A 141,951-nucleotide genomic window follows, 5' to 3' on the forward strand; every position below is an offset into this window, starting at 1 on the left:
AGCAGAAGGGAGGGAGGGGAGGCCAGGACCCCAGGGTTCTCTGCTGCACTTCCAGCTGTGCCCCGTGGGCTCTTCACTCCCCAGTGCAGAGAGGCCCTGGCTTAAGGCTCTGCGAAGGGCACTGCTGTTGCTAGCCGGGGAGTAGTGCTGAGCGGTGCTGCGTAACGGGAACCACCGCAGAGGGCAGAATTTGGAGCCGTTGTGGAGAGACCCAGCCGTTACCCTTAAAACCTGTCCGGCTGCTGGGACCAGCCGCCGCACAGAGCCCTGCGCCGCTGCTCACAGCACAAAGTAAGAGGCTCGGATTAATTTTCTTGCCACTTAATTTTCTGCTGCGTCTGGAGAGGTTTCCGTTGGGTCCCTGCTGATGGGACCCCTCAGCCTCGCCATGCTGCGTCCTGCAGCCAGACCCTGGGCTTTGGGAGCTCCCTCCAGGCGCACAACAAATGTCCTTACCTCAAAGTGGAGCAACTCTTCAAGGCCTCGTGGCCAGGGAGGGTGGGGAGGTCAGTTGAGGGGTTGGCCCTGGACTGCGCCAGGTGGCTACAGAAATCTAGCTGCATTAAACTTAATTGCCTGGAGGGGCCGCCTCTGCCTTCGGCACCAGGGCAGGCTCCTGTAGGAGCTGTCTGGATCCGTGGATTTCCAGGCATCCTCCAGACTCGGAGCTTTTTGTAATGACCGAAGAGCAGCTCTGAGCCCTGCTGGGGCTGAAGCAGCCGCCTGAGAAGAAGCCATTGCAGCAGCAGGTGTTGGCGAATGTCAAAGGCTGCGGGCAACCTCACAACCACCTGAAAGGCAAACTGCAGGGCTCCCCGTGTCCTGATGGCCCTGCTAACAGGGTCACATAACTGCACCTCTCCAGCGCGCTAGGGCTATGGCTTAGCAAAGTATATAATACATTAAAAAATCCCCCAGGGCCAGTGTCAGTCAGTTAAAGCCAGACAGAGAGGAAGAGCACCTGGCCCGCAGTCAAGGACAGTAATAAAAGCTATGCCTTCCCTCCTCCTCCTCCCTCCCTCCCACCACCCAATCAAGTTTGGCATGGTCCACAATAACACAGGAAGAAACTGTGCAGAACCCTACAAATACACAGGATTCTTTGTCAGGAAAGAAATATTAACTAGCTCCCAGGACTGGTAGTTTTTGCAGGAAATCCAGCTCTCCCACTAGCAATTAGAGTCGCTAGTCTGTCTCTCCCTGAGCAGCCCCTGGTGTGTTTGTGTTGCTCTGATACCTCTGGTCAGAGGCAGGCGTCTATCCCGTGGTGGGGAGGGGGGGGAGCACATCCCCCCACCAATAGTGAAACTAATCGACCAAGGCTGGAAAAGAAAGCCAATCAGAGCAGCCTCAAGAGCAACCCAGGGCTGCGAATCCCCGCAGAACAAATGAGAATAAATAAATGGTGGTGTCTGGAGTAATAGCCTGAGAACCTGGAGGTGAGTTAGTAAAACCAACAACTGGTTGTGTTAGGAGAGATTCATTTCCCTGGGTTTAATTGAACCTGCAGGAGCAGGAAAGAGCATGCCAGCTCCCAGACCCGCTGCCCCCCAGGTCGCTGAGGCAGGAGAGCACAGTACAACCCCTAGAACATAGGACCAAACTCCTGTTGGCCAATGGCTGGGCAGCTCTACCAGCAACTGGTAACCCTGGCATGCCTGCCACATGCATCGCAGAGGTCCCAGAGCAGAGAGATGCCCCAGGCCGGCTGCCAGCCAACCTTAAATCAAGGCTGTGTCTGAAACTGGGCTGGCGGGAAACTCCCTGCACCTGCTGCTGGGCTTTGGCGAAGGAGCGGAGCAGGAAGGATTTTCCTCCTTGCCTGGTTTCGAGTCTCCGCGGGACAAGCGGGTGCAGGAGCTGCCTGCCGTATCGCTCGCTTGGGGCACCGTCCGTAGGCCTGTGCACTGACCGGCGCTGGGGGGCTCCTGGGACTAGCACACCCAGCCCCTGCAGCTCCCGACCTGAGGGAACTGCCAGGGCTTCGCACAGGCCAACCTGGAACCGACTGCAATGCTGGGGGGGTGGGGGGAGGAGCTCTCCTGCAGCTCGCCAACGGGGGGCTCCTCTGTGCGTTTGCCACACCCCTGAGACACCCAGCTGGACAGGGAGCTCCCGACCAGTCTGCAGGTCTCCGCGTCATATCCGTGGGTGTCCACACCCGCCAGTTGGCGGATCCAAATGGTGTGTCCGCGCAGGGCTCCACGGACACGAGGTGCCCCTGGAGGTGGGAGAGGTCTCTGTCTGTGGACGGACTTCAAGTGAAATCAGCCCATCTGGAGCTGGTGCTGTTTCCAGACATGGGACTCTCTGTGATGCTGTTTTAGGGCTCTGGAGCCCCCCGATACCCCCAGGGCTTTAGTTCCTCCCTCCCGCTCTCCCTTGCTACTTCTTCTCCTGGCCGGCCAATGGGCCAGCAAGCTCAGGAGCTGCACGTGAAATGGGCATGCTCAGGGAAGGGGCTGTAAAGCATGGCATCCTCCCAGTGCCCCCTCTGCGCCTCGGGAGTCAGAGCAGAGTTTCCCCCCCCCCCCCGAGAGCTGGCATTGCTGAGCCCCACCAGCTGGCATGTACAAAGGTCACAACAGCCCCGGGCTCTAGGAGGCGTTAAATCCATTTTACAGCTGAGGAGGCTGCAGCAGAAGGGTTCAGTAACTTGCCTGTGATCAGGAATGAAATCCAGTCTCCTGAGTCCCCATCCTGTGATCCAGCCCCACTAGCCTTTCCCCTTCTGCCTGCTCATTGCTATTCTGCCTTGTGCATTAGCATCAAAACTACCAGCCGAGTTCTAGCTGCAGAGTTATCCGCCCTGGTGCCGGCTGCTGCCAGTGTATGAAGCAGAAAGAGCTCATGTCAGGTACTAGCAAAAGGGCTGAGCTTAAGTGCCAGCAGTTAGATAAAAAACACCCCCCCACCCCCCTTCGTTTGGCTGGTAAACTGAACAAACTTAATATGCAAGTCACTGGTGGGGAATAAATAGGCACCATGAAAATGTCATTTCCACAGAGTCACATTTCTGACCATTATCCCACTGCAAACAAAAGCAATTTACTTTGCCGGTAATAAAGCAGGGGTGATAGCGAACCTGAGAAGAGCTGCAGGGCTCTGCTCCAGAGAACGGCCAGCCTCCCTGCCCGGCAGCCACTTTCAAAGAAACACAGGAGGCTGGGCAGAGACTGCGAGTGGGAGGGAGAGCTCGGTGGCTTGAGCACTGGCCTGCTACACCCAGGGGTGTGAGTTCAATCCTTGAGGGGGCCATTTAGGGATCTGGGGCAAAAATTGGGGATTGGTCCTGCTTTGAGCAGGGGGTGGGACTAGATGACCTCCTGAGGTCCCGGATTCTATGCAGCCACTCAGAATTTCCAATAGATCCATAAAGCCCAGAGAAACCCCCTTGCGTCACATACACCAGCGACCTGGATGGAGAAGCTGGCTAGGAAAATGCAATCCCCTGTCAGGAAAACATAGAGCCTCCGAGGCATTGGCGAATATGTGTAAAAGCAGCCCTGCTGCCCTCAGCTAAGGGCGCTGCTCCGTTCGCCCAACCCGTCAAACTGGCTGGAGCCAACCACCAAATCTGCACCTGCCCTTTTGCACATGCAGTGAACTTGGGTGCACAGCACTCGCATTTGTGCGTGACACTTTGGAAGTTGGGCACCGAACTGCTTGGTCCTTTATGCAACTGCCTCTTTGCCTGTGGAATCGTGTGTGTGTGTGTGTGTAAAGGTGCGTATCTATGCGTATACAGGTGATGAATCAAGGCAGGGTGTAAATTAACAGCCCCGTTCAGGTTTGGCAGTCGGTGTTTGCTGTCTGCTTTTCAAAGACCATTTCCCCATTGACTCCAATGCAGTTCTACACTGTTCCCGTTTTCTGCCCCAATGGCCCTAGTAGTAATTTTAAACCACAGCACCATTTGCAGCCCTGTAGGTTGTGCTGAGCTGTCCCCCATCTCTGCCACTAGCTGCATCTACCCACAGTGGGCGGATATTAGGGATTATTAAAACCCCTTTTTGGTTTCTATTGAAAGTGTCAGAGCAGCATAAGGCCCGTGATCCAGAGAACCCCCTCTGAGCCTGGCACTGCTCATGCTGCTGGTCTTCCCCTGTGGGGGGCCTGAGGAATTATTGTTAATGGCAATATAAAGTTAAACCTTTCGAAAGTGGCCACCTGAGGACCAGCAAGAATCACTTGCCTGGTACAGCTGGTCTTTAACTAAAGGTCAAAGAAAATTGTACTGGAAGCCTTGGGGAGACCTTAAAGTGGCCACGTAAGCTCAGGGCCTTGCCTAGCGGAGGTGGGACAGAGCTGGTTCTAATGCCCTGAGTTATTTATAACCTTTGTAAATTTAACTGCTTGCCAGTTTAGGGCTTTAATGCAGCGAAAGGTGCATGGGACTTTGACAGGGCAACCAGTGGGGAGAGGCCACTAATACAGACAGCCTGCATGCATCTCCGGACAAGTGCTGTAGCTCGGGCGAGGGGCCAGGGAATGATGCTCAGTGGCTCAGTTCCATAGACAGTGAAGGAGACAGCACTTGTATTCTGCTAGCGGGAGGCTGTCAGGGCCCTAGAGCCAGGGGTCCCGCCTTCTGATATTGTTGCTTACGCTGATATAGCAAAAGTTTGTACCCCCCCCCCACTTTACTAATGAGCCTCTACCCTGGCCCCAACCCGCCTGCTCCACCACACCACAGAGCCTGGGGTTTGCAGCAGCCCCTCCTCTCGGGGGGGTGTGTGTGTTAGTTGTAGTCAGTATTGCCAACCTAAGGCAATACTCTCATTTGATGATCATGGTTGCAGCTGTGTTTAAAGCTTCTTGACCTCCTGTGGCCTCGCGCTGGCTGGGCCATTGCTGCCAGATGTAGAGATGACTGCAGCCCATTTGCTGCTCAGACGTGTCTGCTGAATTCTTCACAAGGCGAGCGGCTGGGGAGCTGTTCAGGGACAGGAGCAGAGCAGTGAGGTGGGTTCATGAGCTGGCAAAACCAAATTCCTGCTCTTCCCCAACCAAGCCAGGCCTGGCCATGAACACCCACGCCCAGCAAAGAGGCTGCTGCGGTGTGTCTCTGTTAGACTGACGCAACAGCCGGGTTTGGCTGCGTGTGATGGGCCATTGGGCTGCTGCTTTGGACACAGTTATTTGTGGCAGCCCAATGGCCTTTAGCCACCCTGCCCATGAGCAGCACCTATGAGACATGGCTCTGACTTTGCTCCATGCGTGTAAGATAGGTCACTGCTGAATTTGGTTCCTGGGGAAGAAATCCTAGTTGAGGAGCGATGCTCTCCTGACAGCTAGGGATGCAGAGGATAGGCGCCGCTCCAAACCAACGGCAGCGTTTCCATGTCAAACGCGAGTCACAAAGTCTCTGTGCCTTTGCGCAGCTCAGTGGGTTTCCAGTGGTAAATGTGAGTTTAACCTACAAACTAGAAGGCTGTTTCATTAGGTCACCGGGAAGCCCACACTAAAATTACAGCCTCAGGCTTCCGGTCCTGCTTGGTGCAGTGGGTCTGGGTTTTAGCTGTTCCTCTGCCAGCAGCATTAGCCCCTAGGGAAGGCAGACGGTAATTACGAGAACTTTTCCAGTTCCTTTTGTCCCACTTCAACCCCAGTGCATCAACGCAGCACCTTCCTCCCTCCCCCAAGCTCGCCACCCGGCAAGGGAAGATTTACTGCTGGTTCAGGCTTCCCCTGCAGCAGCCGGTCAGCCCAGACCTTGGACCCTGGTGTCTGGCTCATGCTGTTTCTGACGATTAGCAAGTGCAAGGCCCAAGGCGCTTTAACCCCAGAAGAATTCTTTGCTTGCAGCACCATCTACAGGAGCCCTGGCCAGACTCTGCATTGACTCTGCCCACAGAGCCTGGCGTTTGGCGCAGCGCTGGCCATGGCTTACACATAGGGCCAAGGGGCCCCATTCTCCCACTCACCCCAGTGCCTGACTCTCACCCTGCGAGAGGACACTTGGGCCTGGTGTGTTTAGCACATGCCCTGGCTTTTCAACGCTCAAAGGCTCTGCAGTAGGAAAAGCATTGTAGTGTTTCAGGGCCAGCCAGTGGCAGTAAGTGCTCACCCTCCAGCCATCTTCCTTGGCCCTGGCTTTGAGATGACACATGATTCAAGGCACCATCTGCCTGCGGCCACCACAGTATGCGTGAGCTTGGCTCCTCTGCCCTTCCTGCAAGCTGAAACTCACACACGGCCCAGGCTCCACTTCTGGCCCCTGGGTGGTGCCTTGTCCCCGCCCTCTGCCCAGGGGTGAATTTCACCCCACAGACAGAGCAAAGAGCCAGCTGATCAGGATGGTGCTGGGAGCTCGGCTCTGTAGGCAGAAGATCCCACCTTGAGGTTCGTGTTTCTTCTGTGTGAAACCAGCACAGCTGGGTGCGAACAGGGCTCGTGGGCCATCTCAGACACACCCTGCCTGAACGAAGTCCCCAGGAGTGTGCAAAGGAATTATTTGAATTATCACAGCGCCTAGGAGACGGTCATGGGCCAGGACCCTCTGTGCTAGGAGCTGTACAAACACAGAACAAAAAGTCAGCCTGCATCTGCCCAGCATCCCCCACACTATGCCTGGCCAGGCCTCATTCCTTCCTCTCCCAATTGCTGGTTTGTTGTTTCTGGCTTCCAAGTGAGCAGCCTGGGCGCTGCGTCCTGGGGAGAACTGTGTACCCACTCCATCCACAGGGAGTGCTCAGACACCCCCTACTCTCTGCCCTGGCGAACGCTCCTCTCTCAGCCCAGACAGCCTGGCACGCGACAGCTGAGTGGCCCAGGGAAGATTCAAAGACATGCTGAGGGTGCTTTGTGGCGGGCGCAGAGAATTGGGATGGGGTGGGGGGTGGTGTCAGGAGATAAGTTGCTAATCAAGAGAACTGGCCAAAGGAAAGGGAAATGACCCCTACAAATGCAACGCCCGGCCTTTGTTCTTGTAAAGTGCCCCTGGCAGGACCTGGGACCCATGAAGGCTCCCCTAAGAACCTTTCAGAACCTTCTCACCCAACAGGGAAGGGAAAAAAGTGTCATTTATAAAGTAATCAGCCTGTCGCTGGACTCCCAACACCTCTCTGCATTATCATCTGCAATGCAGCCTCTTTTCTGCATTCCTCGGGAACCGGGCGGTGCTGACACTCTGCTTCCAGTCCAATCACATGGCCCAGAGGGCTGTAGAAAGGTACAGAATTGGAAAGCATGCCATGTATTGTTTGGAGTGCAGACAGGTCTCAGCAGGAGCCACACTAATCATCTGCAGGGCTACAGACCTCTCAGGCGGTAGGATCTGACTGCACTGTATGTACAGTCAGTCCGTCGCTTCTGGGCTTAAACTTGTATTTTCTGTTCTAGATGTGTGCACAAGTTGGTCACGAGACTTGCCGGAGGAAACGATTCCTTGTGTTTATGTCGTGTACTCACCACCAATGCTGCTGCTACCTCCAGTGAGTGTGTCGAATTCATGAGCGTGTCCAGCCACGTTGCACAGGTGGTAAGTGACTGCACAAGCTGCAAAGCAGTGGAGAATCAGTCCTCATGGCCCCAGTCTAATACATGGAAAAGGGTAGGGCCAACAGCGCCCAACACCTCAATGTGGGATTTAGAGTGAGCTCTGAGGTGTCACTACCCAAATGTGACCTACACAATGTGGCCAAGCTGCATAGCTTTAGAGTGTGACCTCTTTAGAATCGAAACAGCTGGCAGGAATTCTAAACAGCTGGATGTAAAAAAATGCAGAAGACTGTCCTTGAGAAATTGAACAAAACCAAGGGCTGGGATGTGGATTAAAAGAGAAAAGAAATAAAAGGCACAAGCATTTTATAGCATTTTATTTCCTAACAAATTAATGGTGCAGAAAAACGAGCTAATGCCAGGTGTAGTTTGGAGCCTCCCCCAGGCAACATCATGAGCAAACAAATCTGTCAGACTTGTGCAGAGAACAGTAAAAGTGAGGTTCCGTCTAGGCTGCGAGTGGTATTAGGCCACGCTACTGGGTTACCTGCCATTCGCTAGTCTAGCTGCCAAACCTAGGGCTAAGAAAAACCAGTGACCAAAACCCAACATGAATCCAAAAGGTTTTGTTCAGGTTTCATTAATGCAACAGGTCTTTCCTCTTATTTTAACGTCTGCCTGCAATGCTGTGAACCTAAACACTGCATCACTGGGCTAGTGCAGTAGTGTAGGCCCTAGGGTAAACAATAACAAGGCCTTAGCCAGGTTCCTTTCCTGCTTAAACTACATCTGTTTTGCTTCTCTGAATCTTACTTCTCGCCTCCTCCTCCTTTCATGGTAACAGAATGTGAGATGTAGTACAATGCTTGCAGGGAATCTGCATGCTGTTTCTGAATGCTTAGTGTCAGTTGTGATGCAGTTTGTATCAATAATGTTCAATTTTTTCCCTTGAAAGGCCTCAGTCTTTCTGATTAAGAATAATTTCTACAGTCTAGCTGCTGCCTCCAGGCACCCGTGCAAGCACACAAAACAGCGGCGCAGAAACAGTACAACCCTCGTGGCACAAACAGCACTTCCGCGTGCTATAAAATAGTGTGTACCACTGTACTTGAACTACTAAGAGCTCACCTAGGACCCATTGGCTTAGAATGCTGAGCTATTTAAAGGGGTGCACAAAAGAACTACAAGAATGATTTGAGGCCTGAAAACAGGCCTTATGGTGAGCGCCTTAAGACACTCACGCTAGTTTATCCAAGGGAAGGCTAAACAGTGACTTGATCACAGTCTACACATAGCCTACCTGGGGAAGAGACTGCTACTAAGCGATGGCTATTTAGCAGAAAAAGGCCTAACAACATTCAAGGGCTGGAAGCTGAAGTCAGACAAATTCAAACTAGAAATATCCCACAATGTTTTAAAGGGCAGGGTGATTAACCCTCGGAGCAACTCACTTTGGGCTGTGGAGGATCCTTAAACACTTGCAGAGACTGGATATTTTTCTAACACATCTGCTCTAGCTCAACCACAAATTATGGGTTTGATGCAGAAATTGGTGGGTGATGTTCTCTGGCCTGTGATGCAGGAGGTCAGATTAGATCAGTGGTTTTCAACCTTTTTTCATTTGCGGACCCATAAAAAATTTCGACTGGAAATGTGGACCCCTTTGGAAATCTTAGACATAGCCCCAGGCTTCCGCAGACCACAGGTTGAAAACCACGGGACTGGATGATCAGAATGATCCCTTCTGCCCTGAAAAATCTAGGAAGAGACTTGGGAAGTAAAACCTGCCAGTCTCGTTTTATTGCCCTAAGTGAGTGAACTGCAAAATATAAACGACCCCAACGCTGCTAAAAGGGGCTTCAGGAAAATCCCTGCTAGTTTGATCATCTCAGCTCTTATCAGAAGCACAGGTGAGGGATTTCCTTTGAAACACGATTTTTTTTTTACATTGTTTCTTTAATATGAAGTGCTGCTAGGGACAGAGTTTCTGCCATACTGAAAAAGTTTAAGGTCAGCAAGGGGAGGAAATTTAAATTGAAGTTTTCAGGCGATCATTTATAACTAGTGAAGACGGGGATGTGAGTGTATGGTATGGGGAGGGGAGGAACCTACTTCTCTGCTGCTGCCTTGTGAGCAGGGAGGGATGCAGTTGCATTCTCTGGCCTGGGGCAGCCCTGGCAGGGGCATTCTGCCAGGGACCCCAGGCAGCAGCCAAGTGTTGTGATAATAGGGACAGGAGCGTCTTAATCTTCTTTAGCCACAAAAGAGCCTGAGATGCACGTGCCCCTTCGGCCCCACGTGTGTGCAGGGGAGTGCAGGCCCGGCCGTGTGCTACAGCTCACTCGCCCTCAAATGCCTTTGGAAACGCTGCCTTCCGGGAGCTGTGGCTCAGGCCAGGAGCAGCTCTCATCTTCCTCCACAGCGATTCCATCTGAGGCGATGGGATGTTTCCAGACAGCATTGCATTTACACCAGCCGTTTCTTGCTTCCCCCAGCTGCTATCCCAGTGCCTCGGTCAGGGAGGGGGGTTGCGACTCAGGTGCCTCTTGGGGACCGGCTTGAAAGGCTGCTGCCTCCCGTCGCTGCAGCTCACCCAGCAGGCCCAGCACGTTGTCCGTGAACTCGGTCCGTTGCCTCCCCATCCTGCCTAGCTTCACCGGGTGGAGGCTGGGGTGGGGGGGCTCACATGGGAGAGGGCAGATCTCGTTCAGAAAGAGCCAGGTGGCGTCAGGGTCCACACACATCAAATGGAGGAAAACGCTTCAGGGAGGGAGTGGGAAGAAAGGAAAGCAGCGTCAGAGGAGGGGCTGCCTGATCTTCCCCCACCAGGGCAGGTAACCGGTAGCTCTGCAAAGCTCTGCGGGCAGCAGAACCAGCCCTCCCAAGTTCAGCAATAAGCAGGGCCACAAGATGGCTGCTAAGCCCGACAGAAACATAGTTCAACAGTTTCACGGTTATTGGCAAGAAACCACATCCCTATTCTAAGCAAAACGATATTAACTAACGAGCGGTCGGTGAATAATTGGTCTCAGGGCCGGAGAGCTCACAGCATTACAAGGGGAGGTGCTAAGCACACAGCACCAGCTCCTCAGCTGCTGTGAATTGTTGCAGTTCAATTGAAGTCAATGGAGCTATGGCAAGTTACACCAGCTGAGCATCTGGCCCCATGGGAAGGCCAATCCCAGCCCCGGTGTCAGCAGGCACAAGTGGAGGGAGGTTGCTGAGCTGATACAACTAGTATATGGTAACACAGAGGACACCGCGGATTAAGCCAAACAGCACGTTGAGTTTCCAAGAGGAAATGTGCTGCTGGAGAGACTTTATAAATAAGCCCACTCAGATGGGGCACAAACGCTGCTGAGTTTAGCCTAGAGTCCTGGACGCGGGTTATGTGTTGGGTACGTCCTAGGCCTGGTCTCTTGTCAGTTTACAGAAAGCATGTGAGATCAAGTGCAAAGGTACTAGCTGGTCCCTGGAGAGCAAGGGGTTAACCCCAGCTCAGCTGCCCCCTCCCCTTGCACAGGTGCTTAGGAGCAAGGTGAGAAGAGTGGCTGCTTGGGAAGGGAGCGCTGCAGAGCAGGAGGTGAAGGTTTTTTGCTACATTCTCCCCCAAGGCAGAGATCTTGCTGGCTGCCTCTGAATTTCTCCAGCTGCCTCCCACATTTCATGGGGCAGAAAACTGTAACAAACTTCATTTTACAGAAAAGTAGCCATTTTCTGTATTGCTCTTGCAGCTTTATACCTGGCTTCCCTCTTGAATTTAATATGAAAGGTGAGGCAGGGGAGTTAAGTTTGGTGTGAGAACCTTGCATGAAAATTTCTTGTGGGTTCAATGTCAGAGGCTCTGACATGAGAAAGAGAGGCTGAGCGTGATCTTGTTGGAGAGCAAGAGCTGCTGGGGCGTGAAGCGGGTAAGTCTTCATTTGTGTGAATCCTTGTATTTATTTATTTATTCTGTTAATTTTCCTGCTGTCATTCACCTTGGGTTTGACATGGTTTGTGTCAGGATTTTGATGCATGGGAGGCAGGTTTGGTTTAATTGGCACGAATCTCCATACCTGGACCACAGGCTAGGCTAAAGGAAACAGGAATATACATGCCACATTGGCAGCACTGTTTAAGGCCCTCCTCCTGTGAGGGGCTAAGCATGATCTATTCCTAGGAGAATCCATGGCAGCTGAGGGTGCCCAGCATCTGGCAGGGTTAAGGCCAAGGGTTTAGTGCCTAAAGATGCAGAGAGACACCTAATGGGGATTTTCCAAAGCGCCTCTGTGCTAAATTCCCATTGGAACCAAAGGGAATTAGACACTTCTGAAAATCACACTAGATGACTACATGCTTCTTTAGGCCACTCCAATACCTTAAAAATCTGGCCCTCAGCTCTTAGGCCTGATCCTGTAATGAGAGCTGCAGACACGGACCCCTCCTCCAGTGAGGATCTGACGGCAGGATCAGGGCCTTTGATCATAAGCTCTTTAGGGACTCCCATCTTTGCTTTCTGTGAAGCACCCTGTGCACACGCTAGATAAATATTAAATAAAAAATAAACACAGCTTAAAGCCTTCCTAGCCTGATCTGGATTTAACAGTTGTTTTGCAGGGGGAGCATTGTGTATTTACGATATAGCCAAGGAAAAGACTGGCATGCCCAAATTCATCATTTCCACCTCACCCTGGGAAGGTGCAGAAAGAAGCTGGGTTGTGTGGGAGGAGAGCAGTATCTGTGATAATTGGAATGGAGAATGAAATTGTGAGAAAGCAGAGAGAGAGGTAAGTAGCTTCACAGTGAAACAGAAACCAACAGACGCTGTTCCTGTCATCTGAAATGCAAACCCAAGATTCTGTGCTAAGTGATTCACACAAACACGAGCCCCACTTCTATCAGAAACGTCCCCTGCTTGGGCTTTTATGCCTGAAGTCAGCGCACTTCCTATGCAATTAAATCCGACAAAAGTGCTTTGGAAAAGCTCCATTTGCTGACGCCCCCTGTGCTCTGAAGGGGTAGCCGTTTCCTGGGTAATTTAAAACAAGTGTAGGAATAAGCTGGAGATGCTAGGAAGACTTCAAAGTAATCCTCCTGTTGCTGCGTAACTCCCGTTACCCTGCAAACCGCCAAAGAATCAATCTGTCTCACTAACTTATAACCCATCTGGGGCTCCAAAAGGTGTAACATCAGTATTACCTACACTGAACACCCCATACCGCTCCCTCACCCTCAGCATGGTACTTCCGGAATGCACCATGACCTTGACTTCCAAACCACGGACTGGTCTGGGACCCACTGCATCAGCACCAGTGCATGGTGCTCTGGGAACACGCATTGGGGACAGCCAGATACTGGCCACCTGGTGCTGATCTCAGTCACCCCAGCTTTAGATTGGTACAACCCCACTGGCTTAAACTAAATTGCTCCTGATTTACACTAGGGCAAGCGCAGAATCTGGCACTAGCCTTCTGGACGAATCACACAACCAGAAGTTAGACTGTAAGGATGCGGCAGGTTTGCTAGGGCAGACAGTTGAGCAGTCTCTGCTCTCTGATGGGATTCAGTGCCATCTCTCCTGTCTAGGGGCTGTCTCAGCCAGGCCCAGCAGTGACTAGAGTCCACAAATCCTGGGGTGCACCGCGGAGTCCACTGGGCCTTGCTCTTAGCTTAACGATGGGCTGAAGCTATATACAAAACATCCTCACTATCCCCAGCCTGTGCTGACAGGATGGATCAGTAATACAGCGGGTAACAGGGACAAGCACAGAAGCCGCTGTCTGGAATATTACCCAGCCAGTGTCGGCTTTTCCACCCCGCGTGCGCGCGCACACGTCTTACCTCTTCTATACACAACAAAGACGTCCCACTCTCCTCCCCACTTCCCAATCAGCAGCTCCAGCGTGAGCAACTAGCAAGACCGTTCTCTGGCTCCCAGTGGACTAGAGGCACTCAGCTCCCCATGCGCCCATAATGGCCCAAGGCCAGTGATTATCTCCGGATAACCTGCAGTTCTGTGCAGTTTAAACAACAACTTGACGTTTACATTTTAAAACTTACTCTTAGGTTGCTTAGAAACGGCCTCTGTTTCTATGGCAAAGAATCCTGGGGTTAATCCAGGGGGTTGGTTTTTTTGTGATTTTATTGAATTGTGCTTGGCACACGTGGCTGTTTTAGTGCACATCAGCCCAGCCTGCGACTGACAGCTGTCAATCATATCCCATAAACTACAGCCATCAAGCCAAGGCGAGGGGGGGGGCTTCACTGCTCAGTCATCCACTTGAGGAGAGAAAAGGTCCAAAAATAGCTTGTTGCAGTAGCACTGAACAATTTCTCATATGGGTGCAGAGCAGAGCTAGGCTACTCTGCTGGTTTGCCTTTCCCCACGTGCTGAGCTTAGCCCTGCCAAGCACCAGGGCAAATGTGACCAAGGCTGGCCAAGCGGAGGACTCCTCTGTGGTTCCTTGCCTCGCCTCTGTTGAATGTCCAATTAAAAAGAGCCCTGCCCTGTGCTGCAGCAAGGGCCCTACCTGAGAAGGAACAGGGAAAGGAGGCCTTCCAGGAGTCTCCAGACGTTTTACCCACAGTTGTAGCAGGCCAAGGTGGATCCAGAGCCATGCAGCTTCCCCCACCCTTCCCCTCCTCTGTTCCCATGGGCATTACAAGGACAATAACCCCTGCCTGGGCATGGTCACTAGCTGACAGCCACCTTGTCATTCTGTTGGCTGCCCTGGATCCCCTCCACTCACTTTTTGTCAGACGCTATTTCTGCCTGCTGGGCACTGTGCTAAAACGCAGTCACCAAACTCCCTTTATCCCACTAGTTCAACTACCGGCTCCCACCATAGGCTCAAACAGTGGGAGGGTGATGTTCCTGATGGATAGTCCTTCACTTGCTTTGTGCAGCTGCAGCAGCTTGGCCAGAGCTCCGCTTAACTCTTCCCTCTCCCACCCTACCGACCCCTGCGCTCTTCTCTTGGGGGCGGGGTGTAAGCACTCCCAACTGGTATGCAGGATGTCAGAGGAATTGTACCTGATTGCACCATGACTCCTGCAGTCCTTGTAACCCTGTGATACTATAAATCTGACCCTCCGGTCTTGGCAGGTCATAAATCATGTGATAGGAGTACAAATCCAATAACTCAATCAGTAGTGACCACTTGGAGCTGGGACATGCCCCTGCCCCATCTGGTTCTTGTCAGCTCCCAGGGTTAAGGCTGCCTGGGCGTTCTAGTTATAACCCTGCTTTTCAGCTGCACCGTAACATTTTGAATTTTTGATCCAGTTGGCTGGTAATTTTCAGACTTGCTCCCTGCCTAAATGTGAAGGGAGCTGGTGGGAAAGGCTGAGTCGGATGGCCACTGCGGCTATTTTCAAGCACGAGGGAATAAGGGAAAATACTTTCCTCGTTACTTTAAAAAAAAAAAATCTATTTTTGATTTTAAAAGAGCTCTCGTGCTGAAGCCGGTGGGGACAGGAAGCTGAGGTTTGGCTGAGCCTTTGTACCGAGGGAACAGTGCCTCCCATTGTTCTGGGGGAACCCGCTTTTGACTTACCCAGGTTATGTCCCTTTGAAAACAGTACGTCATGCATGGCTAATGGTTTCTAAGGCTAGTGGTCTAGTTAACTGCGAACCCCCTTTTCCCCAAAGCACGGCAGGCAGCACTACACAGAACTGAACTAAAACGTTTCTTAGAAAGAGCCTGCCAAGATTTGTGCATTGAACGAGACTCATGAAACCTTCAAGGGCTGAGATGTGCACAGTTAAAATAGTCACATGCCTGGGCATGACGTTTTCCATGATGCTAACCTCCATCTGGCTACCAAAGCTAGGTGTTCACTCAAGGAGCCAGCCTCCCACTGCAGGCCTGGCCGCCTTCAATACAGGTGTGTACTGAATGACTGCCGAGCTGGAGCTCCTTGGGGGCATGGGCCATTCCAGATAGTGCCCACTCCTGGGCACCTTTATCTTCAAAAGAAAACTAAAATGGCAGTACTAGGGGAACACAAAGGCTACATGGCCAACCGTCAAGTCAGGCACGGTTGGAGTTAAAGGCTACATGTGCCCCTAATTCCGCTCACCTCTGTGCATGTCATACAGCAGGCGCTAATGACCTGATCACAACTTAGGTCACTAATTCAACATATCCCTGTTTTATTCCACAGCGTTTTAAGGTGCTCCGGGAATGATTAAAGGGCTTAAAGCGCCAAACATACTGGTAAGACCTGGAGCTAAACTTTCTGCCCCAGCACAGCTTACAGAGAGGAAAGGGGTTCATGCTAACTCATGGGATCTGGCCCACAGATGAGAAACCCACTGGAGACAGGGACTGGAGCCTGCTGAAAAGGACAAGAGCCATCAAGGTAAAAATAAACCTCCATTCCTTAGCCCACTAGTACAGATTAAGAGGGGAAGGCTGCAGTTTCTGAGAGCTTAAATCTGCACCGCTTCCCTTTCTGGCAGAGATGCTGGCCAACTGCACAAAAGCTTTTCATGCTGTGCCTGCTCTCCAGGAGCCCTATGCTCGGGGAACAGTGCCTGCTAGTTTTTTCCCTTTTAGGAACGTTCGGCCCTACAGACTCACAATGCTGGCTGCCTTCTGCCTATTGTGAGAGACTCAGGCTAACACTGGGGAGGGAGGAAGGGGCTAGTTCCACAGGGAGAAGGAAGCCTCTGCCCCTTTCCTCGGGCAGAAAAATGAACCCTAGTTCTTACTCACCCTGTGTATTCTGTAGCTGGGCATATCTCATTGACTGAGATCTCTTGTCTGCTCTCCAGGTGGCACAATAAAGCAGCAGAGATTTTTCACTGCAGCAACAAGCTTGCGACTCACCGGAGGGCAGGATCTGGTCTATCCCAAAGTATAACTTTTGTGAACACTTTGTAGATGTTAGTATATGTGCACCTGAGCCACTAGGAAACTCACAGGGGTGGGGTTGCCAGGAGCCCCTGAAGATGGGGAGGGAGCTGGTGCGGGGATGGAGGGATGCAAGGAGCCCCTGGCATGTGCAATGTGCTTGGCTGACAGAAGCAAGGAAAAGCGCAGCCCTCCAGTAAGAGAAGTCAGGTAAACAATCAGCAACTCCACAAAGTACATTCTAATGTGTAAATCCAGATCCCCAGCATGCTAAGAGGGCTGTGCATTCTAGTTTAAAAGGGGGCTGGGGAAAGCAAGTGAGGCACATTCTCCTCCCTGCAAGTGGAGAGAAACTCAGAAAATAAACTCCGCACTGCAGATGGGCTGGCCTCTTCAGCTTCCACCGTTGGGTGGGGACTCGTATTTCACCAGTGGTAGAAGGTACCTCTCATGGACACCCTCCTCTGCAGGCTTCAGTGTGAATATGCTGGGCAGGGGGAGAAGAGAAGGGGACACCTAACTCCCTCCCCTCATACAGAATACACCCTGTGTGTGTAGCATTACCTCCGGGCAGCCTCTTGCAGTTTCACCGGTTGTTTGGCACTGAGGTAAATCACACAGGTATCCGCTACTTTATTCAGGTCACTCTGGCCTGCAGAAATGGGACAGAAAGGAATGGCAGGAGATACACTAGCTAATGGGATTCGGAGCTTCTGCACCTCTCACAGTCTAACCCAGAGCTCTTCCTACCCATCCCCTAGAGAGGCCTGCTGTATAGCGAGGAAAACATCAAGGGCATCAAGACAGCAAAGGAACTCTCAGCCCTGCAAACTTGCCTCTCCTCCCCCACGAGGCCAGGGGACGCCCAGTGTACTGCAGCATGCTCCAGAAATCGGCCAGAATAGAAGGGTTAGCCATGGAGTCGTCCCAAAACGAGAGCAGCTTGTTGAATTTGGGAAGGATGTCTGGATTCCAGCTCTTCATTTTGGCTAGTTCACAGAGCAGCATGGCTTGGCCCCAGGCCTCAGGGGTTCTAATCCCCTTGTGACACCTTCTCGCCGGGTCGGACACAGACCGGCTGACAAGGGGGAAGGAGGGTCAGCAGTCAGATCCTGAGCCGGGTCTTAGGAGCCCTCCTCACCCCTTTGTCTCCCAGGGAGTCGAGGGCACTCCGTGTTGGGCTCTGATGGGGAGAGGTGGATGATGAGACACGACTGGAATGGGTAGAGCTGGAGTAAGGCTGGGAGTGGGGCAGAAAGTTAATCCCATGTCCTAGCCACTGTGAAGAGTGAGGAAGGAGGCCTGCTGAGCAGATGGACAAAGATCAGAGACAGGAGGGCAAGGCTGGGCAGAGATCTCAAACAGCCGACCTCATCCTTCCCTGGTACTCACCCAAGTCCAGCTTCTCACACAGCGAGCCCAGCCCCTGCAGCACGGCCAGCTGTAACTTGAAGGCAAGAGTATGGCTGTACACGGGCCCAGCTCTGGCACTGACTGGTGCCTGGGTGACAAGGGAACCAGCCAGTTTGGGCAGGACGTCTTTGGAGAATCGTCGCCTCAGGAAATCGCCACACTTCTTGGCCAGGGTACAGAGCACCTAGCAAAGAAACCCCACCGAGCCCCTAGTTACTGGGAGGTGAGCTCAGTAGTGCTTAGGGGCAGAGTGGGAATGTACAACTCAGCAACATCCTCTGCGAGCAGGGGAAAGGCGAGTTCCTCCCTGGATTGCGGCCTGTCGTTGGCTGTATTCCAGTGCAGAACAGAGAGGGGAGAAAAGAGGGATTTGTCCTTCAAACGTGGGGCTGGGAGAGCCAGGTTCTACCCCTGGAGTCCCTGTTACTTTGGGTAAGTCACGTAACTGCTCCATGCCTGTTTCCTCATCCGCAGTTGGGCGATCGCTGCCTTAGTGTGTAAAGTGGGTCGCGAGGCTTAATTCAAAACTAAGGAATTGGGAGATCAGACAACAGCAGCCACAGTAATGCAAACTGCCATCATCACGAAAACAGTCCACACTGCGAGTAAGCAAAGGGGAGCGAAGGCCAGCTGCATACAGGCAGTGAACTGACTAGTCTGCGAGGTAAGAACAAGAAGATGACGAAACTCATCCCTGGAGAGTGGAGTGGAAAGCGTATCTGTGCTGGGGCCCTCAGCATGGGGTCAGCTTGTAGAACTGGGGTCCTGCATTGGGCATGGTCTAGTTATGCCACTCAGCAGCATTTTCCATCTTCTTCTGTCCTTTCAAAGGGTTTTTCACCCTTTTAATCTCTCCCCCCCTCCCCCTCCCCCCGCTGCTTATAATCATCCCTTGAATATCTGAAAGGGAATTCAGTGATTTGTCTCTTCCTTTACCACAGGCACACCCTGGGAGTTTATCATAGGGCAGCTCTGAAATTCCAGGGTGCTGGCTCTGTTGGTTTTTTGGAGCCCCTTTGCTCTGCACCGTGTGTTTAAAATTAATTCTGGACAGTGAGCTTTTCTACATCCCCCAAGCTCTGCACATGGCAGGGCGCCAGCTCTGTGGCTTGCTCTCTGTGCAAGGCTTGAAGGCCGTTGGCCAGGATTCATTGTCGTACCTTGAAGGCTCTGAGCACTGCCAGCGGGTCGTCGTTAATCAGCCGGGTGACGAGCACCGGCCAGGCGCGATGAGCCATGGGAAGCAGATGGTTTTCATGAAGATGCAACACAGTCACGCAGAACTCCAGCACGTCCAGGACCTGCACCAGGAGAAGGCACAGCTCTGACAGGCTGCTACAGTCCCCCTGCCTCTCCGGAGAGTGGAGGATGGAAGAGTCTAAAGCAATGGGATCCGCCTCTGCCTCTCCCTGAACTGGGGGTGGGGAGCTTGGGAAGAAAGCTGCAGGGGTGGGAATGGGTGGGCTCTAGCTGTCACGGGACAAGCTATCAAGTTCTGATGCCTGACACTAAGCTGTTTGTGAGGCTGAATTCAGTCTCCTTGGCACAAGGCAGCCTCCTCTATCCTTCTCTCTCAGAAACAGCCTCTCTTTGTATCTAGGCTAAGGCTTGCCAGCACTTGAAGGCTCTACCCTGGCAGCGGTGAGACGTCAAGGTGGGACTGGCCTCATCCTAGCGGCACGTCTGGCACATCCTGTGATCCCCCCCACCACTCGCACAAGGTAACAATCCCCAGAACGGGCACCCTCAGCCTCTACAAGGCTGGCCCCTTTGGTGTTCCCCGTCGCTCCGGTGCAGTGCACACGCTGTGCTAACCTTCAGCCGCACCCGCAGACTCTTGTCAGACAGTAAATGGATACATCTCTCCATCACATCCTTTGCTATCTGGGCATGGGCTGGCAATGGAGTCTCACCCTCCGCACCGGTGTCGTTCATCTCAGGCTCAGGAGGGGGCACCTGCACCTCTGCAAAACAGGGCACAGTTCGCAGTGGTGGGAATGAGCTGGGAGCCACAGGCACGTGCCTCATGGCAACTGGCGGTCCCCCACTTCAAGGCTCTTCTCCAGCGTCCCAAAGGAGACCTGGGGCATTTGTGACTGCAAAGTCTGTGCTCTCAGGGGCTAAATGCCTGCTTGTGAAATTCAGCAGCAGGAGCAGTGTGTGTGTTATGGGAGAAAGGAAGATTTTGTCTCCTTTATTGAACTGACATTTGCAGTCTGTCCTCCCCCACAGACCCCTTTATTTCCAATTGGTTTTGATTAAAAATGAAAGACCTGGGTGTTTAAAGGTCAGAATTGCAGCATGGTAGAGTAACGAGAAGACAAATGCTCCCTCCTGGCAAGTTTCTAAAGGGCCTTGGCTGGAGCCAATGCTGGGGGGGAGGGGGAGGGAGAGGAGAAGAGAGCCTGAGCCAGGGAAGAGACAGCACAGATTTCCAGTAAGGGTGGGAGGAAAAAGCAGCAAAATCCTGGAAAAATTGTTGTTGTTTTGGATGCTGAATACCATGCACCATGTGTCCTGCTACCAAAATTAGTGTCCTGCTCTAGTTAGACTTGTGGACTTTGTATATGACTGGCTTGTGGCTGTGACCACTAGGATCTGGCCCCTGGTTATCTGCTACTAGACCAACATTCGGTCAACTACGTGGCTGGTTTTCCTGGGCCTCACTGAACACAGATCACCGGACAATACACTGTATGTTCCCAGCACTGTCTGCTGTGGATTTAATCCCACTCAAAATGGCGTGGAGACCACAGAACTCATGATTCTGAGTCCCAGCCTGGCTTTGAGCCCCCACTTCCCTCCAGAGATTAGTGGCTTTATCAAGCTGGCAACGCCCCCACCCCCCCTACACACAGTTACACAACCAGTACTGACCCTCTTCCTCCTCCTCCTTCATGGCTGGAAGGTTGCCCTCTGCAATCTGCTTCTGTTTGATGTAGTCCAGGAAGAACTGTTCCACTTCTTGCACCATGGGGGTAATTACAGACCCTTTCCCCTGCTTCTGGCATGAAGTGCTGCTCTGCTGCTCTGTATTCCGCTCCGGTGGGTGCTCCTTACCCTTCACCACCACGAACCACTGGACTGCAGAAGAGAGGCAGGAAGTATCACTGAGAACCCAGGATCTCTACCCACATCAGCTTGGTACAACAGCAGCCTGGACATTGGGAACAGACAGAGACTGTCTACAAAGCATGAGGCAGAGACGCAAAAGCTACCTGAAAGAGGTGAGTCTTGGAACTAGGCCCTTGCAATCAGACAGCCGGACTACAGAGGAACTGGCTCAAATCCAGGCCTGGCATAATAGAGGGCAATCCCCATTAGCTTCAAGAGAATGCTAATGCAAGAAGTAAATCTAACCCTCTGTCCCGCCTCTTCCAAAAAGGATGCCAGGTTCTGCTGCTTCAGCCCCGGAGAGTCCGTCTACACTAGGAAAATGTCCTCTTGGTGGCACCAGTTGTGTCCTTTCAGTCCCTCAAGTGGGGCTGAAAACCGTTTTGTGGCTTATGTAGAGAAGGCCAAGCCTTTTTCAACACTCATTACAGACCGCAAGCTTGGGACCGTCTGTTCCATGGTCTTGCTGCAATGGGTGCCAAGAATGGTGTGGCCCCATCTGCCCCAGCTGGGGGTGTAGGGAGGGTTCCTGTTTGGTTAAAATCCATAGTGCAGATGTGAACTGAAAGAGGAGGAGCGGGGTAGTACACCAAGAGAAGTTTGGCAGGAAATGTGTAACAGAAACATACCCTCAAAAATCGGTTATAAAACTGAGCTTCAGAATATTCTCCAGCACCAGACAGGCCTCTCCAAATCATAGACTAAGGTCAGAAGGGACCATTATAATCACCTAGTCTGACCTCCTGCACAACACAGGCCCTGGAATCTCACCCACCAACTCCTGTAACAAACCCCTAACTTATGTCTGAGCTATTGAAGTCCTCAAATCGTGGTTTAAAGACTTCAAGGTGCAGAGAATCCTCCAGCAAGTGACCCGTGCCCCATGCTGCAGAGGAAGTTGAAAACCCCCCAGGGCCTCTTCCAATCTGCCCTGGGGAAAATTCCTTCCCGAACCCAAATATGGCGATCAGCTAAACCCTGAGCACATGGGCAAGACTCACCAGCCAGACACCCAGGAAAGAATTCTCTGTAGTAACTCAGATCGCACTCCATCTAACATCCCATCACAGGCCATTGGGCCTATCTACCGCTAGTAGTCGAAGATCAATTAATTGCCAAAATTAGGCTATCCCATCATATCATCTCCTCCATAAACTTATCAAGCTTTGTCTTGAAGCCAGATATGTTGTTTGCCCCCACTGCTTGCCTTGGAAGGCTGTTCCAGAACTTTACTCCTCTGATGGTTAGAAACCGTCGTCTAATTTCAAGTCTAAACTTCCTGATGGCCAATTTATATCCATTTGTTCTTGTGTCCACATGGATACTGAACTTAAATAATTCTTTTCCCACCATAGTATATACCCCTCTGATATATTTATAGAGAGCAATCATATCTCCCCTCAGCCTTCTTTTGGTTAGACTAAATAAGCCAAGCTCATTGAGTCTCATTTCATAAGACAGGTTTTCCATTCCTCGGATCATCCTAGTAGCCCTTCTCTTTACCAGTTCCACTTTGAATTCATCCTTCTTAAACATGGGAGACCAGAACTGCACACAGTATTCCAGATGAGGTCTCACCAGTGCCTTGTAGAACGGTACTAACGCCTCCTGATCTCTACTGGAAATACCTCTCCTGATGCATCCCAAGACTGCATTAGCTTTTTTGATGGCCACGTCACATTGGTGGCTCATAGTCATCCTGTGATTGACCAGTACTCTGAGATCCTTCTCCTCCTCTGTTATTTTCAAGTAATGCGTTCCCAGTTTATAACAGAAATTCTTGTTATTAATCCCTAAATGCATGACCTTTCACTTTTCACTATTAAATTTCATCCTATTACTGTTACTCCAGTTTACAAGGTCATCGAGATCTTCCTGTATGATATCCCGGGCCTTCTCTCTATTGGCAATACCTCCCAGCTTTGTGTCATCCACAAACTTTATTAGCACATTCTCACTTTTTGTGCCAACGTCAGTAATAAAAAGATTAAATAAGATTGGTCCCAAAACCAATCCCTGAGGAACTCCACTAGTAACCTCCTTCCAGTCTGACAGTTCACCTTTCAGTGTGACCCACTGTAGTCTCCCCTTTAACCAGTTCCCTATCCACTTTTCAATTTTCATATTGATCCCCATCTTTTCTAATTTAGCTAATAATTCTCCATGTGGAGCCGTATCAAATACCTTACTGAAATAGAGGTAAATTAGATCTACTGCGTTCCCTTTGTCTAAAAAATCTGTTACCTTCTCAAAGAAGGAGATCAGGTTGGTTTGACACGATCTACCTTTTATAAAGCCATGTTGTATTTTGTCCCAATTACTATTGACCTCAATGTCCTTAACTACTTTCTCCAAAATTTCTTCCAAGCTCTTGCATACTACAGATGTCAAACTAACAGTCCTGTAGTTACCTGGATTGCTTTTTTTAACCTTTCTTAAAAACAGGAACTATGTTAGCAATTCTCCAGTCATACGGTACAACCCCTGAATTTACAGATTCATTAAAAATTCTTACTAATGGGCTTGCAATTTCATGTGCCAGTTCCTTTAATATTCTTGGATGAAGATTATCTGGGCCCCCCAATTTAGTCCCACTAAGCTGTTCGAGTTTGGCTTCTGCCTCAGATGTGGTAATATCTGCCTCCATATCCTCATTCCCATTTGTCATCCTACCATTATCCCTAAGCTCCTCATTAGCCTCGTTAAAGACTGAGGCAAAGTATTTGTTTAGTTATTGGGCCATGCCTAGATTATCCTTCACCTCCACTCCATCCTCAGTGTTAAGCAGTCCCACTTCTTTCTTTGCTTTCTTCTTATTTATATGGCGAAAGAACCTTTTTACTATTGCTTTTAATTCCCTTTGCAAGGTCCAACTCTACATGGCTTTTGGCCTTTCTTCGCTTTATCTCTACATGTTCTGACCTCAGTAAGATAGTTTTTTCCTTGCTAATCCCTCCCATCTTCCACTCCCTGTAGGCTTTCTGCTTTTTCTTCATCACCCCTCTGTGATGCTTGCTCATCCAGCTTGGTCTACAACTCCTGCCTATGAATTTTTTCCCCTTTCTGGGGATGCAGGCTTCTGTTTCTGCAACTTTGACTTGAAGTAATCCCAGGCCTCCTCCACCTTCAGATCCATAAGTTCTTCAGTCCAATCCACTTCCCTAACTAATTTCCTTAATTTTTTAAAGTTAGCTTTTTTGAAATAAAAAACCCTAGTTACAGATCTATTTTTTGTTTATCCTTCCATTTAGTTTGAACTGAATTAGCTCATGATCGCTCGAACCAAGGTTGTCCCCTACAATCATTTCTTCTATGAGGTCCGCACTGCTCACCAAAACCAAATCTAAAATGGCATCCTCTCTTGTTGGTTCAGCAACTACTTGGTGAAGGAATCCATCAGCTATCGCATCCAGGAAAATCAGAGCCCTATTATTATTATTATTATTATTATTATAGCACTCGTTCTCCCGTCTATATCTGGGAAGTTAAAGTCTCCCATGATCACACTATTCCCATTAGTATTTACTTCTTTAGAAACATTAAAGAGGTCTCGATCCAGATCCAGATCGGATCCCGGCGGTCTCTAGCCCACCCCGAGCTCTATCCCAGGGCAGGCTCTAGCAGTTTTCTTCCCCAATGTGATTTTTGCCCAGACGGCCTCTGTCTTATCCATTCCATCGCTTCTTATTTCTTTACAGTCGATCTCAGTCATTGATAGACAGTGCTACTCCACCTCCTTTGCCTTTATTTCGGTCTTTCCTAAACAGCACATGCCCTTCGGTGCCCGTAGCCCAGTCACGACTCCTATTCCCCCCGGTTTCTGTTCCCCCTAGAATACCTGGTGTCACTTCCTGAACCAGTAGCTCTAGTTCCTCCATTTTGTTACCTCGGCGCCTCGCAAATGGAGGATTAAACACCGAAACTCAGAGGAGACATTTGAAAATACACTTTTTTGACTAGGCAAGAAAGCAAAAAGATGGTACACAGAAACTGCCAGACTGGTTCAGAGCCGAGGTCCGTCTAGCTTAGTGTCCTGTCTCTGATGGTGCTTCAGAGGAAGGGGCAAGAACCCTGGGGATAATTGTCTTCCCCCCTCCCCTCCTCAGGATCTGAGTGATCTCCCATAATTAGAGACTGGCCTAAACGTGACATGGAAGGTGTCTCTCTCCCCAATATTGGTTTTTTGCCATTACGTATTGTAACTCTGGATATGCTTGTTATCCAGGTCGGAGATTCTAGACCCTCCTCTGACTGCCAGAATGGAAGGCCCCAGACGCTGTTTTGCTGTGGGCCTCCACAGCTCCCATTTTCCTTGCAGGAAGAGCAGGGAATTTTTTTTTTTAACAAAAACAAACTGCAGAAACTGATGGTTTAGTCCCCCTCTTCTTCCCCTCCCTCAAACTTGCCAGGAAAGGCTTCCTACCTGCCACTGGTGACTGGACTTTCCCATGCCTGGCTCCTGGATAATCTTATTTCCCACAGCTATCCCTCCCTGGGTCAGCTACACTCAGCGGTACCCAGCCTTCAATACTAAACCCACTGGCATGTGGGACATGATCCTGCGTGTCTGTGCTGAATCTGTCAGGAATGTCTTCGGGCCGAGCACAGTTCCAGCACCGCTGGCTCACCAGCCCAACACACGGCAATGGTTGGGCTTTCTGGAAGCTGATGCTGGGCTACAGGAACATTTCATCAGTGCTCAAGGGGTTAAAGAGGGAAATTCTTTAAGTGACAGTAAGACAAAATTATTAAAAAGGCAGGTTATTTGGATACCTAAAGCTGCCACTAATGTGGACAGGACCCCAAGGAAGGAGGAAGCTCGGTCGTCATAAAACTGATCAAGGGCAGACAGGACATCTCTGATCACATCCTCCACCAGTGGGAGCAAGCTGGCATCCGAATGCCTGAGCATGGCCTCCAGGACCCGCGAGGCGTGAGGCTGATGTGCCACCCGACGCAGGTTTAGGGAAATCCCATTCACCAGATAGTCCGAGTTAGCATTAATCAGATTTTGCACAGAGTCATAGCCACAGGCATGGCAGACATCCACCATGGTGCCGATTGCCGTCTGACTAATGAGCAGAGTGCTGTCCCCAGCCTTTTCAAGCACAGGGTAGAGGACTGATGCTAGAAGCAAGCGGAACTCTTTCCCCAGCACATATGCAAAGCAGCCAACCCCCTCCAGCTGGATGCAGATCTGCCAGATATTGCTGTTCATGGAGCGGATGGTTGGGCATGGGTCTGAAGAAGGGGAGAAGGATGAAATCAGAGAACTGCTGTGTGCACCTCCTGGGATAGCATGTGCTCTTGAATGTTTCACAGTCAACTCATCGCTGGTTCCCTCAGTGTCAATGCTGGTGGTCAGATACCAGTTTGCCTGGTCAGTATATTCTTCAAGGATGGATGTTATGGTCCCTTTAAGGTCTTCTGTGCTCACTGTAGTTTCCCTTTTGTGAAGAACATCTACCCCCAGTCCAGCAGCTCCTGTAATCAACTCATTGAGGACCATGGCAGCCTGCTTCCGGTACACAACAGATTCGCTGTATAGCCCCATGAAATGATCCACTAGCAAGTACAGGTTCCCGTAGTAGCCAAGTACCCGGCAAACCTGCTGAATAAGCAAGAAAATCCGCTCATCGATGAAGAACCGGAAGTGTTTCTTCTGACATTTGCCCTCCCACAAACCATGCTGCAAGGAATCGGAGGGCTCACCAAGAGAGCCTTCAGGGCCCCAACGTCTTTCTTCAACAATCTTCACATCAGCCACATCCAGCTCCAGAACTTGCATCAGGGCTTTGGAGAGACGCTGGAGGTGGGCTGCAGAGTTGAGGACAATGTTAACCTTGGGGCCCAGCAACTTCAGGGAGCCAAGTAATAAGCTCAAGGTAGAGAACTTGCCTTGATCATCCTGGGAGTTCATCAGACGTGGAAGGGCTGTGGCAAGGGAATGCAGATTCTCTGACAGAATATCAGCAAGAGCCCTGTTCTCAGCTACTGTTCTCAGCTCCGCAATGCTCCTGAGAATCTCATGACACTTGCTTTGGACCTCATTGCTTTCATCATTAACAAGCCCAACCAAGGCTTTTAACAGGTGACCAACTGATTCCACCAGTGACAGACTGCACTTCAACATAAGGTGATGGACCAGCTCCACCAATTCCATCCTGACCTTCCAGTGAGGGTGAAGAGAAGCAAATTCAACTATCTTGTGGATAAGGAGAGACAATTTGTCTGCAGTGATTTTTACCCAATCTGGTCCTCTATGTACCATAAGCTCAGATAGTCTGCTTTGTTCCACTGAAGGTTTCTCTTCGTCCTTTGTGATTGTGGCTAGTTGTTCATCTGCCATTACCAAGCTGACTGTGTGATAAAAGAGCTTGATCGCAGAAACAGTGACCATATGACCTTGTTTGATGTCTCCAGTAATAATCCGGGACAGGGCAATAGAGATCCCAGGTAGAAAAGAAGCAAACAAATTCCCACATTGTCTTGTTTCAACCATGTCTAAGAGTCTATGATGCTCCGGGCAGTCACACTGCAGAATTAGGACCTGTAAACACTTTAAGGCAGCCAGCTTAATTTGCTTTGCTTTTTCTTGTTCTGCCAAGGCCAAAAGCAAAGATACAGCAAATCCTAAGTGAGGAAGGGTACAAGGCTGATACAAAGTCAGGATAATGTCACCATACGCTGAATGCATCAGGACATGGAGTGCTTGGATTACAGTCAGTTTTAATTCCTCTGATAGTGGGGCTGGCGGCTGCAAACCAGATGGAGAAGATAGACACAGGCAGAGCTCAGAAAAAAGCTCCTGGAGGAGGTCCTGCTTCTTCACACATGTTGTTGAAAGGATGGATGTGATGCACTGCACCACACTCTGGACAAGACTCTCCCGTTTGGGCCCTGGGGTCTTCAGGGTGAACCTCAGTGGGAAAAGGACGTACTCCTGCAGTTCCTGCAGGGCAGAGTCACTGACCACCTGCAGCTGAGCCTGCAAGCGTTCCACATTTTCAGTAGTCTGCACCTTTGTTAGCTGTACACAAACTGGGCGCAAGATCCCGAACGCTTCTTTTGGGGTATCAAACACTGCCATTGTCCAGCGAGCCTCTTTTCTTATGGGCCTGTAGGTATCCTCCTGCAGGAAAGAGCAAAAAGCCATCCTTACTTCAGTGAAAGCAGCATTAAAACAATTGCCATCTGTTCCTTACTGATTAGCCAGGCCCACGGTGCTCAGAAAAGTGTGCCCTTGCCTGCTGCAAAGCAAGAGGTAATTCAATTCATTTCTCTCTAAGTGCTATAAAAAGCATTCCGATTATTATACAGAAGCTCTTTAGGCTTCCACTCTAGAAGTGCCTGGAGTCCTACGGACGGAAAGCAGTATATAAGAGCTTGGAGTTTTTAATTATTAGAATTAAAAGTGTATACTCCCCTCCCATCCACCCTTCCCTACAGAAATCTATAATTTAATGTGTTTACGTGAAAATGGTCTACTCTGTGTTAGTCACGTCTGACTCTAAGAAAAATAAATCATTACTGAGGATTGGTTTTTAACCAATGAAGGTACAACACAGCCGCTACAGACCCAGGGGAAGAGGGCAGTTTCTTAGCTCATGTACAGTGAATGTTGGTTTTGTTCAACGTTTCTCTTTAGTTTCTGGCAGGATGGGTTGAGCCCTGTTTCTCTAGTGTTTGGCTCCATCCCAACCAGATTTACAGTAGTGTTTAACTTTGGTTTTTAAAAACACTTTAAGCATGAGTGTAACCAAATAAGATTTTAATTATGAGGACAGATTTTTAAAGGTACCTAGACATTTCCAGATGCAGACAGGGGCCTAGTGGGATTTTCAAAAGCATCAACGGGACCTAGGCCCTTCTAAAAATCCTATTGGGTATTTATCTGCATCTGGAGGGGCCTAAGTATCTTTAAAAATCCGGTCTTTGGTCAGAGGCCATGGGGGCAAACTCTTTCTTTAAAACAAAAGCCATATTCTAGCATAGGTAGGGTTATGGCAGAGCATATGCTTGTAGGCCCCAGCTTGAGTCTGCTGAGCTAAAGTGCAGAACAAAGGTGGGTTGATATACTGGACGTGCATGTGATAGGGTAGTGGTAGGACTCGGCTGATTGATTAGACACCAGAGCACACTAATGAGCATTAGTATGTAGGTTATTCCACACTGGAATCCATACAGGTATCATCAAACAGTTACAACCCATACGTCATGGGGACCACAGCCTGAAAGAAATCTGAACTTTCTCTTCTAGCCTTCAAACTACCCCCAAGCTCATCAACAGAAGCAAGCTCCCCCGTGACCAGGACCCAGCATCTCAAACCAGAACTAGACCTTGCCAAAACAACTGATGCAAAACCTGTACACATATCTCCACGGCTCTGATGATCAATACCCCCCATGCCCACCCTTTCAAGATTCACGGTTCTTACACAGGCCTGTCACAATATGCAGTGTACCTCGTACAGTGCACTAAATACTCCAACAACAACGATGTGGGTGAAACCAGACAATCACTATGCGTTCGAATGAAGTCACGCAGGAAAATGGTAAAAGACACCACCACCCCATCACCCCCTCTTTTGTAAAGCGATCACTCTGTATATGACCTCTTACTCCCCATCCCCAAAGGAAACCTGCACAACGCCTTCAAAAGATGAGCCTGGGAGCTTAAATTTACAAGTTTGATAGACTCTAAAAATCATGGGCTGAATAGAGACACTGGATTTATGGCTTATTACATCATTTTATAACCCACTAACCCCTCTCCAGCTTCCCCGCTATGACTGAAGGGGTGTCAACCAGCCAGTTCACCTTGAAGGAGCCCTTAAACTATGTGCGAACTACTTATGTTAAACAATCTGTTCCACCTTGTATTTAGCTGTGACACCCTGTGTACCTTCCCCCAGACCTGAAGAAGAGCTCCGCATAAGCTTAACAGCTGGTCTCTTTCACCAACAGAAGTTGGTGCAATATATTACTGCACCAACTTTGTCTCCCTAATGAGAAGTTGACAGGTAAACCTCTGACCCTGACCACTCCAAAAAGCCTGAGTGGGTGGGATCACTCAGTGGTACTGAGGATGCTCCTGAGGAACCCATTAAATTCACAGGTGCATGGTCCAGGAGGTGAAGGCCATGCCTCAGGCTGTCTCTGCACAACTGGCCTGACCTGGTAACTATGGCCATGGGCTGAATCTCTCAGCTTACACCATCTATCTGTAAGCTTGGAGGGCTGGGTGGGGGGCACCCCGCCAGGCGGGTCCAGGATGCCGAGCAGGATAATAAACAAGACTCCCCCCACTCCCTCTGCCGTCCCCCCTACCCCTGTGGCACTTGCAGCAGCCCTGAAGCCTCTGCCTCGCCCCGCAATTCAAGAGCCCCAGCCCTGTCCTGCCTTGAGGGAGCCCCGTCCTTCCCCCCCCCCACCGCGTGAATCCCTGCCCCGAGCCCCTGCCCAGAGCTGGGAGGGGGGGGGAGAGCCCCTGCCGCCCGCCCCCGTGAATCCCTGCCCCCTGCGCAGAGCTGGGGGGGGAGGAGCCCCTGTCCCCTTCCCCATGTGAGTCCCTGCCCCCTGCACAGAGCTGGGGGGGGCCCAGAGCCCCTGTCCCCCCCGTGAATCCCTACCCCCTGCACAGAGCTGGGGGGGCCCAGAGCCCCTGTCCCCCCCGTGAATCCCTACCCCCTGCACAGAGCTGGGGGGGCCCAGAGCCCCTGTCCCCCCATTGAATCCCTACCCCCTGCATAGAGCTGGTGGGGGGGAGGAGCCTCTGTTCCCCCCCCCGTGAGTCCCTGCCCCCTGCCCAGAGCTGGGGGGGGGCCCAGAGCCCCTGTCCCCCCCGTGAGTCCCTACCCCCTGCACAGAGCTGGGGGGGGGCCCAGAGCCCCTGTCCCCCCCATGAATCCCTACCCCCTGCATAGAGCTGGGGGGGGCCCAGAGCCCCTGTCCCCCCCATGAATCCCTACCCCCTGCATAGAGCTGGGGGGGCCCAGAGCCCCTGTCCCCCCCATGAATCCCTACCCCCTGCATAGAGCTGGGGGGGGGAGGAGCCTCTGTTCCCCCCCCCCCGTGAGTCCCTGCCCCCTGCCCAGAGCTGGGGGGGGCCCAGAGCCCCTGTCCCCCCCCCGTGAGTCCCTGCCCCCTGCACAGAGCTGGGGGGGGCCCTGTTCCCCCCCCGTGAATCCCTGCCCCCTGCACAGAGCTGGGGGGGCCCAGAGCCCCTGCCCCCCCCGTGAATCCCTGCCCCCTGCATAGAGATGGGGGGGAGGAGTCCCTGCCCCCTCCACAGAGCTGGGGGGGGCCCAGAGCCCCCACTCCCCCCCACGTGAGCCCCTGCCCCAGCTCGGAGGCAGGGCCGTAGGGGACCCTCCAGGACCCCGCCTCCTACCTGCTCCAGTCGCGCTCCCGCCACGGGGTGCGCGGCACATGCCGGAAGGAACGCGGACAAGCCCCGACCACCTAGCTCGGGAGTAAAGCGAAAAAACTCCCCAGCCGGTCTAGGCAGGAAGGGGAAGCAAGAAAAGTCTCAGGTGAGCGCACTGCGCATGCGGAGCTGGCCCGTGCCGGGGTTTTGAAATAGGGCTCAGTTAGGCATACAGCGCATGCGTCCTCGGCTGGCGCCGGGCGAAGGCTGGAGACGCCTCAGCCGGAGTCGCTGCGCATGCGCCGCTTTCCCGCGCCTGCCTCGGGCCCCCTGTGATGTGCGAGCTATAACTGGACACACGGGTGGGCTCTCTTGCCCACCGGCGACCCGTAGCATGGGGCCCTTTGACCCGCCGCGGCGGGGTGAGAGGTCAGGTGGCCATCTTGTGGCAGCGGTGGCGGTTTGTTGTTGGTGAGGCCCCGCCGCGCCCCCTCCCCGCGGGCTGAGCAGGCCCCGGGGCCGGGCCGCGCCGCGCCGGGCGGCGCCATGTCCTCCTTCTCGGAGTCGGCGCTGGAGAAGAAGCTCTCGGAGCTGAGCAACTCTCAGCAGAGCGTCCAGACCCTGTCGCTGTGGCTCATCCACCACCGCAAGCACGCGGGGCCCATCGTCTCCGTGTGGCACCGGGAGCTCCGCAAAGGTAGCGGGGGAGGGGGGGGCCGCCCCCATTGACCAGCGCCCGCCCCCATTGACCAGCGCCCGCCCCGCCGCTGGAAATCAACCGGGACCGGAGCTCCGGACCCGTGGCTCCCCAGGCCGGCCCGAGTCGGTCCCTTGCGCCCCTGCACGCTCGGGCGCTGTCCTGCGCCGGAGCCGCCCGGCTCCTCCCGCCCCATCGCGCTCGCAGGTGGCGGGGCCGGAGCGCTCCCCTCCTCCCTGCGTGCGGCCCCTGGGCTGGGCCCTCGTCTCTCAGCCCTGCTGCCGGCTCCCTTGTTTCCTTTCCAGCGCGCTTCCCGCCTGAAAGGGGCCTTAGAAAACCCCGTTTACCAGATGGGGGCAAGCCCCTGGCGTGGCTGTAGCCTTAATGCGGACTCAGAGACGTGTGGGTCTGTAGGACGTCCTGTGCTGAGGCGGGATGAGCTCTGGCTAGGCTTTAAAAGCGCGTGTATGTATCGTTGATGTGAACGAACGCTTTAAGAGCGGTGTAACTGCATCCGTACTAGAGGGCTGCGCTGACTTAGTTAATCTTGTGCAAAAACTTTCTGTGGACCAGCCCTGAGAGTCAGCTGTGGTAGAGTAAAACCTGCCAAGAGCCGCCACTCATGGGAGTCAGCAAAAGTGGTCACTTGTAAAAGGTGGTCTGACTCTCTCATGATCTCTGCAGGTAGTCGCTCGTGACAGGTGGCTTCTCTTCAGAGATGGTCTCTGAGGCAGGATTTACTGTATTTCCATTTTGAGTATCCGGCTCAGTTACGCCTGTGTGGTCCTGTTGTCTTAAAATGGGACCCATAGCGATACCTGTGGAACCCCATTGCCTTCAGTGTGTTGGATAGGAATAGTTTTTTTCTAGGTTTTAGTGAGCTTGTGACTGTTTAGTTTGTGCTCTTAGATCCTTTTATTTACTCTCTTAAATATCCCATTGTTACTTGCAAAAGGCATTTCAATTAAATTTGAATGGCATGCCAAATGGAAAAGGGATTACTGAGAAATGACTGGAAAAAATTGAATTGTTTAATTGTAAACTATGTTCCTGGAGTATACTATATTACATCGCACGTGTGTGTATAGATATAGATGCATACTATTAATACAGGTTCCTTGATGTGTGGAACCCGGGAATGTTGTTAAGAAATAACTGGTTTATTTGCTGGGGGGGGCGTATTGTAATAGTTGGCTCTCTTAATCTGTTAAAGTCCTCAGCATTTTGCAGAATCAGAGACCCAGATCTTAACATTTATGAATACGTTTTCTTTAAAATCATAGAATACTTTGACAGTTATTTCTATCAGCTGTTTTGTCTTGGAAGTCATAATATTTTTCCAATATACTTTGGGGACTGCTACATGATAGAAGTAGGTTGTGACCTTACACGGACATTTTTGGGGCTTTCTTTTTCTGGGAATACATCCAGTGTCTGCCTTTCTAATGTCTACACAGCATTTTGCAGTGAGCCTCCCTGCCTGGATCTACTGACTTGGGCTGGTGGGGCTTGTGCAAATTCTCTAAAAATTACTTTGAAGTTGCATCTGGAGCTGAAGCGCAGGTTCTGAAGCCCATTCTACTCCCTAGGCTTCAGACTCAGAGCTCCAGCCCCAGATGCAACTTCAAAGTGCTGTCTATACAGCAATTTTTAGAGCACTAGTACAAGCCCTGCTAGCCAGTTTGTCATCCCAATCTGGGAGGCTTGATTCTGCCTGCTCCAAAATGCTGTGTAGACATATCCCATATACTTTATAGTTTCCTCAAAGGGAGCTAGAGTGAAGTTAACTAGACTCCTTTTCACTCTTGGGGTTCACAAGCCTGTGAATAGGTGTGAAACTGACCAGAATTTTGTTAATTTCATTTTGCTGCTTGTCCTAGATATGGTAGTGTTTTTTTTTTTTTTTTTTTTTTTTTTTTTGGCCAGTTGAGGTAGGTGGGGCTGTATGGAGTCACGTTTGGAAGTTTTTAAAAACAAAAGCTTAGAAACTGCAGAAATTGATAGTCTGGCTGCATGCCCTTTACTTGGCAAGATTTTGTTAGTCCTGCACTTATATAAGATATTAGGTGTCGCCATATATGGTAATAGAAAAAACTATGTATTTGAAAGAGCTGAGGTAGGCTTGCTGTGGGAACCGTAGCTGAATTTCCTGACTCTTGTGTCTGTAAATTCTCAGTTGTCATGTTGTATAATATAGCTTTTGCATATGTTTTAGGCTCTAGAACAGAGAGACTATAGAATCTAGAGAGTTTGTCTCCTGTAGATTCTGCTCTTCAGAGTGTAGGGTCTATTGGCATTTACTAATGGTGGGTGATGAATGGAAATAGCTAACTTTTGTGGGATTGAGAAGAAACGCACAGCTAATAGCTATTTCCACATAGCATGGATTAGAAAAATTGATTCTGAAAAATAAAAGGTCCTAGGTTCAAGCTCTTCCATCCAGGGATGTTCAGTATTTAAACAGCTTAAGTATAAGGCTAAAATAACACTGTTTCAATATATTTGATTAATGAAAAATAAGTCTGTTGTCACACAACTTAACACCAAATCAGTAACAGTTCTTTTCATTTTAACCTGCACTTGTGGTGAGGTTTAATGTTTATGCAACACTGAGATCATCCGATGAAAGATGCACAGTAATATTAGGATTATTTCCCTTCTTGTTTTATAAATTAATTACAAACCAAAGAGGATCAAGAACTGCTTGACTTGAAAGCTTCTAGCTGCTTTTGCTACTTTTGGTAAAATTGAAATGCAGGAAACTCAGCCATATTTTAAGCTGAGAAACTGTGAGCACTTTTGGAGTGTATAACAAGTAGCCTCAGAATAAAACATGAAATGAGAAATCAAGAATGCAAGTTAAGTTTTCTTCTCTTCTTTCCCAGCAAAATCAAGTAGGAAGCTTACATTTCTATATTTGGCGAACGATGTCATCCAGAACAGTAAAAGGAAGGGTCCTGAATTCACAAGGGAGTTTGAATCTGTTCTTGTGGATGCTTTTTCTCATGTTGCCAGGTAAGTTTGCACATTAATCCATTCCGCTTTCCTTCACCAATTTTTCTCTCCACAGCTTTTGTGTTAAATATTCCACAAGTCTAAATTCAAGTGCTTTTCAGTTCTAGGAATATGTATGCTCAGGAAGGTTAACTTGTCTTTATTAGAAGCTGAACTCAACTCCTTTCCTTTAAGAAATTGTCAGTTATGCCTTGCTCTTGAGAAACAGAAGTAAAGTTGTGGGAGGCTGGTTCTAGCTTTGGTTCTGTGCGGTGACAATTGGTTTGTGGGTTTTTGTGCGTAACTCCTATGCAGGTTAAATACTTTACACTTATCCATAAATCTCAAAGCTCTGTATGAAGTTGGAAATTATCTCTGGTCTAAAGATTTGTCCAAAGTCACATAATTTGTCACTAGGAGAGTGTCACATAATGAGTGACTCTTCCCCTTAGTGGGAGAGTTTGAAACCTGACTACTAGCTATCTGGTCAGTCCACTAGACCAGTTTTTCCTATAATGAGCTTTGAAATTACACAATTTCAAAGTGCTTTATTAATATGAACACACACACCATTCCTGCTTTTGTTTTCTGCAGCTGTGCTGCTAATCAGCTGCTATATTTGGTTTTTCTAAAAGATGTGCAGTTTGAAAATTATCTTCATATTTAAGCTAATAAATCTTTCTTGATCTCACTTAATTACCTGAAAAGTTATAGATAGGTCTGAAACATGTTACTAGCTAGAATATTCCCAATAGAAAACTTAATTTAAACTTCCTTCTTCTATACCATCTCTTCAGTGGGCTTAGGGTACAGTTCTTGTATGTCTTGCCTTTGTGTAGACATTTTAATATGTTACTAGGTGAGATCTGATTATAGAGTTAAATTATGTCTCAGAATCTATATATCCGGTAGTTCCAAATTGTGTGAGCTTTACTGGCTCCTATCAACTGTTATCAAATGATTGGCCTCCTCATTGGGCAGAAAGGGTGACTTGTATAATCCAGAGGAGGAGACAGGAGGTACAAAGGGGAGCAGCTGCATATTATTCCTGTCATAGGATGGCCTATAGCTAGTTAAGGATTGTTTTACTATTTAAAGACAAGCTTAGTCTCTGAACCAAACAGTTATAATGCACAGGGGAATTAAAGAGCATCTAATGACAGTGCGTTCTGGATAACTACATAACGTTTGGCGCTGTTTCTTGTCTTATTCCTTACAAGTCTTGCTCATTTGGTCGATGTTTAATAAGTAAATTCTCATTTGAATGCCTAATGACCCAAACAATTTCCTTTTTAATTAGGATGTCATTGACTGAAACAATCATTAGAAGTGAACATTTTAAACTATAAACCTGGTAACTTTGTAGGATTTTCGTAGTTCTTTCTATAACAGCAGAAAGATACAATTTTTTTTCCCTCCCTGCAAAAGTTCTTATGTCCTGTTGGTATCCAGGAAGTGGGCGGGCAGAAAAGACTGGAGGTACTTCTACACACTGGTGGGTTCCAGCTTAAGGGAAAAATGTTACTTAAATATTTTGCACACTGTACTCCAGACAGTACAAGAAAGCCTGTCCCCAAGTTTGCATCTTCATTTGATGGTTGCAGCTTCTAATTTGTACAGCGTTTTTTAAAAAGCATACTCATGTTTAACCAAAGTTTTAACTATTTTTTAATATTTGAACAGAGAGGCAGATGAGGGCTGCAAAAAGCCCTTGGAGCGATTGCTTAACATCTGGCAAGAAAGGAGTGTGTATGGCAGCGAGTTCATACAACAGCTGAAACTTTCTATGGAGGACACCAGTAGCCCTCCACCAAAAGGTAAAAGCATAGCTTAAAAAAAAAAAAAGCAGTAACACATACCCCATTGAAAAGTTAATGTGTCACTAACTGACATTAGAACTATGGTGGTAAACAGGCCAGTTCCTGGCATCATGCGCATAGAAGGTTAGGAGAATTGCTGTCAGAGCTGACACTGGAGTCACTATGGGTAAGTCCACTGCATTTTAAAACACAGGAGTCTTAAGACTTGGGCTGACACTCTGGTGCTAAAACAGCTGTGTAGATGTCTGAGCTTGACCTCTGAAGCTCACCCCTCCCCATAGGCTTTCAAGCCAGAGTGTGTAGAGCCATGCTCTGAGATTTGCTCCTCTGGGTTTCTGCTGGCCATTTAGGCATACCCCTAGACTAAATGTCTTGAAGAGATTTTGCATTTGTAGAGATGACAGATCTGGTTTGTTAGCCTGAGACCTCGTAGGCCTGCACCACATCATTTGACTCTACACATGCAAGTGGATACACTCTGGATCTATCCTGATAGACATGAGCGTAGATTTTGGGGATATAGGGAACAATATCCCTATGGTGACCATGGTTACTATCTCCAGGATGAGATTAGGACTCTTCCGCTCTCCTGTAGAAATAGGCAACTGCACTGATGGTCTAACCAAGGAGACAATGTAACTTGTTCGTTTCCAGAGCACTCTGACAGTTAAAATGGTTCTGCCTCCAGACACGAGTCTGGATGGGGGTTAGGTGGGTCATTACAATGGTCTGTTCTCCACACTTTGGCCCTCGGATGCCCTTCCTCATTCTGCATCATCCTTACAGATCACTGTGATTTAACAAAAAGCAAAGGAGTACTTCTGGCACCTTAGAGACTAACAAATTTATTTGAGCATAAGCTTTCGTGAGCTACAGCTCACTTCATCGGATGCATTCAGTGGAAAATACAGTGGGGAGATTTATATACATAGAGAACATGAAACAATGGGTGTTACCATACACACTGTAATGAGAGTGATCACTTAAGGTGAGCTATTACCAGCAGGAGAGCTGTGGGGAGGGAACCTTTTGTAGTGATAATCAAGGTGGGCCATTTCTAGCAGTTGACAAGAACTTCTGAGGAACGGTGGGGGGTGGGGAATAAATATGGGGAAATAGTTTTACTTTGTGTTATGACCCATCCACTCCCAGTCTCTATTCAAGCCTAAGTTAATTGTATCCAGTTTGCAAATTAATTCCAATTCAGCAGTCTCTCGTTGGAGTCTGTTTTTGAAGTTTTTTTGTTGAAGAATTGCCACTTTTAGGTCTCTAATCAAGTGACCAACAGTGACTTTTTGGCACATGGAAGTGGAAGGCTAGAAAATGACGTTGCAGTTGGTTTGGCTGGTTTCTTTTTAACTCGAGTTGGTAGCAACTGAAACTGGCATTTGTGTGATGGATTTTCAGTGGCTTCCTGACATAAATTGATTTCAGTCCAATTCCTGGTGGGCATCTATATCACAAAAACAACCATTATAGCTGTTAGTCGGGTCAAAGATTGAGTGGATCATAAAGTGTAAAACTGAGCCTTCTTGCTTATTTTCCTCGTGGCTTTTCAAACACAAGTATGATAGCAGTAACTGACTTTAGTAACTTCTGAAATTGCAAACTACCATGGAAACAGTAGGTTGGAAATCTAGTATAAATATCTTTAGGTTGGCAAAAGGTGGTTCTGTTAAAACAAAATTCTTGGCACTCCTGAGGATATTTGGGACTCTGATAATGAATATAATTTTTTTTTTTTGTCTAAGGCTGTGTGGTAACTCAAAGCAGAAAATTCTGCGGGGTTATGCCTGTGTACACCTTTGTGCAAAGCCACAGTGATTGATAAGATATGGTTGAATAGATGCAATTTGTTGAACAGGATGGCTCTGAATAAATTCCAACACATTCAGTATGCTTAGGAGCCTGCGATTCTTGCCCAAATGTGGTGACACCATAAAAGACTGAGTAGGGAAAGTATCAAAGCTTAACACTTATCCTGCGAAGCAGTGACTCTGAGAAAGATTTGGTGGTCATGGTGGATAATCGGGTGAACATGAGCTCCCAATGTGATGCTGTGGCTACAAGGGCTAATGCAATCCTTGGAGGCATAAACGGGAAGTTCGAGTAGGAGTAGAGAGGTTATATCACCTCTGTATTTGTCCCTGGTGCCACCATGGCTGTAATATGGTGTCCGCAATTTAACTTGGAAAGAGCTCAGAGAAGAGCCATGAGAATGATTAAAGGATTAGAAAACCTGCCTTATGATGTTAACTTCAGGGATCAATCTACTTAGTTTGATAAAGGAACGGTTAAGGGGTGACTTGATCATGGTCTGTAATGTGCCTACATAGGGAACAAATATTTAATGGGCTTTTCAGTCTCGCAGAAAAAGGTATAACGCAATCTAATGCTGAAAGTAGTTGACTCTCGCCAAATTCAGACTGGAAACAAGGCGTACATTTTTAACAGTGAGGGTAATTAACCATTAGAACAGTTTACTAAATGCTGTGGTTCATAGAATCATAGAATATCAGGGTTGGAAGGGACCTCAGGAGGTCATCTAGTCCAACCCCCTGCTCAAAGCAGGACCGATCCCTGACTAAATCATCCCAGCCAGGGCTTTGTCAAGCCTGACCTTAAAAACTTCTAGGGAAGGAGATTCCACCACCTCCCTAGGTAACGCATTCCAGTGTTTCACCACCCTCAGAGAGAAAAAGTTTTTCCTAATATCCAACCTAAATCTCCCCCACTGCAACTTGAGACCATTACTCCTCGTTCTGTCATCTGCTACCACTGAGAACAGTCTAGAGCCATCCTCTTTGGAACCCCCTTTCAGGTAGTTGAAAGCAACTATCAAATCCCCCCTCATTCTTCTCTTCCGTAGACTAAACATCCCCAGTTCCCTCAGCCTCTCCTCACAAGTCATGTGTTCCAGTCCCCTAATCATTTTTGTTGCCCTCCGCTGGACTCTTTCCAATTTTTCCACTACAAGGATGTGTGGGGCCCAAAACTGGACACAGAACTCCAGATGAGGCCTCACCAATGTCAAATAGAGTGGAACGATCACGTCCCTTGATCTGCTGGCAATGCCCCTACTTATACAGCCCAAAATGCCATTGGCCTTCTTGGCAACAAGGGCACACTGTTGACTCATATCCAACTTCTCGTCCACTGTAACCCCTAGGTCCTTCTCTGCAGAACTGCTGCCGAGCCATTCGGTCCCTAGTCTGTAGCAGTGCATGGGATTCTTCCGTCCTAAGTGCAGGACTCTGCACTTGTCCTTGTTGAACCTCATCAGATTTCTTTTGGCCCAATCCTCCAATTTGTCTAGGTCCCTCTGTATCCTATCTCTACCCTCCAGTGTATCTACCACTCCTCCCAGTTTAGTGTCATCTGCAAAGTTGCTGAGGGTGCAATCCACACCATTCTCCAGATTATTTATGAAGATATTGAACAAAACCGGCCCCAGGACTGACCCCTGGGGCACTCCACTTGATACCGGCTGCCAACTAGACATGGAGCCATTGATCACTACCCTTTGAGCCTGACAATCTGGCCAGCTTTCTCTCCACCTTATAGTGCATTCATCCAGCCCATACATCTTTAACTTGCTGGCAAGAATACTGTGGGTGGGAGACCGTGTCAAAAGCTTTGCTAAAGTCAAGGAACAACACGTCCACCGCTTTCCCTTCATCCACAGAGCCAGTTATCTTGTCATAGAAGGCAATTAGATTAGTGAGGCATGACTTGCCCTTGGTGAATCCATGCTGTCTGTTCCTGATCACTTTCCTCTCATGTAAGTGCTTCAGGATTGATTCCTTGAGGGCCTGCTCCCTGAATTTTCCAGGGACTGAGGTGAGGCTGACTGGCCTGTAGTTCCCAGGATCATCCTCCTTCCCTTTTTTAAAGATGGGCACTACATTAGCCTTTTTTCAGTCATCTGGGACCTCCCCCGATTGCCATGAGGTTTCAAAGATAATGGCCAATGGTTCTGCAATCACATCTGCCAACTCCTTTAGCACTCTCGGATGCAACGCATCCAGCCCCATGGACTTGTGCTCGTCCAGCTTTGCTAAATAGTCCCGAAACGCTTCTTTCTCCTCAGAGGGCTGGTCACCTTCTCCCCATTCTGTGCTGCCCAGTGCAGCAGTCTGGAGCTGACCTTGTTAGTGAAGACAGAGGCAAAGAAAGCATTGAGTACATCAGCTTTTTCCACATCCTCTGTCACTCGTTTGCCTCCCTCATTCAGTAAGGGGCCCACACTTTCCTTGACTTTCTTCTTGTTGCTAACATACCTGAAGAAACCCTTCTTGTTACTCCTAACATCTCTTGCTAGCTGCAACTCCAGGTGTGATTTGGCCTTCCTGATTTCACTCCTGCAAGCCCGAGCAATATTTTTATACTCCTCCCTGGTCATTTGTCCAATCTTCCACTTCTTGTAAGCTTCTTTTTTGTATTTAAGAGCAGCAGGGATTTCACTGTTAAGCCAAGCTGGTCGCCTGCCATATTTACTATTCTTTCTACACATCGGGATGGTTTGTCCCTGTAATCTCAATAAGGATTCTTTAAAATACAGCCAGCTCTCCTGGACTCCTTTCCCCCTCATGTTATTCTCCCAGGGGATCTTGCCCATCAGCTCTCTGAGGGAGTCAAAGTCTGCTTTTCTGAAGTCCAGGGTCTGTGTTCTGCTGCTCTCCTTTCTTCTTTGTGTTAGGATCCTGAACTCAACAATTTCATGGTTACTGCCTCCCAGGTTCCCATCCACTTTTGCTTCCCCTACTAATTCTTCCCGGTTTGTGAGCAGCAGGTCAAGAAGAGCTCTGCGCCTAGTTGGTTCCTCCAGTACTTGCACCAGGAAATTGTCCCCTACATTTTCCAAAAACTTCCTGGATTGCCTGTGCACTGCTGTATTGCTCTCCCAGCAGATATCAGGGTGATTGAAGTCTCCGATGAGAACCAGAGCCTGCGATCTAGTAACTTCTGCGAGTTGCCAGAAGAAAGCCTCGTCCACCTCATCTCCCTGGTCTGGTGGTCTATAGTAGACTCCCACCACGACATCACCCTTGTTGCTCACACTTCTAAACTTAATCCAGAGACTCTCAGGTTTTTCTGCAGTTTCATACTTGAGCTCTGAGCAGTCATACTGCTCTCTTACATACAGTGCAACTCCCCCACCTTTTCTGCCCTTCCTGTTCTTCCTGAACAGCTTATATCCATCCATGACAGTACTCCAGTCATGTGAGTTATCCCACCAAGTCTGTGTTATTCCAATCACATCATAATTCCTTGACTGTGCCAGGACTTCCAGTTCTTCGTGCATTTATATATAGGCACTTGAGGTAACCTGCTGATCGCCCCTCTCTCTCAGTATGAGGCAGGAGCCCTCCCCTCTCACGCGCTCCTGCTCGTGCCTCCTCCCGGTATCCCACTTCTCCGCTTACCTAAGGGCTTTGGTCTCCTTCCCCCAGTGAACCTAATTTAAAGCCCTTCTAACTAGGTTAGCCAGCCTGCTTGCGAAGATGCTCTTCCCTCTCTTTGTTAGGTGGAGCCCGTCTCTGCCTAGCACTCCTTCTTGGAACACCATCCCATGGTCAAAGAATCCAAAGCCTTCTCTCCAACACCACCTGCGTAGCCATTCGTTGACTTCCACGATTCGACGGTCTCTACCCAGGCCTTTTCCTTCCACGGGGAGGATGGACGAGAACACCACTTGCATCTCAAACTCCTTTATCCTTCTTCCCAGAGCCACATAGTCCGCAGCAGTCCGCTCAAGGTCATTCTTGGCAGTATCATTGGTGCCCACATGAAGAAGCAGGAAGGGGTAGCGATCTGAGGGCTTGATGAGTCTCGGCAGTCTCTCTGTCAAATCGCGAATCTTAGCTCCTGGCAAGCAGCAGACTTCTCGGTTTTCCCGGTCGGGGTGGCAGATTCTCCATCACTGGCAATTTTAAAATCAAGATTAGATTCTTTTTTTATATTTAAGATCTGCTCTCGGAATTATTTTGGGGAAGTTCTCTGGCCAGCGTTACACAGGAGGTCAGACTAGATGATCACAATGGTACTTTCTGGCCTTGGAATCTATAAGGAGACAATCCCATGAGGGGAGGAAGAGAAATCTTGCAGCAGATTTGTTATTTAGCTTTCACTTCTTATGAGTTATAAGCTGTTTCCACACTGGAAGCCTTTCAGTTTCCTCAAGGAAATATGTGGCATATTTCTCTCACATACATGCAAACATACGTGGACATCTATATTTTGTTTCTATGTCTTTCAAACCTAAATGTATCCAGTAAGATATTCTTGTAGCTAGTTTCTAATTAATCTCCTATTTGTTAGTAGTAGACTTTGAATAGCCCATTCCTTTAGCAAGAAATGAATTTTATATATCCTACCTAGTTTCAGCTAACTTCTTTTTTAAGTACAGAAAAAAGAAAACTAGGTCCGGGCAGACTTTAGTTGTAAAATTCTTTGTCTAACTATTAAACATACCAGCGTTATAGGTTATTTCCATGTGACTGGTTTGCAAGTGAACTAGGGGAGAAGTGCCTGAGCGAGCTCTGTCACAATTAGAGGCTGAGCAAAACATTTTTGGACAAGTTTATTTGTGGGGAAAATGCCGTTTCAGGTCAGTCATTGTTACTGTTACAACTCCTAGTCGTGATGGCAGTGGATAGTCCTTGGGCTAAGGCAGGGGTCTCAAACCCAATTTACCAAAGTGCCAGAGCCAGTCCTCAAATCCTCCCAGCGGGCCGATGATGTCACTGAAGATGGTCTTCAGAAAAGAAAACGTTTATATTGTATTTTTATTTTGAATTTCTTAGAAATAATAATTGTCATACAACTTTACACAATTCTTCGCCTGCCAGAGAGTTTATAATGTTTGCCAGATACCTGGCAACACTTCAGTTCTGTCCATTTGTTGATGTTTGGCCTCAGTGACTGAGCAGTTGAAACCTTCGGGATTGCAGTAAGGTGTGCATCAGGCAGCTGTGTTCAGTATTTTGACTGGTTTATATTCCATTGTGGGGAAAAAAGTGATGCTGTCTCCATGTCTGACTCTGCCAGGCAACTAATGATGGTATCTCTGTCCCTCTCCCCCAGCCAATAGGAGCTGCGGGGGGGGGGGAGGGGAAAGGGTTGGCGCCTGCAGGAGACATTGCCAGCCCCGTGGCTGCATATGTCTCTCCTCCCACAGGCCACAGTGGAGAGGTTCTTGGGCCACAGATGGCCCACGGGCTGGGACTTTGAGACCCCTGGGCTAAGGAAAGAGTGAGTGATTCTACAGCCTGGTAGTTAGCCTTTGCCTAGAATGCAGGCAACCCAAGTTCAGCCCCTGCGTCAGTGGCTATTTGTAAAAGTGGAACCACTTCAAGGGGAGAGATTGAGAAAACCCCATTTCAGAATATCCCAGTATCTAGGCACTCTCTTTCCATGTGGGAGACAAATCCTCTCTGCATATCAGAGAGAGAGAGAGGAATTGAACCTCGGTCTCCCACATCTCGGATGAGAACCATAACTCCACTGGGTTAGGGTTAAGGGAATCTTCTCCTCCTCTAGCCACTTTGTAAATCCTTCCCTTTCCATTTGTGAAGCACAATTTTAAAAAAATGAATAGAATACCATTTATTGAAATATTTTTGGATGTTTAAATTTTCAAATATATTGATTTTAATTACAACACAGAATACAAAGTGTACAGTGCTCACTTTATATTTTTGATTACAAGTATTTGCACTGTAAAAAACCAAATAAATAGTATTTTACAATTCACCTAATACAAGTACTGTAGTGCAATCTCTTTATCATGAAAGTCGAACTTACAAATATAGAATTATGTACAAAAAACTGCACTCAAAAACAAAACAATGTAAAATTGTAAAACAGTCCTACTTCTTGTTCAGCCAATCACTCAGACAAACAAGTTTGTTTACATTTACAGGTGATAATGCTGCCCTCTTCTTTTCAATGCCACCAGAAAGAGAGAACAGGCATTTACATGGCACTGTTGTAACTGGCATCGCAAGATATTTATGTGCCAGATAGGCTAAAGATTCATATGTCCCTTCATGCTTCAACTACCAGTCCAGGGGATATGCGTCCATGCTGATGGCGGGTTTTGTTCATTAACAATCCAAAGCAGTGCAGACCGATGCATAATCATTTTAATTATCTGAGTCAGATGCCACCAGCAGAAGGTTGATTTTCTTTTAGCATACTTCGGGTTCTGTATTTTCCACATTGGAGTGTTGCTCTTTTAAGACTTGTGAAAGCATGCTCCACACCTTGTCCCTCTCAGATTTTGGAAGGCACTTCAGATTCTTAAACCTTGGGTCGAGTGCTTAGTTTTTTTTAAAAAAGGAGTACTTGTGGCACCTTAAAGACTAACAAATTTATTTGAGAATGCATCCGATGAAGTGAGCTGTAGCTCACGAAAGCTTATGCTCAAATAAATTTGTTAGTCTCTAAGGTGCCACAAGTACTTCTTTTCTTTTTGCGAATACAGACTAACATGGCTGCTACTCTGAAACCTGTAGTTATCTTTAGAAATCTCACACTGGTACTTTCTTTGCGTTTTTTTGAAATCTGCAGTGAAAGTGTTCTTAAAATGAACAACATGTGCTGGGTCATTATCCGAGACTGCTATAACATGAAATTTATGGCAGAATGCATGTAAAACAGCAGGGGACATACAATTCTCCCCTAAGAGTTCAGTCACAAATTTAGTTAAGGTTTCAGAGTAGCAGCCATGTCAGTCTGTATCCGCCAAAAGAAAAGGAGTACTTGTGGCACCTTAGAGACTAACAGATTTATTTGAGAACAAGCTTTCGTGAGTACAACTCACTTTAGTTAATGCATTTTTTTAATGTGCGTCATGAGCATGGAAGCATGTCCTCTGAAATGGTGGCCGAAGCATGAAGGGGCATAGGAATGTTTAGCGTATCTGGCACATAAATATCTTGCAATGCCAGCTACAAAAGTGCCATGCAAATGCTTGTTCTCACTTTCTGGTGACATTGTAAACAAGAAGAGGGCAGCATTATTGCCTGTAAATGTAAACAAACTTGTTTCTCTTAGCGATTGGCTGAACAAGAAGTAGGACTGAGTGGATTTGTAGTCTCTAAAATTTTACATTGTTTTGTTTTTGAGTGCAGTTATGTAACCACAACAAAATACATTCGTAAGTTGCACTTTCACGGCAAAGAGATTGCAGTACAATACTTGAATGAGGTGAATTGAAAAATACTATTATTTTAGTGCCATATTTGTAGTAATATGCGTTTTGATTTCAATCACAACACACACAATATATATGAAAATGTATAAAAATATCCAAAATATTTAATTTCAATTGGTATTGTTGAACCGTGTGATTAAAACTGCAATTAATCACAATTAATTTTTTTGAGTTAATCGCATGAGTTAACTGCGATTAATTGACAGCCCTATTGAAGATGTAAGCAAAATCTTTCTGATCAAAATGTTCTGACTTGAAATTTATTCAACTTTTTGATTTTTTTTTGTTGAAAAATGTCAAGAACCATTCTTTTTGGTTTGACCCCAAACAATTTATTTTAATTGCCAACAAACTGAAAAATCTGTTATTAACCCACCAGCTGCCTGGGGCATAACTTAACAAGGAACTGACCTGTTGAGCTCAGTAGCAGAGGATGGATCTAGTGTAGGATTGGAATGTGAGGGGCAAGACCAGTGCTGAAGCTGAGGGAGCAGAGAAAGAGAAGAGCACCAGCAAAGAGAGAAAAGCAGGGAGGGATGGCTCCAGCAGTAACTAATGAGGCAGCCAGGTGACAGAGGAGAAGGAGGTAGTTTGGATCAGAGCAGCATTGCTCATGTCCATCCTGGATACGCTACCAGCTGATGTCCGTGTAAACGGAAATGGATAATCTTCCCCCATCCCAGAAACCAAAGAAAGGGTTAGGTATTGGAAGATGCACTGGAGCTTATGGCCATAATCTGTAATATTTTGGGAGGGTTCTCATATTTAGTCATGCCCCCAGCCTCTGATTTTTCTGATGTTCTCCTTCTGTCCAGTCCCAAAAGATGTCTTTTAGTTCAGATGTGTAATTTGATGGTAAAACAAACAGACCTCAATCTTTTTCCGGAAATGAATTTCTCAAACTGAGTTTCCTTGGACATGGCCCAAGTTGCTAAATTGCTGTAATTAATAAGCTAAAGCCTACTGAACATTCACTTGTCCTACACAGGTGGCAAGCTGTGTATTTAATATTTTTATTTTCTTGTTCTCGGGTTCTTTTATAAATAAGCAAGGTTTAAAACACCAGGTGGGTCTTTGAGCATTTGTCCACACAGATCCCATTGTAGGATGTGTGCTCCCATGCATGCAAGCCCAGAGTCTTTTAGCCAGCAGTGTCCTTTGGGGCTGTGCGTGTGCCCTGCACACCCTGGCACCCCAGAATAAGGGTATAAAGGGCGAAGCAGCCCCCACCATTTCCTGCCACCCATAGTAGCTAGTCAGAGTCTCTGTGTCCTCTTACTTTTGGATAGGATTAGGATTTTATAGTTGGTTAGTCTTGTTAAGTTTAATTAAAGTACATTGGATTTTTAAAAAATACTTTTTCCTTGTTTCTTCTGAGTCTCATCTTGGTATCGAGGAGTAGGTGTGGTGGCTGAGAATAGGTCTCCTGGCTTTTAAAATCTCCCTGCCTGTGAGACAGCTATGCCTATGAAATGTTTCTTGTTTTGGGGCATTTCCTACCTTAAGCGCTCTATTTGTAACTTTTTTTGAAGTGCATTCAGAAGGCTCATGATGTCTCCTTGAAGCTGTTTCTGATGGAAAAGGGAATGAGAAGTCTCTCTGACTCCGAGGATCCTCCTCAGAAGCAGTCTGCTCCTGCCTCAAAGCTGGGTTCAGCTAATGCTCTGGCTACAAGAGATGCTACTTGGGGTGCCAAGAGGTCTAAAAGGTGTCATGCTTCCTTGAAACACTCTGAGCCTTTTCATCAGTCCTCTTCAGCTCAGTCAGTGGCTGCTACTGCCCAAGGTAGAAGGGACAAAAATATCTCTGGATGGGCCTTGGCACCAATGGCTGTCCCTAGTCCTGGCCCAGAGGAAGGCTCAATTTCATCATGCCTCCAACTTATCCAAGCATGCTCCTTTGAAGTTGCAGCTGTACTTCGAGTTTTCAAAGACTGTGAGATCCCATTTTTCAGCTCCTATACCACGTCCTCTGTCTTCGGTGACTGACTGCTTTCTTGCTACTGTTGGCATTGATCCTCTCCTTTAGCTGGGAACTATAGAGAAGATGCCTCCAGAGTTCTGCAGCAGGGAGTTCTATTCCCACTACTTCCTCACCCCAAAGAAAAGAGAAGGATGGATGGTGTCCAGTTTTAGATCACAGGTGTCTCAGCAAATTCATGTCAAGTTTCAGATCACCCTTTCTTAACGTCTCTCCCCCCGCCCCCCCCCCCTTACAGCCCATGAATTGTTTTGCAACTCTACTGGCAGGACACCTGTGCATGAATCTATCCTGCTCACCAAAAGTATGTGTTTCGTGGTCAGTGGACTCCACTACCAGTTCAGAGTCCTACTGTTTAGCCCTTCAACAGCTCTGAGGGTGTTTACCAAATACCTGGCTCTGGGAGCAGCTCAGCCAGGCAGAGAAGTCCTCCATATATATTTCTATCTTGATTGGCTGATTTGAGGCCCCTCATTGCAGCAGATCAGCAAGGATGTTCTCACAGTTCTACAGCCATTTTCCAGACTGGGCCTCAGGGTCAATTGAGAAAAGTCTCCTCTCTCCCCATTCATCCATAGAATTTATAGGGGCTGTTCTCCACTTCCACTTAGCAGGAGCATACCTTCAGAGATTTTTTTTCCATAATGAATCGCATCAGTTCATGTATTCAGTCTCATCCAGGAACCACGCTGACCGTCTGACTCAATTGTCTAGGTTATATGGTAGTTTATACTTATGTGACTCTCTCATGGTTGTCTTTGGCCTCCTTTGGGGTTGGTTAAGGATGTTCATCCACCAGCCAAACATGGTCTGAACGTCCCTCTAGAAGTTCATCTGTAATACTGTCATACCTACTTTAGTGGACAGACCCTCAAAACATCCATCTGGGTACTCTGTTTCATTCACTATCTCCTTCAAAGACTCTGAAAAATGCATCCAATCAAGCGGTGCACATTTGGACACATTGGACTCTCTCCAGATACATTGGAGTGCACATTTGGAGACTCTCCAGATACAGGGCTCATATAATTGGACAGTCTCAATTATACATAAATGTATTAGAGCTCATGGCCTTTCAGCTGGCTTGCAAGGTGTTCCTGCTTCTCCTTCAAGGTACTGCTGCTCCAATCCGGATGGATTATATCCTGGCTATGAATTATATAAACAGACGGGGGAGAAAGATTATCCCCCTTACGTCAGGAAGCAACACATCCGTGGGATTGGTGCATTCTGCATCAGAGTAATCTAATAGCCCTGTGGAAGATCAGCTAAGCAGAAGAGTTCCTTCACTCATAAATGGGAGTTAAAAGACTGTTCTAGAGAAAATATTCCTAAGGTGGGGAGTTGCTCAATAGACCTGTTTGCTACCAACATGAACATGAAATGTCCAGTGTTCTGCTGATGAGGAGACATAAGACCAGGGTCTGTGGCAGATGTATTTCTGGTTCAGTGGGAAAATAACTTGCTTATGTCATAGTCTTCCCATTCTTCTAATTCTCAGTCCTCAGAAGGACATGCCAGTTCGAGTATTCTGATCTGATACATCTGTCAATCAGGCCATCTCTTCAACTTCCCCAAACTCCTCCATGTTTATCAGAACCAAGGCCTGGTGCTGCACCCATGCATTTGACAGCATGGAGGCTACCTGGTCAAATTTCAGTGGACAGAAGCTGCTTAGCAGCTGTATGGGAGGTTTTGATCCATAGCAGAAGGGCCTGTGTTAGAAAGACATGCCAAGTTAAGGGGAAACATTTCTCACTGCTGTCCCATTCAGAGACCTCTTCAGCCTGTGGAATCTTCTATTCCATCTATCTTGAACTAATGTTTCAAATACATGATTGCTTAGTTCTAATAGAGTTCATCTGGCTAATATATTCCTCTGTCACTCAACTGAGAGTTATTCAATTTCCTCCCCCCACCTAATGGTATCTGGAGGTTTTATTTTTTTATTTTTATTTTAAAGGTCCTAATTCATACATTTCCATCAGTGAGGCATAATTACCTGTCAGGAGCACCACATTCAAGCCCCAATCATAGATGTACCCACCCTTTGAACCCAGGTTGTAATATTTACTATGTTCCCTTTCTGTTAAAATGGCATCAGCTTGGCTCAGAAGGTGAGTGAAATTTCAGACTATGATGTCGAGTCCTCCATTAGTTTGTTTTCATAAAGACAGTTAAGCCATATCCAACATTTTTATGGAAAGTGGTTTTGGATTTTCATATAAATCAATTTACACATTTTCCGTAAACCACATGATTCTTCTGCTGAGGTTAAACTCCACAAACTAGACCACCTTAGGGCTATTCTCTTTATCTTTCCAGTACAAAGCCATTTCATAAAGCATCCAGGCTCTTTTTGCTTTTGTGATAAGTCTCAAGGGCAGGCTGTTTCTCTTAAAGATCTCTAAATGGGTTACAGACTGCATAAGATTTTCCTACTCCATTAGATAAACTTCTTCTTCCTTCTTGAGTCAGGGCACACTCTGCTAGGCTCCGTCAACCTCCATAGTTGCTTTAGGTGGCGCGCGCGCACACACACACCCCCCATTTGAGACTTGTAAGGCAACTATATGGAGTTCGGTACATATGTTTATCTATTACTACTCCATTGTGACAGCTTCTAGCTCAGATTCACGGTTTGGAAGGGCTCTCCTACTGTCATTATTTAGATCCCCTCAAGGTGGGCAGTAGAAGTGCTGACTGCTAGTCACTCATCTACAATGGAGTCTGGATAGACAAATGCTTGAAAAAAGAGGTTACTTAACTTTCAGTAACTGGAATTCTCGGAGATGGTTTTGTCCACACATCTTGTGACTTGCCTCTCTTGCCTGGATATTCTGTATTAGTGAAGAAATTAAGTGGTGGTTGGTTGGGGTGCTTTGTCCTTTATAGGGTGCATAAGAGCACACAGGTGAATGCACAGCCCCAAGGGACACTGCTGTCCAGAATATTCCAGGCTTGTGCGTACATCTGCTTTTGTTCATAGATCTCACTACAGTCTCAAAGAACTTCAGTTACTGTAAGTGATCATTCTTTTGCCCTTATGCTACTGATCATTCTGAAAGTGATACATAGATTAGCCCTCTGTAAAGAACATTAAATTGTAGATTGACCCTCTGTAGAGATCATGAAAGCATCTGGTATAACTTTTGAAAATGTAGATAGTTAAGATTCTGTGAATGCACAAATGGCATCAGGCTTGAATGGCTTGTATTGAGACTGTCTGTGTCTACAGTTACAGAGGAGAAAAAGTCCTTGAAGCGGACGTTTCAGCAGATACAAGAGGAAGAAGATGAGGATTACCCTGGGAGCTACTCGCCCCAGGACCCCAGCACTGGGCCATTACTGGTATGTTTGGAGGGCTAAGGATCTGTGAAATTGTGAAAGGTGACCTCTTATAAAGACACAGCCACAAGGTGGAGCCATTAACAAGTAAAATGTAATTAATGGAGAAATACAATTTACGCTTGGGAAGCCAATGTGTAGCAGAACAGTTTTATTAAACCCCTGGGTTGTCTGTTTTGTAGTGGGCAAGAGGAAGGGATCATAGATGCATTCTGGTGTGAATGCCATTCCAAAAGTTATCCTTAACAATAAAAACCTGGGTAGGTGTGACTTAATCTAGACTTAATCTAGATCTAGACTTAATCTTAATAAAGGCCCTTGCACTACTGCCAGTGTGTCTTGTTTTTTGTTTCCTTTTTTTTAAAGGAAAAAAAAGAAGATATATGTAAAAAGCTTTTTATATATTGACTCATGAACTCTCAAATCCAGTGTACGAACATTGACTCAAGAAATTTCATTTGGGTTTCAGGTAGAGTACAGCCTGACAAAGAAACCAACAGCAAGTTCTATATACCCTGTAGCTGCAAAAGATCAGCATTAAATAGATTTATATGGAGTTGGAAACTAAAGTCAGTTGAGAAGATTTGAACCTTTGTTTGAGACTGGCTGGAGTGTAGCGTTAATGACACGGAGATAACAGAAATGAAATAGACACTATAATCAAAACTCTTCTCTTTAAGGCTACAATTCGCCTTTTGTTAAATCTGTGGCTATTTGAAGGAAGGTGAAGAGTTAAACAGTCCGCCAGATGGGTGGCGTAAATACTACCAAATTACATGAGCCGAGGAAATGAGAGCTTTTACTGCAGATCGCTTACAGCTTTTGGCTTGTTTTAACACACGTTTAATTTGTCACTTATTGGAAATCATTATGTAGCTTACAAGGAAGTATGTATGTCAAGCAGACAGTGAACATCTTCTGGTTCTTCAAACCAGCATAAACGTTGAAAGGGTGTGTATTAAGAAATTTGTGTATTTTTATAACGAAAGTTTTGAATGTGTACCTAAAAAATTAATTACTGAAAGTGGAGGATAAAAATCAGCACTACAAAATTAGCCTAGCTAATGCCAGCAAAATCATCAAATCCTTGAATGCTTTTTAAAACAAAATAAAACTGAATATTTGAGGTTTTCCTGCTTAACGTCTCGCTCCTATTAATGCTATCACTCAGATTCTCCTTTTGACTAGGTTAGTAAAAGCAACGTGGGTATGGTCAGTTGCACTGGTGGGTCTTTCTCAGTAGCCATTCCACTTGCTGATTGTTAACATCAGAATGGCCATACTGGGTCAGACCAAAGGTCAGTCTGGCCGCAGTCGGCAGACAGGATACTGGGCTAATGCCAGGTGCCCCAGAGGGAATGAACAGAACAGGGAATCAAGTGATCCATCCCCTGTTGCCCATTCCTAGCTTCTGGTAAACAGAGGCTAGGGACATTATCCCTGTCATCCTGGCTAATAGCCATTGATGGACCTATCCTCCAGGAATTTATCTAATTCTTTTGGCCTTCACAATATCCTCTGGCAAGGAGTTCCACAGGTTGACTGTGTTGTGTAAAGAAATACTTTCTTGTTTGTTTTAAACCTGCTGCCTATTAATTTCATTTGGTGGCCCCTAGTTCTTGTGTATGAGAAGGAGTAAATAACTCTTCCTTATTTACTTTCTCCGCCCCAGTCATGATTTTGTAGACCTCTATCATATCCTTCCTGAGTCATCTCTTTACCAAGCTGAAAAGTCCTAGGCTTATTCATCTCTCCTCACACAGAAGCTGTTCCATACGCCTAATAATTTTAGGATGATTTCTGAACCTTTTCCAAGTCCAATATATCTTTTTTGAGATGGGGCGACCACATCAGCACACAGTATTCAAGATGTGGGTGTACCATAGATTTATATAGAGGTAATATGATATTTTCTGTCTTATCTGTCCCTTTCTTCATGATTCCCAACATTGTTAGCTATTTTGACTGCTGCTGCACATTGAGTGGATGTTTTCAGAGAACTGTCCCCAGTGACTGTAAGATCTTTGAGTGGTAACAGCTAATTTAGACCCCATCATTTAATATGTATAGTTTGGATGATGTTTTCCAATGTGCATTACTTTGCATTTATCAATGTTGAATTTCAGACCATTCTGTTGCCCAGTCACTCACTTTTATTGCAAAGAACTAAATTAAACTGGCAGAACAGGATTCATGGAGTACAATATCAGTCAATTATATTGCAATTATATTCCCAAAGAATCAGTTGAGCTAGTGAAGGAATGGCAATGGCTTTAAAGTCTGCTTTAAAAGGGATGCTCTTTAGCTGGGGCCAAGTTAGTATGTGGTGCTTAACTAGGTGTTATTAAATAAACTAGACTTTTTATAAAATGTGCCCTCTCCACATTATCCCAAGGTGCATGCACGCTGTTGGATAAATTTGCATGTAAATTTGCCTCTTGGTCAAGGCAAAATAAAAAACAATCCTCTAAGGCAAAATATTGAGATGAAAAGAAATAGACGAAATGCGGAAGTGAAATGTAAAGAATATTTTTATTCCTCTAATCTGCATAGTGTTGTCGTCCATCTTTTCAGACTTGTTTTTAAATGTCCTCTTCTCTTAATTGGATGAATGTCCACTGCAGTGTACCAGTTAAGATAATTGTATTGGACTTATGCAAAAGTCCATAGTTTTTTGGTTATTTTAGAGTTTTGTGAATACTGTGGACAGCTACTTGCTGCAGTACTGAGTGTAAGGAGAAAGTAGGACACTAAAGAGCACTTTAAAAGGTAAGTGATTCAGCCTGTAGTGCAATGACAATAGCTAGAGAAAATGGCTTAGCAGTAGTCCTGTTTAGAACTTGGCAGTGCTGCAGTTACCTGCGACTCCATTTGAAAACTGTCTGTTTTTTGTCTTTCCATCCTACAGACTGAGGACTTGATCAAAGCCCTGCAGGACCTGGAAAATGCAGCATCAGGAGATGCCACAGTGCGGCAGAAAATTGCCTCGCTGCCACAAGAAGTTCAAGATGTGTCACTGCTGGAGAAAATTACAGGTAAGAAGCTAGAAGATGAATGAAAATGAGCGTAGAGGGATTTGACTTTCAAGACTATAATGAGCAGGATGGATGCACCTCATGCCCTTTATGCCTGCTAGCTTTATAGCTCCCTAACAGTTAGCAGGTAAAAATCTTCTGGCATGCGGTTGGAGGTAAGATTTATATCTCTCCTTCCATTCCTTGGGCCCAAACCAAAATGTGTTTACAAGGATTTTTATACTTGGAGAGCCTGTATTCACTGTCCTTTCCTCAACCAACTTCTGACGGCTTCATTTTGTAGTTCTGAAAAGAAACTAGAGCCAGAATATTCAAACTGGGGTGCTGAAAGTTAAGCATTAAATATATATTTATGTATTTTAAGTGGCCTGATTTCTCTCTTCTTCTCCACCCCCCGAGCTGAGTACCTGCATCTCCCTTTGACTGCAATAGGAAGTGGATGCTCAGATGTGCTGACCATGTATATGTGGGTGCATATAAATGTATGCACCCATGTTTGAACAATATTTGCTTAAGAACCTGGGAGCACATGCAAACAGAATTGATTTTGACTCTTGCTTTTGAAAGTATTCCTAACTTTTAATTTTAGAATTCTATGAGGACTACCACTTATTCAACTCTTTGTAGTGTGTGCTCATCATGTCCAGCTGTGAGAAGGACAAGTGTGTATTTATGTGTAAGCTTGTGTTCTGTGTGTTGATAAATATTCACAGGCATAAGGTCCATCATACAGTGCACATCTTGCATAAATACTAGGGCCCCATGAAGTGACAGAACACATTCTGTTAATGTAAGCTAATAGTCTAGTATAATAGCTCATAAAAGATCCACAGAAACAACTTCTAAGGGAGTGTGAGCACAGTTGTGGCGCTGCAGCTGTACCAGCATGGCTCTGTAGTGTAGATTCTTCCTTCAGCAACAGGAGGGGTTTTTCCCATCAGTGTAGTTAATCCTCCTCTCCAGGAGGCAGTAGTGTAGTTGACAGAAAAAATCTTCTCTCAACCTAACTGCATCTACAGGGGGTTAGGTCAACCTCACTGTAGCACTCAGGGTATGAATTATTTTGCATTCCTGAGTGACGTAGCTAGGTTGAGCTAGTTTTTAAGTGTAGTTCAGACCTCACTGTTGGATCTGCAAGACTAAAAATGTGACCATCTGGTTCTGTGTTTAAAATCTTCCGTTTTCAGGTTTAGTCTTAGCAATTTTTGGGTGCCCCTTAAATCTCTTGATTACAACTATTTTCTTTTAACCCCTGGATAACTCTTGTGAATAAAATGTTGTGCATGTGGTTGTTGGATTAGAGCCTTTTTTCAAAGCATAAAAGGGTTTTAGCTGAGTCCATGTACATTTTTACCACCTTTGCATGTAGACAAAGAGGCAGCAGAACGTCTTTCGAAAACAGTGGATGAAGCATGTTTGTTACTAGCCGAATATAATGGGCGGCTGGCAGCAGAGTTGGAAGACCGACGCCAGCTGGCACGCATGCTGATTGAGTACACCCAGAACCAGAAGGATGTATTGACAGAGAAAGAGAAAAAGTTAGAAGTGAGTACTGCTCAGAGCAATGCTGAAATCTTATCCTCCTACCAAACACACATACTTTGCCTTCAAAATTTAAACATTTTTTTCTTTTAAATGAGAATGATGTAAGGTAATGTAGCAATTTAGTTCTCCCTGGAGCACTCTGCTGTTGAAAGAAAACAGGACTGAGGAAAAAATATTTTCTGTGAATAAATAAATTAAAAACCGTGAACTGCTGAACTCAGATGTCCAGCACAAAAGTAGATGGAGAAGGAAGCACTAGAACTTAAATATATTTTTTGAGAGAGACTGTTTTATCATCAAACATTTTTGATGTTCAGTCCAGGTTCACGTCAGGGTTTATTCTTGAATGAAATCCCTATCCCCCCCAAAAAAATCAAGTGTCCATGTTACTCCTTCCTGCAAATAACTGATGCTTTTTGTATATTTTGTGTAGTTGGTTGCTGCTTGTCTGGCTTGAAGGTCCTATTTGCTGAGCTGACTTGTCAAATGTGTGTTTTAGTACTGCCAACCCTGCTTAACCAAAAAATGGTGATGCTTTTAATTGGATTTACGTGCAGTGCTTACATGAAGGAACAGGTAGTGGTGATGTAGAAAGATGACAACTCAGACTTCATGCCGTAGCCAGCTTGAACTTGGAGGGCAAGAAACTGCTGTAAAAATAATACTGTCTGACTGGAACTCAGTAGTGACCAGAAACCCCAGAGTGAGTACATGGGGAACAGCAGACGGTCGTTTATCTGAAATGTTCTTCTTTCACTGAGGAAGTGTTTTCAGCACCATGTCGTAGGACTAATATGGCAGTTTAATTAATGATTCTGGTTGTATGTCACTTTGCCATCTGTTGAACTGCCCCTTGGCGACACATTATGGGCTTCCTCTACACTGTCGGATGCTGATTATTATGAGCAGCTGCTGTTGGGTGGGACATGAGTTACAGAGGACATAGTCTCCTAGAAGGAGACTGGATTATAGAGCATTTCAACCCTTTGTGTGCCCTCTTTCCATCACAACTTGTCTTCTGTCCTGGAATGTTAGGCAGTACTCTTAACTTGTACTCTGTTTTGGCCATGGGTTTTCCTTCTGTGTCTATACATAGTAACTTGAGTACATACTGTACATTATCCATCCAGAGTTTAAAAATCATCTAGAAGATTTAGGACTGTTGCATTCAAAAAATCTAAAGATTGTTCGGCTTTAACTATCTAGCAAATTTATTTAGTCTCCGGAAGCTGATTTGAGAGTTGAGTTTATGGTGGTTTTCCTATAGTTGGTTCATTTATAAAGCACTTTAGATATCATGAGTACAGAAGAAGCCATAAAAACGGCTTTCTGGCATCCGTTACTTTATTTACGGAAAATAACAATAGAAACCTTGGGTCAGATTCATCTTTCACTGAAGTCAGTGATAAAACTCCAGTTCAGTTCTGCAGGAAGGGGATTGTGAGCCCCTCCCATCTCTTAACTGCTTTAATGGCACCTACAGTAAAAAGCAGAATGCCTCCGCGTGCATTTTAAAAATCCTAGATTTTGAATCAGCTTGAGTTGTCATAAAATTAATTTGGAAACTTGTGCTATAGCAACTTTAGTCTAAAGTTTATAATAAACTAAATTATAAACGCTGTGGGTTTTGTTTGCTTTTGAAATGACACTTCTGATAAGGTCTCTTATGTGAAAGTTAGCAAACTGCTATAGGCCAAAATAATGAAAGTTCAAGCACTGAGCCTTCAAACAGGGAAGCTGGTATGTAATTTAATTCACATAAATAGTCCCATTGACTTCAGTGGGACTAGTCATATGCTTGACTTCAGCATGTGCAAAAGTGCTTGACGCATTATGGACTAAACCTGTATTTTATTAAAAATGTCTCTTAATGGCATGAAATCTTTGTCAGTTCAGAACACAGTAGTCTCATTAACAATGAAAAATTAGACTTCTAGCATACTCTCACAGTATACCACCAGGCCAAAACTTAAACCCCAGGAGTCTTAAATTAAGCACCTAAGTGTGGAATTTTCAAAAGCAGTTAAGTGACATAGAAGCACAAGTCACGTTGACGTTGTGCTGCAAACCCTTTGGGGTATAGTCGACAAGCATTTCAGCTTTCCTGACTTGTGGAAGTTTAACATATTGGAGGATTTTGTTGGTTGCAAATGCAGCCCAGGCTATATGCTTATCAGTTTTGTGTTTGAGTTTCTGGTGTTCTCAAGTAACAATGTTAATGAGACCCTGGGTTTATCTCGTTCAGCATAGATGGGCGTTTTAAGTGTGTAATCCCTTAACAGAAAAAGTTGAAATTCTAATAGGATACTAAAGAAACAAGGACAAAACATCCACTCTAGAATTTAAGTCTATAAAATAAGAAGAAAGTAAAGAACTAGCAACATGTAAATACTCAGTTTTAAATTAAAAAAAGAATCTTTTTTTAATCTATCCCGTTCTTAGTACTTCTCCATGACATGTTGTTGTGCTCCATCATGATCTTTTTTTCCAAATATTTCAATTGCTAGCTGTATGTGTTTACAAAAACAAACCTGGCTTTCAGCTGAGATGCATTTAGAAGCGAAGTTCTGTTTTGAAATGTTTACTTCATTCACTTTTCTGGTCAAAGTGACTGAGAGGAGAGAAAGTAGGCTCTTTGTTGGTAATATGAACCAGGATTTCATTCTGTCGAGTCATGAAGTGCCAGTGTCTGATGAAAAATTGTAAATCATTGTGGACCTTCAAGGTACTGGGGTTGCACACACAAGTAACTCTTTCTCTGAGATAGTAATAAAAATAGCTAAGCCCCGTGTCTGAGAAGGGAACTTTTCTGTCTAAACACTGGAGTTCTTATTTAATTTAAATAGTCCAATACTACTGCCTTTCATCAACCATGGCAAATTCTACAAACAAACATTTAGGCTGAGTGGGAGTATTTACTCATAGTAGGCTATTACTCAAGAGATTTTGAAAAGTCCAGGGTGCCAAAAGCTCTTACCGTCCTCAGTCACACACAATCCTTTCATCAAGACAGGATATATTAGAAAAGATGAGGTTGGACAAGTGAACTACAATTCATGAGTGAGCAGTGGCAAAGATTTGCATGAGTGAATTCAAAGGCTGCTATAGTACTAAGAAACCCACAAACTGATGGTTTGAGGGGAAAGGTGGTACTGGATGTTGAATCTGAGAGAAAAGACATCAGGGTCAGACATCTAGGGGAAGAGAATGTAGGCCCCACATGCTGTGGGACTGTCTCTTAAACAGTAACTGTGAAAAGGAGTTGGGGGTCATGGTTGCATAACCAGCTGAATAGTAGCTCTGAGTGCAGTGCTTCAGTGAAGAGAGTTAGTGAGGTTCTTGGAGGTGTAAACGCGAATATTAAATAGGAGTAGGGAGGTGGTATTACTTCGTCTTCAGCATTGGTGAGACCATTAGTTCCGTTGTCAATGCTTCCAAAAGAATGTTGGAAATGCTTCATGGAGCTACAAAAAAGATTCATGGTCTGAGAAACCTGCCATTACCTCACCCGCTTCGCTTTACAGTGAGTGAGTGTTTCTTAAATCTGTGTAGTTTACCAAAGAATAAGAGGTGACTTGATCACAGTCTGTATGTACATGGGAAGAAGATGTCTGATAGTAGAAGAGTCTTTTTAATTTAAGAGAGGTTTAACAAGATCCATTGGCTAGAAGCTGAAGCTATACAAATGCGAACTGGAAATTATGCTCAAATATTTGAGGGTAGCATTGGAACAATTTACCAAGGGATGAGGTGGGTTTGCCATTACCTGGAGTTGTGGATTCCTTTCTGAAAAGATATGCTCTAGCTCAACCAGAACTTATGGGCTTGATGCAGGAATTACGGGGTGAAATTCTATGGTCTGTTTTATGCAGGAGGTCAGGTTACAGTATTGTAATGGTCCCTTCAGGCAGTAAAATCTATTAAATTAAGTAACGGATGCAAAGATCAGTATTTCAATACCTTAGCATGTATAAACATTCTTCTCGGAGAAGGTGGCTTCCTATTGCTGATGAATAGGTGACTCAAATCTAAGTTCCTTATCTTTTGGTACTGACACTTTTTTGACCACCTAAGATCCCACCGAAATGCTGATCAAATAAAAGCACATTGAGAATAAAAACTGTGCCAGAACCTGCAAAGTTAAATGTAAGAGGCTAGCTATTGTGAAGCAAAGTGCACACTGTGCCTGTTGAAATAAATGACAATAGCTATCTAAGGGGGAAACAGCAAATCAGTTATACTGTATAAAACTGGACACTGAGGACTATAGGGAAGATATTCAAGGGAGGAGACAGCCTCCATGTTCAAGTTGCCAGATGATTGTAAAATGAAGGTAGCTGAATAGATGGAGCCACATAAGTGAAAGTACTACCAGAATATCTCCGATCCTATGGAAGAATGGATACCTCAAGTATATGTGATATCTGCAGTAGATCAGGACAAGGTGGAACAAAACGGCAGAATGACTCTTCTGCAAGAAGAGTCAGTCTAACCTGGGGGAGGGAGGAATTTGTGTTCACGGCTGTAACTTTGATTTATAAAGTCAATACTATGGACTGTTCCTTCTTTTCCCCCCATTTGTCATCTCCGTATGCTTTTGGGGTTTTTTGTTTGTTTTTGGTATGCTCTTTGGGACAAGTTATGTTGCTGCTTATATCCAGGCCCCTATATATTTCATGATTCTGCAATCAAGACATTTTTCTGCAGAATTCACCTGTTGCTGAACATTTGAGATCCATTATCTCCACTTTCAATTAAAAGTTTTGTGACCTTACAGTTGTGAAGATAACTTTTGACGATGTGACCTGAGTATAAACCAATAGCTGTCTGAGTCTGCCAAGAGCCTCAAAGAATAGTTCAGAGGTGTGAACTGCCCCCGTCATCTCACTTAATGTTCCATGGACTCTGTGATTGTGTGGCCATGGAATTTGCCATTTTCCCAAGCTATCCATGCCCTGCATGAACTTGCCTGTAGCTGCCACTTTCGCCACAATGGGGAATTATTTGGGTTACTCTCTTCACCGTAGAGAAGAGCATGGTTCTGTAGAGCAAGAACTGGAGTCCTGTTCGGATCCAAGAAGTGTGTAGGCACAGATAGCTAGGCTGCCTAGTGACTAGAGCACTAGGTGAACCACTGAAGCAGACTACAAGTTCTCTCCGTCTCTGGCACACACTGAGTGGAGTAACAAGTCTCTGAGCTGGACCACCGGGATAATGTAGTAATTGCTGCCATAGAACTGGGCTGTCTGGAGAATGCAGTGAAGAAATCAATCATTGACTAACTGTACATCAGTGAGTATTTCCAACTATGAGCTATTGGAGGTGGCGGGGAATAAAATAATGTTTGCAGCAGAGTTTGGTCCTGTTGTACCACAGAGCACACGTAAGCCATGACCTATGTGCTGCTTATACAGTGTTCAGCACAGTGGGACCCTGGCCTGATTGGCACTTCTAGGCACTCCTGCAATATAAATGTTAAGTGAAATAGTAATAAAAAAACTTATCTAGAGATCATGAAATTATTTCCATGTAATGTTGCTGTATTTTTCAGAGAGATGCATGCATTGCTACACTTCCACCTGGCAATGAAAATCAATAAAATATTTGAACAAAGGTGACTGTATGACTGGAAGTGTGCTTGTGTTCTTCTTAACCTGGCATCGTAGTAAAAGGTGAGCAGGAGGAGTAGTTTGTGGAGCATGAAATGCTGCCAAAAGCAGAAACAACATGCTTAGTAAATTGAAGGTGAGGGAAAGAAGGAACTGTATCTCCTTATTTAAAGAGTGGGAGAGGAAAAAGCCAACCTGCCAGCAGACCTTATCTACCAAATATAAGCTTTAGCTCTGAAAGGAGCTATCATTACCCTTCAGGTTCTGAGTAGTGCGTTGTTCCTTTGAGAGAAACTTGTCTGCAAAGTCAAGTTTGTTGCTTTCTTGCTGCTGTGAAATGAGAGAGGGGAAACTGGTTCCTTGGTTCTGTCTGCTCTCCCCAGATTAGACTGTAGAGAACAGATATTCAGAAATGCTTGTTCTGTTCAGAAACCTGTGGGATATGAGAGAACCCACTTGAGACACAGCTTTGCTGTGTGACTCTAGAATTTTTGGTGTGTGTCTGTGTGTTGTGTTTTTGTTTTATTAAGATGAATTCTTCTGTTGCACTGAAGAGCACAGAATCTGACAGATGGAGGCTGGTTCCCTCTCTGCTATATTGTCTACCTTTCTGCATGGGGGAAATTTCATGGCCTTTTTAAAGAAATGCTCAAAATAACCTATAATCTAGTCAAATGTTAACTTGGTGTCAGACCTCACCCACAACTTAGCTGAGAGTACTCTGTTCCTTCTTTACACTGAGTCTGCATGCCCCCTCTGCTCCATGAGATCTTTGGAGCCTTGAGATCAGAAATAGGACCCCGAGGTGGGAAAGGTCACCTCTAAACTTTTTTGTTTGTAGCAACTACAGAGGAGCTTCTTTTCAAGGGAGAGAACTTTTAGGGCTTGATTCAAGCCCCCTGAAGTTAATGGGTGTCTTTCAAGTTACTCTGGTCTCTGGATCAGGCCCTAAGTGTATCTAACTTCTCACCTACTGCTCAGCTGAGTTTGGATGAAAATTAAATATAAATTATGCACACTAAATATTTAGTTTCTTGTTCTTTTCCGGCTTGATTTGTACACATGCGTGTGGGCCTCCTTTATTGGGACCAAGTAACCTTTTCATTCCTGGGGTTGAGATGTTTCCTTATTAGGCTAAGTTGTCTCTTTTGCATGCAGCCAGGCTCTCTCACAGTCATCTTTGTAGTAAGTCGGGTGTTACAGCTGATGTGGGGAACTCTTCCCCCAACGTTGTTTGACTGTTAGTAATTTTATTTGGCATGCTGATATTGCTCACTGTTGAACAAGGACCGCACGAAAGTGTGGGGGAAATGACATGTTTATAAAACAATAGGGGTGCTATACAGAATGGGAATAAATACAATTTTTAAAAACTACAGACAGGACAACTGAGGATGTGGGAGTAGGTGGGATTGTGGGCAGAGGAAAGGGAAGACAGTGGTAATACCAAACACCTCAAAATTGGAAAATCTTTAGCTGTTTTAAAAGCAGGGAACAGTTAAATGGTTGGATTTCAAAGGGGAATGAATGCTGTACCATAGAATCATAAAGTATCAGGGTTGGAAGGGACCTCAGTAGGTCATTTAGTCCAACCCCCTGCTCAAAGCAGGGCCGATCCCCGACTAAATCATCCCAGCCAGGGCTTTGTCAAGCCTGACCTTAAAAACTTCTAGGGAAGGAGATTCCACCACCTCCCTAGGTAAAGCATTCCAGTGTTTCACCACCCTCATAGTGAAAAAGTTTTTCCTAATATCCAACCTAAATCTCTCCCACTGCAACTTGAGACCATTATTCCTTGTTCTGTCATCTGCTACCACTGAGAACAGTCTAGAGCCATCCTCTTTGGAACCCCCTTTCAGGTAGTTGAAAGCAACTATCAAATCCCCCCTCATTCTTTTCTTCCGAAGACTAAACATCCCCAGTTCCCTCAGCGTCTCCTCATAAGTCATGTGTTCCAGTCCCCTAATCATTTTTGTTGCCCTCCGCTGGACTCTTTCCAATTTTTTCACATCCTTCTTGTAGTGTGGGGCCCAAAACTGGACACAGTACTCCAGATGAGGCCTCACCAATGTCGAATAGAGGGGAACGATCACGTCCCTTGATCTGCTGGCAGTGCCCCTACTTATACATCCCAAAATGCCATTGGCCTTCTTGGCAACAAGGGCACATTGACTCATATCCAACTTCTCGTCCACTGTAACCCCTAGGTCCTTCTCTGCAGAACTGCTGCCGAGCCATTCGGTCCCTAGTTTGTAGCGGTGCATTGGATTCTTCCGTCCTAAGTGCAGGACTCTGCACTTGTCCTTGTTGAACCTCATCAGATTTCTTTTGGCCCAATCCTCCAATTTGTCTAGGTCCCTCTGTATCCTATCTCTACCCTCCAGTGTATCTACCACTCCTCCCAGTTTAGTGTCATCTGCAAACTTGCTGAGGGTGCAATCCACACCACCTTCCGGATCATCTATGAAGATATTGAACAAAACGGGCCCCAGGACCGACCCTTGGGGCACTCCACTTGATACCGGCTGCCAGCTAGACATGGAGCCATTGATCGCTACCCGTTGAGCTCGACAATCTAGCCACCTTTCTCTCCACCTTATAGTCCATTCATCCAGCCCATACTTCTTTAACTTGCTGGCAAGAATACTGTGGGAGACCGTGTTCAAAGCTTTGCTAAAGTCAAGGAACAACACGTCCACTGCTTTCCCTTCATCCACAGAGCCAGTTATCTCATCATAGAATGCAATTAGATTAGTGAGGCATGACTTGCCCTTGGTGAATCCATGCTGACTGTTCCTGATCACTTTCCTCTCCTCCTAAGTGCTTCAGAATTGATTCCTTGAGGACCTGCTCCATCCTGTATCCAAAGGGATGATCCTCGGCTGGTTAAGTGGTAGTGAAGTTATCCTGAACGAGGTTCATGTTAAGCACAGAATAGCCAGGATTAAGCCCTAGGAGGTGTTCTTTGTAATACAAATAGTAATAAAAGGGTATATGCTAAAAATGTGGAGTCCAGTAGTTACCCATCTAGCAGCTGTACCTATTAATCCACACTAATGAATAATAACAGGCTGCTCATGGAAAATCTTATGGTCATATACTTCAATATGTTTTGACTTTTTGAAAAGCTGTAGAAACATTAAGCGGAGGGTTTAGCTAATAAATATATGCTGTTTAAATAGCTATTGATCAGTTGCAGTAACTGTTTTTCAACAAAACTTCATTGGCTTTTTTCTACAGGAACAATGTCTCCAACTGTCACATTGTGACTTACATTTTAATGAGTCCACTTTCTAAAAGCTTGTTTAAACACAAACTTGAGCGGCAAGCTAGAATAGCCAAGGAATGATTGATTGGATTGCTTTGTAAGTACTGCACATTTTGAGTATCCCTGATGCATATTTACATGATTTTAATCCCTGTTAAAATGTAAACCTAACAAGCTTATGCCAAACTATTTAAACTCTAAATATTAAGCTATTTATACAAGTTCCATGATTTTAAAATAATTACTCTTGAGCCAATGGTGCATGTTTTAGAAATTCTGAGTGAGCCCTTCTACTTCCCTTTATACAGTAATAAAAACGTAATTTTTAATGTAAATTTCCAAGGATCTGATTTGTTAACTAACAAAACAGACGATATTCACAGTTCAGACTGCAACTGTCCTCAGTTCATTCTTGCACTGTAGCACACATAATGAAGATAAAAATTACCCACTGTTCTTATTTCCTGCATATGAAAGCCTAGTTAAGTTACGCATAACAGGGCAACTTAAAAAGGGTCTTTCAAAGGTTTATTTTAAGAGAATTAACCCTGGTGCGGGTTAGTGGGAGCTGTGATGATACAGAACATTGAATTCTGGCCCATCTGGTGTGACTTAAGAGAAGCTAAACAAACTGGTGGTGGGAGGGGGGAATCTTAGAACTTTTTTTCTTTTATTTAATTATCCCTCTTATTTCAGGCATTCAACACAAACTGAAGGGTCAGTGCCATTTAAACGTGCAGATCCCTTTTTAATGCTGAAACTTTCCACTTTATCTTCCATCACTGTGTGTAATATATGTCCTTTAATCAGCAGTGTCAAGCAGAGGGTGTTTTTACATATGACATGCTACAACAGAGGTGCTTGAAATGAGTATCTGAAGAGATATAGCTCCTTCTCCAATTCACCTACTAAATTATGGTAAAGCTAAAATAAACAATGTTTTGTAGTGTAAGCATAAGAACAGTCATACTGGCTCAGACCGAAGGTCTATCTAGCCCAGTATCCTGTCTTCTGACAGTGGCCAATGCCAGGTGTCCCAGTGGGAATGAACAGAACAAGTGATCCATCCCCTGTCGCTCATTCCCAGCTTCTGGCAAACAGAGGCTAAGAACACTGTTCCTGTCCATCCTGGCTACTAGCCATTGACAGACCTATTCTCCATGAATTTATCCAATTCTCTTTTGAACCCTGTTATCATCTTGGCCTTCACAACATCCTCTGGCAAGGAGTTCCACAGGTTGACTGTGTGTTGTGTGAAGAAATACTTCCTTTGTTTGTTTTAAATCTGCTGCCTATTAATTTCATTTGATAGCCCCTAGTTCTTGTGTTACGAGAAGGAGTAAATAACACTTCCTTATCTACTTTCTCCACACCAGTCATGATTTTATAGACCTCTATATCCCCCCTTTTCCAAGCTGAAAAGTCCAGTCTTATTGATCTCTCCTCATATGGCAGCTGTTCCATACCCCTAGTCATTTTTGTTGCCCTTTTCTGAACCTTTTCCAATTCTAATATCTTTTTTTTGAGATGGGGCGACCACGTCTGTGGGCAGTATTCAAGATCTGGGCGTATCATGTATATAGCGGCAATATGATATTTTCTGTCTTATTATCTCTCCCTTTCTTAATGATTCCCAGCATCCTGTTCGGTTTTGTGACTGCCACTGAACATGGATTTGTGCTGGAAATCACTTTAGATAAGCTATTACCAGCAGGACAGTGGGGTGGGAATAGGTATTGTTTCATATTCTCTGTGTATATATAAAGCCTGCTGCAGTTTCCACGATATGCATCTGAGGAAGTGAGCTGTAGCTCACGAAAGCTTATGCTCTAATAAATTGGTTAGTCTCTAAGGTGCCACAAGTCCTCCTTTTCTTTTTGCGAATACAGACTAACACGGCTGTTACTCTGAAAACTGAACATTGAGTGGATGTTTTCAGAGAACTCTCCACAATGGCTGCAAGATCTTTGAGTGGTAACAGCTAAGCAATTGTTGTAATTGCATACAGGGATCTCCTATGACTATAAATTGGGTCAGAAGTTGCCAGTGTAATCTCTATACTAAAGTGAAGTTCAAACTATAAAAAAGTTTGCAATTCCCTGTGCTATAGCTCTGACTTTCCTGTCTTGTCAGTTTAATGGTCAAACGTTTTCTCTTAATTTTCCTGTCAGATCACACTGTTTAATGGTGTTAAAGTGTGATTCTGGACTTGCTTTGCCACTGAGTTAGAATTCTAACTTTTTATTCTGAAAGTGAACATTGATTAGGAAGGGCACTCACGATACACGCCGCCAGTTTTTTCCAGCCTCATCCTCAAAGCCCAGCTACAGCAAATATTGAGTCAGTTCTCATTACTTTGACCATAAAAGGCAAATAACATCCAAATGCTGTCAGTCTTAATGAACCCATCCTATGCAGCAGTGGCAGTCGGCTGTGTGCAAAGAGTGTAGATCGGGACCACAGAAAGTTAGCAGCTTCTTTTTAAGCACATTTCAAGAGTTGTGGGGGTTTTGGGATAGAAGGACTTTAGGCAGTAACCTTCAGGCTGTATTTTCAAACCATGCCTCAGCATGGGGGCTAATCGAAGACTATCATATTCTTCTTAAAAGCTTTTTCCAGAGTTCTCCACAGCAAGTTGCCTGTGCGGTTGCATTCAGAATAGCTAACACCACTATCCTTAGGAGGGTTTGTTGCCACTGCTTATGCTCATCTCTGAAGGGAGAAAACAGTCCCTCTTGGCTCCTCTTTCTCTTCTGCATGCTGAGGTCTCTGAATCTCTGGTGTCTCTCCAAATGGAACATTCTCCTTTTTGTTTATTTAACTTTTTTCAAGCACAGTTTGGACATTTTATTTGAAGTTAATCACTGTTTTTAATAGATTTTATTTTTAAGGCTTGTTAATGATCCAGTATTGCCAAGGACCGGGTTTGGAAGTCTGTCAGTATACACACAGTGTGCCCTGTAGTCCAGGCTAATGTGACTTGGGGTGACATTTTCCTGCGTGACATCCTGTTTGAAGTAGGACTGAGCATTCCAGCCACTGACTGGAGCAGGCAGTGTAGTCAGCTTCAGGAGCCTTAACTTTAATATTGCGCTTGGGGTAGATATTGAGGGTATGTTTACACTGCAGCTGGGAGCATGCCTCCCATCCTGGGTAAACACTCATGCTAGCTCTTCTTAAGCCAGTGTGTTAAAAAGAGCAGAGTGGGTGGTGCAGTGCAAGCCTGTGCGACTCCCTCTGTCTGAACTTGGCTGGCTGCGCTTGCTGCGATGTTCACACTGCTGTTTGAGGTGTGCTAGCTCAAGCAGAACTAGCATCTGTCTGTGCTCGGGTGCGGGTTCCCACCTGCAATGTAGACCTACGCTAAGGGGTCTTTTAACTAGGGTTAAAGGGATCACTCTGCCCTGACTGAGCACCATCCTTGCCGTGAAGTATTTACATACTCTCTTGAGACCCTAGCTTCAAGGCTGGTGTGGTCTGTTCTTCTGTTGTACCTGTCAGTTGCTTCAACCCTGCTAGCTCTTCCTGCTCCAACAGTGGTTTCCAATCTTTCTTCTCCCTTGTTGCCATTTTCTGCATCCGCGCACTGTCTCCTTGGCACCAGAACAGAGCGTGGCTGTTCAGTAGAAAGTAGGTAATACAGTCTCTGTAGTGCAGTCAGCAACCAAATTGGGTGGTGGCTCTTTAACTGGAGGGATTTGATACACAGCACAATGTTTTGCCTGGCATCCTGAGGCACCTTCTTTCGCTTCAATCATCTAGCAAAGCTTTTGGATACCTGGGTCTCTTTCTCAACCTGCTCTGGCTCAGTGTCTCTTTCTCATGGCTGTGATTGGTTTCTGAGCCCTCTTTGTAAGTTCTTCAGGGTAGGAACCGTTTTCTGTCTGTCCAGTGCCCAATACAGTGGGGTTCTGCTCCATGGCTAGGGCTCTGAGGTGCAGTAATATTGGTTTGGGGGTAGATCACACTCCCTGTAGCCCCCAGACAAAGAATGTTCTACAGATTGTACAGATGTGGTGGTTGGGGTGACCTGAATTATTTTGCCATTGATATGTGTTCAAAATCCAGTTCCTTTTCAGATAGGAACACTTGCCCCATGTGTCTGGGTGTTGGAGGGATATCTCAAAATAGTGCACACCTACAAATAAGGATAAACTTAAGAATAATGTTCCCCATCATGTAGTTAAATGTTTGAAGCTGTGTACCATATATTTGGGAACAAATAGCCCTTCAGCCCTTAGAAGAAACTCTATCTCTGTCTCAGTGTGCACACTTGTCTGCAGCACCAACATACAGGACAGATGCACATACCCACAAAAATGTTTGCAAAATGTGCTATTAATGTGGAAGTATGCTGTCATAAGACTTCAGGCATTCCAAAGATTTACAGGCCTGAGAATCTTTCTGGGAAGGGAGAAATGAGATTGTTTTGGTTTTCAGTTAATTGGAATAAGGTTTTTTTATCTCTCTCATTAATATTAAGGCATGTTCTTCCTGTTCCCTCTTGCTTAGTCCTGCATCTGAAAGACTGGGGAGGGGCTATGCTCTTCCCAACTGGGCAAAAGTAGTTTGCACGCTTGGATTTAGTTCCATCTTGCATGCACACGTCTTCATTTCTTACAAGTAGTTAACTTCATCCCTTGGTCCTCACATGGAATTTGCAGCCCCTCTGTATAATCATACCGTTCGGTTTTGCTAGCTTCTTGCCCATTTTTATTTCTTTCCTGCCTGTTGAGTGTGTGGCAAGTTTTCTCGTTGCCCTCCCCTGTCTGTGTTGGTGGACCTCTGCATTCTTGAGAGAGCGCAGCCTTTTCCTCCCTCTTTTCTAGCTTGGCATCCGTCATTGTCTGGCTGATTCATGTACTACAACTTTAAGACTGCAGCTTCTTTGCAGAAAGCCATCTGTAGATGCAGCAGTATCCACCTTCTATCTGTGAGCAGATACAGTTCAATAAGCCCCTTTGCTGTCTGTATTCTAGGTATATGAGAACTTATGCTCTATCCTCTTCTTACTGCATGTTAACAATTAACTTGTCATGCTTAAGCAGAGCACAGCACTCAGCTTGTCGTAACTCTGGGTGGATGGTACAACATATACTCCTGGAGGAATTCTGTGCCACTGTGCAATGCAGAGTTTTGCAGAAATTAATGTGCACACAGAATTTCCTTTCCCCCCCCCTCCCCCTACAGAAATGGGCTGAAGAGCTATTGGCTGACACGAGGGGCCACTGGACCCAGTAGAGCCCAGCTCACAAATAGAAGACAAGGCTGGGGAGTGGAGGGGAAGAGAGGGAGGGAATTGGAGGGTTCCCAGCAGCTGCAGTTCCCAGCATGCCCTGAAGGAAGGAGGTGGCGGTGTGCAAGAAACTCTATGCAACCTGGCACTCAGCATCAGGCAATGTCTCCCTCTGTATCCCTGGCTTCGGGGGGTAGGGGATGTGAGTGTCTGGGCTATGTGGAGCCATGGCTGGACTCTAGGGGGAAAGGGGTGTGAGTGTCTGGGACTGGAGGGTAGCCTCTGGGGGATAGCAGGTGGGAGTGTCTGGCCCCCCAGTTGGGCTGGGGGGGGGTGGCATAGAGATAGGAACTGAGTTGTCATACACTCTACTCCTGGGGAGTGTTTTTGTGTGTCTGTATTACAGACATACTTGCTGACGGGTATTTTGAAATAAATTACCAAAATAATTGAAACTGGCATGATTATATACTGTTTGACAAAATTTGAAGAATTTTATAATATTGTGTGCAGAACTTATAATTTTTTGGCTCAGAATTCCCCCAGGACTAAATATACAGTAAACCTTGGAGTTTCTTTTGGGATTGTATTTGCTGGGACTTAAGGAGGAGATGGGAGGAGAACTCTTTTTTTTTTTGGTTGCGCTACAACTACCTTTCTTCTGTGTTGGTTTTCGTATTCTACCGGAGAAATGCAATCACATCTAGAACCATGAATATATTGATAAATCTATCCTTAGAGCTTTGTTGCCTCTTTCACTTTTTGTTCCCATCTCTTATTCTCTTATTTAATGCCTTTAACTTCATACCATGTTCTCATTTTTCTCTTTTAACTCTGTTGTTATGCGTTCAGTGTCCCCCCTCCCCTCCCACTCTTTTGCCTCACTTTCCCCATATGAAGTCCCTTCCCCACATTGTCCACTTTCTCCACCTCCTTCCTTCCCAATCTCTCTGCTCTTTCTAACAGCCTTGGCCACCAATTGTAGCTGCTCACATTCTGGCCTAGTTCAGGGCACTAGTTCAGTACAGGGTCTTCAGTGGATCAATTTCTCAGCTTCCTTGGCTGCTTATGATTCTGTGCGGATTCCTAGGCCATGGTTCTAAAGTCCTTCAGCACCTTTCCCCCTTGGCATTCTTGCAGGGTCTCTTGTTTTCCCTGTGAACTGCTCTTGTTTTCACATAGACTATGCGCACAGCCAGTGTCAGTGAGCCTCCCAGCCTGAACTGATAGCCTTTAGAGTGCGAGCCCTGCTAACCAAGTCTGTGTAGACAGGACTTGGAAGCGGCAGCTTGGGCTCTGAAGCCTCAAGAGAAGGTGGGCTTCAGAGCCTGAGCCACAACTCCAAAGTGCTGTCCACACAGCTATTTTTTAGAGTGCTAACGTGAGCCCCACTAGCCCAGATCTGTTGACCTGGGCTGGGAGGCTCATTTCTGTGGGTGGTTTAGACACACCCTAAGGCTATGTCTTCACTGCCCGCCGGATCAAAGTCTAGATGCGATAAATTGACCCCCCCGAGTGCTCTCCCGTCAGCTCCTGTACCCCAGCGCCGCGAGAGGTACAGGCAGAGTCGACGGGGGTGCGGCCGCAGTCGACTCACCGCGGTGGAGACCCCACATTAAGTTGATTTAAGTACATTGACTTCAGCTATGTTGTTCACCTAGCTGAAGTCGTGTAACTTAAATCGATTTCCCTCCTTCCCCCCCCAGTGTAGACCAGGGCTTTGAGAACAAGAAGTAGCTCAGGAGGTAACTGAAAGGTCCTTGGTGTTCGCCAGTACATCTGGATGGCATAATAAGTCCTGGGATTGCAGAAGCATTTCTCAAAAACTGACAGTTGGGGATGTTGGACGCATTCTTATTTCTGTCCTTTGCCTCCCACCAACCCCTCCGCCCCCCATAAATTGAAAAGTGCATTTCCTCCTGGCCTCTGTGGTTCTTTAGCTTCTTAAGCAGCACACAAACAGTTTATGAGCCACCAGAGCCTCATTTGAATTCCATCCTTCCAATCTATTATCCTGTGTGTGTACATGTAGACGTTTGATATGATGATCTGTTACTGCCTTAGCCTGGTGAATCTGCATAGATTTGAAATAGGGTGTTAAAGGAAATCCATATTTGTGTGTCTACTGGAAATTTACAGTATACATTTATACACCCACTTCAAGTGTAGGAATATTTTGCATTATTGCAATCAGTTCTGTTCTCACTATTCCAGTACAAAGCAATAAACCGATAAGAATGTAAACCCATCATTCATGGTCAGTGGGAAATATTTTGCTTTACTTTGATATTTGGGGAAGGTGGGGAGAGTTTTCCATCATTAATCTGAATCCAGTTCCCCATTTAGTCCTTATAAAGTTGTAAACTCTTCAGAAGGCTGATTCACCATTAAATGCCCAGTTTGTCTTGCTCTTCAAAGAGAGGATTCTGTAGTAAACAGTTCTACTCTTACTACTAATTAAACAAGAAGTCAGAAGTAAATTAGTATTGCAGTTGACTATATGGAAACCCGTTTGGCATTCTGAGGTTTTTTAACTCAGTCACATTGTTTCTCATAGATTTATACCACATTTCAGAGATGACTTGAAAAATACAGGATAAGCAGTTGGGTAGAGAGACACTTGAATACGGTTTAAAAGTACAACATTCTATGGGGATGGATCTCAATGAAATGATTTAGTATTTATCATATTGGACTATTAGATATCTTAATGCTGTTAACCTATTGTATGTAGGCAAAGTGCTGTGATGGGAATCATGTTACAAAGTTAATGTGTTAAATCTTAACTGAGCTTTTGAATTGGATAGTTTACTTGTATTTGGGTGTGAACGTGTTAGTCTGCTTTTGACAGTATCTAAAAGTCATTACTAGACAGGATAATGTGATGCATGATGATAGGTGGTTTCCTGGGCTTTTGGGCTTCTGACCAACCCTTTCTTCTCCCCACCACCCCCGAGACTTCCCACAATGAAGAGTTGGCCTTATTTCAGGTCATCTTCAGGCTGTGGAATTCAAGGATGACTTCCCTTGGAGCTCTAAAATATTCACTTACTGGGCTTCTGAGTTAACAGTCCTGGCTTCCTAGCTCTTGGAAGGAATCTTTTCAGATTCTCTCTTCAGTATCTGTTCCTTCTACATACAGCCTTTCTTCTGTTGCTTTTGCACATTTCTGAAGTTAACAGACTATGCTGGTGGTTTCAGTCTCTGACCCTCTGATTTTCACTCACATTTTGTGATTATGTGCATAATTGAGTCACTGCTTATATAATATAATGCTACAGCTGTTATGGTTAATAATCAGCACTTATCCATAACATATTAGCCAACTAATAACAGACTGGCTAGTAGTAATGATTTCTCTTTATCCTTGGCTATTTTTATAGTTCACAAGGGAGTATCTCCATAGATTGTTCATAATGTCATTCTTTAAATGTATGTGGAGTAAAGACTATCGTAGTATTGTGCGCTGGGAAGTGATGGGCTTGCCTCTCACATGCATATATAATATGCTTTGTAGGGATTGATCTCATTTACCTCTAGGAGGAGACACTATTGACCTTCAGCAAATAACTAGTTGTTAATTTTAATCCCTTCAGTTGTACCTGAGGAGGGACATGCTTTCTGTAAACCTACCATCCTACTACAGCATGTTAAAAAGGTAACTGGACCAGACTTGCACATAAAAATCATGCAGCAGATGGTAAAATTTCAGAGCCATAATTTCTATTTGGGAGCTTATTACCCCTCTTACCAGTAATAGCAGTCACAGGCCTAGGGGGTCTGTTACTTCATGACTGCACTCTAGTGTGGCTGAACCCCTGTACTGCCTCTGTCTTCCAGAAAGATGGCAAACGCGCACACAAGGCTAGATGGAGCAGGGACTGCTGTGTCAGTATAGGAGGCAAATGTAGGAAATTTTCATAAGGTCTTGAGCCTTGTGGAAGCCCCAAAACCAACCAGGTCTGTTTGGCCAATCAGGGGAAAGGATAAAAATCTGAAGGGAAATCCAGATTCTCAGTTTGAATTTTTAGATGAAGTTTGAAGAAAGTGTCTTCTGTGGTGACATCTGTAGCAGCTGATGAGAACCCTATTAGTTGTCAGTGAGAAATAATTTCCCTGCCATTGCAGGGTCCTCGAGCACTGGTGCACCTCAGGTCCTCCTGTTCTCCACCTGTGACACGCAATAGTCTAGTCTCCTGTGGGTCTCCTTTCCGTGGTTGGGTTTAGGGTGGTGGTGGTGGCCTCTGATATGCAGGAGGTCAGATTAGAAGATATAATTGTGTCTTCTGGCCTTAAACTCTAACTCTGTGACATAATTGACAGAGGCACTAGGGGACTCTACCCCGCACCTCAACAGGAGGAGGAGAATGAATGGCTCTGGAATGCTAAAGCATGTGGCATTCCTGCCAGTCACATGCTGGGAACATGGACCCAGGTGATGGGGAACTACTAGACTTTGTAATTATTGTTGAGATAAGGTTGGTGAGAGAGACCAGCTTTTGAGCCACACAGAGCTCTTTGGGTCTGGCAAAAGGTCCTCTGAGCATCACAGCTAAATACAAGTGGGAACAGATTGTTTAGCATAAGTAGCTAGCACTGTATTCTAAGGGACCATTCAAGGTAGAGCGGCCTGTTAACACCTCTGCAGTCATAGGACAAAAAGGGGGTTAATCTGTTACAGATTTTTGTAGTAACCCACAGGGCCAGCTCCAAGCACCAGCTTTCCGGGCAGGAGCCTGGGGCGGCATTCAGAGCGGGGCGGCCATTCGGCTGCAGCTCCGCCGCTCTTCCGGGCGGAGCGGCAATTCGGCGGCAGCAGCGATTCGACAGCGACTGCTTGGGTGGGGCAGCAAAATTGGTCGAGCCGCCCCTGGTAATCCATAAATCTAGTGATTGTCTCACTGACCTTAGTGACTCCACTGGGAGTGGCTAAGTCGTTATGCAAGGTAGCCTATTTCCCCTTGTTTTTTCCTAGCCCCCTCCCCCCTCAGACGTTCTGGTTAAACTTGGATTTATGCTGGAAATGGCCCACCTTGATTATCATACACATTGTAAGGAGAGTGGTCAGTTTGGATGAGCTATTGTCCTAGGAGAGAGAGTGAGTGTGTGTGTGTGTGTGTTTGGGGGGGGGGGGGTGGTGGTGAGAACCTGGATTTGTGCTGGAAATGGTCCATCTTGATTATCATGCACATTGTAAGGAGAGTGGTCAGTTTGGATGAGCTATTGCCAGCAGGAGAGTGAGTGTGTGTGAGTTTTTTTTTGGGGGGGGGGGGGAGGGGGTGAGAACCTGGATTTGTGCTGGAAATGGCCCACCTTGATTTTCATACACATTGTAAGGAGAGTGGTCACTTTGGATGGGCTATTACCAGTAGGAGAGTGAGATTTGGGGGGGGGGGGGCGGAGGGTGAGAACCTGGATTTGTGCTGGAAATGGCCCAACTTGATTATCATACACATTGTAAGGAGAGTGATCCCTTTAGATAAGCTATTACTAGCAGGAGAGTGGGGTGGGAGGAGGTATTGTTTCATGGTCTCTGTGTATGTCTTCTGCAGTTTCCACAGTATGCATCTGATGAAGTGAGCTGTAGCTCACGAAAGCTTATGCTCAAATTGGTTAGTCTCTAAGGTGCCACAAGTACTCCTTTTCTCTCACCGACCTTGTCTCTCTCATATCCTGGGACTGACCATGGTTACAACAACACTGTAATTATTATTCTCAGAGTTAGTAATCAATCTTCAGGAAACCCATCCTAGAAAACTATCATCATACACACTGATCACGTGTTTAAAAAAAAAAAAAAATCTGTTTCTAATCTTATTCCCTTCTCTTCCCCTCAGGAGTATAAACAGAAGCTTGCTCGGGTAACCCAGGTCCGCAAGGAGTTGAAATCTCACATCCAGAGCCTTCCAGATCTCTCCCTGCTGCCCAACGTTACAGGAGGCTTGGCACCTTTGCCATCTGCTGGTGATCTGTTTTCAACTGACTAGGACTAATGGTGCCCGTATTTACTAATTCCCCTTAGTACCAGCAGAAGTAAGAAAAGTCTTGTGTTGACTGGAAATACAGTCTTCCAATGATCTACCATAGGAATGAACCTACAGACCCTACTTTCAGCCTACCAGCTGCACATGCGCACTCTCTGTGTACAGTGTCTCACGTTGAGGGGAAGATGGAGAGTGTGTATGTCCATGTTCTGAAGGGAGTGGGTATAGAGTCCATATATATTTTGAAAAGAAACTTTTCTCACCTTTTCTGTACTCAGATTAGTTTCCGTTTGCTCTTAGCACTTGTTACTCCCACAGAAGTCGTAAGAATCATGTACATATATCTTGAAAGTTTTCAAAGAAATGTTGTGTTTTTTCTCTCTAAAAGTGTCTGATTATTTCTGAATCTGTTTTGTCTGTGTTAGTTGGGTTTCTGATGTTCAAATCTATAAGCAGTAGAGCGGCTAGTGTGCTTTATGGGGGCGTATGCATGTGTGTACTGTACCATACTGGGATCAGGGGGCATGTCCAAAGAGCAACCGTACAGTTAACCTTTTGTTAAATCTGTAGTTGTGGTTACTGTTGTAGGAATGACCTCAAGGTGGTTCCTATTTGGTATGGTGCATATGTATATACACTGAGACTCGCACTTTGGGCAATAGAAATTAACAGCTTGTTTTTGTGACTTAGGGATAACTTCATAACTTACACTCTGCTGAGCAATGCAGAACTGGTTATTAGACATGAGTAGAAGTGAATTTTATTCTAACTCCCTTGTATTATATTTATACCACATTTTCCCTCTGTATTATATAAGCGTAAATCTACAGAAGTTTAACTAGCCAAGAGGTTGGATTGGTGGAATAAAACTAGTGATATCTCAGATAGGTACTGTGTAACTTTCTTTGTGAACTTGAGAATGGCTATATTGAAAATCTTGTTCTATGAATTTTGTCTCCTTTAGGTTAAATAAGTGAATTTATTTGATGGACTGAAGTCAAATGTGGTATAAATATTTTATTTCTATATGTTGATACGCTATACAGACCTGTATGTATATGTATACACACATCCTGTATGCCATACATCAATATACATGTGCATGTATATATTGGGAGGATGTATGTAATTTCTTATCACACATTGAGTCGATTTTTTCCAGTAAAAATCGAAAAACAAATTTAAAAAATACTAAGTCTAATTCCATTGTCATGCTAGCTAATGGTATAACTACCATGGATATAGTTAGGTTTAAATTTGTGTATTAGTTTTAGCAAGCAGGCCTGCCTGCTCATTGCAGACCATTCCACTCTGGCCATTTTGTTTTAATTTAAATACTTCTTGCTAAGGGCATGTCATCACTAGCAACGTTAAAGTGCTGCGGCAGCTGGGTAGTCGCGGCACCAGCGCTGGGAGAGAGCTCACCCGGGGCTATAAAAAACCCGCCTCCGCAAGGGGAATAGCTCCCAGCGCCGGTGCGCTGTCTACACTGCCACGCTATCGCGCTGAAACTTGCAGCGCTCTGGGGTGTGTTTTGTCTCACCCCTGAGCAGGAAAGTTGCAGCGCTGTAACGTGGCAGTGTAGACCAGACCTAAGACTTCACAAGCTGTTGGAAACACTTAATCGGATAATATTATAGGTTCTGTAATACAGAGGTTGAAACCCGTAAGGCAGAGTGACGTGCTTTGTTTGTGCCTCACTGTGGTCTTAAGCTGCTCTTTTCAAAGACCTGAGAGGAAACCTATAGAAATATGAAGCTTGTTCTGTATGCTCATTAACTTATTTTACAGAGAATTTAATGGCTAATTCAGCGTTCAGTGAAACTGAATAAACTAGCATTTCCGGTCATTTAGTTTGTGAAAAGTTCATGCACTTCATTTTGGCCCTTTATTCTTGCCTCCTTACTGCCCAGATGTGGAGTCTGTTTTTCCCCTTGTTGTAGAGGAGAATTCCTGGGGGCAGAACTGCACTCTTCCATGAATTGACATGATTGGAGAGCCCTTTATCTGAGTGTTTGTTTGGACCATAAAGTGTTGTACACTCTCTCTGCTTTTGCCAAAAAACAAAAGAGAACCCCAAACTCTTAAACACAAACCAAAAGATGCATTTCTATCCTGTCCCAGCTCAGTGGAGTTAACCCCAGGCTGTATTTTATTTAAACAGTAACTGTTCTTGACCAGTGATTGACTGCATAACCATTACAGGACAGAAATGAAGCAAAACTATCCTAGAAATTATGTAGACAAATGAGTGTTGGCATCTCAAACTGCTATTTTGGGCGGATTTTCTGTGAGAAAGTTGTATGTTTGTTTTTTAAATTGAAATGCTTTGATTTTTCCAAAAAATGTGTGTGTTTTACTTTATTTTGCTTAATTTAAATAGTCTTGTGGTTTTTATTGAGTGGGGGAAGGCAAAGGATGCCTGGTGAACTGGGTACAGCTTCCTCCAACAGTTTCCCCAAAGTGTCTCTTAAAAAAAAAAAAAGCTTAAATCTGTATATGAATTGATCTAGGAATTAATTTAGAAGTATAGGCTGCCATTTTGGCAGCAGTATATTCTGAAATGTCTCATAGATATCTATTTTTGAATAAAGAGGGTGTTGTTGAATGGTACTGGGTTTATTTTATTCAGAGCTTCCATTTTGCACTTGCACACCCCAGGTTTTGCTTTGTTTAAAGCAGTGAGATCAATGTGCAGTGGCTACTAGAGAATTCCCATTTTGAGGAGTTCTGCAGCTGTGAAGTATCATTTGAACTTGGCAAATTGACAGTTGCCCTTTAACTGTTTACAGGCCACACTTGTGTATGATTGTCTTAGATCATCACCACACCAAAGACCCTCTACTTCAATGGACTGGACTAACCTCTGCTTAGAGGGACAGAAGGTTTGGGAGACAAATTCAATCACCAAATAATCCTGGTTGCACCAGGAAACGTGTAACTAACTACACTGTAACTAGAATGCTATATCAAGAACTGTGGTTATAAGAGTTTGATACTGGGTAGTTGAGGCACTTTAGCTTTAGAGAAAGTGGTATGAAAGAGAAAACATAGAAGTAGTGAGATTAGTTCTTGCATAATGTTGACCAGAGTGTGTGAGAGATGCTTATGGCAAGGTTCTTCAGTCTAGTTGACTTCTGAGTTTAAGGATGCCTTCAGACAAATTTAATTAGCAAGGGGTGCATCTACATTGCAGTTAAGGCTTAGAGGTTGGAGAGTAGCCATAAATATCTCCTGCCTCTCAGATTGTATACCATCTTTGAGAAGTCCTGTGGCATATTTAAAATTCAGTGCTACTTTCCTTAGCATGAAAGGCATTCAAGGTGGACATCCTTCCTGTGAATAAGAGGAGACCTATTTCATTTCCCTACCCGCTTGAAAATTCTTCATCTTCTGGTGATCTTAGGAACTAGAAGGAAGATTTTTTTCAAAGGCACAGATTGCAGGTAGGTGCCACCTGCCAGACACACCTCTGGAGATTGTCCTCTTACAGTTCTCCAAAAAAGATTTTGGCTTGTTCACAACTTTCATGCTATTCTCTACTTCAAAACACTCTGTGCCCTTCGCCCAAAACATAACCATCAGATAATGCTAATTAACAGGCTAATACCAATATTTCACGCCTTCTCTGGAACGGTGGAGGGGGGAAAAAGAAACTTGGGTGTTGACGGCTCAAGGATTTATGTAATTTTGTGAAGTGCTCAGATAACACGTGATCATGGTGTCAATAAAATTAAAACAACTTTTAGCTTCTACACAGGAGTTCAGAGATGAAGTAGACTCTAGAAGCTTTGTGTTTGCCCTTTGTGCTACATGAGAGCATTAATATGTTTAAAAAGTATTCTGATGCTAGAAGAAATAAATAACCTAAGTACTTTACCCAGTTTACCGTCCAGGAGCTCATATATGGTGTCCTTGTGCTCCATGAGCAGGTTCTCCACGCTTCTGTTCTCTACTCCTTCATTGTAGCATGGTATATACAGTTCAGCTTGCATCTTGCAATCATCTGCTTAAGATGCTCGATTTAAATCTGACTTTTCTGCAAGAGCCAGATACATTTATAAGTGCACTAGGCTGCTGCCACACACGCTCTGAAATCTTGATATTATTTTGAGGATCACACCGATTCTATGTTTTACAATTGAATGAAAGCCTAGCTATTTAGCATGTTAAAATTAACAGCAACCACTGTCCTCACTATTCCTGCCAATAGCAAACCTTGGAAGTGCAGCATTGTAGAGTAGGAGCCTCCATCTGGTTTTGAAGTCACGAATAAGACTTCAGATCTTAGAAGCAAATCTCCTTTCAAGCTGGGGGAAAAAATACATGTTGTAACCTTTTTAAAAACATCGTCCCAGAATGCCAGACCTCTCGAGTGATTTTGAAAGGATATAGTTAAGACTTCTGTGTAGTGCTAAAATCTTTCTTGTGTGTTTTAATCCACCTTTAAAGCCTAAATATGTTTGATCAGTTTTGACAAATGTGACCTCTTCTGTATGGGAGCGGAAATGTATTTTCCCTTGTTTGTATGCCAGTATCGCTGCACCTCCACGAGTAACACTGTAGCCTATTGCCCCTGCCATGGAAGGATAAACGGGGAGGTTTAATGAAAGTACAGTTCTCTGAAAAATGGCTTGGTAAACCTGTCATTTTCAGTCCGTCTCTGTGTATTCAGTCACATTTGCTTATTTTAGTGACAAAAATAAGTTGTTACTAGTACTTTCTCTGCCAGCCCTATAGCAACATGGGTGGGAAGGTCTGGTCTGGGTATTAACAAAACTGTTTACTGAATTCCAGGCCAATTTGTGAACCATTTGAACCCCACCAGTTATTCCTAGCGCAAGTGTAACTGACAGCTGGAGTTGCCTGAATACTATTCATCTAATTGATCCAATGCGTTAATGTTTGAAAAATATCACAAGACAACTTGTTTTCATTATTCATCTAGCTTGGAAGGCAGAATTTTGTCTGCCTGATCTCTCTACTTCTGATGTTGGGAAACCCAAAAAAAATCTAGACTTTCAGAAATTAGATGATGCTTAGAAAAACCTTTCTATTTTTGTAAAATGGAGCAGATTTGATGTGGAAATCCTAGAGATGCAATGAGCATGGAGCCCCCACAGTGACATCTCTAGGCACATTTGTGGAGTAGAACTGCATGTTTGGGTACCTCCAGAGATAGTGGTGGATCTAACTTTACCAAGTCAGTTTTCAGAGAACACGTTTTCCCTTCTTGTCTGACAAGCTAAATATTAAATAAGCCAAACTTTGCCCCACAAGCTCCGGAAGTGTCTCCTTCAAAATAGTTCAGTGGTTGGAGGATTTATGATTCGATAAACCAACTTTTTTGCGGGGGTGCTGTGGTCTCCAAGACTGCAAATTTCACTTAATCGGAGAGTCATCATTCAATTTCTTTTTTCTTTAGGAGAGAGAAGGTCCTGTTCCAATGTTTACAATCAAAGCTGACTCCCTTGTGGATGACCTAAATAGATTTCCTCCATCTCTCTGATGATTCTGTAAAGGGAAGTGGCACAAGACCCAATACTGCTGTTGGTTATTGGTCCAACTTTCCTTGCAGTTTTCCCTGCCATGCATGTCAATTGCTTCTACTAACCTTTATGAGCAAACTCTGCCTTTTAATGAAATCACGAGGGGCTTATCTTCAGCCACATTTTCAGTACTGGTTTTACCACCACAGCATTTAAGAAGCTAATATAATAAACATTGTTAAAATACCATAAGAAGCCTCTCCTTACAACAGGTTTCAGTTCTTTCAGGTGTAGTTATGTAACTGCAAAATGTGTGTAGGGCTTTTCATAAGAGATAGTACTTTATTATTTGTAAAATACCATGCATAATTATACAACTCAATACTTTCATTTTACAGATGGGAAGCTGAGAGACAGGCCAAGCTTTCCCAACAAGTACAGGGCAGAGCTGGAAATATGACCTGGGTCTCGTTGTTTGTTCCCTTTGTCTTAACAGCTGACCCACACAACTCTATCAGATGCTTCTGTGAAGCAGCTGTTTCAATAAGTCTATGGGACACCTGCTATTATCTGTGATGGTGGATGATGATGATCTAGACTGCTGGAATAAAGTTAAAGATGGTTTGAGGCATTTGGGGTTTTTGTCCATGGATTTTGGGGTACAGTGTGCATTGATGTAGAACTTTCTACTGCATTCTCCTTGCATCTCATTTCTAGCGGAGTTCAACTGCAGAGGGTCTTGCTTCAATGGAACCTGCATAAGCAGCCATTTGGTGCATCCCTGTTGCCAGTGGTCCTGGAGGGGTGACTACCTCAGAAGGATGAATGGCTTCAGATGGGTCTTCTGTTTCCTCTTGATTCTCTACACTAGTAGCCACAGCAGTTGTTAAAAAACCAAACTCCTGGTTGGCTTCCATCTGTTTGCATTGTTGTGGCCAGTCAGGATTTTTATGGATGTACCTGAGATTAAGGAGTTGCAAACAATGCTGGCCACCTGTGCCACCTGCAATTAAGTACATTTCTCTTTCATTTGTGAGACAGCAGAGAGACAAAGTCAAATCAGCAGAGCTTGGAGTGAGACGATAGGAAAACCAGATTTCACTGATACTGACCTTTGTGCCCTAGGCCTTTCTCTGGTTTCTGGCAGGAGATTTTCCTCCCTCGTTGCTTTGGGGCCACATAGCAACTTTAAAATCAAACAAAACAGCCAGGTTGAACAAATTTTGGATAGTGAAAGACTCAAGCAGCCATGTCCAAGAGACTCTCTTCTAAAGACCCCACTAATTCTACACAGGTGGATGCTTTATTGGCCAGACCCTCTGTGTACTTTTTCTGGCTCCTTTTATGCCTCTCACCAGTTGATTGGGCCACCTTGTTATATTTTAGTTCATGTCCTATCATCCTCTCTGGTAAGTGCAACGATCCTTTTGCTGATGTTAACTGTTCAAGACCAGGTGCTACTTTGAAGCAGAGATTATGGAAGCATATCTGCTTAATAACAAATGAGCTTTTGAGGGCTAATCACAAGCTCCAGAGTCCATTCCTACCATTTTCAGTCTTCTCTGTCTTTCCAATGCCCTCCGTGCTTGGCCCTTGGTTGAGCTGGAGAAGAAGTAGTTCAGATTCTGGCTATGGAAATGCTTTGGCAGCTCGCACGTTTGAACAGTGCTAGTCAAGGGGTGGGGGCAGAAGGAAGGACTTTAAGGAAGCACAGCCTTTCTAATCAGAATGGTTTGTGATAATTGGGGCACTCCTAGACGTTCAGGTAGATGAATCCTCCAATTGCATGTGAGGTAGGTTGATCTACTTTAACTTTGAGAACTCTAACCTTAATACCACATTGCTAGAGCCACATCAGAGTCATTTCCCTCTGCTGCTCTAGTCCGTTGTCAGATACAAGGTCACACGCATATGCCTGGCACACCAGCATTTGACCTGTTTCTCTTACTAATAAATAAATCACCTGATTTGTTCTCCCTTCTTGGAGAATATGCCACAAAGTTACCTCATGATCGTCCTTGAGATCCCCACTTCAAAGTGTCCTGAGCTGTGATGCGGATTCTTATTGTTTCCTTGTGCTTCCCTCTCTGTCTGTATCGATCTGTTGTCTCTTGGGTTATACTTTGACTGTAAGCAGCTGAGGGACCATCTTGTTTTGTTTTGTTTTGTTTGTACAGCACCTACCACAATGGTCCATCAACACTGCAATAAAAAAAACAAGCCTTGGAAGGGATGAACACTTCGGTTGAGGCTTAAAGTCTAACTTCAAAGCAGTGAAAATATCAGTTCACCAGTGCTTAAAATAGACAAGGGCTGGGGAGAGAATATCTTTTATTGGGCCAACTTCTGTTGGTGAAAGAGACCCTTTTGAGCTCCACCAAGCATTAAGAGCTATGGCCTCACTCACTTTGTCCCTAATATCCTGGGACCAACCTAGCCACAACCAACTACAAACAAGTGCTAAAATAGTAACTTCCGAGGCCTATGGACACTTTGTATCCAAGGTTGTAAAAACTGTGGTGGGTGACTGCTACGCCTTGTTCTGCTCGCCTGCCTTTCTCATGGCCCCTTGAGTACTTACCCTCTGTCATCTCCATTCTCTTCTCTATACTGCACCGGGGCTGGTCTTGTTTGGTGCCCAGATAGCATCACCATTGCATCTCCCAGTTCCCTTTTGTAGACAAAATGGGTAAGGTGAAAGGAAGAGAGAGGAGCAAGCTGTGTGTGTGTGTGTGTTTGTTTGTTTGTATATTCTTACAACACCAAGAAAAAGACTAGCATTAAAACATACCTTCAGGATTTGTGCATATGCTGTTTATATTCTGCATTTGAGCGCATAAAGTGGTTTGCTCGGGGGTAAATGGCTGACTCATGCACACACATACCCACTGCACAAATAAATGCCAGATTTGGACACATACATTTTGTGGGTACAACTATACCATGAGCCTTGAAAATCTGGTTGTAGGTACATGTCTTTTCCCAGCATTCTCCCCTACTCCAGGGATTTAATGGGTATCTAGAAACTTAAGTGTGTTATGGCCAATTCCATTTTACTGGTTTCTACTTAGTGCTGGCATCAGAAAGAAGAGCCCGTGTGGAAGTTTCTTGGGAACAGACCTTTTTCGTTTGTAGGGATCTAGCAGACAGATGCGTGATACGGTTTGAAAATGAGAAGGCTCATGACGATAAGCAAGGCACCTGCTTTCATGGATCTGGTGGATTTTTATATACATGTCCTAATTGTTTTATGTACATAAGTCCAGCCATGGCAAATACAGTGCTAGGCCCAGAAACAATGCTGGTCTGTTACATGCAGCACCCACTATCAAATTAAAGCCGGCACCAAAATCCTGTTCACTCTTTTCTCCTTCCTGGCACTGTATGACGAGATTTTTTTTCTGGTGGGCATGGAAATCCTGTTCTCCCAAAGTGACTCTAATGGCCAGGCTGTAAGCTGACCCTGCTTCCTGTGGAATACTGTTTGCTTTCCCAACCCTCCCACCCCATCTTTATGAAATGACTTAACAGGACTCGTGGGTTCTGTTCCTTGCTCTGCTTATGCTACATGTCTATGCCTTGGTTTCCTCCTTTGTTTGATCAGTATAAAATACTTTCCTGCCTTGGACAGATGGTGGAAGGCTGATGTTTGCCAGGGTCTTGGAGAGGGTGCAAGGGAAAATCCTACAGAAATGCAAAGCATTGTTTGTACTACTACCGGTCTCCCTCCCTTGATCAAGGCAAATCAAGGTTTTAAGACTAGAATGAACTGACGGTCATTTCCTGGGTACCAGTGTCTGACCCCTCAGTTGGCTAAGATGTATTTATCTGTGTTTTCCACATACACAGATGTGTCACATTGCCTTGGCATGCCGGTCAGTGTCAAATTACTGACTTCCCCTGTCATCGCAGCCCAACAGCTGTACCAGAGCATTCTGTGACCTAGAGATGTAGTCAGACTTTGGCTGCCCCACTCCAGCCTCTGAGTGAACATCTCTGCTATCCTGTGACAGACTCCTCTCCCTGCCGTCTCACTCCTCAAACCAGCAGTCTTTGGGAGAGCACTAAAGACTTGGGGCAGAATGGCCCTGGGCGTTGAGTGAAGTGCTCTGCATTGTTTAACATCAACTCCTGGAAATGGTAGGGGTCAGGGTGGGGGAATCCTGACCTAACGAGAGCTAAAGCCCAGCTTTGAGCCAAGAATTCAACAACCGGTTTCCTAAGTGCAGTTTTTGCCAAAGCAGCACTGCGGCCAAGTGTGGTTCGGACATATGTGACTGACCTTCAGAAATAGCTGGGCTAAGGCTTATTTTATCAGGACCCCACTTTGAACCAGAGGAGCTGCAGGTTATTTTTAAACCAGGCATTGAGCAGCTTGAAGCCCGCCTCCGCAGAGCTGTATGTGAGACATGCTCTTTAAAGGGTGCTTGTGCATTGTTTCCTGCTCTGAAGAATGCTTCAGACAAAGGGGGAGAGTCTTGAGTTGTTAACCCCTCCGGGACCGCTCCCTCATGGGCTCTTGTGTAATGTCTGTATTCGTGTTTGCACAGTGCAGTCTCTGGCCTCGCCAGGCAGTCCTGGAGGAAATCTTGATGGTCCCCACTCTTCTTCCTTCATTCCTTCAAAAAGAGTTTTTTTTGTAAGCTCCCCAGCTTCCACGCTCTGGTGGAGGAAGCCTGTCTCCTCTTTGCCCAGCCTGGGAGCTGGGTTCATGTGCTGGTCACTAGCACCTCCCTCCTCTTCCTGCTCCTTTCGAAGAGCCATAATCAGTTCCTTATTCCATGGCTTCAAGACCCTCTGTCCCATGCCTAGGAGAGCCACCACAGACCCCAGGCATGGCTTTCCTAGGCTAGCTGCTGCAGGGATACCAGAAGGCTTCAAAAGAAGCCGGCACAAGGGACGACGCCTTTCGGGGAAAGGAGCATATCCACCCCTCTAAAGGGCTGTTTGGTCGCCTGATACTAAACTCTGTCCCATGCATTCCCAAGGCCAGCCCTTCAGCTCTGCAGAAACACCCTCTCAGGCAGTTGGTTTTCCATCCTAGCCATGGTTTGCTGAGAGAACCTGGAGAACCCCAGCCAGCCTGAGAAGCAGTGAAGAGGCTAAAAGTTAAATGTCTGCTGCACTGCAGCTGAAATGCCAGGACTGAAATTATGCCTTCCATCATATCCATGTAGCAGCAGGTGTTCCAGCAAACAGGCCCAGGGTAATGGCTGCCCCCTGTCTACCCCTCCAGCCAAGTGTGTGTTGCATTTCATTGTATGTTGAGGGTGGTATTAGCACATGTGAGAACAAGCCACATTCAGCAAAGCACAGCAGTTTGAAAGGACAGCTGACAGGAGCTCACAGACTGAGGGGGAGAGAATCGGGGTGGCCACTTGCATGTGTCTTTAGAGGCTGAGGTTTGGAGCACCCTGAACCGGCCTGTAGAACAAAAATCTCTTTGGGTAAATGTGAACTGTCTGCTCATGTTCGGGTCTTAGCCCAAACCAAAGCCCCAGAAATTAGTATCTGGTTCAGAACTTCCCAGCTGGTCCCTGCATCTGTGATGGACAGAACCAAAGCCCTGGGTTGGATTGTCCTGTGACTTGAGGAACTTTGTGGCTTAGGTCCATCATTATTTACTCTGTCCTGTGCCGTGCTGGAAAGTGAGAAGCCAGCTAGTCCCCTGAGCGGGGCTAAGGAGATGACAGTACAAATTGGGATTTGGCATCATTAACTTTCTTGCTGGGAAACTGTTCAGCAAGGAAGAAAACTGCTCCCCTTGCCAGCCTGTAGCTTTTGGTGGTCCTGTCCATTAACAGGCTTGAGCAGTAAGGTTACATATGCCGAGAGGAAAATGAAGAAGGGCTGTTTATGCGGCTAATTCTTGAGGCAATGCGTTCCAGGAAGCAGATCTGTATTACCGGACCTGTACTGATACTAATGCCCCTCTACCGATTTTAAAGATCATTTAAAGTGCAGTATTGTAGCCAGAGGACTGGGCGGGGGGAGGGTGCAGTTGTATTGAATGTGGGCTGAAATAGGATCTGCATTTTCTCTTCTTCTAGGACATCTAAGCCCTTTGCTCTGACCCTCATGAACGGGACTCAAGGATTAAACATGGGCATTGTTTGAGTGAGACTGAGAAATCTGGGCAGCAAAGCACAGTGGGGCCAAGCTCTTGCCTTAGACTGTCCTGCTGAACAGTAACCAGGGTTTCAGCTCCGATGGGTCCCCGGCTCCAGTTTACCACTCCCCGATTCCGAAGGCTAGGCAGTAATTCCAGTCTGATGTAGATTCCTCGCCAGGGCTATCCAGCAGGCTCCCCCCCTTTTAAGTGCTGCATCTCCCCCTGCGAGAGCCTGAGTTGTGCTCCCAGGGCAGGTGCCAGGTTTTGTCCTCTGCAGGGGGAACAGGGTAAAGCCTAGGTTAACAATCTTAGTCAAATCTCCAGTGGTGTGTTAGATCGCTTGCAGGGGGGCAGGGAGCCCTCCCTTTTAATGTAACTAAATAACGAAAAAATACCCTGAAACCCTCAAAGCTGAACTCAGAAAAACTATCAAGTTTCAGGTGTTACCAGCAGTTCTCCCCAAGACTTGACCATCTCCTACCCCCATGGAAACCTCTGTTTTTCTCTGTAGCGTGACAATGGGATGCTGAGAAGTTGGGGTACAGATACGGGGAAGTGTCACTCATGCTCCTCTCTTTCGGGTGCTGCTGCCTGTCTGACATGGCCCAGGTTTCTCACTGGGCAAAGCATCTTTGTCGAAGTAGCTGAGGATTCATTTAAAACGTGTCTTTAAACGAATGGAGAGAATGCAGCGCTGGGGCCTAGCTTGACGCCTCCGCTGCATTTGAGTTCTCCCTAGCCTAGCCGGAGCATGAGCAATACGGGCACCAGCAGGCGAAGCTTGCCTTGTGCAGGCCTGACCCGTTCAGTTGCATTTGGACGCTCCCAGCAGTGCCGATGGTTTGGGCACCGTGGGTACACGGCCAGCTGGAGCTGGGCACGTTCCCCCTCTAACAGTCGGCGACTCGGCGCTCAGGTCTACGTGAGCTCCGCCTGTGCACTGGCCAAGCGCCGCTCTCCACTCAGGGTGCGGTAACTCCAGCCCGCCTGCCTGCCCCCCAACACCCCCAGGGTTAGCCCAGGACAAGTGAAACTGTTCTCTGAGGCAATGTGCAAGTGTGTTGGATGAGCCTCTCCCCTCCCCCACTAGCTCATTTGTTTGGCTTTAGCTGGCTGCCCATGGAGACTTTTAATTTATCCCTTAGTAATCAAGAACAAACAGGAAGACTGACTTGGGCAAGCAATAGCTGTTTTCCTGCCTTTGGAGACATAAACCAGATGCCTATGGGAGCAGCCAAAGTTCTCTGAGTAACCGGTACGTGCACTGAGCTGGGGCAGGACAAGATTTCAGAGCCACCAGCAGCAGTGTGGATGAGAAACCCATGGCTGAGGGAAGCATTAAAATCCAGTTAGGTTCAGGGGCACTTCTGCTGAATTATAGAGAGAACTAAGACCCCTTTGATACAGCAAGAAACTCCGGAATGTGCCACAGAACAGATTGCCTTTGCTAGGAAGGACAGAGCATGACCCACCCTGGGATTTATCCCTCCACATCATTGTTAGTGAGAGAGAGGCACGGACATCCTCTGGCTACCCAGCCCTTGCACCTGCTTAAGGGACCAGATCACAGGAGTGAGATCGGTCAGGGACGAACCTGACTAAACCGTTCCTGTGTAAATGATTGACGGTGCCTTCCCTTTTCCCAGGAACTCAAGTGCCCCCTGCTTTTTCAAACAGCCAGCCATGCTGTGCTCTCTGCAGTTCTTTAGGCCAGGCCCTGGATGGAGCAGACAGACGTGGGGACACTGGGGCATTCCTAGGTCTATCCGAGAACATGTCCTTGCGGATACGGTACGCTGGAAGATTTGACATGTCACTTCAGCAAATAGAAACTGAATGCCAAAAGCCTGCCTCTTATAGCCTAGGCTCATATGGCCATTGGTCCCTGAGGGGTGGCATAAGATCCTCATAGCAATAGGTCTTTTCCATCACCGACTTGTAGGCTTCTATGAAAATAACATATTTATGGCTGGGTGAGTGGGGGTAAATCTAAACGCTTTATGGAGCTTTTTTCTGTTGTCAGATCCCCATCTGCAAATAGAACTAAGAAGATTTCCAAGCACTGTTAATCTTGGGCTTCTAGTTCTCCTTTTGTCATTACACTCACTATTTCCTTCTTTATCAGCATTTAAATAACTCGGACTAGCAAGTAATACACAAGGAGGGAGAAATTTAAATAAGACATCCCATGTCATAATACCCCGTGCTGCTGTTATGCACTACGAAACCAACCTGCAGCTGGAGAATTCCCCACTGGCTCGTGCCAGGAGTTCTTTACTCTTAAAAGACTGAATTAAAATGAGTTCCTGTCAGTTTCTAGTGTCCATTTCTGCTCTTGGAGGCTTTCAGGCTGAGCTCCTGGGAAATGCAAGCAGGGAGTCTTCAGAACTCTGAAGGACTGTCCTTTGTTTTGGAAAAAAATAAATCCAATCTTCCTATTTCCACCACATCCTACAGCTTCTAGTAAATCTGTCAAAACCCAAACTTTTCTACCCTGCAGCCAGTCCGTGCTTACATGACCAATTGTGGAAGACAAGAGCCTGGCAGTGTTCAGGAGGGGATCAAACGGTCACTTAAGGGAACAGTGAAAGCTGCTGTGTCATGTTGAGAGTATTTCAGAAGATCTAATCTGTCTTGGATATGGCACATTCACTGCACAAAGCAAATCTGAATTATGCTCTGAAGAGTTCGTTATCCTCCCTCCACATGAACTCACATTGGAAGTGCACAAAGATGGGTGAAACCGGAATTTGTGTCTCACTTCATAACACCATACCAGCTGGAAACCCCTCCTGACCCAGCGGGGCCGTCTAATGATATTTTGTGGGCTGAACCAATGCTCTCATTTGTCTTTCCTGATGTTTAAAGACACAGGAACCATGCTCCCCCCCCCCCTCACTGCCCCTGGGCCTCACGACCGTTCAAATACAACGTCAGCACTGCAAGAAGAGAGTTACTGTATTTGACAGCTCAGCCCCACTGTCATTTTGTGCAGCTGAAGTGATGTCTCCTAAACAGTTGGGCTTCTCCATGAGACACAACGTTCTGACAGGTAGCACTAGTTAGGAACATGCCTACGTGCTGCAGGGAAAGGCATGATAGCCATGTCCAACATTGTCCTGGTGGTACGTGATACACGTGCTATGAAGCTGCCTGGGAAGTCGTCTGTAACTAGGGACATAACGTGTCACTGCAGTGTGACCAGCTGTCCTTCAGCTATCTGTCATTGGCCCACGCATGATATTTCAGAAGATAGTGAAAGCCTATGTTGCCCCCCACCTGCTATAATGCACTCATCAGTTAAGCCATGATGAATCTCAATGGTTTCCAGGAGTGGAATGGAGGAGAGGAGAGGGTGGAGGCAGGTAACTCCTTGGACTGTAAGAACAGGATCTGCCCGGGAAGAGGAGATGTAATTTTTGAGAATGAAAACTCCCAGATTGAGAGTGTGCCTAAGATGAGCCTTGGCCATCAAAGAGAGGGATGGGGTTAATCCTCAAAAAATGCTCATGTTTCTGCTCTGCTTTTTGAAACACGACTGCACAAAGAGCATTGTGAAGGTTCATGCTGCTTTCGTGTCAGTGGTTTGTTTGTTTTTGTTTTGTTTTTAAATCGGATACCTTTTTTCCTTGTAATACAAGTATATCTTCTGAACTGCCAACCCGGCACACAGCCTGGGATCTGAGAGTCAAGCTTGGCTCTTTCCTTCTTGTACATCATTGCTACTTACAAAAGTTTCATTATGGTTTCTGGACAACCACACTGTTGTGATTTATACCTTTAACAACACCCATGCAATCCAGTTGCCTTCAGTGGATTTGAATGTATATAACTGGCCCTAGAATTGGACCTTCATAAACAATTCTCACAAGAGTAGTGAACTCTTATCTGCTGACTTCAATGTCAAACATGAGACTTGGAATGTGCCTGGCCAGTGAATCTTCTGAGCAAGAAGGTGCCATTCTCACATCAGAGAGGAGCCTTCTTCACATTAAACAAGGTCAGGACTGGATGCCAAATGCCCAGCAGAGCCTGGACTCCCAGTCAGGCAGTAGGGGAGCTGCTATTTTAATAAAATAAAAACGTTTTCAATATTTAGTGCATTTTCCCCTCCTGCTCCTGGCTCCTAATTCCAGCACCCGAACTGGGCAGCAGGCTCCAGGTGCTGGCACTTTGCTGCTCTCTCCCTGTGTCCTTGAATGAGCTCAACTGCAGCATGCAGAGCTGTGATAAATGAGGCCTTCACGACCAACCCTGTTGGTCAGTGACCTCAAAGGCCTGACAGATACTTTGTCGCAAGGTTTAGGTGAGAAATGCACACTCAGAACTCCCCCTCCCAGTCACCTTCTCTACTTCATCTTAGCCTGCCAAACCTCCTGGCTTTGCAAAAAGCTTCATGCTTTAAGTCCCGGATGGTTTCCCTCCGTGATTGAAGGTGATGTTAGACTCTGATTTATCGTTCTGGGAATGAGTTTGTTGTCATTCCATGGTATTTCTTCTCTGCTCCCCCCGAGTCTGGTCCTGATGTTTGAGGGCTGGAAGAGACACAGCTGCAGCCTGACGCAAATCACACTGGCTGAACTTTGGAGCCAACGTCTGCCTCAGCTGGTAGCCAAAGGCTTGTGGTACTGAAGGAGGCAAATCTGCTAAGGCGCCTCCTGCAAGGGGGAGTGAGAAGCTGGACTCGGGGGTCTCGTACTGACAGGTGAGAGATGCTCGGTCTGTCCTGTCTTTTGGACAGATCAGCCAGCGCTTTTCTACCTGGAGCAAGGAATATGCAATCAGGGCCCTGCGCTGCTGGCTGGACATCGCCTGCCCTGATTAGCCAGAGCCACCAGTGTAGCTTGCCTGGATTCAGTGGTGCCCGTGGAGGATGGAAGATCCCATATGCCTAGACTCCCTGTCCTGCTTTTGGGTGCACTGTGCATACATGTGGCATGTCCTGCAAACGGTGGCTTGTCACAGCTACCCTGCAGTGCCTGGCAGAGCTCCCTGGAGTGGGGGCAGACTGGCTAATGGAGCACTCGGTCACATTTTTGGTTGGTTCAGTTAATGGCTCTGCTGCAAATCCATCAAACAGAGAAGCCTGGAAGGGAGAACAGATCCTCCAGTTTCTTTAATATTTCTCTTCGATTTGTGAACTAGGCCATTTTCTCTTTGAGCTTGTTTTGGGTCTCGGTAGCTGGTGCTAAGTGTCACTGTTGACCAGCCCTCTGGATTGTCAGATAGTCAGATCTTCCTGATCTCAGGCTGTGTCCTTAGTAACTGCTCCATTCCCTGGGGCTGGATGGCTCCTGAGGATCAGTAATGATCCCTGTAGGGGGCTACTTCAACTGTAGCTAAGGGCCTTGGAGCCAGTGTCACGAGACAATGGAAACGCTCTTGGTACCTTGGCTGAAGGTTTGATGAGGGCCTAGGTCACTGGCAATTGCTGTGCAAATGCTTGTGAAGAGCAGGACACAGTCATGACTGATACAGACCTTTCTGTTGAATTGGCTGGCAGGGGAAGCTCTCAGAGCTGTTTCAAAGGCCTTCATGTGACTGATTTACTGGAACACGTTAATAGGGGTTGCACCATGCTCTCGCTGTTCCTGGTTACATTTGAGTCTTTAATTCCATCTCTCACGCCTCCCTCGGTCCCTTTAGCTGGATTCGTTTTTTTTAAAAAGATGTTTTCCTGGGACCAGAATAAAAGACCCACCACTCTGCATGAAATGCTAATCTTCACATAGCACTTTGTATTTCTATTTATTTTCTAGGCTTAGCATGCTTATCGGTGTACCAGCTAGCCCCAGAGAGAATCCTCGGCGTCTCCGGAGCACCTCTCGTCCAAAGAGCTCAAAGACCCTTATGGGTCCAGCTGAGAGCTTGTCTCTCAGCAGAGAGTTCAACAGCGGCCATAGGCTTGGCTCTTTAGGAGCCTAATGGGCAAAGAGGCTTTGTGGCTGTCAGTGCCAGATGGAAATTTTAGAAGTAGAAGGGAAGCTACACGAGGACTGAGTGTTCCAGGGACTGGTGAAGGGACATGATCTTTCAGCTTTAGGCTGCTAGTTCAAATCTGGCTCCGGTTGGAGTAACTACAAATGTGACTGTGTTATTGGCCAGCCTAATGAGCTGCTCTAACTCCCGCGTGCTAGAAAAACCTACTGTGACGGGTTGGATCACAGAAACCCCCTACTTCTGCCCCTACTTCCCTTGCCCAAAATAAGCAAACAGAAAATAACAAACCAGTAACCACTTTCTGTTCTCCAGCCACCACACTTAAAACTCACTTAAAATCACTACCCGTATCTCAAAGCGATCAGCTGTGCACAGATCCTGCCGACTACGCCACTGTGCCACTTGGATCGCAGAAACCCCCTGGGGATGCCAACAGATGTGCCATGACTACTACTACCGCTGCTTTCCCTGCCAGCTTGGGAGTCCAGCGCCCTGTCTGGCTGAGCCAGACACGCCCGTCTGCTCCAGCACAGACCCAGGGTCTGAACCACGGGCCCCAAAGCCGCAGACTTAACTGAAAGCAATTTAAGAAGTATTTAGCCTGTCTTTAACACTCAGATGCCTGACTCCCAATGGGGTCCAAACCCCAAATAAATCTGTTTTACCCTGTATAAAGCTTATACAGGTAAACTCATAAATAGTTTGCCCTCTATAACACTGATAGAGAGAGATGCACAGCTGTTCTCTCCCCCCCCCCCCGGTATTAATACATACTCTCGGTTAATTAAGTAAAAAGTGATTTGATTTTATTAAGTACAGAAAGTAGGAATTAAGTGGTTCCAAGTAGTAAGACAGAACAATGTGAATTACCAAGCACAACAAAATAAAACCTGCAAATCTATGCTAATACAGTAAGAAGCTGAATACAGATAAAATCTCACCCTCAGATGTTTTACAGACTAGCCTCCTTCTAGTCTGGGTCCAGCAAGCACTCACACCCCCTGTAGTTACTATCATTTGTTCCAGTTTCTTTCAGGTACCCTTGGGGGTGGAGAGGCTATCTCTTGAGCAAGCTGAAGACAAAATGGAGGGGTCTCCCAGGGGTTTAAATAGACTTTTCCTTCTGGGTGGAGACCCCCTTCTCTCCCCTATGCAAAGTCCAGCTCCAAGATGGAGTTTTGGAGTCACGTGGGCAAGTCACCTGTCCATGCATGACTCAGAACTTATAGGTGGCAGCCATGGTTCACATGCTTCCTTGAACATCCTCAGGTAGACTTCTTATGTGGATTGGAGCATTCCAAGATCCGTTGTTCGCTAAGTGCTTCTTTACTGGGCACCTAATTCGCACATTCCTCTCTCAAGAAACTGACCAAACGCTTTACAAAGGTTACTTAAAAATCAAGCCAGTACACAGCCAATATTCATAACTTTGAATACAAAAATGATACATGCATACAACTAGGATTAATAGATTCAGTAGATCATAACCTTTGCAGAGATATGTTACGTGGCATATGTAGCATAAAACATATTCCAGTTATGTCATATATACATTCATAAGCATATTTCCTTAAAGCCTTATGGGGGGCACCATCACACCCACCATCTTAATTCTCCCCTTTGGTGACCCTGAGAGGCCAAATGTGAACAGGTCACGGAGGCTGAGCTCTGCTCTCTCTGCTCAAGCCCTCCAGTGCAAGGTGGGGGAAGGGAAGCTTGCCCTGCGTCTGCCCTTGCTGTCCTCTTGTGTGTGAACAGAGAAGTCCTGGCACAGGGCTATCGAGCTGCCCTTTTGCGCGAACACTGCATCTGCCTTCTAATGATCCAGGCTGGAGTAAGGTCACTGTGGAGAATGCCCGAGGCCCCTGCTGGGTTGTGCAGTTGGGCCAGAGAGGAGGCTGGTGACGATTAGGATTTGCCCCGTTCCTTGACAACCTTAATGTCTTGTGCCAAGCCAACAAAGTCGGCAAGTTTTTACACAAATCCATCTGTGCTGGAGTGGAGAACTCCTCATGAGCCAAAGGCCTCTGCTCTGTTCTTTGCAGTGTCGTCTTCTCTAAAATACAGTCAGGGGAAACTATTTTGGGGGTATATGTGCTGTCATTGGTCGTGCTTTTCAGAAACTCCTCTGCTATTAACTGCATGGGGAGTGGTTTAGAAAGGCTTCCTTCTGGGTTATGGGGAGAGCGTATCAAAACTCAGAATTCCCATTTCACTGGAAATTTTGACATTTAAAAAAAAAAAAATTCATTCCAAATCAGAATGAAAGCACTTGTTTTAAAATTCTGGAAAACAAGTCATATAGAATGATTTGCTGCAGACATTTTTGTTGAAGTTTTGTTTCAAAATGAAGTTTTGGTTGTGAAATGTCTTGTTTTCATGTTTGTATTTTATGTTACTGCATAACATGTCAGTAGTAGCACGTGTTGTCATGACACACTAAACTATTTCAAAAAGAAAAGGAGGACTTGTGGCACCTTAGAGACTAGCCAATTTATTAGAGCATAAGAAGTGAGCTGTAGTTCACGAAAGCTCATGCTCAAATAAATTGGTTAGTCTCTAAGGTGCCACAAGTCCTCCTTTCCTTTTTGGGGATACAGACTAATTTGGCTGCTACTCTGTAAACTATATCAGTGATTGTTTTATTTTAATATTTTTAACAAAAACATTAAGGGCAGCTGTTGTTTGAGACATTTCAATCAGTGCTGTTTTTAGAGGACGGGTACTCCTGTTTCTGTTGTGATGAAATAGTTTGACACGGACACATTCAACACGAAAATACGATAATCTTTCCGTATACTAATTGGAAGAGCAGCTGAATTTAATATCCTTGCAAAATGATTCCAGGATCACAGAAGGAGACTGGAAACAGCTGCTCCTCTAATTAGTACTCCAGGCACTTATCTTATTTTCTTGTTGAAAGTTTCAGTCTCAAACTGTTTCATTACAACACACACAGGAGCCGTTTTCAGCAAGAAAACGCAGTGTTTCAATCTGTACTGAGCAGCAGCTGCCTTTAAGGATGTTAAAAATAACTAAGTAGATATTTCAATTATTATTTAGTTGTCACAATATGACAGGACTTGACATGCCAGGCCATAACATAGTACTGCTGCCATGCCATGAAATAACGTAAAAAACAAAACCGTAGATGAAAATAAAATGAATGGACACATTTTATTTTGAAACTAAATTTCAAAGTTTTTTCCAAACCAGAAATCGTTTCAGTAAATACAGGAAATTTAGTCTCTGCATCCTCATGACAAACTTCAGTTTAATCCAAACAGCGTTTTCTAACAGACCAGTTCTGCCAGCTCTCAGTACAGGTATATAACTTGGAGAAAATTTAATTATTTTTCTTCCGTGGACTAGCTGTGTCTCTTGGAGCCGTTGGCATATGTACCTATTGTCATTCTTAGAACCGCCGATGTCGAATCAGAGCTCGACGGAGCTAGTCCACGGAAGAAATCGAAGAGTGCGTTGGTTTTACCCCAGACCCGGGCCAGAGAGTCCTAGAGCAGCAGGGACCTCCATGCCGCTCAGACTAAACATCCTCCAGCATTTTACAGCATGGTCTGGGACTCCATGCTCTGAAGTGTCCCTAGCCTCTGCCAGAAGCTGGGAATGGGCGACGGGGGATGGATCACTTGGTGATTCCCTGTTCTGTTCATTCCCTCTGGGGCACCTGGCACTGGCCACTGTTGGCAGACAGGACACTGGGCTAGATGGGCCTTTGCTCTGACCCAGTCTGGTCATTCTTATGGACTCGTCTTGACAAAATCATGGATTCTGAGGCCAGAAGGGACCACTTGATTCCCTAGTCTGACTTCCTGCAAAACCCTGGCCAGAGATCTGCCCAAAACAATCGCTAGAGCAGATCCCTGTAAAGAGGAGGCAGGATCAGTTGCCAGGGAATGTGAAGGCCTCATTCTGGGACAGAAGCCCTGATCTCAACATCCTCAGTGTAGACAAACCAGCCTTACTCTAGCATCAGTTCTGCCCTTAGGCTTGCAGTGGGAAGAAAGCTACAGGCCCCCAAGGTGCTGGCATGTTACCACTGTGTGTCTGGCTGTGCTCAGAGCAGCGCTGGATGGCACAGCTGAAAAGGGCAGCAGATTGTCTAGACCAGTCCTCTCCCATCATTGCTGGCATCAGTAGAGCTGCCCTGGTGCTGGAGTACCAGGGGGAGAATCTGAAAAAAGCTGGAGCCTAGAGCCAGCGTGTGAGGTTCTCTCGGTCTCCTGGCCTGACCTGTGCAAGTTTCTCTCTCTCACCAACAGAAGTTGGTCCAATAAAAGATATTCCCTCCCCCGCTTTGTCTCAGATTTTTCTCAGCAGCCAGAGGAATGTGTTTTCTCATGGCCCAAACATCCCTGATAGACAGGAGCTCACATGATGGAATTCAGGGGTCCTTGGGTTCCAGAGGCCAGGCTGGAAGATTTAGGAGCAGGAGAGTCTTGGAGGTCTGGTGTGGAAGTTTGTGAAGGGGCAGGAGGCTGTACTGGGCTCCAGACACATGTGCATGAACTACTGATGTGAAATTCCCCACATGGGACCTTGACTCCATTTTAGGGGTCTGTGTTTCGCCTGTTCTCAGTTGCATCTTGCTATTGTCCTTCCTCATGGGGATCGACTTTGAACTGTAACTGGGAGCTTCAGCTACGGCACTGTCATGTGCCTGGCTAACTATCAGCACCAGCCCCTGACTCCGCTTATAAGCAAATTTTAATTTTTTTTTTAACATAATGTGCATGTTTGGCCTAAATGAGAGAAAAGAAATTCCCTGTGGTCTTTGCCCCTTCCCCATTCTAGACCACAGAAAAGTCCTATAGCTTGAGAGGAGACTAGACCCAGCCCTGGAGTATGGTGAGAGGGGAACACCCCTGTACGGGCCCCAGGTCGTGCAGCTGCTGGAGAGTTTCACTCTTTGACCCTGGACGCCAGAGGTCCACTGTTGTTATGTTGAGGTCTAATAGTGCAAAGTTCATTAATTGTGTTTCCTTGAGGCTTAGCTGCTGTTTTCTTCTCCCGAGCATCTGGGAATGTTCCCCTCAGGGCCTGTGCTTTCCCCACTAGACAACGCTTCCTCTCAAAGCCTAAATGAATGCTCTCATGCAGGCCACTGCTAGCCACCCCCCCAGGTGGCTGGGTCCAAGTCCCAACCGGCTGGGCCCATACATTCTGGAGTATCCCTGGGTCCCAGTAGGCTGCAGCCCTGTTTCTTCCCTTGGCCTCCATGGCAAGCTGCCTGGGCATGAGTTCTGTCAGAAATAGCCCCCAGCTGCCCTAGGCCCTCACACCAGGGCTGACCCCCCCAGCCTCCCTCGGAGTTCAAACGCACCCTTTCCCAGAGCTCCCGAGGGGTGGGCGCTAGGTTTACAATTCTCTCCAGGGACCCGGGCGAATGAAAGGCAAAGACATGGGCATAGGAGGGGGTTTCTAAACATAACTGCCCTTTGCTAAGACAGTGTGAGAAATACACAGATTTAGGCAAAATGATAAAACCCTGCATGTATGTCTCTGCATCAGTCTCCTCACCACGTTGGAGCATTCTGTGGGCTAAGGCAGAGTCCCCCAAGGAGGCCAGGATAAGGCTCAGGATCCTCCTCCAGGACACGGACTCTCTCAAATGGCTGGTGAGAGACCCTCTTTGACAAGCTCCAGCCCCCTTTGTCAGGTGATCAAAGTCCCTCAGTTATTGCTCCTCTGGAGTTCAGAGCAGCAGCACCGGTGAGAATTACAGTCTTAGTGTAGCGACAAGGTGTAGAAGTGGTGGTGAAATACAGAAACGTCAACAACAGTCAGAACTTATTTCTTTAGAGCTGCCATGAAAATACATTTCCCCTGAGACTGCAGCAGAAGATCTCTGGGGCACTCTCATGTAATGCCTGAGCACCTCCCAATTAGTGTATTTAGCCTCCCAAAAGGCCCTGGGGCAGGGCAGCACAGTTATCCCCCTTGAATGGAGAGACCAAACAACTTGTCCAGGGACACACCTGGCAGAACAGGGCCTGGAACCCAGGTCTCCCCAGTGCAAGGTGAGCACCTTACGCTGTTGGCTATCCTGTCGCTCAGCAGCTGCTGCCTTTGGCCACTTTGTGGGTGGCAGCAGTGATGCGGGCCCAGCTTTGAGAGGTGCTTTCCTGAGCTAGAGCTGGGCTACCTGGGTTCTAGCACCGCGGCGTTTGCACAAGACCCCTGACTGGCTGAGCCGCCCCCATCCTGGGCTCAGCAGAGGAAGCCATTTTGGGTAACTTCCTCTGGCAGGGCTGGGAGGAGAGAAGGGTCCAGAGGAAGGAAGGGGGCCTGGTTCCCACCTCCAGTGTCGAGTGGGCTGGTCCTGTCCCCACAGAAAACAACACCAGGTAGGGGACCAGGTGTTTTCTATCTAGCCTGGCTGCTGTGTAAGTGTTTGCAAGGGGCAGGGCTGAGTGGGCTTGCGGTGGGGAAGGGGATTATGTGCGGCTGACGGGCTTTGGGTGTCGCCCGGGGCTGACGCTTGCTCAGAGATGCTCACGCTTGGCTCGTGGGGCGGGTCCCATGCAGCTATTTGTGAGTGGAGGCTGTTTCCCTGTATGGGCAGTGGCTTGGCCTAGCCTCCAGGTTACACACCCAGGGGCCCAGGCGGGTGTGTGGCTAGCCGGTTGCACGGCATGTTTTTAGTGTGGGGCCGGCACCTCCCAGCTCAAACACAGAGGGACTGTTACCCCAGGCTGCCTTCTCACCCTCCATTTTCCTTTCACCGTCACTAAAGCCTGAGGACCCTCTTCCCTTCCAGCTCACTGATGCCAAGAGCCTTTGTCATAAAAGCCCTCTGCCCTGCTACTGCCCTGCCCTGGGCAGTTCTGCACAGAAATGCTGCCCCTGAAGGGACACGGGCATCTCTTCCCTTTCCTCACAAACAACAGGCTGCAAAGCAAAGATCTCCCCACAGCTCTGTCACACCCACAAAGGGAGCCACAGATCTGCAGACACACCTCTACCACGCAGAGCCAGCTACTGCCGGCGCCATCCAGTTCAGCTACCCCTGAGACTGCCCCCCTCGCTTTACCGGGAGCGCGTGCAGATAATAAACGCTCCGCTTGCTCTCCTCGCTCGGCTCGCAGCCGACAACCCCCGGGCCCTGCTCCATGCCAAACATGCACACTTTGGCACTGACAGGACGCGGGCTGGGTCCGGAGCAGGGCCAGCTCCAGGCACCAGCGTTCCAAGCAGGTGCTTGGGGCGGCGGTTAGAAAGGGGCGGCAGAGTTTCCACGGTGGTGGCAGGTCGGCGGCAGCTTCTCCCTTTTGCCGTCCACGATGGCAGTTTTTTTCACTGCTTGGGGTGGCAAAGCTGTAGAGCCGGCCCTAGCCCGGAAGATGCACGGGGCTGCTCTGTCCTTTGCTCTCACCCATTGCAGAACGTGGATTTTCCTATCACAATCACAGCTCTGGCACACGCCTCAAAGTAACCCCCACGCCTCCTCCTCTCAGACACCTCTACCAAGCAGGCCCAGCTCGTGCCTCCACTGTTTAGTGTCCGCACACCTAACCCCCGATTGCACCTGGCGTGTACGCCAGCAATCCTCATTGGCTGCTGCCAGCTCCCAAGGAAGAGAGGAAACTGTGTGAGCAACCTTCCCATCCCCCTCCCCCTTTGTCCTTCAATAATGTTTGATGGACTCCTGGGTGGGGGGCTGAATGTGGTGTAGGAGGGGAGGCGCTTGTATATTTCAGCACCTGTGGGATGGGCAGAATAAAGGCATGTGTGTTCCTGGGACGTGTTGGGGCATAGCTGAAGCGGGACAGAGTTAAGGTTGTGTGGGCAACCTTAACTCTGCACTTCCTGGTTTTCCAAAGTTTGAGATTTGCTCAATTCAGCATGCTGCAAGGGGATGACTGACCACCAAGCGACAGTGACTCTCCATCAATGTAGTTTTTTGCCATTGAATGTATTGGCTTTGCAGCTATAGAAACAGGGAGAGAGCTATTTAGAGGGGAATCAGAGTGTGGCTTGTTTGGACTCCTGCATGAATTGATGCAAAAAAAAAAAAAATCCACTGACCCAGCATTTTATTGGGGGCATTAATTCACCTAGGGAGGACAGAAAATGCAATTTCATATTGATTTAGTGGAAAAACACCCCTACTCCCAGCCGGCTGTAAGACGGACAGAGAGATTATTGGGAGCCCCTGAGACGCATCAGGCTGAGAACGCAGCCAGTCTGATTTTGAAAGTGAAAAATAAACTCTTTATTCTGTGCTTACAGAGTGAACTCATGTCAGTGTTACGTCCGGTCTTCGGCACGCAGTGTTTGCCGGGACATTAGTGGAAAGGGTTAGAAAAGCGCATACACTCCCCTGTCTGTACACAAGAGGGTATATATAATATGCATAGAAAACAAACACAGTGTTGCTCACATTATACAATCCTTTTTCCACCTCGTTGGTTTCAAAAGCACTTTCCCGGCATTGATAACTAGTACAAAATAATGCTGACCCTGTGAAATCCTGTTAGAAAAGTGTCTGTCTTCCTGCGGGTTAGTTTATAAATTCTGCTCAGCTTCCCAGTGGCGTATGTAAAGCTGGGGGAAAGGAGAGGGTTCTCGGTGGTGTCTAGTTCTAGAAGAAGTGGTGGTTTTGGAACTGCAAACTTTTCAGACCTGTTAAAATGCCTCCTGATTTGCACAGATGTGAGGTAGGGCTGCTAGCAATGCCCTGGGACTGGGAGGGGTTAACTCTTCCCACACCCCATTACAAATGTAAGCGGCCACAGCGAGAATCATCAGATGATGTTCCCCACATCACGAGGCGAGGCAATTTTTAGTAACTGCTTCACTGCTGAGTGATGTCGGGGACATGTCCCATGGCGGTGCGCCGCCAGGACGGTGAGATGTGCCAGGTGCACCCAGCCATTCCCGAGGGGACTGCTGCCAAGGCCCAGGCCCCCTGCCACAGCCCCAGCAGTGAGCTGATCCCACAGCAATGAGATGCTCCTTTTGTAATAACCCCCTGCCCACCGAAGTGCCTTTTCTTCTGCTGATGTTGGAGGGATTCCTTAGGGGTTTGGGGGAAGGGATTTTTGGGGGGTTGTGGGGAGGGAACTGAGGGTTTAGCATGTTGGGCTGGGTGGAGTGGCGAGGTTAACGTATACAGGGCCTGATACGTGGGCCTCGGCGGGAACTCTGGACCAGGCCTCTGGAACGTCCTTAGTTCTTGAGAAGAGGCTCATCTTGGAGTCAGCAGGGCCAGGTGAGCACGGGTCAGGCAGCTTCACTTGGGCAGCGGGGCGACAATCACGTTGCGATAGCCCTTCACTCCCTTCAGCTTGTCGCTCTCGAAATTCACCACAAGCTTGTACAGGCCGGACTGCTGGGGGGCCAAGTCCACCCTGACCTTGGCCTCCTGCCCCGGCTCAATGGGGCTGGCGCTGCGGGGGAGAGGTAAAATCAGCAAACCCCAGGACCACCTGCCAGCGTAACTCGGTCCCCACTGCCTGCAGTCCTGCAGGGGGTCACTACCAAGTACCCTCGCCAGACGCATGCATGGCCCTGTCGGGAGTCCCGGGGACACTAGACAGGCTTCTCCCTTTGGTCCTCATAGGCAGCACCAGCCTGAAGGGGAGATCCTTGGGGAGCAGCAAAACAAACTGTTTGGGGGGCGGGAGGGAGCTTTCCCTTTAATAACTGAGATGAAACTGAGTGTCCACAGTGAACTGCAGCAAATCGACTCTCAGGACGCTTACAGCCAGATGCCCCCGGACCGTTCCGTACGGCTACTTCTGCTGGGCCTGTCCTCCTCCGCTATCCCCCCACAGCAACTCCTGCTGGGGGCAGCTGGTCTGGGGGTGCTCTGAGCTTCCCCCGCCAGCCCTCCGCCAGTCCCTTCAGTGGCTTTCACTGGGACGGGAGTAGCTGCAATCTCTCTGAATTCGCGTCCCCACTTCATTCCCCACGGCAGCCCCCTGGCTGAGGTGGGACTGGGGTAGTGGCAAGCACCTTCCCTGTGCAAAGTTCTCGCCGAGTCTCAAAAGTCAAACTTGGCCCCTGTCCCCCCACAGCAGCCCAACCCCGCAGTGGGAGTAGAAAACACCTACAGCTCCTGGGTCTTCTGTCCTTCGGTCAGGCCAGCCCCCTCCAGGGTGAACACGCAGCCGCTCAGAGGGGTTGAGAGGGGGTTAGTCAGGGTGAGATCTGCCACCAGCTTCCGCTTCTGCATTGGTTCCCCTAAAATCTGTTTTTAAAAGAAATCAGTTGGATCCTCAGTGAAGTCCCTTTTGCCATTAGAGAGAGAGAGTGTGTGTGGGTGTGTGTACACACATACGCTCCCTTCCATTGCTCTGGTTACTGTTGACCTGTTGACTGAGTGTGTAACGTTCCCGACCCCTCCCCGCCCGGCGTGAAGCTGTTATGTTGCGTTGGTCATGTCAGGCAGGTGTCTGCATTAGTTACTCCATTGATTCTAGTGAAACAAACCCCGTTCCTGGCCCCCGGCCTGGCCACATGGCTTGGCTTGGCTCTGCGCTGTCTCTGGCTGTGTGGGAGCCACCAAGAGGTGTGGCAATGCACCCTGCCTGTCTGACAGCAGCTATAAACTACCTGCTGCAAACCCCTCACAGCACTGCCCACACCAACCTGCTCCCCTTTACGAACGGAAACCCTCCTGCCTTCCGCCCTCAGCTACGGTCTCTCCTCTCTGCCCTCACAGCTGGCACCTGACCTCATCCCACACCCCTGGGCCATACCCTGAATTGCTCAGCAATGCTGCAGCATCCCCTCTGCAGGCTCAAGCCCTGCAGTGGCCCCTTGCATTGTTTGTGAGATGCTCAGTCAATAGCCCCTCAGAGGGTCCTGTGGGAAAGCTGGAGGCTGCCAGGTTTCCCCCTCCTTTCTAGTGCTGAGTGAGGTGAAACGGGAGGCACTGGGCGCGGGGGGATGTGGGAAGTGGCTGGCAGTTTGGTCTCAGGGTTGGGGCCCCGTGCGGTGTTGATGCTTTTCAGATCTGACATGGCACCACACTCGAACTCCCGTGTGCCCTGGGACACAGGTGGCAAGGCAGACTGCCAGAGGCATGCTCTCTCCCAGTGCAGCAGCAGAGCAAGGCTGGTTTCCGTGTCTGATTGCAGGGATGTCAGTTCAATACCATGCATTGGGGGAGGAGGGTATGCTGCAAGCTGCATCACTTCCATGATTGCTGCCTGGCTAGCACCAAGGATACTGGGCTGAGAATGTGTCCCAGTCCCCTCCGCATCTGCAGAGCTGAGCAGGGACCATACATGTGCTCAGCAGTGACAGGATGGGGATGTGCTGAAGCCCTTACCCTAATCTTAATATCCGGGTTCTTTATGTAGATGTCTCGGACCCCAAGGATGATATCTCCCGTCTGGTATTCAATCAGGAGGGCCATCAGCTTGATCATGTTGTCTTGTGTCAGGCAGCTGCCGTACTTCTCATACAGAATACGCAGGGGCACGGTCTTTTCTGGAGAGAAAGGTGAAAAAGATCCAGGTTAGCTGTCCCCCGAAAGCTCAACTCCCTCTGGCTTCCTGATGCCCAAGGATCACTGAGCCAGGGGCTGGGCCATCACCTAGTCTGGGGCCAGCTGTCCCCCTGCAGCTGTTGCAGTCAGCAGGCAGGAATGGAAATGACAGAGAAAAGGGGGTGATTTCAGGTCTGGCACAAGCAGGTGCCACAGACGCTGACGGCAGGGGGAGGAGCTGCCCCCTACCCTGGCTCTGAGCGTGGTACAATGTCTGGTTTTCCAGGGCTGGGATTGTCCCCAGAATCAAGCTAGCACGACAGTGGCAAAGTCTGGTGGCAATACCTAGGCAGGAAGGCTGACCGGAGCTGCCATGGTCTCTTTTCGACTGGGCATTTTGGTTGAAAACCAGACTCCTGGCAACCCTAGAGGGGGACTCAGCACCCCCAAAAAATGAGGCCATAAGCGACTCTCCAGAGGAGTGCTAACTGGTCATGACACCTCCGCAGTCACTCTGTACAGGGACGTTGTTATTATTTATTAGTGTTATCGTAGCACCGAGGAGCCCCCATCATGGGCCAGGACCCCACTGTGCCAGGGGCTGTTTGGACACAGGACAAAAGGAGGGACCCTGCCCTAGAGAGCCGACCATCTCAGTGGAAGACAAGAGGAGCCAGATGGCTACAGATGAACGCAGGAGTCCAAGGCAACTGGTCAGCATGATAGGCAGTGCTCTCAGCCCCACTCTAGCTGCAGCGAACTCTGATCACGCCCAGACTCACTGCTTTCCTCTTGAGGCAAATCTGGTTCATCGTTAGTTTGTCAGGCAGGATGCACCCAACTGGCACGGGCTTTGTCTGGACCTGCTGGAGCAGGACGACTGCTTCACACTCAGGCTGGTCACCATCCAGGTCCCCAGGCCTGTCCAGGCTGACCTAGGAGACCTAGCTATGGCCTCCAGTGACTCTCCGGCCACTTGATCCAATTTTCAAGGATCTGGATCGGAAATCTCAGATCTAGCTGCCGAGCATGGGTCCAGGGCTGTAAAACCGAGGTCCAGATCAGGCAGCCAAGTGGGTCTGGGAGCCGTAAAACCCAGGTCTGGACCGCACAGCCGAGCATGGTTTCTGGGAGTTGTGAAACCCGGCTTTAACACTTCACGCATTTGTAAATGGGTTTGGGAACACCTGTTGCCTGGTTGTACCAATGAGTGGAGTGGCTTGAGTCAGAATTTTCAAAATAACAATGTATTCATGAGAGAGAACATAGAATGCAGAAATAGTGAGAGAGAAACCTCTTCTGAGAGGGGACAGATGAGTGTGGTATAAAGACCCAGAAAGAGAGACCAATGTGGATAAGCCCAACTCATTTGCTTAATAAGGAGAGAGTCAGACAGGCGCTGCTTTGGCCCATCTCCAAATCCATTTCTGGCCCCTACCTGAATAATGTTCTTTATCCTTTCAGCAAAGATTTACAAATCCACAACAGTAAATAAATAAGCGGGAAACCACTGAAAGCTGCCTCACATAAAGCAGAAGCCCAGAGAGCCAGAGCCTATAAAATAGCAATCCGCCTGCGTGGGGGCTTGCACGTCAAGGCAGGCTGCGGTTTAGTGCAGCACAGCCATTTCAAAACCCTCTCTGGGCAATCGTGGAAGTGGCTAATGCAGCTTGGCGGCTACCCGCCAGGATAAACACCTCCTACGTGTCTCAGCTGGGAGCCGACCCAGAGGAAATAACAGACTCTAGGTGCTATTTATCTTGGTAGTTTGCCTCCAGGGTAGAATCATAGAATATCAGGGTTGGAAGGGACCTCAGGAGGTTCTAGTCCAACCCGCTGCTCAAAGCAGAACCAATCCCCAACTAAATCATCCAGCAGATTTTTGCCCCATATCCCTAAATGGCCCCCTCAAGGATTGAACTCACAACCCTGGGTGTAGCAGGCCAAAGCTCAAACCACTGAGCTATCCCTCTCGCCGGTATGTTTGGTGTCTTTATTATTACATGGGATTAAACACAAATACTGAATTCTTGTGCTGCACCAGCCCATGGTTTGTTTGAACTGAGGACCCAGGTGGCTTGTTATGTAATTGAATTAAGTAAAATAACATCTGTCGACTCACATACACTGAAAAAGCCAGGAAACTGAAGTTCAGAATGAAAATCTGTCCTCAGCTCACAGCTCGTTTAGCAATTCAATGCAAAGTGCCAGTCTGGAATGAGGGTTGTGTTAATCTGTGTTGATTTGAGTCTCAGCAGTCAATAAGGATAATATGTTGGGCCAATTGTCAAAAACGGGCTCCAACTTTGAACAAGCTAAAACCAGAATTTGCATAAACAGATGGGATTTGTGGGTGCCATCTGGATTATTGGATTTTGTTCATGCAATATGATGCCTGCTTGGTTTGCACCCACAAATCCCATTTGTGGGTGCAAATTGTGTGCAAAAGTTTGCATATAAACTTAGCGGCTGGGATGACATCCAGGTTAGATCTGGCTGTGAGGTTCTTCTGGCCTATGGTGGCCTAGAAAAGGGATGATACAGCTGTCACGCTATTGGCAAGCTTCTTCCTGGAAGTGTATTCTTAGATAGCATTTCTGCCCTAGACTGCCCATCAGCGCTAAGCTGTACTGGAACAATGGCACTGCCAGCCACAAGAAGGAGATGGGTGAGCATGAGGGCAAAGCTGCCTTGGCAGCTGGCCCACCACCGGACCGTCCTGGCCTTCCCAGGACACATGGGAATGACCACAGTTTTGCTGCCTTCCGGTCAAAGTGCAAAACGCACTCATTTGACTTGGCTTTCCCAGAATACTGATCAATGGAAAACTTGAGCAGCTGGGCAGGGGGAGTTACAAGGATTAAAAAAATTAGCTCTTCGTAGAAAAAACAAACGTTAAGTCTTCCAGGGTTCTTAGATGCCCTGGTGCTGAGCACCTAAACTCCTAGGTAGACATGCCCCATTCTGTGCCCGACTTCAAAGTCAGTCCCTCTGTACCATACAGACACTGCCCTCTCCACAGTACAAAATGCTGTCTGAGAATGAGCTCAACAAAATGCCAGTTCTCCCACAATGGACAAAACTCTCTATAACGTTTGTCTGCGATCTCCCCTATGGTCTCAGATCCAGCTGTAGGATACACACAGAATGCTGAGCTGTGCCGCGCTTTGCAATAGATACAGCCAGAGATGGGCAGCTACAGAGGGCCGCATTGTCAGCTGGTATAAATCACTACGGTGCCACTGGGTTTAAAAGAGCTCGGCTGGTCTAGGAAGTAGAGAGTATTTTCTCTGCTCTGTTCTCCCTGCTTTATTTCCAGTGTCGTTCCTGGAGCCAGTCTCTTACCTGCATGGGGTAGGAGAATGACATTAAGAAGATCCTTCATCCCACACTCAGGGCCCATGACTCCATTGTAACTGGTGGTCCGGGCACAGAACATGAGCCTGTAGAGCCGTTCGGTCTCGGTGTTGTTGCTGATGACCGCGTAGACGTCAAAATCGCAGCCATTGTTCATGCCCTCGGACACCTTGATCTTGATGCTCACCCCCTTCTCCTCCTCAGTCAGGTAACTTTTCTGGAGTTCTGCTTTTGCAAACACTTCCCTTTCTTGGTCGGATCCTGCAGTGCATGAAAAGATTATTGTTACCAGGTAGGTCAACAAGATGCTGGCCCTGGAGCCCCAGCTGCCTTTGCCCTTCTCCCCACAACCATCCTGAATGTGACTGCTGCAGCTTGACCAATCAGATGCTTTATAAATTAGATGATTCTTGTCCAATCCTGGGGTCCCCCCCATTTTATCCCCCAGCACTTGGCTTTTCTTTCACTGGGCAGTGACCAGACCTTCCCAAGCTGCATCGTGCTTTGCCCTTCCTTTCTGCCTCCATTTCATCATGACCTACTGAGGTCCCTTCCAGTCCTATATTTCTTTGATTCTATGTGCTCAGTGGGAACTAGCATAATTCCTGCCCACAAGTCGGCAGAAGAAATGAACACCAGCTGGCACCTGTCCCGTAGCACATCCTCCGACAAGCAGCACATACCCTCAGGATACTTGTAGTTGTGGGTAATGTCTTCTCTGGTATCTTTGCCCACGCTTTTTGTGCTCATGTTCTTTCCTACTGTAGAAGAGTGGATGGTCTTCTTTCTGGAGCCATCCTTTTGCAGCACCCAATAAACCACATCCGCATTGACCTCCGCAAAGACAAATGGGATGTCGTAATTCAGCCTCAGTTCACCTTCCTTGATGGCTTTGACTGGAGCTGGCCCACAGCAGTAAGCCCCTGGGGAGAAAGGAATCTGCATTAGTCTTCCATGTTTAGCGAGCACAGTCAGTGCACATGGGAATGCGGGCTGGGTGAACTGTTCCCGTCAGGATCTTGGATATGGTGGGTGTGTGCCATACACCATCTGGACTGCACTGAAGTATGTGGCCTCTGTAACCAGGCAGCCTGCCCTTTAAAAGCCAGGAGGGCTGGGAGCGGCCAGCTCTGTTCTGGAGAAGAGCCCGGCAGGCAAGTGCTGGGAATCATCCGACCCAGCTGCACAGCATCTAGTGAGTGGCTCTGATGGTTCCCAGCTGGGAGAATATAAACAAAGCCTAGCTCCACAAGGGGCTGAAAGGCCAGGAGGATGCTCTCCAAGTGCTGCACCAGAAGACAATAAGAGGGCAAGCAAGCCCTGTGAACCCCTGCCAAGCCTGGGGAAGGTCCTGACCATTACGCTGCTGGAGACCACGGGGCCCTACAACCTAGGTTGGGAGCAGGGCTAGTGTGCTATTTTTCTGTTTTAGAGAATAAAAACGGTCCTGAGGTGAGGGCTACGAACAGAACCAGGCTTGGCTGATTGCTTTCGTAGGCTGTGATCAGGCCCACTGCCTATAACATCTCCTTACCTTCGCTCTTCTCCTGAGGAGTTGGATCCAAAGCCTGCCATCCATCACAGCCAGGGGGCAAGTCGGGCCGGGTCATCCAGGACTCCACCCAGCAATGGAAATTCCTGTAAGGAAAGCAAAGAGAGGAGAGAGAGAGAGTTGAAAGGTCATGTCTTCTGGATCCCTGACACAAGAGATGTCCAGCAGACTGTCCCAGAGGGTCCCAGCTTTCCAGCGCTGTCTGCTAGGGACACTCAGGGGCTGTCCTCTGCCCCTTGCTCAATGCTTGCTGAGGTGGACATTGCCAGGTACCATTACTGATCTTACAGGGGGCCTCAGTCCTGCATGAGATCTGCTTGTAACTGCAGGGAGAATGTGGCCTGCATTCCTGAATAGCCCAGCTCCTGGCATGCCGTATTGAGCAATATTCATGTAGCCTGGGATATTATGATGAGCATTTCACCCTGAAGCAGTGCCCTTTGTTGTGGGTGCTACTCACCATATCATGTCTTTGGATGTCTTCTGCAGGTTTCCCATTTCGTCTAGGTAACGGTCAATGACCAAGTTGCTGTTGGTATCGTGGGCGGAGTTATAATTGGTCACCACGCGGGTGGGAATTCCCAGACATCTCAGGACTGGGGAGGGAGTGAGAAGGGGAGAGGTGAAGCCCGGTGCATTTTGTGGCTGGCTATTGGAATCTCTTGAACTGCACTTTCCATCCCAGGCTCTCAGAGTGCTGCCCAGCCCCTGAGCCTCACAGCCCCTCTGCAATGCAGGGGTGCCCAGGCTGCTGTGCGGAAGCCCAGAGAGACCATGTCACAGGCAGGGGCTGTGGCCACGACAACTCGATTTTATTTTTTTTGCCAGAATGTCATGCATGCTCCAGGGGAGGCAGCAACGATGGTGCCAGGTGGCCACCAGCTTCTTAAGCACCGTGTCCTCTGGCCATACACAGAGCAGGTCTCGCCCGCCGTGACGCTCAGAACGCTGCGCTCCCAGCACTGCGCCGGAGGGGCTGGGATGGGGAGGGATCGTCACTAACGTTCCCTGCCATACCAGTGAGCCAGTGACAGAGCCAAGGATAGAAAACCTGGGTCTCCTGATTTACAGGAGCTAAAACACCAGGGAAGAGTTTTCCCCTTAAACAACACCGGCTCTGCCTTCAGCTTTGACAGAGAATCGCCCTCTTTGCCTGCGTGAAGAGGATTTGGGGCTTTGTGCTTGAAAGCAACAGGTCTGTTCCACGCTCTGAGGTGGCGTCAGAGCTCCAGCCGGTGGAAGGATGTTCAGTGACACTGACAGTCTGTCAGGCTCTGATACTTCACTAGAAACAGGGCACAAAAGAGACTGGGGAAATGCTGTCCCGGGATTCCATGACCAGGTAGAATTTAGCATCCAACAATTTTATTTAATCTCCTAGCTGCTGCTTATTATAAATGGGGCACCCTTCAGAATATACCAGTAGTTTTAAAGTTTTGAAGGCCACCGGTAGGGGTGGGCCAGCCTCAGAAATCCACATATGTTTTAGCTATTTTCTGCCTCCTGTTTATGTACCCAGGAGAACGAGGCCAAACCCTCATGTACTTTGTTCCCAAGAAAAGTAAGTGTGAGCATGTATATGTGCGTCTTGAAAAATTTAAGGCCTGATTCTGTTCTGATTTGCACCAGCTTGACTGGCATACTCGGGCCTGACACCGTGTGACTGTTCGTTCGGCAGCCAGGGCTCCAGATTGCTCTTGTCCCGGGCCTGGGTGCGTTTGGCATCACATGGCTTACCATATGGCTTGGGATGATTTAATTGGGGATTGGTCCTGCTTTGAGCAGGGGGTTGGACTAGATGACCTCCTGAGGTCCCTTCCAACCCTGATATTCTATGACTCTATGACTCCCCTCACACTGGTAAGGTTACCTTTGATTTGGAGACTTTGTCCCTGCGTGTGCACATGGGGGAATGCCAATGAATTTTCTGTCTGTCATTCACATAGTATTTCTCAATGGTCTGTGTGGATTAATTACATTCTTTTAAACTATTCTTTTTGTCAGTCATGTAATACATGACGCTGTGCCCTGTGGCAGGGGGTGTTCTGCGTGCTGGGGGGAACGAGAGAAAAGTAACTGAGAAACCAAGGCGTTTTTTATTGTGTTTGCAGTTTCCTGACTAATTAGACTAACAGAGAGTGTAATTGGTAGGAAATCAGCACGGAGCTGACTCTCCCCTGCTGACCTGTGATGGGCAAGTCTGGTTTCCCTTGTCTAACGCTATGGACCTCAGCAGAGTTACTCCTACCTCACACCAGTGTCAGCTGGGTCACTGTGAGCCCTGGAATGTGGGGAGCGCGTGGGAATCTGAATGATCCAGTCCTGTGAGGAAGGGGGAATCTGCAGCTGTCAGCTGGTCTCCTCACCTGTACATGCCACTGCCGCAAAGACCCAGCACTGGCCATATCGGACTGGCTGGCATCCATACTTCCTCCACCTCCTGAGAATGTCCACGCTCCCTATCCAGGACATGGGGCTCATCCCATCCTCATACTTATTGTCCCAGCGCCCTGCGAGCACCCCCTGATCATCATTGCAATTCACCTGCAACACAATAGATGAGATTCCTGGTGAGCAGAGTGTTGACTGCCCGTGCAGGGACAGAGGCCTCTGGGCCCCGGAGGGGGAAGGACTGGACTGAAGAGGAAAGAAGAGCATCTGTATGAAGTTCTAGGAGCTCCAATTCAATAGCACTGTGTCTCTGTCATGTATCCACCTGGAGCAGGTGAACAGGGCACAGGTTCCAAGCTACGGGAGCCCCATTCCCAGAGTGGCTTTGTAAAAAGATAATTGATTGCCTATCAGCCAACGAGGCTGATGGAAAAAGCAGTCAGAAGGGAAGCTGTGGGTGTGAGTTTGGACTGGATGCAGAGATCAGTGGAGAAACGGATTCATAACTGGAGGAGTCGTGGATAGAATCACAGAACAGACCAATGAAGGGTGGATGGATGGGTTTAGGGATGGAGAGAGGTAGAAGAGTGAGTGGATGGATCGACAGATGGGTGGAGTTTTTATACGTGAGAGGAAGAGAGAGCCACGTGGTCACTCACCTTTATTCCCCTTGCCTGCTCTCTGCCTACTAGCCCATCTCCCAACGCCCAGGCAGCTGCAGACAATCACCCTCTTAAAAGGAAAATCAGCCTGCCTCTAACACTGGCTGTTTGCAGCCCTTGGCATTCACCGTTACCACTGCAATGGGGTCGCCCCCAGCCGTATTCACATTATGCAAGCTGTGTACCATTGGCAGGAGCGCCAGTTGGGAGCAGGGCCCCTGGCCGGGGGGGAGAGCAAAAGTTTGACAGGGCCCCGAAACCTGAGCGTCTCTGTGACCCCCACAACTCCTGGAGTGGAGCAGAGCCACGGCTGTGGGGTGAGTGTGGTTCAATCGTGCAGACCATGTGAAAAATTGCAGGGGTGTCTAGTAGCCCCTATATACAGAACGAGGTGACCATGGCCGGGTCAGCTGGGGTGAGCGGTCAGTGTCGCCGCTGTCTGATGGTGCCCATAATACGCAGGGGCTGCCGCTGGCTGGCTAAACAGGGGCAGCTCAGGGAATACATGGCAACACATATGGGATCTGGGGGTGGGTGAGTGGAAGGGCCGCTGGACGGGTGGACCAGCCAGCAGATACAAAGCTGCCTGTTGGCCGACTCCGAAAGTGTCCCAGACTCACCATGGCGCTCACGACTCGGCCAATGTAAACGGGGTCATTGCGGCGGGAGCAGTCTCGGTTTTGGTCTCGAAGGAATTTGGGGTTTGTATCCAGCAGCTGAAGGCAGATGTTCACAATGTCATCTTCAAACTGGTGTGGTGGAGAGAGAGAAGAAAAGGGAGAGAGCGCAGTGAAGCCCGGGAGCTGGAGCTCGCACAGCAGGCTACTTGTCCCCCCGGGGTGGGCGAGCATGCCCAGCAGTGGGACTAGGTTTGGGAGGGATAGAAAATAGCTATGTCCCAGGGTGGGAGACGTGGCAGGGGGACCCAGCCCCTCCCTCGCCTTAGGTCTGTCTCACTGTTCCAGTGTAACACGGAGGACACATGGCGAGGGTGTGAGAGAGCCCGGGGGGGGCGGGGGGGGCATCCTTTACAGCTGACTGCCCCCAGACCCACTCCTTTAGGGGGCAGAGGCTCTGCAGGTGTCTTGGTAGCTGGGGGTTACCCAGGAGGTTGCCCCTTAGTGTGCGGGCCACGGCCAGGACCCACAAGAGCTTGGACCAGCCCGGGGGGATCAGGCACTGACTGTCTCCCTGGTTCAAACGTCAGTGAGAATGCGCATTCCTGGCTGTTTCTCTGCTGTGTTCGCACCCAGCTCCGTACCAAGGCTCCTGAGAAACGCTTGGCATGTTTACTTAGGGAGGCCGCTCGGGAGACTTGGAAGGAGAAAGCGAGAGCCCGACGGGCTCAGTGGGACTGGTGCCCTGTCCTCAAGGCACCTGTGAGAGCAGTTCTGCGATGGGGCGGCATTGACATTTCAGAGCAATTTTATCTGACAGCCTGGGGCTTGTACAAAGCGGGGAGGGGGACAGGGAGTCTGGATGCTTTTGTCCATTTGTGCAGATAAGGAGCTGGTGTGTGCAAAGTTCAAGGCTAAGAATGGAAAATGAAATCGCTGAGCCTCCCACCCTCAGCACTGAGCAGACTGCTGGCGTGCAGCTGGGATGCCTCTTGGAAAGCCAGGTCATCAACCGGGCCCCACGCATCTGTGGGAACCCAGCTGCTTAGCCCCATCATCCTCACAGGAGTCACAAAACTTCCCTGAAGAGGCTCGGATCCTCCCATGGGCCTGGCTGCCTCTTGCCTCTTTAGGAGCCTGAATCCACCACTTGGGCCCTCCTGACATCCGCAGCAGCTGCCCAAATTCCCTCAGCACCCACTGTTCTGCTCTCAGCACCTGACTGTACCATTGGGTGTGCACACAGCACCCTTGGTGCTGCCCCACCCTGCCGCTCAGAGTCCGAGCTCTGGGGGTCCCCACCCATCTCGCCAGCAGGGCCCCGTCAGAGCACACCTGAGCCCCCCGGATGAGTGCGTGTCTCCCCTGCCCCAGTGCAGCTGAGTGTGACAGCCCTCACCTGGGAGGTGGGAGGACCAGGTTCAAGTCCCTGATCTGCAGCGGGAACTTGAGTGTCAGTGTCCCGCTTCCCAGGGGAACACCCTACCCGCCAGAACACTGGATGTGGGGGCGGGATGTCTCTTTCTGTCTGTAGATGGGGCTTAGGGCTCTTGGCTCAGGATCCCCAGAGGAGGGAGGTGTCTGTCTCTGGCCAACCAGCTGCTTAAGTGCCTAATCCCACCACGTTCCCTGCCTTTCACTCCTGGCTAGCTTAGGCAGCTCCCCACCCCGCTGGTTTCTGAAGAGTCCTTACTTAGGGTTTGGCTGCACGGTAAGGCAGTGCCTGGCAAGGCAGGCTGTGAACGTCTTGCACCCCAGCTTGCCGTGCACTCACGTGCTGTGTGGACAAACCCTTCAGCCAGCGTCTAGCTCTCCCCCTGCGTTGTGCAGGGAGCCTGGGGCTGAGGGTTGCCCTGGGCAGCCGGCGCTGTAATGCTGAGCCCTGCGCTGCGGAAGTGCCTTGGAGGAGCTGGGCTTGAGTGACAGCTGCTCTTCTGCACAGCCGACCAGGAGCCAGGGAACTCTGGTGACCCAGGGTGGTTTTTGTAACGGTGGAGGAGGAATTTGCTGCATTCAGGGGTGCAGGGGCGGTGAATGCTAAGAGGTTGGAAATTCAGCTCCACCCCAGACAGGACCCTCTCCTGGGAGGTGCTCAGAAATCTGCAGCTCTGTTGTCTGCCTTGGGAACTGCAGGTCACTCACCCCACTCAGAATCAGCCCCAAAGAGAGAGGAGCCCTCTCGAGCTCACGGGTGGGGGAACGTTGCTGGGAGCCACTTGCAGCCCCAGGCCCAATATGACCAAAGGCATTTGAAATGCAGACATGACATGCTCTTGACCAAAATACACCCGGGCGGAGCTCATGGCGCTGGCAGTCCCCTTATCAGCACTGTAACTTGGGAGGGGAGCTGGTTATCTTACAAAGGCCCCTCCATATGTTTCCCAGACAGAGGGTGTTTTTGTCATTATTATGGAATGTTCTGTCCTGGCCTCTCTCCCAGGCCTCGTTGGTTTAGGATTTATGGGCTGCTCCTGGGATCTGAACGCAGCATTTTCGCCTCCAGAAATGAGATTTTAATTTGCCTCCAGCGGCAGGTGGAGTGAGATTTCCACTGAGGTGTTATCAGAGGACACAGAAATTGACACCTGCTGCCAGGCACATGGGATGGGACGCACTGGGGGAGCAGCGAACCCTGTTCTGTGTGTTGGGGCTGGAGCTCTGAACCGCCAGGTTCACCTACTGCCACCCACGTGAGATAAAGGGACGTTAGACAGGCTGCAGCTTTGCATTGGGGTCCTCCTCCTGTGTAGGGGGACTCCCCACCGGCATGAAGCCGCTCCACCTCCACCACCTAGCCACATCTCCTCCTGCTCTAGGACCCCTCTCCCTGTGCCAGCGGAGACACCAGCAGAGGGCACGTGTTAAGGAGAGGCTCCGATGGGCCTGATTATCTGCTGGCAGAAGGGCCCAGTGGTGTAAGTTAAAGCTTTCGTTTATGCAGGACCCAGTCAGCAGTGATTAGCCCCCGGCGCTCTCCCCTCTCCACTGTGCCTGAGCAGAGCCTGGGCCCGGTGAGGAAGCCAGCCTGGTGTGGTCATGGGGGTTCTACGTGCTTCCCCACTAGCGACTCTTCCCAGAATCTTCTCATCTCTCCCCCTCTGACCTCCTCCTCCTGCCCCTCCAGCATCTCGGATCTTCATCCTTCGGGGGATGGAGGGGTGCTGGGCACCGCTCCCCTTGGACTCTCAGTGCCGGCAGGAGCGGACGGCAGACGGCTGGGGTGGAGAATGCTGCCTCTGCACAGCACAGCCCCCAGCAGCGAGGGACCAGGGCTGACGCCAGAAATGCAACGTCCCGCTTGGCCACGTGTGGCAGAACTGCCTGGTCACTGGGTCGGGATTGCTGTCTCCATTCTTCCAGGCCGTTAAGTGAGCCTGAAGGGGGATTGGTGACTTGGAGCAGGGGGAGGGATGTATCTTGCCATTCATGATGCTATCTGCCAGTAGCGGGTGGGTTCTGCTGTGTTTCCAGAGGGATCCTGCAGGCCCCTTTGAGGTGATATCCTGCATAATAGACTCTGACTAGCTGCACTGTGATGCTGCACCTGGAAGAACTCCGTGTGCAGGTTCCTCGGCAGAGATTACAGCCTGGGCCCCAAGTCCCTGTAACTGTGTTGCCAATTCAGGGCAGGAGATCAGGGCTGGAGACTCACCTGTCCGAAATTCCAGGGAATAGGGACGATGAACTTCAGAGATCCCTGGTAGATGAGGCCCTGCTGCGTCAGCACGAACTCACACCGCTGGTCTTCAAACTCGAGAAAGACGGAGTCGTCTGTGGGGAGAAGGGAGGGAGAGAACAGTGTGAGACGCTCTCCCCCCTCGATCCTCTCACTCCAGCACCCACGAACTAGCCGAGACTTCTGGGAAAAGCACGCAGTGGTGGGCGGCCGCAAACTCGTGGAATAATTCAATTGTAGCCCACAGAGTTTGGGCCATTGCCGGAGCAGCACCAAGCCTAGGACTCACGGCCCAGGGATGCAGGAGAAAAGGCCCTGTGTGGTGATGCTCTGACCCCACTGGGTCAGATCCTCAGCTGGCATGCACTGGCATCGCCCCACAGCTGCCCCTGGAACGACGGTCCCACAGCTGCTGAGTATCTGGCCCATTGTGGAAAATGGCCATGATTTCCCGTGAGCAATGCTGAAGGAAATGAAACCGTGCGTGCTGCAGACAACATTTTTCATGGAATTAGCTGTAAAAGGTCAATGCAATTAGATTTGAATTAAAATGTAACATTGGGGGGGGGTTGGCTTTGCTTGTGTGCTCTTCTCCGCCCCCACCCCCATCTTTTTTCCCACTGGAAAGGGGGAGGAAGAAAAAGGAAGAGAGGAGGAGGGAGGGAAACGCAAGAAAATGAAAACTGAAAAATATTCCTGTCAATGAGATTTTTGGTTTTTCTTGTTTCAGTGAAAAAAGTTGAACAATGTGGCCAAATGTTTTGTGTCGTTTGTTCATTGCAAAAACTTCCTGCCAGCCCTGGTGTTCCGTGGGGGCAGTGGCCAAGTGAAACTTTCTAAACTCCTTATCTCTGAAGAGTCAGCACAAAATGCTTTGGAATTCAGGAAGTTTGTAATTTTAGGCCTTTTATTTCACGTGGGTGACATCAGGCTGCACTTGGATGGGGGAGTCGGTGGGGGCAGATTCCTCTTACTGATGGGGAGAGCAGTGGGAGACAAGAACAAGGGGTGGGCAAGCAACCTGGTTGATCACTTGCCCAACCATGGCCAGACATTGGTCCCTCCCTCCACATGCTGCTGTCTGATCTCAGCAGGGATAGTGGTGGCTTTATTTGCACCCTGGCTGGCTCGTTAACATAGTGGCATTCAGAGCTGTGTGTTCTGCCCCATAACCTGTGTCCTGATGGCCATGGTAGCTGGGAGCAGGGCAGCGAGTGGGCAAGGGGTGGGAATTGAGATGTCCCCTTGCATCTGGCAGAGTTCATCCTGCCTCTGGATTCAGCGGCAAGGCTGGCTCCTACCTCCAGTCTGCGCTCTTCCCCATGCACCGGATTGCACCCACTGTCAGGGATTTTCCAGGGAGGGAGCAGATCTGCTCAGCCTTTGGAGAGGGACGCAGGCGTCCAACCATGTGTACATTCCTATGGCCTGGGAAGGGGAACCAGCGGTCTCTAGGGCTGCTGGCTCTAGGGTGAAGTTAGAGGGATCCTGGCTTGGAGCACAGCTGGGCCTGCTGCTGAAGCTCAGAGTCAGACCTCCCCTAAGTACTGGGTGTTTGGAGCTGGTGTTGGTTCGGCCCACCCAAGAGAGGCTGGTGTGGGCCATTCAGCTCCAGATTTGTGCAGTCCCAGGCAGAGGCTGTTGTTCCGAGTCTGTCCCATCTCCATTTTGGAGAGATCCCTGCAACTTAAATGGATGAATGAAAATCTCACCTGGACACCAAGGGTTAAAGAGCAAGATGAACTCTCCGAGCCTGAAGCTGGTGCCTTGGTATCCCATAGAGGCCTCCAGAGTCAGGGTATAGTGGCCGATCCGGGCGTCAGGAGGGGAGTAAATCAACAAGGAGAGAGAGGTTCCGTCCTGATGGTCCACGACTGCGCTCCATTCTGACGCCTGGAGGGCATCGGAGACGGGGAAATGGGACTTGGTTCCCGACGACTCGATGGGGCACGGCCCTGCCAGAACAAACGGCCTCGTTAGCACACCCTGCCTCTGGCCTCTCGCTTGGATAGTCCTGGGGACAATGCCTCTGGGGCCAGGGGAAGGACAATGCTCTTGTAGCTTCACCCTGTGTGAGCACCGCTCGAGAAACACTAGCCCTAGGATGCACCAGGGGCTATTCCAGCCTCCCGTGGCACAGCACCCCTCACCCTTTGCAGACATGTCCCGCTGGCCCCCGTTCTCCCTGCGTTGGCTGTAGGTAGCTCCCCTTATTGAACCAGCTGAGGCTCAGGCCCAGTGTTGGCACCGCGTCTGCCTTCACTGGCCCCACAGCAGGGCAGAGGCTGGGGGCGGTGGTGTCCTGAGCAGACCAGCATGCGGAGGGCAGGTGAGGCTAAGTGGCTGGCGTGCTGTGTGCGGGGGACTGCACCTCCTGCAGATGATTCTCTGCTCCCAGGACAGAGGAGCCACTTGATGGGTGATTCACGGGGGGACAGAATTCTCCTGATGCTTTCCTATGCGGCTGATGCACGTGAGGGACTTGTCAGCGTGGCAGGCAGACAATGGGGACCCCATTGCTCTGCTGGCTGGATTGGTATGTGATGAGCTGATCCCCTGCCTGCTATCATGGGGGGATGTCTCACGAGACCCTGGCGGACAGGGGCCTTTAGCCATGGGTAACATTCAGGCCCCAGGAGATGCACGGGACTGGAATTTCCAAGCTATGCGGTGCCCTGTGTGCTTTGCATTGGCTGCGTGTGCAGTAGTAACTGTGCACACATGGTTCCTGCAGCTGGGGACCCAGGGTCCTTTCCAGTCGCTCCCCATCAGCCTGTCCCTGGTCTGTACGCCCCTTTGGCTGTGATTCTGTCTGTGATTCAGTCTGCTTCTGCTCCTGAGTGGAGTTTGGGGGGAATGGTTGGTTCATGCCCCCCACCCCACCCTTCTGTGGACACACCAATGGAGACCCTAAGGGACGCACCCTGGGGAGCTCAGTGTTCAGACTGGGGCACCCCAGGCTGTCTGTGTAGTTGGGGGCCTTGTAAGCTCAAACTAACAGCTCTGCAGTAAGTGCCAGGTACAGCACCCAGATCCAGGACTGTGTGAAAGCATCTCTGCCAGCTACAGCCAAACATCCCATAGCAGCGCACCACAGCTGAGCATCACTAAGCCCCTGTTACACTGCGTTTCCACTCGCGGCCGAGCCCATCCAAGCTCTCATTCCAAAGCCAGCCGCTCTGGAACCGCAGGCGGGTCCCTGGGCGTAGAATACACCCCCGTGAGACGAGAGCCCGTGTCCCTTTCACGGAGCCTGGGCCCCACCTAGCACTCTTCACTTCCAGCGCCTAGCAGTGACATTAGTGCTGCCTTGGAACAGCACACCAGCAGTGCGCACAGCTGTCCTTTCACTCTGCTCAGAGTGTTACTCCTAGTGCAAGGAGCCGTCCTGGAACCAAACACTGCTCCTCCCAGAAACGGAGAGAACAGCTCGGACCTGGCCCTCCCCTGTGACTGCGCCCTGTGTCCAGGCAGCTGCAGTGACTGGCAGATTTCATTTCAAGTGATGTTCTGTGTGCAGGCTTCCCTCCCACACTGGGAACTCTGTGTTATGCTGGTCCTGGGCCCACACTCCACCGCTCCAGCGCCCTGCCCTTGCTGGGGAGTAGAACTTCATGACCAAAAATACACATGAACTAATGAGAGTGACACACTTTCTCCTCCTTTCTCCATCTGCGAGGCCCGGGGAGAGCTGACCTGGCTTGTTCAGACGCAGCTGGCTGAGCAGTTTCCCTTTTCAGCCCTGCTCCTTACTCATGTTCCCAAGGAATCCCCCTCCCCAGACAGGCGGAGGGAAACTGCTTCCTTCCCTTGCTCTCCCCTGCCCCCAAATCATTCCGGAGAAGAGCCAGGGGAAAGCTCTGCCTCCTCTCCACAGAGATGCTAATTCAGTGTTGCGAAGAGCAGAGGGGTGGGGACGTAGGTCTGTTATTGGATCTGTCCACACAAGGTACCCACCTGGAACTGCTTTAAAAATAGACACTGTCTGTTTGCACTGAAATAACTCCCCTTCCTTGCAGGACAGGGCTATTAGCAAGAACTAAGGGTGGGGATGACTTGGTGGCAAAGGCTCAGGTTTGGACTACATGGACTGCCTGGAACCTGAGGTTTGAAGCTGGCAAGGTAGAGACAGCTCTGTCCTGCTAGCCAGGTAGGTAAATTGAGGTCCGTGCAGTTTAGGCCCCCAAACGCTGAGCCCTTACCTGCTCTGTGTAGGTTTTAAAGAACCCCTAGCACTTTTCTGCAAGAGTAGACATGTTCGTCCCTGTGGCCAAAATGTCAGTTGCCCGCCACCCTCCACCCCAGAGGTAACTGCGTTCAGTTGTGCTCTATGGACACACTGTCGCTTGGAACACCCTTTGGGATCACTTGGGGTGAAGGCAGCGAGCAGCAGGTCAGTGGTTGCTGCGTCTGTGTCCAGAATGGCCTGGGTCACTCTGACAGGGAACGTGTCTTTCCGCATACATTTACTGACGGCACGCAGCAGGTGTGTATCACCTGTGTGGCTGCAGGGAGCGGGTGGAGACCTGAGGGCCCCAGGAGGTGTGAGTGCTGGTCTTGGGGGTGAGTGTGCCTAGCATGAAGCTAGGGTCACTGATTCTGGGCTTTCAGCCTGTTATGTCAGTTTGTAGAATTTGAAGATATACAAAATAGAAATGTTGTAAACAGGCAAGAAACACCAGGGCAAAAAACCGTTTCTAGGGAAGGGCACGTTTCCAAGGGCAGGCTTGAGTAAATCCCTGGAGCTTCAGAGAACGGCGAGAACTGCTAAAAGGCATCAACCCAGATGGGCAATTCGGGGGGAATTCCCTCCTGGCCCCTGCAGAATGTCAGTTTGTGCCCTGAAGCCTGATGGTTGATTATCTGGATCTTTGAGACAGGCCTGCACCAAAGCCCCAGCTCCAAACACCCCAGAACTGTACATCAGGATCCAAACTTTGCAGCTGGTGCCTTTCTCTCTCCAGGGCTGAGACAAACCTGCACTCTTTCCCCTGCTCCGTGGGGGCACCCTTAAAAGCTACAATGTTAGTAACAGCCCTGGTTTGATGGGACACAGAGGTGCGGCCCATCCACTCATAACCCATAGTCACCATCACAATTGCTTCTAGCCCCTGTGCCTGACTCAGTGGCCTCCCTTGGATCCTTGGACTGCACAAGCTGACTGGGGTAGGGTTTCTTATTTGTTCTACACTGATCGGCTGTTTGATTTTGACAGGCCCAGTGGGTGTAACTAGGGCACTGCTCTGAAAGTCACAGACCACAAACTCCCCTCCTCCTGTGCTGCTCAGAAACGTTCTGTCCAGGGCTGCTCTCCCCTAAACGAAACCCAGCAAACCCAGGGACACTAACCTTCCTCACCTGGAGTTTCAGGATGTGTCTCAAAAAACAAAAACCCTCTCCCAAGGATCTGTTCCCAAATGCAGCAGTAAGACAAACTCCCTGGGGAGTTCTTCGTTCTATCAAAGCCAAGGGCAGAAATCCCAATGACCTCAGAGGAGCCAGGATTCCACCATCTGTGCCTAACTCCAGGGCTAATTCTGGCTTGCTAGCGAGCTCTTCCTTGTGGAGGCTCTAGATTCAGTGACTTCTCTGGAGAATTTAGGGTTTTCCCCCCTGGGGAGATGCCATTACTTACAGGTGTGGCTCTGGCCCTAGTTTTGCATCTCAGCTCTGGGATCTAACTCGTCAGACACCTAGAATGGGTCATGTGTCGTCTAGGCATCCACCCATGGGGATGCCTGGTTCTTGTATTCCAAGATGGGGAAACACAAAAAGTCTGGTCATTTTTATTCATTACATTTTCATTCAAGATGATTGACATTTTTTGTTGAAACTTTTTTTTCTGACCAAAAGGTTTTTTTGTTGTTGTTGTTGACAGAATGGAAATGTTCATGAAAAGATTTCCATTTTCACTGAAAACATTCTGGCTTTTGTGCCAACCCCTTTTCCCTTCCCCTCCTCTCCCTCGTCTCTAGTTTTACTCTTTTTGTTGCAAATCTGAAAAATGTCTAGGAGAATTTTAAACAAAACCAAGTTTTGATGTTTTTGTTGCAACTTCTCATTGGGAAAAATAAATTCCCGGCTAACTCTATGATTCATGATTTTGAATGTCAGTCATGAGCTCTCCTGTCCTGGGCCCTGGCCCTGTTTAGGACTCTCTACCATGGAGGAGGACCTGCAGGAGGCTGGTAAAACTGCTTGAGACAAGACCAGGCTGGAGAAAAGGCATTATTTATTCTCAGAAGTGTCACACTTCAGCAAGTTGCCGGGCAGATTTTCCCAATTCCTCCAACCAAAGTCCCTCTGCACTGTCCTGGTGGGACCTGCTGTGCAGGAGAGGGTAGCGAATGTGCCCAGAGAGTTCAGCCTCTCTTCGGAAGCTGCTAACAAGTCAAATCTCGTATGCTAGACAGCGCAACGGCGTTGTGATGTGGACACAAGTGACTGGATGGAGTCTCACCGAACCAGCCTGGCCAGCGCGTGGTAATGCCTCCTCCTCTGGGGCAGGTATGAAGCTGGAGCAGAAGGCCCCAGAGCTCATTCCCAATCCCATGGGCCAACTGGTGTCCCTCCAGTAAAAGTTTGTCAGTACAAAGGTTTGGAAAGACATAAAGTGGCTGAAACTATTAATAGAATCTGTGCTGCATTGCAGGGAGCAGTCTCATCCTCCCTGCCCTTGGCAGCTCTTCTGGGCTGCAGGAGGATGGCTTTCTGCTTGGAGGTGGGAGGGACTGGGAGTCAGGGAAGGCACACACGTTGCATCCGCACGTCAGAAATACCCTGTGAGTCTAGTGAGTCTAGGTCCCAGGTCACCTGGCTTGGGCTCGTCCTGCCGGGCTAAAAATGGCAGTGTAGCATTTTGGGCACAGGCTGGAGCCTGGACTCTGAAACTCAGCGAGGGGGTGGGTCTCAGGGCCTGGGATCCAGCCCGAGTCTGAACATCTACATGGCTATTTATAGCCCTGCAGCGCGAGCCTTGCGAGTCCAAGTCATTTGACCCGGGCTCTGAGACTTTTTGTGCTGTGTGGATGTACCCATTGTGACTAACTCCTGAGAAATTCCATGCACATACTTGAGGAGGATGGGACCTTTTCTTCCTTGATACTGTATTGCTAAGGAAGGTGGGTGTTGGCCCGCCTGCAAGCTTCCTGGTTTTGTTCCCCTCCCCAGCCCTCTTTGGTTGTCCTTGGCGGGAAACAGCTGCCTGATGTTCAGAGATAACAGGGGGAGCCAAGATCTAAGTATCTTTCTCCCCCTCACCCACCCAGGCCTGGAGCAGCCCAGGTCTTGAATAAATAACCCTAGTGTGACACTGAAGACGGGGCAGTGTTTGAGATAAACCTGGGTGGGAATATTCAGGCAGGAATTAAAGCCCCCAAATCCATGCAGGCTGCTATAACCACGGACAGCTAAAGGAGTCCTCCAGCCCCCAAAGTGCTGTGGGATGGCGGGAAGTTCCGTTCCTGTGTGGCGGGAAGTTCCGTTCCATCCTAGCTTTGTTCTGCGAGCGTGTGAATATAATGTAACTGGAATATGCTTCATGCAAAAGGTCTCTTGTAAGGTATCTTTACAAAGCTTATAATCTATTGAGTGTGGTCATCCTATTTGTATTCTTGTATCTGAAACTAGAAATATGAAACATAACTCTGAGGGCCGATTGTAATTATGCAAAGTGTGGGCCATTAATGGTGGCTTGGAATCTTGATGGCTCCCATTAACCAGGACAATTGGTTGTAAATGGCTCTGTTTACTTGTAAGTCTTCCTGTACACCTGTGTGCTGGCAAGTGGGTAATGAAGTCTTACAGTGACATGTGATCATGTCACCTGGACTGGAATCCATCTTTAACCTGATGCTTTTCCATTGAAAAGGAGGGGTGGGAACCCAGAGAGGGACAAAGGATTCCCGCCTTGTGCAAAAGCTATATAAGGGGGTGGAACAGAACAGAGGGGGTTGCAGTCATGAGAAATCCCCTAACTACCACCTGAGCTGGAACAAGAGCTGTACCAGGGGAAAGGATTGGGCCCAGACTAGGAAGGTGTCCAGTCTGGGAAAAAAGCTTATTGAAACATCTCTGAGGGTGAGATTTTATCTGTATTCAGTTTTCTTACTGTATTAGGCTTAGACTTGCGTGTTTTATTTTATTTTGGTTGGTAGTTCACTTTGTTCTGTCTGTTATCACTTGGAACCCCTTAAATCCTACTTTTTGTATTTAATAAAATCGCTTTTTACTTAAAAAGAACAGGAGGACTTGTGGCACCTTAGAGACTAACCCATTTATTTGAGCATCAGCTTTCATGAGCTACAGCTCACTTCAGCTCACGAAAGCTCATGCTCAAATAAATGGGTTGGTCTCTAAGGTGCCACAAGTCCTCCTGTTCTTTTTGCGAATACAGACTACTACTCTGAAACTGCTTTTTACTTATGAATTAACCCAGAGTAAGTATTAATACCTGGGGGGGGGGGGGGGAACAGCTGTGCATACCTCTCTATCAGTGTTATAGAGGGCGAACAATCTATGAGTTTACCCTGTATAAGCGTTATACAGAGTAAAACGGATTTATTTGGAGTTTGGACCCCATTGGAAACTGGGTATCTGGGTGTTGGAGACAGGAGCACTTCTTAAGCTGTTTTCAGTTAAACCTGCAGCTTTTGGGAGACGTGGTTCAGACCTGGGTCTGTGTTTGTAGCAGGCGAGCGTGTCTGGCACAACCAGGCAGGGCACTGAAGTCCCAAGGTGGCCGGGAAAATGGGCTCAGAGGTAGTCCCAGCACATCAGGTGGCCGTCCCAGGGGGGTTTCTGCGACCCGACCCGTCACAGCAGCACCCTAGCTGCGTTCTCCCCGGTAGCGCCTGCAGGGCTGGATTAGTGGCGTACACAGCTGGTGGAAGTACGATCCAATGTGGGTAGCGGGATGAGTAGTGGAGTTGGCCCATCCCAAGCACTGACGGTGGGGCTGGGTCTTTCTTACTGGGTTATACGGTCACCTGGGCAGGACCGAGATAAATAAACCTTCTGTCAGGCTGTCCCTTTGCTAGGCTTCCCTACGGTGTTCTGTCCCTGGACAGGCCTGGGGCTCATGCTCTGCTCTGCTGGGAAAGGAGTTTGGTTTGGCTAACCTTGACCCACCCAACTCTACTGCATCAGCACACCTGGCCTCTCTTGGTGACGTCCCTCTTTGGAGGTCTAATTTTACTCAGCAATTGAAAGATGGAAATTCCCCAGACATTGGCCCAACCCCAAGAGAAAAAACGTGCCCAGACTTTGAGATGGTTCATAGCCAAAACCTCAGAACCAAACCCACATCCTTCTGGGCTGGGTCCACCACTATTGTTCCTGCATGTCTGATTTCTCCCAAGATGGAGAATAGCTGTACCTTGACAGCTTCCGTGTGCAAACAAGCCTTTAGTCTATGGAGGGTGGAAGCACAGTGGGACCAGGAATTGGGAGTTTTGGGCTACATTCCTGATTCTACCACAGACTCTCTGTGTGACTTTGGACTCTCACTTAAGCTGCCTTCTGTGCCTCAGTTTCCTATCTGTAAAATGGGGATAATATTACTGCCTTTTGTCATGGTGGTGACATGATGCTCAGTTAATTAATATTTATTAGGTACTTAAGATTCTCAAGTGGAAGGTACTATGTGCATGTACAGAGGGTCCATGCCACTAAGGGATATGACTATTTTATACTTGCTATCATTATTTTATTCTGAATTCCTTGAGCTGGAACCTTAGAGTACCATAAAAATAGCTTGTGAATGAAACTCTTATTTGGCTTCTGAAACCTTCTGGCTAAAGTACCTCTTATTATTCCTAGTAGTAGTTTGTTTTTCTAGTTATGGTAATGCAAATCACAGGCGTGAAAGTGACTGCTTGGATTTTTGGAATGCCGCATTAGGAGCCTACAGATGTTATGGATTCCAACTCAGACGTTCCAAGGTAATAGCTGGGCAAAGCCCAACCCTGTCAGCTCCTCTGAAATAATCCTTCCCACAGACTGATTGACTTGTCTTCATGCCCAAACACTTAAGACGTGTGGAACGTGGCAACAATGAACATTGTTGGCTATGGGGAGTTAGTGTTACACTCAAGCAAATAATATTCACAAGTGCTGGGGCTTTCTTTCAACTATTATTATATTGTGGAGCCTCTGTTTTTATATCTTTCTGTCCGGGACTGTGAGGAAAAACCACCTATGACATCAGGATCAGTGCCAGGGAAATTTTACTTTAATGTTGGAAATAACATGACTGAGATAACAGGCTCCTGACAGGAAGAGGAAGCCGTCCTCTCAGATCCCACAATGTAAAACAAAGAAAGAAAAGTTTGGACCAAGGGCTTTTAGATTCACTTTGTAAGTTGTAAAAACAAGCAAAGATAAGCCATGGGGGAAGCAATTTGTTTTCTTGAACAAAAATGTGAGGGCCATTCATGCGGTAGTGCTTGCTTATCTGGATGGTGACAGACCCCCGGAGGGACTGTCTCCGGGGAATGGGGCAGGGTTGGCCTCTTACTGCGGTGAGGGGTGGGGAGGTGGGGTGACGGGGGTGGAAATTGAGGACTGCTTGCCTATAAAATGATGGAGGGAGAGGGGGAATCTGTATACGAGTGACAAGTGTGGAAAGTGCTTTTTTGAATGGGCTGGGGCAGGGATGGCTCTCTCCGTGATGACTGGGGTAGAAAGTGCCCCTCCTGGATGTGATGGCGCTGAGGTGGCTTAGCTGGGCATGGCCTCTCTCTGAGGGGAGGGTGGGTGAATATGTCTGTCTCTGAGGTGAAGGGGTAGGACGGCTCATCTCTGAAGTGATGTGACAGGGGAGGATATTGTGTGTGTCTCTGAATGAGGGGATGGAGGTGGCTCCTCTCCAAGCTGACCACAGCTGAGTTTAGTGAATAGCTCTGGACTTACCTGTCTCTACGTTGAGAGCAAGTTTATCCACTCCTTCCTCATAACCCCTTCCAGTGAAGAGCAGCGTGATGGTGAAAGACTGTCCCCTCCTCACAACGAGCTGCTGGTTGCCCATGTCAGCTGTCATGTGGTTCTGATTGTTGCTCTCACACTCCAGGTTGCATGATTCCAGCACCAGATCTGCAAAACCAACAGCATCTAAAGCTCTCTTTCAGGAAGGCAGCAAAGACAGAGGACAAACTGACCCAGACTCCACCCTCTCTTCCTTTGAATCCATTTAAAAAGAACAGGAGTACTTGTGGCACCTTAGAGACTAACAAACTTATTACAGCATAAGCTTTTGTGGGCTACAACCCACTTCATTGGATGCATAGAATGGAACATATAGTAAGAAGATATATATATAGATATAGATATACATACAGAGAAGGTGGAAGTTGCCATACAAACTGTGAGAGGCTAATTAGTTAAGATGAGCTATTATCAGCAGGAGAAAAAACTTTTGTGGTGATAATCAAGACGGCCCGTGTAGACAGTTGACAAGAAGGCATGAGGATACTTAACTTAGGGAAATAGATTCAATATGTGTAATGACATATGTAGTCAATATGTAGTGATTCAGAGGCTGGGCACCAAACTCTGATGCTCCAATTGAGAAGAGATCAGTTTTACTCCTACAGAGCTCATGCATTTGGCTTCACTACCGTGTGTTTCTCATGTGTGTGCACACACAGCCAGGTTGTTGTTCTGCTGTATTTAGGGAATGCAGGTTGCATCTCCATGCATGAGCAGGGAACACTGAGTCCCAGGGGATTCACTAGATGGGAATCTTTACCTTGGTGTATGTCGGTGTAACACAGGGCTGGATCTAGCCCCCTTCTCCCCCCACCACACCCCACACTCATGAATAGTCATCTACTAATACTCAGTACAAGTTTGGTTGATAAAGGTAACACTGTTGATGTAACACACATAGATGTCTGTAAGGCATTTTACTTGGTACCACATGATATTTTGATGAAAATACTAGAATGATATAAAATTAACATGGCACACAATGAAAAGGATTAAAAACTGGCTAACTGATAGGTCTCAAAAAGTAGCTTGTAAATGGGGAAACTTCATCAAGGAAGTTGGGATCAGTTCTTGGCCATACACTATTTAATCTTTTTATCAATGACCTGGAAAAAAACATAAAATCATCCTTGGTAAAGTCTGCAGATGACACAAAAAATTGAGGAGTGGTAAATAATGAAGAGGACAGATCACAGATTCAGAGTGATCTAAATTGTTTGGTAAACTGGGTGAAAGCAAACTATATATGTTTTAATATGGCTAAATGTAAATAGACACATCTGGAAACAAAGAATGCAGGCCATACTTACAGGATGGGAGGACTCTATCCTGGGAAGCAGTTACTCTGAAAAAGATTTGGGGGTCGTGGTGGATAATCAGAAGAACATGTGCTCCCAGTGGGAAGCTGTGGCCAAAAGAGCCAATGCAATCCTGGGATGCATGAACAGGGAAATCTCCAGTAGGAGCAGAGAGGTGATTTTCCCTCTGTATTTGGCACGTGTGCGACAGCTGCTAGAATCCTGGGTCCAGATCTGGTGCCCATAATTCAAGAAGGAGGCTGATAAATTGGAGAGGATTCAGAGGAGAGCCACAAGAATGAATAGAAAACAATCCGTATAACGATAGACTCAAGGAGCTCAACCTATTTAGAAAGTTTAGGGGTGGCTTGATTACTTTCTGTAAGTACCTACATGGTGTCCCAGCCCCCTGATAATTTCCATTGCCCTCTGCTGGACTCTCCCCAATTTGACCACATCCCTTTTGTAGTGCGGGGACCAAAACTGGACACAATACTCCAGTGTGGGCTCACGAACGCCGAATAGAGGGGAATAATCACTTCCCTCGATCTGCTGGCAATGCTCCTATTAATACAGCCCAATATGCTGTTGGCCTTCTTGGCAACAAGGGCACACTGCTGACTCATATCCAGCTTCTTGTCCGCTGTAATCCCCAGGTCCTTTTCTGCAGAACTGCTGCTTAGCCAGTCAGTCCCCAGCCTGTAGCAGTGAATGGGATTCTTCCTTCCTAAGTGCAGGACTCTGCACGTGTTCTTGTTGAATCTCATCAGATTTCTTATGGCCCAATCCTCCAATTTGTCTAAGTCACTCTGGACCCTATCCCTACCCTCCAGCATATCTACCTCTCCTCCCAGTTTAGTGTCAAACTTGCTGAGGGTGCAATTAATCCCATCATCCAGATAATTAATAAAGATGTTGAACAAAACCAGCCCCAGGACTGACCCCTGGGGCACTCTGCTTGATACTGGCTGCCAACTAGACATCGAGCCGTTGATCACTACCCGTTGAGCCTGACAATCTAGTCAGCTTTCTATCCACCTTATAGTCCATTCATCCAGCCCATACTTCTTTAACTTGCTGGCAAGAATACTGTGGGAGACTGCAGTAAAAACTTTGCTAAAGTCAAGATATATCACATCCACCGCTTTTCTCATATCCACAGAGCCCTTTATCCCATCATAGAAGGCAATCAGTTTGGTCAGGCATGACTCGCCCCTTGTGAATCCATGTTGACTGTTCCCGATCACCTTCCTGTCCTCCAAGTGCTTCAAAATGGATTCCTTGAGGACCTGCTCCATTATTTTGCCGGGGACTGAAGTGAGGCTGACTGGTCTGTAGTTCCCCGGGTTCTCTTTCTTCCCTTTTTAAAATCTGGACACTATATTTGCCTTTTTCCAATCGTCCGGGACCTCCCCCGATCACCACGAATTTTCAAAGATAGTGGCCAATGACTCTGCAATCACATCTGCCAACTCCCTCAGCACTCTTGGATGCATTAGATCTGGCCCCATGGACTTGTGCATGTCCAGCTTTTCTAAATAGTCCTTGTCAAGGTTCCTTCCCCACTCTGAACTCTAGGGTACAGATGTGGGGACCTGCGTGAAAGACCCCCTAAGCTTATTTTTACCAGCTTAGGTTAAAAACTTCCTCAAGGTACAAACTTTGACTTGTCCTTGAACCCTATGCTGCCACCACCAAGCGTCTTAAACAAAGAACAGGGAAAGAGCCCACTTGGAGATGTCTTCCCCCAAAATATCCCCCCAAGCCCTACACCCCCTTTCCTGGGGAAGGCTTGATAAAAATCCTCACCAATTTGCATAGGTGAACCCAGACCCAAACCCTTGGATCTTAAGAACAATGAAAAAAACAATCAGGTTCTTAAAAGAAGAATTTTAATTAAAGAAAAAGTAAAAGAATCACCTCTGTAAAATCAGGATGGTAAATACCTTACAGGGTAATCGGATTCAAAACATAGAGAATCCCTCTAGGCAAAACCTTAAGTTACAAAAAGACACAAAAACAGGCATATACATTCCATTCAGCACAGCTATTTTACCAGCCATTAAACAAAAGAAAATCTAATGCATTTCTTGCTAGATTGCTTACTAACTTTTTACAGGAGTTCTGGAGAGCATTCCTGACCTGGTCCCGGCAAAAGCATCACACAGACAGACAGACCCTTTGTTCCCCTCCAGCTTTAAAAGTATCTTGTCTCCTCATTGGTCATTTTGGTCAGGTGCCAGCGAGGTTGTCTTAGCTTCTTAACCTTTTACAGGTGAAGGGGTTTTGCCTCTGGCCAGGAGGGATTTTATAGTTCTGTATACAGAAAGGTGGTTACCCTTCCCTTTATATTTATGACAGTCCTTAACCTGTTCCTTCACCACTGTTCTTTCACCATGGCCAAAGCTCCCAGGAGCAAACTGAAACTAATTAATATTTTAAGCAACTTGCTTGTGTGGGAGAGAGAAGTAGCATCCTGGCTGTCTCTGGGCTAAAATCTCTCTTGGATCATCACTGGGGCCGGGGGATGCGTTTGCTAATCTCCTCCCCACTCTCCCTTCTCCCAAGACACAGACAAGTGTGACACAGTTTACAGTCGCTGTAGCTCTGAATGCTGAAGGCAGCCCCGATTTGGTAGCACCCATAGAACTCACACAGCACTCTTCGTGTGTCAATCTCAAAGAGCATTACAGAGCTGACGCATGTTACGTTCCCCATTCCACCAGGGAGGAAACTGAGGCGCACAGAGAGAAGTTCCATTCCCCTGTGCCTAATGTCACGCAGCCAGTCAGCGGTAGAGGTTTCCAGTGCTCAGTTCTGTGCCAGACCCCTTGCACTAGGCTTCTGCTCTTAATGATACAGAGGCGGCGAGGCCTGAGGCCAGGCCTAAGGTGTGTCGCAGAGCTGCGCTGGGTCCATCAGGATTTAAGGGCAGGAGAGGCTTGCAGAGGGCCAGCAGCAGAGGTCAGTGCTTATCCTTCCTACCTCTGGAGGAGTTTGGCTTCAGGCTTCTGCTGCCAGGTTGTTTTGGTTGTTCCCTCCCAAGAGAGAGAAGCATTTCTGAGCTCGGGGAATGCTTGGCTTTGGATGTTCCCTGTGCCCTCCGTCAGGCTGACAGGAAGTTTCCTATCTCCTATGCCTTGACAAATCGGAGAGACTGACCATAAACGTGCTGAGAAAAGGGATGTCTGATGAGGTGGCCTGAGGCGTTCTGTGGGGCATGCTTTTGTGGCAGTAGGGCAGAGAGACACTGATATAAGCAGGGCCTGTGTAGGCAGCCGGTGATAATCAGACAGCACCATTTTACCCGCTGTTTCAGCATGGTTTCCTGGGGCAATGTGATATCATTCATCATTGTTCAAGGCTAGCGACCCGTGAATGCATTGCAGTCAGGCAGATTAGTTGCCAGAATAAGTGAAAGTATTTAATGTAGGAGAACACATAGCGAGTTCAGTGCCAGAGTACCTGAGCCGGAAAACCAGGGCCTGATTTATGGAGCAAGTGCCGACAGGGCTGGGGCTGCTCAGCTCACTGCTGCTTTGGTCCCATCCTCTCTCAGCCATCGGTCACCTAGAGCCGTGGTTCTCAACCGGGGGTATGCCTACCCCAGGGGGGACGCACGCAGAGCTCTTCCAGGGGGTACATCCCCTCAACCAGAGGTTTGCCTAGTTTTACAACAGGCTCCAGAAACAGCACTAGCGAAGTCAGAACAAACTGAAATTTCCTACAGACACTGACCTGTTTGTACAGCTTGTGATACAGGAGGGTCAGGGAGCAGTGGGGGAGGTTTCAGAGCAGCAGCCGTGTTCGTCTGTATCCGCAGAAAGAACAGGAGGACTCGGGGCACCTTAGAGACGAACCCACTTATCTGAGCACGAGCTCTCGTGAGCTACAGCTCCCTTCATCGGACGCATACCGTGGAAACTGCAGCAGGCTTTATATATACACAGAGATCATGAACCAAAACCTCCTCCCACCCCACTGTCCTGCTGGTAATAGCTTATCTAAAGTGATCATCAGGTGGGCCATTTCCAGCACAAATCCAGGTTTTCTCACCCTCCACCCCCCCACACAAATTCACTCTCCTGCTGGTGATAGCCCATCCAAAGTGACAACTCTCCACACAATGTGCATGACAATCAAGGTGGGCCATTTCCAGCACAAATCCAGGTTTTCTCATCCTCCACCCCCCCCCCCCGCCCCCACACACAAACTCACTCTCCTGCTGGTAATAGCCCATCCAAAGTGGCAACTCTCTACACAATGGGAGAGGGGAAATATATAAGCCCTAGGCTAATTAAGGCATGGTTCCCTGTAGACTAGGGAGGGTTGCTATAGGTCAGTGGTTCCCAGACTTAAACAGCCCGCCAACCCCGTTCACTAAATTGTGAAATCTCGTGAACCCCCTCCTAAAAATGAATATTTCCAGGGATTTAAGTTTAAGTTGGGGGGAGGGATAGCTCAGTGGTTTGAGCATTGGCCTGCTAAACTCAGTGTTGTGAGTTCAACCCTTGAGGGGGCCATTTAGGGATCCGGGGCAAAAATTGGGGATTGGTCCTGCTTTGAGCAGGGGGTGGGACTAGATGACCTCCTGAGGTCCCTTCCAACCCTGATCTTCTATGATTCTATGAAATTTCCTCCGAACTCTGTGAGGCTTCTGCTGCTGGACCCCGTTGACCGCCCCGGTCAACTAAGCTCCACTGAGCTTGGGCTGCAGGTCCAGCTGACCGCCGGGGCCTCGGGCTGCCAGCCCCGACTGCCCGGCCCCACACTCCCTGGGGCTCGGCCTGTCTGCCCGGCAACCGGGTCCTACCTGCTGCCCCCAGTGCCCGGGGTCCTCTGGCCGCCATGAGTGACATTTTTCTGGCGAACTCCCTGTAACGTTCTGCGACCCCCAGGAGTTCGCAAACCCCAGTTTGGGAACCACGGCTATAGGTTAATTGAAGCACCTGGAGTCAATTAAGGCCCTGACAGGAACCTAATAAAACCCCCTGCGTCAGGCAGTCAGAGGAGGAGGAAGGAGAGAGGCCTGGAGCTTGGAGGTGTGTTGTGAGATTTGAAAGACCAGCGAACCGAAGTAAGGGAGACCCTGCCCCAGCGTCTAAGGACTGAAGGCTCCCCACCCAAGGGGGAAGAGCCCGCAGGGGTTGAGAGGGGCTGGGGCTCAGTGAGGAGCAAACCCTGACCCCTCCCCCGCTTCCCTCCTCTACCACCTTCCCGGGCCACTAGTGGGGACCTTGGCGGCCCAAGAGCAGGGTCATGGGGTGGCGTCTTAGCCCCCTGCCAAGAAAAGCGCAGGACCCACCATACTAACATCGGCTATCTTGTCACAAGCCCTCTACACTATACCCTGAAATGTAAGCACAGTACCGGTATTTATAGTCCAGTTGATTTATTTTATAATTCCGTGGTAACAATAAGAAAGTCAGCCATTTTTCACTACTAGTGTGCGGTGACCCTTTCGTATTCTTATGTCTGATTTTGTGAGCAAGTCGTTTTTAAGTGAGGTAAAACCTGGGGGTGCGCAAGACAAATCAGCCCCCTGAAAGGGGTACAGTAGTCTGGAAGGGTTGAGAGCCACTGCCCTAGGGAAGGGGCTGAATGCTGGCCAGAAGGAGGAAGGGAGGGAGCTGCAGAAACCTGTTGCTATAGGAATGATGCCAGGTGAAAAAAGGAAGACCACTGACCTTGCCGCATCCAGAGCGAAAGGCTTTCTTGCAATAGTGCCCTCACGTTCGTGCTTATGGATATGCCCCCAAAACCTCACCACAAAGTCAGCCCTGTTGCTTGCCAGAAGGGAAGGATATGTGAGAGAGAAATAATTGCTTTCACTGGTGAGAGGCTATTGTGGTAAGACCTAAGAGATCTAGATAGATGGAGTTATGGAGAAAGCATAGCTTACCCATAATCAAAATGATTCCATTGGGCTGCCGAGCTGCAGGGGTGTGACCAACATATAACAAACTGAAGGGAGAAGGGAGACTTCCATTTTACACATCTCACCCCTGATTTAGCAAAAACTGCACCCAATTACATGTGTATGATCTTATTTCAAGCTAGACTCTGCCAGAAAATTTGGGCCAAATCAGAAAAAGTGTGTTTGAGAGAGGAATTCTAAAAAATGATTTTTGGCTCAAAAAACCAGCCCGAGCTGGTAACTCCAAACTTGTTGTATTCTGTTGGCCTCTTTGATCAGTAACAACCAGTTTATTCCTTAGTTATTAAATTGATGAAAACATATAGTAGGATGTTTGCAGAGCTCTTCCTGGAAGTCTGCATGCTAGTCACCGCAGGTATTACAATGTTCACAAGGCCACGAGTGGAATGAAATATCTTAACGTTCCATTTCCATTTCCCCTGTGTTTTAAAATCCTTTAATGTAACAGGGACACCAGTTTAACTGTCACATTTCTGTCTGCCAGACTTCTATTTCCTACTGTTATAACTAACCCCTAGGACAGCTGCCATGAAAGAGATTAGAAGGGTTTTTCTCTTCTGGTTTTTTGAGTTGTCTTTGCTTTGTGCATTGGAGAGTCAGACCTAGACTCTGGTGCTCACTCCTGCGAGAGATAAGAATGGCCACAGGCCTTGCTGCATTCACAACAAAACTCCCCTTTTCACCCTTGCTTTCCCTAGATATACTTGCACTTTAAACATACACAAACCAGCTCTGAACTAAGCTCTTCCTGGCATCTAGCAGCAGGAGACGCAGAGAGAGATAGTCAGTGTTTGTATTTTGAAAGATGTCGGAGTGCTTGGAAGTTGGACACACCATGGGAGGGCCCTGTGAGAACAAAGACAGAGGAAGAGGAGCTCATGGAAAACTTCAGTTCCATCTTCTCCTAGGAACAGCCCAAACCAAAGGCCCAGGTGAGGGCCCTCATGGAAGAGAAATGCCAGAAGCAGCATTCCCCGGCCATGGCAGTGAGCACCATGCATCGACCTCAGTGGAGTTTTCCCCATTTACGTGTGCATATAATTTGGTCCAATCTCTGATGTAAGGGATCCTGCTTTTTATCACCTTGAGGGGAAATGAAGGATAAGGGTCTTCCGACCCTCCCAGAGTCCCACTGCTGCCCTAGAGCAATGAGCCGTCGGAGGGGTGCTCTGAAGGCTCAGCGTCACAGTCCGTTCTGGCAGCCAGCAGAGGGACCCTGCTTTCACGAGGATGCAGTCATTGCAAGGCCATTGCTGGCACCTCCTCTTTCATTCACTTTGATTTTGTCTTGGAAGTTGATTGAATAAAACCTGGTCTTGTCACTGAGATCCCAGGTGGCTGAACTGAATTAACTTCCCTGTTTGTTTTTGTCACTGTTGTGGATTTGGCATGTCTCTCAGCTGCCTATCTGCACCTCCACACGCAGCCATAGGGCACAGTCACTTGCTTTAGGGTGGGCTATGATGCCATATAATGCTGAGACTGTGTTGCCTTGGCTCCCTGACCATAGACTGAACAAAGAGGGCTACACAATGATCAGAATCTGACATGGGAAATATTATTTCATAAGAACATAAGAACGGCCGTACTGGGTCAGACCAATGGTCCATCTAGCCCAGTATCCTGTCTTCCAACAGTGGCTGGTGCCAGGTGCCTCAGAGGGAATGAACAGAACAATTATCGAGTGATCCATCCCCTATTGTCCAGTCCCAGCTTCTGGCTGTCAGAGGTTTAGGGACACCCAGAACATGGGGCTACATCCCTGGCCATCTTGGTTAATAGCCATTGACGGACCTATCCTCCATGAACTTATCTAATTCTTTCTTGAGCCCAGTTATACTTTTGGCCTTCGCAACATCCCCTGGCAGTGAGTTCCACAGGTTGACTGTTGTGTAAAGAAGTACTTCCTTATATTAGTTTTAAACCTGCTGCTTATTAATTTCATTGGGTGACCCCTGGTTCTTGTCTTATGCAAAGGGGTAAATAACACGTCCTTATCTACTTTCTCCTCACTATTCATGATTTTATCGACCTCTGTCTCCCCTCAGTTATCTCTTTTCGGAACTGAACAGTCCCAGTGTTTTAATCTCTCCATGTATGGAAGCTGTTCCATACCCCTAACCATTTTTGTTGCCCTTCTCTGCACTTTTTCCAATTCTAATATATCTTTGTTGAGATGGGGTGACCAGAATGGCACTCAGTATTCAAGGTGGGATGTACTATAATATGATGTTTTCTTCTATCCCTTTCTCAGTGATTCCTAACATTCTGTTTGCTTTTTTGACTGCCGCTGCACATTGATCAGTGAACTATCTACAATGACTCCAAGATCTTTCTTGAGCGGTAACAGCTAATTTAGACTCCATCGTTTTGTATGTATAGTTGGGATTATGTTTTCCGATGTGTATTGCTTTGCACTTATCAACATTGAATTTCATCTGCCATTTTGTTGCCCAGTCACCCAGTTTAGTGAGATTCCTTTGTAACTCTTCACAGTCAGCTTTGGGCTTCACTATCTTGAATAATTTTGTATCATCTGCAAACTTTGCCACCTCACTGTTTACCCCCTTTTCCAGATCATTTTTGGATAGGTTAAACAGCACTGGTTTAGATCCTTGGGGGATGCCTCTATTTGCCTCTCTCCACTGTGAAAGATCTAGAGAAGTGCTAATAAGCGATGGTCACGTAAACAACACCCTATACCGGAAATCTACTGACCCCTATACTTACCTACATGCCTCCAGCTTTCATCCAGACCACATCACACAATCCATTGTCTACAGCCAAGCTCTAAGATACAACCACATTTGCTCCGATCCCTGAGACAGAGACAAACACCTACAAGATCTCTATCAAGCGTTCTTAAAACTACAGTACCCACCTGGTGAAATGAAGAAACAGATTGACAGAGCCAGAAGGGTACCCAGAATTCACCTACTACAAGACAGGCCCAACAAAGAAAGTAACAGAACGCCACTAGCCATCACCTGCAGCCCCCAACTAAAACCTCTCCAGTGCATCATCAAGGATCTACAACCTATCCTGAAGGACAATCCCTCACTCTCACACACCTTGGGAGACAGGCCAGTCCTCGCTTACAGACAGCCCCCCAATCTGAAGCAAATACTCACCAGCCACTATACACCACACAGCAAAAACACCAACCCAGGAACCAAACCCTGCAACAAACCCCGGTGCCAATTCTGTCCACATGTCTATTCAAGGGACACCATCATAGGATCCACACCATCAGGGGCTCGTTCACCTGCACATTTACCAATGTGATATATGCCATCATGTGCCAGCAATGCCCCTCTGCCATGTACATTGGCCAAACCGGACAATCTCTACTCAAAAGAATAAATGGACACAGATCTGACATCAGGAATTATAACATTCAAAAACCTGTAGGAGAACACTTCAGTCTCCCTGGTCACTCGATTAAAGACCTAAAAGTGGCAATTCTTCAATAAAAAACCTTCAAAAACAGACTCCAAAGTGAAACTGCAGAACTGGAATTAATTTGCAAACTGGACACCATCAGATTAGGCCTGAATGAAGACTGAGAGTGGTTGGGTCATTACAAAACCTAAACCTAATTTCCCCCATACTAATTTCCCCCTACTGTTACTCATACCTTCTTGTCCACTGTTTGAAATGGGCCACTCTCATTACCACTACAAAAGTTATTTTTCCTCCCTCGGTATCCTACTCTTAATTGAATTGTCTCGTTAGACTGACCTCGCACTTGGTAAGGCAACTCCCATCTTTTATACCTGCTCCTGTATTTTCCACTCCATGCATCTGATGAAGTGGGTTCTAGCCCACAAAAGCTTATGCCCAAATAAATTTGTTAGTCTCTAAGGTGCCACAAGGACTCCTCGTTGTTTTTTCTAGAGAAGAAAGTATTCTTTCCCCAGCGAAAGACTGCACAGAAAAGCCAGCTATGTGTCAGAGGGATTTCTAAAGGCTTAAAAGGGGTTTTTTATGGCTTTATTTAGATAACTCTCTTTAAAAATAGAGCGAGACTTAGAACAAATATTTTTAGAGCAGCTCTCTGCTGAGTCCTGCTGAAAGGGAGCTTGCAATTTAAAACAGTATTTTAACATTTCACTCTTTACAGCATCGGTGTTCTTACAACAATAGCAAATTACTGAAGCTATGGTAAAGAAAAAAATTAATTCAAAATAGTTCTGATCAGGAGGAAACTATCTTCTATTTTAATCTTCTGCGTGTCTGATTATTCTGCACGCGAGTCAAGGGATTGCCATTCAGTTTCAATACGTTCGAGAAATACAAACAAGTGCAGCTGAGATAAGGAAGCTTGCTTAGTGTTCCAGCCTGAGCTAAAGGAACCAACTGTAATCGACTTTCAAAGTAGAACTCACGCACACAGAGACATACCGTGACCCCCCTTCCATGTATACACTGCAAAGTTTCCTGTAACCAAGCAAAACCTTCCTGATTTAGAAGAATATAAAAAAGTTGTCAAGTTTTGCTGAAATGCAGCCTCTAGCAATGTGCCATTCTGCAGCTTTACCTTCAGCCATGGTGTCCAGCCCTGGAATCCCTCTTACTCTGCTTGGAGTGCCTGCAGCTACGAAAAAAGAGCTGATGGTTTATCTCCTCCCACCCTCACTAGTTGTTCTCTCCCTTTATACAGGCAGACACAGCACACACCCCCTCATCTGGGTGGATGGAGCAACCTTAGCAAGAACTGGAAAAAACCCACTGTTTCCAGGAAAAACTATATCCACCTTTTTTTTTTTTTTTTTTTTACCAACTTTGAGCCTGGATCTGTGACACAAGCAGGTCTGTAATAGCTCAGTGCCCCCCACACATGCTAAAAATATACGAATAAGGGACACATACAGAAAAGGCCAATGCAGGGACACTGCAGTTGAATAACCACTCTAGCTGGTCACTACTGTGAAATTCCTTTCCCCGTTTCAGGGAAGGGAATTTCTAATGTCATCCTCTGAAAGGGGGGCTCGGTGTGCAGTGTCTGAGGAGGCTCGTCACAAACTTGGGTGGGTGGGACGTTGTCTTTTAGTTAGCTGGCCCGGAGATTGTGTCACCCGTAACCTGCACAGGCCATTAAAGGGAAAGGCAGAGTTCTTGGAAACACCCTTCTTGTCAGCACACTGAGAGGAGATGTGCTCTCCTCAGGAAAACCATGGCGGACACCTTGTATGCCTCACGTCAGACCCTGCTCCACCCACTACCCCACGGGCTACCTGGGAGAATGGGTCAGCAGAGTGAAGCGCTGGGGTTGTGCCCTTTTCAGACTGCGACCCCACATTCTCCCCCCGAGCCACAACCCAGAATCCTTTGGGCCAGTTGCTGTGGCCTTTGACTGTGGGAACTGTCAGCTTTTGGTACCTCAAGAAAACCATTTGCAAGTAGTGGGCAAATCTGCGGGGAGGGGGGGAGGGAGGGGGACTTGTGACCAATCTATGGTGCTGAGCTCTTGGGGAAGGGAGGGAACTCCCCGCAGAGTTGAGTCCTCGCCAGGAGGGGGTGAAGGTTAAACATTCGGTGGTTCCCCAGGATGGGAGGCGTTGCCGCTCCTGCACTTTGGTGCTGAATGTCAATCACAAGTGGCAGCTCCAGAATCCGTCCATGAAATGAGATGGTTGGACTCCCTCACTGATGGGTAATTTACACCCCTTTCTGAATCCTCTCCAGATCTGGCTCTTCATGAACATGCTCCGTGGGTCCAGGATCATTCATAACCAATCAGCGCTTTGGGGCATTTTGCTCACAAGCCGCCTGGGACCAGACAACCATATTTTGTGTATTGTTGTCTCCCTCTCATTTGGGCAATCCCAGCACTGGGAGGCAGTTCATGGGAGCCCGGCGGGAAGGGGCCTGCTCCATGCCACTGGAACTGGAAGATGTTCATGAAAAATGTGTCCCGTGTTTTTAGTTGAGAGGTTTTGACATTTGACACTTTTGCTATTGTCCATAATGTCTGAACTGCCCTGCAATGGAAGCCGACCGAAATGCCATCTAGTTCCGCTGTAACTTCCACCAGCTCCTCTGTGTGCTAGGCTGATAGGCCCCTTTGTAAGCAGAATGGCAGATAGCCATGGGCCTCCTGCGGAAGCTAAGCAATAGAGGGACTATTTTCCTCATTCTCCAGTGGTGGAAGAACCCCCCTGTCACAAAAGTTGTGCTGAGTCAGTGCCCTGGCCTTTTCCGACAGCTAATTGCATTGCCACTGCAAAGCTGAAAAATGACTTTGTTGCAGCCCCTGTGGCCCATGAATTGACCTGGCTGCAGCACTGGCATCCAGTCTCTCCCCGCTAAATGGCTACTCTGCTAGGCGCCAGGTGGACGGAGGCCAGGCATGCTCTCCGTTGATGATGGGAGGAAAGCGCTCCAGCAGGGAGAAAACAAAATGACTGATTCAGTAACACACAAGGAGCTGGGTTGTTTTCATGTCCGTGTGCGGGATTCTGCAAACATAAGAACATAAGAATGGCCATACTGGGTGAGACCAAAGGTCCATCCAGCCCAGTAGCCTGTCTACCAACAGTGGCCAATGCCAGGTGTCC

At 47.7% G+C, this 141,951-nt stretch overlaps 3 protein-coding genes and 1 long non-coding RNA gene across 10 annotated transcripts; 2 read left to right on the forward strand and 2 right to left on the reverse strand.

Moving 5' to 3' along the window:
- Positions 1-7,805: 7,805 nt before the first annotated feature.
- Positions 7,806-32,297, reverse strand: TTI1 (TELO2 interacting protein 1). 3 transcript variants are annotated; one of them, XM_073309959.2, is made up of 8 exons: positions 32,224-32,297; positions 25,584-27,942; positions 20,574-20,780; positions 19,512-19,660; positions 18,857-18,997; positions 17,676-17,880; positions 16,848-16,935; positions 7,806-10,203 (listed from the first exon to the last, which is right to left on the reverse strand). In XM_073309959.2, the coding sequence occupies exons 2-8, from the start codon at positions 27,898-27,900 to the stop codon at positions 9,942-9,944; spliced, it is 3,369 nt and encodes a 1,122-aa protein (XP_073166060.2). In that variant the 5' UTR covers positions 27,901-27,942; positions 32,224-32,297; the 3' UTR covers positions 7,806-9,941. The 3 variants fall into 3 exon arrangements, 2 of the variants coding, with proteins under 2 accessions (XP_073166060.2, XP_073166059.2); XM_073309958.2 differs by lacking the exon at positions 32,224-32,297 and adding an exon at positions 31,204-31,892; XR_012154716.2 differs by lacking the exons at positions 17,676-17,880; positions 32,224-32,297 and adding an exon at positions 31,204-31,894 and having other exon boundaries at positions 10,117-10,203.
- Positions 14,648-29,826, forward strand: LOC140897386 (uncharacterized). The gene is made up of 3 exons (XR_012154717.1): positions 14,648-15,789; positions 19,297-19,417; positions 29,071-29,826. It is a non-coding gene; the product is annotated as an uncharacterized LOC140897386 (long non-coding RNA).
- On the forward strand, positions 31,481-78,528 carry RPRD1B (regulation of nuclear pre-mRNA domain containing 1B). 4 transcript variants are annotated; one of them, XM_073309961.2, is made up of 8 exons: positions 31,481-31,876; positions 34,762-34,891; positions 36,554-36,687; positions 51,129-51,241; positions 54,147-54,273; positions 55,643-55,818; positions 73,528-73,589; positions 75,769-75,880. In XM_073309961.2, exons 1-8 carry the CDS (start codon positions 31,726-31,728, stop codon positions 75,794-75,796), a joined length of 921 nt encoding a protein of 306 aa, XP_073166062.1. In that variant the 5' UTR covers positions 31,481-31,725; the 3' UTR covers positions 75,797-75,880. The 4 variants fall into 4 exon arrangements, with proteins under 4 accessions (XP_073166062.1, XP_073166063.1, XP_073166064.1 ...); XM_073309962.2 differs by lacking the exons at positions 73,528-73,589; positions 75,769-75,880 and adding an exon at positions 61,370-61,590 and having other exon boundaries at positions 31,482-31,876; XM_073309963.2 differs by lacking the exons at positions 73,528-73,589; positions 75,769-75,880 and adding an exon at positions 56,376-56,520 and having other exon boundaries at positions 31,482-31,876.
- Positions 78,529-101,665: 23,137 nt separating this feature from the next.
- TGM2 (transglutaminase 2) lies at positions 101,666-140,022 on the reverse strand. Of its 2 annotated transcripts, none has more exons than XM_073308768.1 (13): positions 139,932-140,022; positions 128,081-128,260; positions 118,882-119,124; positions 117,146-117,264; positions 113,497-113,625; positions 112,190-112,367; positions 110,284-110,419; positions 109,806-109,909; positions 108,955-109,194; positions 108,260-108,532; positions 104,756-104,916; positions 103,533-103,669; positions 101,666-102,866 (listed from the first exon to the last, which is right to left on the reverse strand). In XM_073308768.1, the coding sequence occupies exons 1-13, from the start codon at positions 139,939-139,941 to the stop codon at positions 102,710-102,712; spliced, it is 2,067 nt and encodes a 688-aa protein (XP_073164869.1). In that variant the 5' UTR covers positions 139,942-140,022; the 3' UTR covers positions 101,666-102,709. The 2 variants fall into 2 exon arrangements, with proteins under 2 accessions (XP_073164869.1, XP_073164870.1); XM_073308769.2 differs by lacking the exon at positions 139,932-140,022 and adding an exon at positions 133,192-133,348.
- Between the last annotated feature and the right edge of the window lie 1,929 nt (positions 140,023-141,951).

Source organism: Lepidochelys kempii, chromosome 13 (assembly GCF_965140285.1).
Source record: "Lepidochelys kempii isolate rLepKem1 chromosome 13, rLepKem1.hap1, whole genome shotgun sequence".
NCBI lineage: Eukaryota > Metazoa > Chordata > Testudines > Cheloniidae > Lepidochelys > Lepidochelys kempii.

Coding starts and splice junctions, on each gene's coding strand:
- RPRD1B (XM_073309960.2), top strand. CDS start 31,726: ATGTCCTCCTTCTCGGAGTCGGCGCTGGAGAAGAAGCTCTCGGAGCTG. Junction 36,688..51,128: donor CAGTAGCCCTCCACCAAAAG/GTAAAAGCATAG, acceptor CTGTGTCTACAG/TTACAGAGGAGAAAAAGTCC. Junction 51,242..54,146: donor CCAGCACTGGGCCATTACTG/GTATGTTTGGAG, acceptor TCCATCCTACAG/ACTGAGGACTTGATCAAAGC.
- TTI1 (XM_073309959.2), bottom strand. CDS start 27,900: ATGGCAGTGTTTGATACCCCAAAAGAAGCGTTCGGGATCTTGCGCCCA. Junction 20,781..25,583: donor CACATTAGTGGCAGCTTTAG/GTATCCAAATAA, acceptor TCTCTTCTGCAG/TCCAGTGGTTCGTGGTGGTG. Junction 19,661..20,573: donor GAAGGAGGAGGAGGAAGAGG/GTCAGTACTGGT, acceptor CCTGTTTTGCAG/AGGTGCAGGTGCCCCCTCCT.
- TGM2 (XM_073308768.1), bottom strand. Junction 119,125..128,080: donor TGCTCTCAACGTAGAGACAG/GTAAGTCCAGAG, acceptor TTGTTCTGGCAG/GGCCGTGCCCCATCGAGTCG. Junction 110,420..112,189: donor TGCGGCAGTGGCATGTACAG/GTGAGGAGACCA, acceptor CTCCCTCCCCAG/TCCTGAGATGTCTGGGAATT.